The sequence below is a fragment of the Nelumbo lutea genome, chromosome 8 (assembly GCF_056320005.1).
Source record: "Nelumbo lutea isolate HS-2025 chromosome 8, American lotus-T2T, whole genome shotgun sequence".
NCBI classification, from domain to species: Eukaryota; Viridiplantae; Streptophyta; class Magnoliopsida; order Proteales; family Nelumbonaceae; genus Nelumbo; species Nelumbo lutea.
The window spans coordinates 10,011,211-10,153,725 of record NC_142691.1 but is presented as its reverse complement, the minus strand read 5'-3'; the positions used below and the strand labels follow the sequence as shown (position 1 = coordinate 10,153,725).

General features: G+C 38.0%; 11 protein-coding genes across 28 annotated transcripts in view; 4 read left to right on the top strand and 7 right to left on the bottom strand.

The window, feature by feature from the left end:
- Window positions 1-11,213, bottom strand: part of LOC148842639 (uncharacterized) — a 12,893-nt gene extending 1,680 nt beyond the window's left edge. The window contains exons 1-5 of the mRNA XM_088959838.1: window positions 10,441-11,213; window positions 9,415-9,746; window positions 3,222-3,561; window positions 2,102-2,250; window positions 1,911-2,004 (exon numbers count right to left, since the gene is read on the bottom strand). Of these exons, the coding sequence (XP_088815964.1) occupies window positions 1,911-2,004; window positions 2,102-2,250; window positions 3,222-3,561; window positions 9,415-9,746; window positions 10,441-10,986 (1,461 nt within the window). The 5' untranslated portion in view covers window positions 10,987-11,213. The remainder of the gene's footprint in view (window positions 1-1,910; window positions 2,005-2,101; window positions 2,251-3,221; window positions 3,562-9,414; window positions 9,747-10,440) is intronic.
- An 18,326-nt stretch (window positions 11,214-29,539) lies between these two features.
- Window positions 29,540-36,803, bottom strand: GL2 (HD-ZIP IV family of homeobox-leucine zipper protein with lipid-binding START domain-containing protein). The gene is made up of 11 exons (XM_088959825.1): window positions 36,398-36,803; window positions 36,047-36,297; window positions 35,090-35,207; window positions 34,760-34,948; window positions 32,348-32,728; window positions 32,142-32,243; window positions 31,827-32,036; window positions 31,534-31,708; window positions 30,772-31,043; window positions 30,225-30,311; window positions 29,540-29,985 (listed from the first exon to the last, which is right to left on the bottom strand). The coding sequence occupies exons 1-11, from the start codon at window positions 36,470-36,472 to the stop codon at window positions 29,605-29,607; spliced, it is 2,241 nt and encodes a 746-aa protein (XP_088815951.1). The 5' UTR covers window positions 36,473-36,803; the 3' UTR covers window positions 29,540-29,604.
- Window positions 36,804-47,824: 11,021 nt separating this feature from the next.
- LOC148842637 (putative protein ABIL5) lies at window positions 47,825-54,957 on the bottom strand. Of its 3 annotated transcripts, XM_088959273.1 has the most exons (9): window positions 54,185-54,957; window positions 53,983-54,065; window positions 51,570-51,717; window positions 51,304-51,403; window positions 51,118-51,154; window positions 50,015-50,121; window positions 49,793-49,875; window positions 49,631-49,712; window positions 49,196-49,383 (listed from the first exon to the last, which is right to left on the bottom strand). In XM_088959273.1, exons 1-8 carry the CDS (start codon window positions 54,266-54,268, stop codon window positions 49,650-49,652), a joined length of 705 nt encoding a protein of 234 aa, XP_088815399.1. In that variant the 5' UTR covers window positions 54,269-54,957; the 3' UTR covers window positions 49,196-49,383; window positions 49,631-49,649. The 3 variants fall into 3 exon arrangements, with proteins under 3 accessions (XP_088815400.1, XP_088815399.1, XP_088815398.1); XM_088959274.1 differs by lacking the exons at window positions 49,196-49,383; window positions 49,631-49,712 and adding an exon at window positions 47,825-48,349; XM_088959272.1 differs by lacking the exon at window positions 49,631-49,712.
- Window positions 54,958-58,014: 3,057 nt separating this feature from the next.
- On the bottom strand, window positions 58,015-66,167 carry LOC148842636 (uncharacterized). 5 transcript variants are annotated; one of them, XR_016103720.1, is made up of 5 exons: window positions 65,342-66,167; window positions 62,567-62,647; window positions 58,947-59,320; window positions 58,607-58,732; window positions 58,015-58,502 (listed from the first exon to the last, which is right to left on the bottom strand). XR_016103720.1 is itself a non-coding variant. In XM_088959592.1 (4 exons), the coding sequence occupies exons 1-4, from the start codon at window positions 65,712-65,714 to the stop codon at window positions 58,715-58,717; spliced, it is 846 nt and encodes a 281-aa protein (XP_088815718.1). In that variant the 5' UTR covers window positions 65,715-66,167; the 3' UTR covers window positions 58,553-58,714. The 5 variants fall into 5 exon arrangements, 2 of the variants coding, with proteins under 2 accessions (XP_088815718.1, XP_088815717.1); XR_016103721.1 differs by having other exon boundaries at window positions 58,015-58,486; XR_016103722.1 differs by having other exon boundaries at window positions 58,015-58,481.
- A 3,646-nt stretch (window positions 66,168-69,813) lies between these two features.
- Window positions 69,814-75,177, top strand: LOC148842635 (D-amino-acid transaminase, chloroplastic-like). The gene is made up of 5 exons (XM_088958973.1): window positions 69,814-70,169; window positions 70,379-70,422; window positions 72,140-72,318; window positions 73,332-74,005; window positions 74,844-75,177. The coding sequence occupies exons 1-5, from the start codon at window positions 69,971-69,973 to the stop codon at window positions 74,936-74,938; spliced, it is 1,191 nt and encodes a 396-aa protein (XP_088815099.1). The 5' UTR covers window positions 69,814-69,970; the 3' UTR covers window positions 74,939-75,177.
- An 8,449-nt stretch (window positions 75,178-83,626) lies between these two features.
- On the top strand, window positions 83,627-111,455 carry LOC148842634 (TOM1-like protein 9). The gene is made up of 10 exons (XM_088957906.1): window positions 83,627-84,061; window positions 88,686-88,764; window positions 89,000-89,098; window positions 89,186-89,299; window positions 89,572-89,732; window positions 94,899-94,980; window positions 100,846-100,931; window positions 109,588-109,770; window positions 110,111-110,589; window positions 110,681-111,455. The coding sequence occupies exons 1-10, from the start codon at window positions 83,961-83,963 to the stop codon at window positions 111,277-111,279; spliced, it is 1,983 nt and encodes a 660-aa protein (XP_088814032.1). The 5' UTR covers window positions 83,627-83,960; the 3' UTR covers window positions 111,280-111,455.
- Window positions 111,456-115,482: 4,027 nt separating this feature from the next.
- Window positions 115,483-120,833, bottom strand: LOC148842633 (proteinaceous RNase P 1, chloroplastic/mitochondrial-like). 2 transcript variants are annotated; one of them, XR_016103503.1, is made up of 8 exons: window positions 118,971-120,833; window positions 118,737-118,826; window positions 118,479-118,660; window positions 118,196-118,316; window positions 117,752-117,884; window positions 117,531-117,599; window positions 117,161-117,290; window positions 115,483-115,985 (listed from the first exon to the last, which is right to left on the bottom strand). XR_016103503.1 is itself a non-coding variant. In XM_088958836.1 (7 exons), exons 1-7 carry the CDS (start codon window positions 120,783-120,785, stop codon window positions 115,732-115,734), a joined length of 2,661 nt encoding a protein of 886 aa, XP_088814962.1. In that variant the 5' UTR covers window positions 120,786-120,833; the 3' UTR covers window positions 115,483-115,731. The 2 variants fall into 2 exon arrangements, 1 of the variants encoding a protein (XP_088814962.1); XM_088958836.1 differs by lacking the exon at window positions 117,752-117,884.
- A 452-nt stretch (window positions 120,834-121,285) lies between these two features.
- Window positions 121,286-124,483, top strand: LOC148842632 (protein CURVATURE THYLAKOID 1C, chloroplastic-like). 9 transcript variants are annotated; one of them, XM_088958838.1, is made up of 6 exons: window positions 121,286-121,419; window positions 121,538-121,658; window positions 122,307-122,401; window positions 123,737-123,799; window positions 123,917-123,954; window positions 124,138-124,483. In XM_088958838.1, exons 2-6 carry the CDS (start codon window positions 121,559-121,561, stop codon window positions 124,190-124,192), a joined length of 351 nt encoding a protein of 116 aa, XP_088814964.1. In that variant the 5' UTR covers window positions 121,286-121,419; window positions 121,538-121,558; the 3' UTR covers window positions 124,193-124,483. The 9 variants fall into 9 exon arrangements, with proteins under 9 accessions (XP_088814964.1, XP_088814963.1, XP_088814970.1 ...); XM_088958837.1 differs by having other exon boundaries at window positions 121,501-121,658; XM_088958839.1 differs by having other exon boundaries at window positions 121,294-121,419; window positions 121,555-121,658.
- A 703-nt stretch (window positions 124,484-125,186) lies between these two features.
- LOC148842631 (uncharacterized) lies at window positions 125,187-131,135 on the bottom strand. Its single transcript, XM_088958972.1, has 3 exons — window positions 130,768-131,135; window positions 130,559-130,677; window positions 125,187-125,406 (listed from the first exon to the last, which is right to left on the bottom strand). Exons 1-3 carry the CDS (start codon window positions 131,064-131,066, stop codon window positions 125,387-125,389), a joined length of 438 nt encoding a protein of 145 aa, XP_088815098.1. The 5' UTR covers window positions 131,067-131,135; the 3' UTR covers window positions 125,187-125,386.
- Window positions 131,118-139,753, top strand: LOC148842630 (ubiquitin-conjugating enzyme E2 PEX4-like). 2 transcript variants are annotated; one of them, XM_088958970.1, is made up of 7 exons: window positions 131,118-131,256; window positions 131,651-131,703; window positions 131,908-132,027; window positions 132,125-132,253; window positions 132,372-132,501; window positions 138,216-138,300; window positions 138,644-139,753. In XM_088958970.1, exons 2-7 carry the CDS (start codon window positions 131,698-131,700, stop codon window positions 138,663-138,665), a joined length of 492 nt encoding a protein of 163 aa, XP_088815096.1. In that variant the 5' UTR covers window positions 131,118-131,256; window positions 131,651-131,697; the 3' UTR covers window positions 138,666-139,753. The 2 variants fall into 2 exon arrangements, with proteins under 2 accessions (XP_088815096.1, XP_088815097.1); XM_088958971.1 differs by lacking the exons at window positions 138,216-138,300; window positions 138,644-139,753 and adding an exon at window positions 134,191-134,426.
- A 2,519-nt stretch (window positions 139,754-142,272) lies between these two features.
- Window positions 142,273-142,515, bottom strand: part of LOC148842629 (alpha/beta-Hydrolases superfamily protein) — a 6,746-nt gene continuing 6,503 nt past the window's right edge. For both annotated transcript variants that reach the window (XM_088958968.1, XM_088958969.1), the window contains exon 14: window positions 142,273-142,515. This exon is cut by the window's right edge and continues 84 nt beyond it. In XM_088958968.1, coding sequence (XP_088815094.1) covers window positions 142,513-142,515 — 3 coding nt within the window. In that variant the 3' untranslated portion in view covers window positions 142,273-142,512.

Here is a 142,515-nt window from a genome sequence, read left to right as displayed (position 1 = left end):
GGAAGGGAAAGCTTAAGGTAAGTGGTATATAATGTCAAAAGTAAAAGATTTTATTAAAGAGGATGGAAGTTGGAATATGGAAAGTATGGAACTTTTCTTTGAGGGATCTTCAGTGAGGGCCATTGTTAACATTCCTTTGAGTGGGATGGAAAGGGAGGACAGGCTTCTCTGGAAGCATACCTCGAACAGTGAGTTCACTGTTCGATCAGCCTACAGACAGTTAAGCAGCCCAGCTTGTGAATCATCCAATTCACAGGTCATATGGAATAAAATCTGGGAGCTGAAAGTCCCTTACAGATGCCAAATCATAGTTTGGAAATACTATTTACAGGCAGTCAAAACAAAAACAGCTTGTTGGGTCAGAAGGAGAGAGGAGGATACAAAATGTACTTTTTGTAATATAGCTCCTGAATCACAAGAACACCTCTTCTTCAAATGTAGGTTCTCTAAAGCAGTTTGGATTCAAGCCCAGGTGGGCCTAAATCCAGATTTATATCGAGCATCAAATAACCCAGATTTGTTGCACTGGTGGGATACACATAATCCTATATCAGGGCCAATGAGAAAAATTTTTGAAGGAAGACTGGTGGCTATCCTAAGGAGTTTATGGTATGAGAGGAACGAAATGTTGTTTAGAAAGAAAAAGCGAGACCCAATGGATGTTGGTAGAAGAGCAGACAGCTGCTGCCCTCTCAAAACAATGAACATGTTCAATCTGTTCAAATTCAGTCGGAACCACAATTCAGATGGTTTCACAGTGATTAGAAGTCATTTGTGATAGTGGATGGCTCTTGGCACTCAAACACACACAAAGCAGTTACAGGTTCGATAATTGTTTAACCTCTGATGAATAATTTTTTGCAGAAGGACAACCTTGCATGGCAAGCTCCTCAATCGAAGCTTGTGAAAGACAGAGTAGTCCTGGACTGGAAACCTCCTCAATCAAACAGAATAAAGCTTAATTTTGATGGAAGCTCTTTAGGAAATCCTGGGCTGTCAGGAATAGGAGTTTTTAGGAATGAAGCAGGGAAAGTGGTAACATTATTCTCAGAACCGATAGGAGTAGGGGATTCGGCAAGAGCAGAAATATTGGCCTTACTTCAAGGCCTGAAACTAGCAAAGCAGTGGGGTTTTAAGAACATAGAAATAGAAGGTTATTCAAAATTAGTAATTTCCCGGATGGATGACAACAATCTAGGTGTGTGGAAGTTCAGACATCTAATAAGAGAAATAAAGAACTTAGCTAAGGATCTTGAGGCAAGCTTCAAATGGGTAAAGAGAATAGCAAATGGGATGGTCAACACATTCGCGAAGTAAGGTGTACATAGGCATCAACTATTCTGGGCAGGCATTGGATAGCCTTGTAAATTGGAAAAAGGTGTTCCTCAATTTTTAATCTGATCTGAATCTGTAAACTCTTTTCTCATAATGAAGTGAAATACCCTTGAATACTAATAAAAAAAGCACCTCAATCGAAGCTGAATACTGGGCAGTAATCAGAGGATTGAGAGAACCTATTTTGACAGGAAACACAAGTGCTATCTTATTTTCTGATGCTAAAGCAGTGTTGGCCAAGTTGAAAGGAACCCAGGAAACCATTACGTGGAGAGAAAGACCCCTTTTGGATCATATACATTATCTTATCAGTCTTTTTGTGAATATATCTGTAACCTATGTAGATAGAGAAATGTGGTAGTTATTCCCCATAGGCTAACAAAGCAAGCTAGACTGTTAAACTCAGTGGTTACTTATGTATATCACCCCCCCATCTTTTTTGTATCTTCGGCTAACTGTAGGAGAGGTCAGCAGATGTATCCTTGATGTTTTTTAGTGGCTCCTTCCTTTGACTAAAAAAAATAAAAATAAATAAATAAAACAGCAAGGTTGAATGCATAGAAATGAGTGCATACATCGTTAATGTAGAAGTCCACATCGGCATTGGAGAAAATCTTTCCTTCACTGTCTACAGCATGTGTCTTGTGCTTGTAGGTCAGTAAGATTGTCCTGCAAATTTGCAAACCACAATAGTATAGCTTAGAACATCATAAAAATAGTGAAAATAATAGAATAGGTGTAACAGAATTTTTCACCCAATACCAACCTTAAAGTAGGTTCATCTACTTCCATGTAAGTTGCAAGTTTCCCAATTGAGATGGTAGAGTACAACTTCAAGAAGGTCCGAATACCTGACAATAATTGTTGTTGCTTGACTTCATAAAGGAACAGCTTCAACTGTAGTCTATAAGCATCCTGCAAACAAAGAAGAAAACGCCATTTATAACAGATGATTATTTGGATGGAACAAGAAAATGGTACTCCAGTTTTTTTTATCAGCAAAATGGTACTCTAGTTTTTTTATCAGAAAAGCGGTACCCTAGCTATCAACTAAGTCTCAAAAATAAAAATGGTCGGATAGCATGTCAACTATATCAGCCTCTAGTAATCACCCTATCCAAACCCTGGTAACCACAAGGATCTGCCAGTGGTTGGGGTTTAAATAAATTCAAAATCAAATCAAACATCTGCATCAATGTACATGCAGCATACTTTACTAAAAATAAAAAGCAACCTCAACCTCACTAATAAGGGTAATTACCCAATATTGGTAATGGCTATATACCTAGTCTTGGGAGCAATAAGCATAAAATAGTCATTTTCAAAAAGCAGACTCATTATCTAGCTGTTTAATTCAGTGTTGTTGCTAACTTATGTACTACACCAAACCATCCTACACTGCTGACTACAGGGATGTGCCAGTTGTTGAGTCGAGAAAAGATTTCAATCTGAAAAACTTGTGACCAATTGACCATAGTTGGCAAGACAAGTTAAAGAATCAATTTAGAAGTTTGGTAGCTTAGAAGATTAAAAATCAATTTGTCTAGAAATTTAGAGAAAACAGTTGTGTTGGATGCCAAATTGAAGGCAATAAACCCATGATGTTAAGTTTCAATGAGAATAAGCAATAATGTTTATAAGAACTAAAGGCAGAGATGCCAGGGAGCCATGCTAAAAATAATAGGAACTTAATGCAATATACTATAAAATCTGGCTCCAAGGAACTCAACTGAGCAGCTGCATTTGTATGATACAAGCAATTATGTCAAGAACTGTATTATTTATATCACAACAGCAGAACAAAGAAATTGATAGCATAATAATCTGACCAATAAATCAGCAAGTTGAAGGAATCCATGTTGAGAAAAGGTTACATAAGGTAGTACCTGGTTGTAATTTACAAGAGGCTCCTCATAAATAGGAGCTGATGGGGTTATGAATTTCGGACATGCATATGAAAAAAGCTCATCATAGAGAGCAAACGCCTCCTCATCGTATCTCTGCATCCTAAGCATTTTCTCACCATACTTCTCCCTCAATTGATTGTTTACATTTTCCTCAACAAGCTTTACTTGCGGACAGAGAGAAAGACATATTGCCAGCAAGGCATACATCTGCTCATTCTTCTTTAATATCTGCTCATATTGTGGAGATTTCTGATGGTATTGCTTGGTCATATAAATGTACAAGAGAATTTTATTAAATTCACGTATTGCATCCACATACCTGTGAAACACTAATAAATAAGTTAGTGCTAGATCAACCAGAAAAAAGTGTTCATCATCATGATCATAGAGGATGTTGAATTGCTGATGATGATGGTAATGAAACAAACTGATAAAAGTATTCATCACATCGAAAAACATCCATTGGGTAAAAGGAATCTCGAACCTTTTATAGTCTAATTAATGTTTCAAAAGTGGAACCAGGGCTTCCAGAACAAATAGATCATTAAGATGGATTCCAAGGTCAGTCAACCTCACTACTGATAACCATGTTTTAAAATGCATGAGGAGAATACACCGGGAGGCATGCCTGCAGGCAAGTTGTTCAAAAAGCGCCCCGAGGCATGGATAGGGTGCTAACCAGGTTGGCATGAGTTAGCATTTTACACTGCTTCATGCATGGCCCTTTGAGCCAGGCCCATTCAAATTTTGACAAAGCTCAACCCAAGCCTGCCAAAATTGCACCCTTAGGTGTGGATGCCTCAAACACTTGCATGAGACATACCTCTGGCACCTCATCTGCACCTCAAGAAAAAAAGAAAAAAAAAAAAAAGAAGATAACATCTCCTTCCTCTTTTTGAGGAGGCTCGGGCCTCCTTGCGCAGTGGAGGCTCACGGCTCTTGCATTCTGAACCACACACCTGACGCCTTCATGTAGTGGAATACCTTGCATCATGCCTATGCATGGGAATGCAATATTTTTCTCTTGTTGTCATCTACATTTAATCTTCCAGCCAATAAAAGGGGGAGTGAAACGGATGGGTGAACCGATCACACCATGATCAAGTTATCTTTCAGCTTTTTTTTGTTTTTTCTTGAGAAGGCAAGGTAAAAATTTTATTGATAAAATATGAAAAAGTTACAACTACTTCCTGAAGCCCCACACCTTGTAAGAGGGCAAATTACAGACTACGAATAGACTGAGTACAAAGCAGCTGAAATACATTCTGAGATTTAAACTCAGGGGAGGCAGACAACCAGGAAACAAGTTTAAACACGGCAGTCTGAATTAAGTCCTCCAGACTTCTCACTTTGTTGCAGAAAATCCTGTTGTTTCTTTCAGTACATAAGGCCACCAAAACAGCCACAAAGATGGTTCTCCAGATCAGATTACCTTTCCTCTTCAGGCCAGGTAGTTTCCAGCAGCATAAAAGATCCTTGACAGATCCAGGCATGACCCAACAGACCCCAGCCGCCTTGAGAAAGTGCTCCCAAACTCATGCAGAGGTTGAGCAGTGGGTGCCCAGGTGATCAGCTGTCTCTGGCAAGAGCCCACATATGCCACAATTTAGATCTGAAACCTGGACCCCTCTCCTAACCAAATTAGTCCTCAACAAGCACTTATTAAGGGTCATCACCCAAACCAGAAAATTATGTTTAGATGGGCTGACAGTGTTCCACACCTGCTTACTTGGGAAATCAGATGTGTTTGATCTACTCAGTTTTGAAGCCCAAGGATTTAACAGTAAAAACACCATCCACACTCCATCTCCACCTCCATTCATCCTCCAGATTAACTGATATAGCTTGCCTCTGTAACAGTTGCAGAAGATCCAACAGCTGATTGATCTCCCAATCAAAAAGGTTTCGTCTGAAGAGCGGGCACCAAGAGATTGATTCCCCAACCACCTCATAAAAATCAGCAACTGAACTTCAGGGCTTTGGGCACATTGAAAAAGTAGAGGATAAGCTTCAGCAAGGGGAATGTCTAAACACCAGGAGTCCTTCCAAAATTTCAACCTATCTCCCCTACCAATCTTGAGAGGTAGGCCATCAGAGAAAACCAGAAAGTATTTCATGATACTTTCCAAAGAGAGCACCCCCAGCTCTGAAAAGGATCCAAGGATTTCCAATGGCGTCAGTACAACCCATATTTAGATGCAAATTAAGGTCCTCTACCAGGTAGTCCTCCACACTAAACCTCCAAAGCCATTTGCTGAGAAGAGAAGAGTTAAAAGCCTTCAACTTCCTTATTCCCAAGCCTCCATCCTCCATGGGGAGGCAAACCTGATCCCACTTAACAAGATGGATTTTTCTTTCTTCCTCCCAGCCTCTCCACAGAAAATTCCTCTAACGGGACTCCAACTTCCTTGCTATTTTAGAAGGGTCCAAACAGTCAACTTGGCCCACTGGAAATAAAACACTCTTCCCCAAGTTTACTTTGAGTCCAGATGCCACTTGAAACCAGCTTAGGATCACAAGCATACTCTCCAACTGATCCCACGAAGCATCAATAAAACACAAAGTATCATCCGCAAACTGTAACATGTACACCTCCCCCCCCCCCGGTTGATTTCAAAGCCCTCCCACTGACCATCAGAAACAACCTTACTGAACTGAAACAGCACCTCCATAAGACATATAAAGAGCAAGGGAGAACCTCTGAACTATCATATCCTAAAGCTTTGAGCTACCCATTTCAAAATACAGGTTGGCATATATAGTTGAAATTGACCTGTAAACAGGTCATACTTGGTTTGGACTAACCTTTGAACCATCATATCCTAAAGCCACTGAAAAGTCGATACATACAAATTGTAACTGCCAAAAACATAAGAACTGTTCTATAAAGTGTTGCTAATTTGGAAAGGCAACAATCAATCATTTTGGCCTCCTAATGCTATGCATTGACTAGTCAACTCCAACAGATTTTTTTGAGAGCGTCAAGTATAATTGTATTAATTTAAAAGTACAAGTAAAAGATCCCTTGTTCTAAGAGCATCTGTACAAGTATAACCAGGAGAACCTCAAAAAAAAAAAGTTCACTTTCAAAAATGGAGCAGTCAAGAATATCATCTTTGAAAGCATGATGTACAGACAACCAGCTCCTAATGGCATCTAAAGCATGATTAATGACTTTAACTGGAGAAGAAACTGTGTTCTTGAATATTTTGTTGTGCCTCTCACTCCATAAGGCCCAAAAAACTGCCTAAGAAATAGATGACCAACAAGCTTTCACCTTCTTGGATATGCCAGAAATGTACCATTCTTCCAGAAGACCTTTCACTGAAGCAGGCATTCACAAACTCGGGTTTAGGGCCTTTAAAAAGTGATTCTGCACTTCTGTGCTAAAATTGCAATATATAAAACAGGTGGTTAGAAGACTCAACTTCCACATTGCAGAAACAGAAACTCAAATCATTGCAGATAAAACTCTTAGCAATTCTTTGGATAGACATCTGTCCCAGGCTGCTACCGAAACAAAAAACTTGTTTTTTGGAGGAGCCACTGTCCCCCAAATGGCCTTGCTAGGAAAAGAGAGCATTTGATCTCCCACAAGATTATTATAAAGAGACTTAACAGAAAAGTTGCCCAACTTGTTCCATTTCCAAAATCTAGCATCTTGAGCTCACAAGTCTAAATGCAGGTTTTGTAGCAAGTTAAGAAAGCCTGCTACCAATTGAAGCTCCAAATGGTTAAAACTTCTGAAGGAAGGAATCCAGCAGGTGCTGTTACCATCTTGTGTGAAAGAATCTGCTACCAGGACTTCCTTGTCAACTGCTAGACTGAACAAAGCTGGAAAAAAATCTTTTAAGGTTCTCTCTCCTGTCCAGGGATCGAAACAGAATGTTAGTCTTCTCCCATTTCCAGGCTTGTAACAAATTCCCCTGCAAAGAGTGAGAAAGCTGTGCAAATTCCTGTCCAAACACCACATCCATAAGAGGCTTGGGGAAAACCTGCATCCCATCCATTGCTCCTTAGACCATATTTCTCTGCTGTTGTTTCCCTCCACACTCTACAGATTATCTGGTTCAGAAGAGAACCTCCAGAACCAACTACACAATAAAGCAAGATTGGAGCCAACAGATTTTGACTAGTCCACCAAAAAAATATGTGCAAAAGTCAAGACAATGAAGTAATCTCATATTAAGATGCCAGTTAACCCTCTGACCCTCATATCACAGGCAAACACATCATAGGTTTTAACCAGTCAGTGGATGATACAATTGGTATGGTCCTCAACTACTAGTCAGTTGGCTGGTCATTAATTAGTCATTGCTTTGATAGTGTAGGTTTAACAGTTTAAAGAATTTATCTTTCTAATACCCATATCTCTTTTTTTCTTTTAATTGTACAGTAAGGAGAAAAAATAAGAGATTGCTCAAGAAAGATTGGAAATAAGAGGAAGGTGAGGGACAGAAGAGAAGGGTGAGAAAGAGAAGGAATGACAAATGGAGGGGAAGCCTTTCCATTAGACAAGCTTTGATTTGATGGTGAGCTCTATAGTAAAGAAATAGATTAATCAATCTACCTCCTCCGAACTCCTTTCATCAGTCCTTGGTTCACCCAAGCCATTTCCTATAGTTTTTAAGTTCCTAAGCAGCTACATTGTTGAAGAGGAAGAAATGGTCGGAAAAGAAATGGGTTGAAAACCCAAAAAATTCCTAAACTTGAGCAGAGATATTTACTCTCTATTTACAGGTACAAAAAAGGAATAAAACAAAGAGACAAAATATATGTAGATTAGAATATTCTGGTTTAACCCTGTTAGTTTTTGAGAGAAGTATAATAACATTAATGAGAAAAAACATGAACAACAAGCTGTTGTACACAGAATTTTACAATCACTGCCCATGCAGTCCTACACCCTCCAACCCTGCTAAACAAAACGATTATCATATAAATCAATCCTTAACACTTTGCTCACAGAAATCCAAGAAAACATTTTTCTCAAAATTTTCTGAAACACCAAGTCAGTAGAGCTACTTTTGTGCTTGAATATCCCTGCATTTCCCTCCTGCCAAATGCACCCAAAAAAATGCTGTATGCCAACTTTCCCTCTTGGATAATACTCCAACTCTCCAGACTTTTAGAAAATTCATCACCAATACTACCAACAACTCTTCACCAAAAACAAACTCCAGATTTTTTATCATATCTCGGCAGAAAACCTACAATGCAGCAGCAGATGATTTATTGATTCAGCTTGTTCCTCACAGAGGACACAATTTGTGGAAGAAAATTGTATACCCTTCCTTAACAAATTACCACTAGTTACAATTCAGTTCAAGTAGGGATTCCAAACAAAAAAGGCTACCTTTGTAGGTACGCTCTTGCACCAAACAATCTTAACCAGGATTGGTTGTTCCTCCAACCTAGAAATAAAGTTGACCTGGTTTAACCCTGTTATATGTTTCCTTATTTTTCCTATTTCCCATTAATTGTTGGCTGACTCTTAATTAGGTTTAGAAAAAAGCCCAAGTAGGTTCAGAAAAATCCCATCCTTCTAGGAAACTATGATACCAGGGTAGCTGTTCAAGCCTACAAGGATGTTGAATTGTATAGGATACCTGGAATATTTGTCAAATTTCATTTCCTACACCATATCCAACCAGCGCCCTTGCCATATCTGGGTAACATAGCTAGGAATTAAATTTTTTCCCCCAAAATAATTGGAAAATAGTATGTGAGTTCACAACCACAAGGAATGTTCCATGGAAGATGAATTCTAGATGGGGTTCTCATTGTAAATTTGTAAATTGAATCAAGAAGGATGGTTTACACAGTGTCCTATGAAAAGTTTATATGGAGAAGACATATAATCACTTGCATTGAGGTTTTCTTCAGTATGCATCAACAATCAGTTTTGGAAGCAAATGGAGGAACTAAATTCAAGTAAGCACCCAGACAAAGAAGTTATCAATTCTAATAAATAGTGCAGCCTATTAATATTTCAAAAGCTTGAAAGGACTTTGACAAGGAAACCTATATCTCCCTGCTATTTATGTATGTAACAGTACCACTGTAACTAGCTCTTGCGAGATTAACCAATAAACATAAAGAACATGTCAAAATTCAATCAACCTGAGGTCCTGAAAAATGACACAAATAAAGTAAGTCAGATGCAACTCACCTTCGCAACATGAGGTTGGCAAATCCATAATGATATATGGTAGTAATATGGCTTCCAATAACAATGGTGTAAACACCTGATTGACTGATGTCAATGGGAAGTAAACACTTCAAACCAGTGTGATAATCACCCAGAAGACAATGAACTCGCAGCAATCCGATCATGCTAAAATAACCCAGCACCTTCAAAACATTACTCCCACCACTGTAGTCATACCCATCAGTAGCAGTGAATTGTTCCAAACCCTCTTTCTCCTGCTCCAAGATCTGGATGATCATGGACTTCTCCACAAGTGCTTGCAAGTAATTGAGCACACCATAAACATTCCATGCCTGTTAAAAACCACTAATTAGTACGGTCAATCGTCAATGAATAGTTGGTATTCTCACAACTTGGACTTCGTCTATTTACTTAACTGGTAGAGTAAAGCAATAAGCATATCACATGCATTTTCAAGCATTCACTCATGCACATTGGCAAAAACTGAATTACCCAAACCAGCACTAACGTGCCACTTAGATGAGACAGAAAGAAGAAAGACAAGAAATTGATCTCGTAATAATCAATCAGAAACAGGTGGAGAAAGTATATATTCTCCTAATGACCAAAAAAATCACATAAAAATGCTTAGAAACGCAAACTAAAATTCATCTACAAGCGAGGGAGTGTTCGCCAACGTGAATGTTTTTTTCTAAAACAAGAACAACTGCTATGTCAGCAAAAAGAATACATTTTTGCTAATGTGGTAATTGTTTTTGTTTTAGAAAGCAAACTCGTTCACATTGGCGAACACCCCCTGAACCACTAAATTAAATGTATTTTCGTTAAAAAAAGTCCTCGTAATAATTAAATATACTCCAACTCACTAAACAAATAAGAAATGCGAAAATAGAACTGTATACAAAAAATTATCAACAATTCAGTGCCACTTCAACCAAAAAACATCAAAATATAGAACAAAGAAAAAAAGAAAAAAAATGACTAATTTTAATTTTCTATTCTAAGTCAGTCCAAGTGAACTAGCACCTGATCGTACTGTCTGAGAAGAGCAATCTCCTGCTCAGTCTTGTTCTTCATCTTTGCTCTGTACTGGCAATATGACTGGAACTGATAAACAAACTCATCCACCATATCCCACAGCCACTGATTCGGCAACTGCATATTCACCACCCCATGTAACACCACCTGAAATAGACTGCAGTAGTTGTCCCACGAATCGATCCTCTGCTTAGGCGTTGGTGCCAACCTCGCGTAAAGATGCCGAAACCACATCTCCTGATACAATAAGCAGAAGACGTGATCATTATCGACGTACGGGGCCACCGCATCGACCGACGGCCATGGACTCTCCTTGAACATTCGATCGCTTAACTTCTGAAACGAACCTTCGTACATCTGATGAATCTCGTACACATTCTTTTCTCTAATGTGCCTGTACAGGTGAACGACGAAGGTCTTCACTGCGTCCGGAACAAAGTTCGGGTCGTAACCCAGGTCCTGCGGCTGCTGCCTGTAACCTCCGCTCATGTCCTCATACCCAACCCCGTCATCGAAATCGTACGAGGTCGCCATGACTGCTCCTGTAACAGAAAAATTAGGGTTTTAACTCCTGTAGCAGTTGAAGCAGTCTCACAGTCACCGAATCGAAGAAGAAGATAGGGCTTTCGTTTCTTGAAGAAACTAAAACCCCTAGGCCCGAGGGAAGGGAGAAAGAGAGTCAGAACTTTTGTCTTGCCCTAAAAGTAATGTCTTGCAGATCAAACAGGTAATGGGCCTAGGTCTGATCATTGGACTGGGCCGGGCTGGGTTTGTAAGTGCAACAACTAATAAGAGTGTTTGGAGGTGCCCGTGACTGGCCCAGGCCCGAAAATTTATGTCTGGGCCGGGCCAAGCAGAACATTTCGGTTGCCTACACAAAGGAGTGGTTGTTTATTTAAAATGTGGTCATATAAAAATTAATCAAATTATGAAATATTTGGGGTTCAAAAAACTGTTTATTTTAAATCCTTTAATTTTATTGTAAAACAATATACCGAACTAAAATTTCAATTAAAAACCCTGTGTCATCTCATTAATATTCTTTGGGATAAATAACTCAATTTATTCATACTTGTTAAAGAAAGGATACAAGAGAGAGCTCTTTAAAATTCTAAGTTGGAGATGAACATGTCAAATGTACAAACATTTTTTTACAATTTTAAAACAAAAATAATAACTAAAAAACCTACAAGTATCGGCCAAATCGCCAATACAAGGTTGAGTAAATAGGCATGGGGATAGACTAAAATGTTGTAGATGTGAAATTCAACACATAACCAAGTTGTTGCTTCCCCGTTTGTATCCGATCACCGGTCTACAATAGTTAAAAAACTAATGAACTCGCTTTAAGTATATGGTTGTAGATCTCTTTTAACACCTACAATACAAGACCGAGCACATATTTAAGCCTAACGCCCCTAACTAATCGCCAAATCACAAGTCTAAGCCTAGGATATATACCCATCATAGATCTATATATATATATATATATAGAATGATTAATGAAACTTAAAAAAAAAAAAAAGGTTTCATATCTTTGTCTGTCATTCGGTCATCAATCAAAAATCCATAAACCATGGTGTATTCATTCTATATCTCTCTTTCCTTCCATCCATTCTTTCCCATCACAAAATATATAGATTACAAAATCATATTTTTTTTGTTTGTCATCTCCATATACCCCTCCCTAGACCTGTTCATAGGGCCGGGCTGGCCCCCGGACGGGCTTGAACAGGTATATGGGCCCGCAATAAATTCGAGTTGGACTCGGGATTTGCCAAAATAGCCCAGCCCGGCCCGACCTATAATTAAACTTAAAAATCCTAGTCGAATACCTCTCTTTTTTCACCTCTTTCCCTTATTTTTTCAGCCGAACCCTTCTTCTCCACATCCTTTTTCCCTTCTTTATATTCTTTTTTTAATGTAAATGAATTTTGAATTTATATTCTTTTTTTAATGTAAATAAATTCTAATTTATATTGATTATTGAATAGGGAAAAATTCTAATTTTTTTTATTTGGTCAAGCTTCAGACTTTTTATCAGGGCCCAAGTTGTAAGCCCGTTGGTCGGGCCAAGCTCGGGCTCGGGTTTGAGCTCGGGCCTAACATACTTCCATTAATGAAGATAAAAACCCAGCCCGGCCCATGAACAGGTCTACCCTTCCCCACCTCTCCCTCCCTCCATCCATCCCTTCCTCAGTCCCCCTCTGTTCTCATCCATCTCTTCTTGCTCATCCCCCTTATAAATTGCATTACAAAACCATCTCCCAATCCAACATTTTTTTTTCAAGCACAAAGAAAAACTCCCCTTCCTCGTCCCTCTTGCCATTAATTGTGAAAATTTTAGAAAAAGTATAATAAATCCCTTATATTCAAATAAAATAAGGGAAATGTAAGAAATTAAAATAAAATAACCAACAATTGAACTTTTTTGGTAAGATACTTGAACTATTGAAGTATAGGTAATTAATTTAATGTATTGTAGCTAAAATACAGCTGTGTTGGTTTGGTTTAGCACAACCCTTCAAGTGAACTGTTGTAAAAATAATAGTATAAGAAGGTAAAATGGAACTATATTGAAAGTAGATTTGGCTTCACAAAACATGGTTTATAGATATCTATATGGGACCACCAGGCACTACCAGTTTGGTGGGACTGTTGAAAGTCATAGACTTGTAGAATGTAATGGGTAGTCCATGACAATTCATGATTGGTGTTGGTCTTTAATTAGAAAGCAAGGAAATAAGAACAAAGGCTGAAATCATTCACCTTGAATAAGGATACTATACCTAATGTGCAGAAACCCTTGTACAATAAAAGAGAGAGTTGCAGAACAAAGAGCTAGCAAATTGTAGGCTAACCAACAGGCAAAAACAAATAAGTTCTGTATTAATATCTTGATTAGAGAAACTATTATAGGTTAAATAATAGCAAGAAGTAGATAAGTTATTCCTTAATACCTTGAATAGGGAAACTATCCAGAGGTGTAGAAAAAATATATATACTTGCAATCCTTCACCCAAATGATGGACTTCAGATAAATTACAAGTAAGAGACAACTGCAAATTCTACCAGATTTAAAATCAGCAAGAAACCATCAAGGCTCCCTGCAATTTCAAATATAAAAGAGTAAATAAAGTAAAATTCCAAATAAAATGATACCCTGCAAATCTGGTAAGAAAATGCTTTCTTTGTTAGCTAGACATAAAATGAGCGTTAAGCCATAAACATTCTGATGAAGGAAGATTTGGCCCGACCTCTCTATTATGAGACACGTGGCAGAAACGACAGCTCGGCAAAAGGGGCCCAGCCTAGGCGGGAACAAGGGGACACACTTCGCCAAGCTGACCCACCTTGTAATAGCTCGGGATAGACTTCACCGGCGCCTTCCACCTTGTAACAGCTCGGGATAGACTTCGCCTAACTACCACCTTGTAACAGCTCGGGATACACTTCGCCGAACTGACCCACCTTGTAACAGCTCGGGATAGACTTCGCTGAACTGACCCTTGTAACAGCTCGGGATAGACTTCGCCAAACTGACCCTTGTAACAGCTCGAGATAGACTTCGCCGAACTGCCACCTTGTAACAGCTCGGGATACACTTCGCCGAACTACCACCTTGTAACAGCTCGGGATACACTTCGCCGAACTGACCCACCTTGTAATAGCTCGGGATACACTTCGCCAAACTGACCCACCTTGTAACAATTCGGGATACCTCCGAGCTCAAGACTGCCTCGCTCAGCACTTTGCATCATCTTCTGGGCACCAAAGCCAAACAAGTCGTACCATGCCTGACACCAGGGAAGTCCGTGCCCGAGGGCGCCACGCCTGACTAACTTGGGATCTGACGTTTGGCAGCAGCACTCTAAACGGCCACCTGCCACCGCCACTGACGCCGCCATCTCCAGTTAGACGGTTAGGCAGTGACGGTTCTGTCTCAGCAGAAAGGGCGACGGCCGAGTTGACAAGCGCAAGGGTAATCATACCCGATCTGACAAGGGCCTCGGGACGAGTACACAAAGTGACTATAAGAGCCCCCTGCCCCCCGACAACAGAGGTATGCAAACTTTGCGCTATCTGGTATTACCTTGCTTTTGAAGGATTCTAACTTGAGCTTCAGAGCCTCTATACCGGGTTCCCCTCAGGAGCTTTCCCATCTCCTCCTTTTCAGGTTCCCTGCTACCCCGTTCGGAAGCAAGGCAGCGGACAGCTAAGACCAGCCGGATCGCGCTCCATCACATTCCATGTGTTCACCTCTAACTACATCCGTACAGAACCCAATGCTATAAGTATATAGTTAAAGATAAGATTATTATTATCTTGTTAAATAAAATAACTATAGCTATATTATTTAAGAATAAGAAGTATCTATAGTGGGGAAGCCATAGTCTGGTTACAGTTGTCAATGGGTTGGGTCTGGGTAGGATTAATCTTAAACCGTTTATTTAATCAGGACAAAATTATAGACCTGATTATACTGAAAATAATAGTTGTTTGTTCAAATAATAACTTAAAATTTAAATATTGATAATATAATCTTAATAAAATTAATAGAAAATATTAAACTATTTATATGTTAATAAGTCAATAATTTTTAATTAATATTATCTTATTTATTATCTATCAAATTTACTATTTTAAACATAAAGATAGATAAATTGAGGTGGACACGTTCTAGTTACCACCTCAATTTACTCCAGTTGTGGTTGTATCCCTTTCATTAATGGAATCTTAAGAACTGTTATTGATAAAAAAAATTAGAAACAAATGCAGTAGACAAAGTCACAAAACATAGATAAAACAAATGAAGTAAACAAAACAAATGCAGACTTAAGAACTATTAAGTCTGAAATATTTCAGTAATATTTTTCTTTTTAAAAACAAATGCAGTAGACAAAAGGATGGATTTATCTAGCCGGCGGCCTGTTGCTGGAAGAAGAGAAAGGCAAATAAGATAAGATTGAAGAGGAATAACGGGATGCAAGGAAAAGGAGAAGAAGAGATGCTTACCGTCAGTTAAGTATACGCCATCGGAGCTTGATGAAACAGTGAAGAACGCCGCTGGTAGTCTGTAGAAAGGAATAAGATAAGCTTGCAGAGGAATAGCGGGGTTGAAAGGAAAAGGAGGAGAATGGATGCTATCGCCGGTTGAATTTTGTGCTTTTTCCATCCGGTTGAACCGGGCTGACAAGTTGAATGGAAGTCGAAGAGGGTGACGTACACACCTCCTAGTGTCCTACTCAAGGGTTTCACGTACCCCATAAACCGAAGGGTCCACTGAATCGGGACTCCCTGTTACGCTTAAATTCAATCCGACCCGAATCACTAACATGTAGTTTTAAACCCGCCTAACCATATAGAGTTCATTAACCTAACCCATATCATATGCAAACATGATACTCTGGTATCCTAGATTTTACCCTCTTATTTTCTCCTTCTGTAAGTCAAATACAGATGGCATCTGTGTAAACGTGGCAGTTTCTTTCAAACAGTAAGACACGTGGCAAACCATGGATGCAGTTGAATTCTTACTTGGTATCGGTATCCTTTTATTCAGCGGTGGATTAGTTTCTAATTAACTCCCCTTTGTCACCTTTCTCAATGATGAATGTCCACAATTGCAGTAACAAAGAAGAAGGGCTTGTTTAAGACATTATAATATATTGCAGAGCCAGAACATAGGAGGAAGCAGAAACAGCAAAACAGATAGGTAGTTACAATTAATTCAATCGAGTTCTTAATAGTTTATTTACTCCTATACTCTTCTGTCTATTATTATATGGTCCAAAAGTTTAAATAAACTATTTATACATAATTAACTAGCAAGCAAATCCATGCAAATGCATGGGTTTGAAGAGAAATATGGTTAATTAGGTTTGGGTTGGCAAATTTGGGTTTTTGACACCAGTTTCATTTCAGACCAAGGTCCATGATTAGGGTTTGTCTTAGGTTGGCACTGAATTCCATTTAATTCATCTAATTTATATTCATGTTTTATTAAAAAGGATGGAAGGAGGTTCAAAGAAGAGAAAATGAAGAATTTAATGTGGAAGGGAAGATATTACAAACATTAACTATTGAAGAGAGAGAGAGAGATTTAAGAATGATTTTATTAAAGAAGAAAAATGATTGATTTTAATATAAAAAATTAAGACAAAAGGGTTTTCATAAAGAGCCATATAATAGTAATTTTATATTTTTTATTTTTCATATGTATGAAGAAGGAAAGACTTTATGTGAGACTTGTGGTGGGAAGTCTTTGGCCTTTGCACATGCGCACACACACATTGGGTGGGCTTTCTTCCTAATTATATTGTGATTTGTGAACTTATTGTTGCTTGAGTCTTCTTCTTGATATACCTTGTTTACTAGTTGAATGGAACGGGCCTGAGGGCTATTTTCAAAAGAAAATTAGAGAAAGAAATAAAACCAAAATAAACTTGAATAAACCAGACCCTTATCGACCCAATAGGCTCAGGTCAAACCAGATTTATTGCTTATCCCAACCCATTGGCATGGCTAGCTTGAAAACCCCTTTGACCAAGCCAAACAATGTGGGCCTGGTCAGAAATGATCAACCCTAAATGGGCCCCACTTTATTATTGTAGGACGGTATGATAAATGACTTTGTAATTATAAGATGATAAATCATATTTGATGGAGGACGACTTGCTCATGACCTGGATTGGTGAACAGTCCAGCCTAGTAGCACGATCCCGATTCGGTGCGAAGGAAACGTCAAGTCAAAGACAGTCAACTTGCCGAGGGCTAATACCTCGGTGAGTCAGTCTTCTGCTTAGCTCGGAGAGCCTAGGCTCTCCCCTAAGGGACGCCAAGCTTTTACCCACCTGGGAGGGAGCACCTCGGTGCTTCGAGGCAGGGACCCATCTGCCCTGAAGCACCCCAATTTGTGGCAGCTCGGCGAGCCGCATGAGGGAAGGCAAGAAGATCTCTTGCCCGACCGCCGTACCAGACAAATCTGGTGACAGCAGTTGTGTCCCTCGTCAAGCAGTGTCGCGCCTGCCACCTTTAGAAGGTGTCCTACACCTGACAGACACGTACCCAGTAGTGATGGCCCCGCGCGTGCCACCTCAGCCTTGCCAATAATGGTTGCGGCAGGTTGGCAGTGATGGTTATACCCGCCCTATCAGAGGCCGATGGGGAGAGGTAACAGATTTATGCTATAAGGAGTTTATCATCAAGGGGAGAGAGAGATTCATCTACGGTACACGCGCTATCTCCACTCTTAGCTTTCATCTTCCTCCTTGCTTCTCCTACCAAGTACTAACTTAATCATCAGAGTGTTCCCGCTGGGTAACTCCCTCCGGGAATTTTCTTCTTCTTAGGTGTCTTCCAGGAGCCACGTGAGCGCCAACTAGGAGTGACTGGATCGCGCTACATCATTTGGCGCCGTCTGTGGGAAACGCTTCGAATAGCCTTTCTCTAAACTTTCACATCTTTTTACTCTCCAAAAACTCAACGCTCATGGCGTCCTCAAGCAATATCAAACGAAACACAGAGATGAATAACTCCAGGGAACAACCCCAGCTTCCTACTGTCTGCATCAGACAGTTCACCGTCCCCCTCTCAGCGGATGGGATCCCTAGTTTGAACGTGCCCCTTACAGGGGCACCCGTCGTTGCTCCACTCCCTACCACAGTCGGAACAACCTTCACTAAACCCTCGGTTGTGCCCCCAGCAGGCAACCCGAACCAGTTGGAAGATTTGGTGCAGTGCATGCGGACCATGCAAGCTCAAATGCAGCAGTTTCAACAATTTCAGATCTATCAACAGCACGTGCTACACCAGGTCTCCCAATACCAGTATCAGCAGCAATTCCCTTAGTTGCCCCAACCTCAACATCAACATCCGCAGCTCCCTCCTCATCACCCGACCTCACAACAAGCCAGGTCTCGCTGCCAGGAGGAGCACCTTTCTCGCCAAGGAGAGGCCCCCCAGAACCCTCCTAGGAGCCAGGCCTCCTCCTGCACCGAACGCGAAAGAACAGCCACTCCGGCCTCACCGCGGGTAGTTAGGTCGGGAGGACCCCAGCTCGCCAAGTCCACGTCTCCTCAGCCCTCGAAGCCTGATACCCCATTCCTAGAGAACCGGTTCGAGATCCTAGCCGCAGGCTCCAAGCGGGATCCCTCTGTCCGCAGCCAGCACCAGTGGCCTGAGCTACTTCCTACACACACCATTCCTGATAGCACGGAGGTGAGCAGCACCAACGCCGAGCCCGCCAAGAAGCAGAGACGCCGCCGCCGAGCTCGCCGATCTGCCACCCACGACCTGCCCGAGCTCGGGGGCAAAGAAGAGGTAAGCTCGGGCGAAGCCAAGGCTCCTTTCAATCCAGTCTCCCCTATCTCCCGAGCTTCTGGTAGTCCCAATGCCTAAAGACTTCAAGCTCCCCTCTCTTGACAAGTATGATGGGTCGTTCGACCCAAACGATCACGATAGACGCTTTTCAGTCATAGATGCACCTGGTGAGAGCTAGTGAGTCGTGCATGTGCGTGGCCTTCTCCACCACTTTTAGAGGAGCAGCTCGTACATGGTACCATAACTTGGCACCTAGATCGATAAGAAGTTGGGCGCAGTTCACGCAAGCCTTCGCGTCCCACTTCGTTACTAGCAAGCGGTGTCCGCGAACTGAAGAAAGTCTCCTCATCATAGTGCAAAGAGAGGGAGAATCCATCCGAAGTTACATCAAGCGGTTCATCGATGCCTGTATACAGATACCACGACTAGACCCTGTCGTACGCCTTGCAGCAACTAAGAATGGCGTGACACACAAAGAGTTTAAATGGCACATGGTCGTCAACCAACCAGCGACCATAACCGAGTTCCTGAAACTTGCAGACAGGTTCATAGCCACCGAAGAGGAGATCAACCAAAAGGTCGAGGGCGCGCCCAAAAAAAGGAAGAGGGAATGAGAGCTTTCCAGCCAAGGGGACAGTCAAAAGAAAAAGGACACAGCTTGGGGGGCAAAGCCAGGTCAGTTTTTCCGACCTCTTGTAGCGGACCGAGCTGATTACACCCCACTGAACGCAAAGCGGGCTAAAATCCTGATGGCGATCAAGGATGCCCCGTACGTGAAGTGGCCGCCCCGTTTGAGGGGGAATCCCAATGAAAGAAATAAGAATCTATATTATAGTTTTCACAAAGATCACGGTCATAGTACCGAGAGTTGTAAAAACCTCCGCGACGAGATAGAGGAGCTCATCCGTCACGGATATCTAAGAAACTTTGTACAGAATAATAATAATAATAATAGTAATAAAACAAGTCGGCAAGGGGAGCACGGTAAGGATGCCCCCGAGTCCAGCAACAGGCCGACCGAGCAACCGTAGAGGCAGCCTCTAGAGGAGAGGCCAGTTCGGGGGACCATCCACATGATAGTGGGAGGTTCGATCATTGCGGGTTGCACTTCAGCGGCAGCTCGACGTCGGTTCGTGAGGCCACCCGGGAGGAGCAGAACCCCCCAAAGCGGCCGAGAACAAAAGAGCCAATTTTCTTCATAGAAGATTATGCGCAAGGAGTCCACTACCCCCATGATGACGCACTCGTAATAAAGCTAAGAATCAATGACTTCGAGGTCAGGCGCGTACTCGTTGACTCAGGTAGCTCAGCCGACATCCTCTTCAAAGCTGCGTTTGACCAGCTCCAGTTGTAGAGAGGCGACCTGAAGCCCGCAAACACTCCTTTGGTAGGCTTCAGCGGAGAAGAAGTCCAGCCCCTTGGAAAAATGACAGTACCTATGGAACTTGGCACGTGGCCTTATGTGGTCAGATTCATGCACGACTTCCTGGTGGTCGCAACCCCCTCCCCCTACAATGCCATAATAGGTCAACCAATCACACATGTCCTACGGGCGGTGGTCTCCACTTACCATTTGGCTACGAAGATTCCAACAGACTTTGGTGTGGGGGTAGCGCGGGGCGACCGACTCGAATCCCGTAAGTGCTACGCCGCCGCCCTAAAGGGAAAAATCAAGGTAGTCGATGACCTCGAGTTGGAGCGGCCTATGGAGCAAGGCGAAGAATGAACTGCACCCACAAAAGAAACAATCGCAATTCCGACCTAAGCAGTGGACCCAGCTCAGACACTTCAGATCAGCACTTCCGTCCAGGAACCTCTACGATCCGAACTAGTAAGTTTCTTACTTCAAAATTTAGATATTTTTGCATGGTCCGTGGAAGAGATGCCCGGTATAGACCCCGAACTCATAACTCACAAGCTAGACACCGATCCTATAGTTAGGCCCGTTAGACAGAGGAAACGCAACCTAGCCCCAGAGTGGTGGAAAGCGGTCGACGAGGAGGTCGAAAAGCTCCTCGCAGCTGACTTCATAAGAGAAATCCACTACCCGAGCTAGGTAACCAACCCCATCCTGGTAAAGAAGGCCAACGACAAGTGGCGCATGTTCGTCAACTACACCGACCTGAACCAGGCTTGCCCAAAAGACTACATCCCGCTCCCCAAAATCGACCGCTTGGTGGACGCGACCTCAAGGCATGAGTTGCTAAGTTTCTTGGACGCCTATTCGGGCTATAACCAAATCAAGATGGACCCGACGGACGAAGAAAAGACAGCCTTCATCATGGAATTCAGCCTATATTGTTACAAGGTTATGCCCTTCGGGTTAAAAAACGCAGGGGAAACCTTTCAAAGGCTTGTAAATAAGTTGTTTGCGCCATTAATCTGTAGAAAATTAGAATGCTATGTATACGACATGATCGTCAAAATTCAATTCTCACATGAATTAATACAAGATTTGCATTCTGTTTTTGAAATTATGTGTAAATTTAATATGAGATTGAACACAAACAAGTGTGTGTTTGGTGTGACCTCGGGCAAGTTCCTAGGATACATCGTTAACCGGTGTGGCATCGAAGCCAACCCGGATAAGATTAAGGCCATTTTAGATATGAGACCACCACGGAAGTTGAAGGAGGTTCAGAGGTTGAATGGCCGCATTGCCGCCCTGAGTCGTTTCATGTCTAAACCGGCGGACTGCTGTCTGCCGTTCTTTAAGGAAATTAAGAGCAAAGGGTTCGAATGGACCCAAGACTGCCAGCTCGCGTTTGACGAGCTCAAGAAATACCTCGCTAGTGTGCCGACCTTAACCCGGCCCGAGGAGAGATGTTTTAGAACTGTACCTCTCGGCGAGCGACGAAGTGGTTAGTTTGGTACTAATAAAAGAAGTAGATCGGGTCCAACGACCCATCTATTATGTTAGTAAAGTATTGCAGGGAGCAGAAACGAGATACCCGGAGATGGAAAAGTACTTCACCTCAAGCTTTAGGGCTTCTTGACCAACTCAGAGCCCGTTCACCTCGGCCTTCAGTATGTCTCATTCCCGGGCCAGCTCCTCCATCTCTAGTGCCAAGGTGTCGTTCAGACCTTTCTGGGCGGCGGCAACACTCTCCAATTGATGGACCTTATCCTATGTTGCCTTCAGCTCGGCATGGACCACACGGGATGGCTCCTCAGTAGCCAAAGCGCACCTCAGGTGTTTATCGGATTGGAAAGTTAAGGCGTGCACGACAGTGTTCGCCTAAAAGAAGGAAACTAGTCAGTCAAAAAAAAAGGGGAGAGAGAAGAAGGAGAAAGCAAAGAGGTGAGATAAAGTGTTTGCTCACAAAAAACGAACTTACCACCATGATGTGGGTTGCCGTGCGACCCCCGAGCTGACCTGGGGAGAGTTTGGCCCAACTCATGACTTATGCATTGATGACGCCCCTCTTGCTTCGGTCGAGGCTGACTTCGGGATCCAAGATGGACTCCTCCTCTTCGGTCCCCAAGCTGGATGTCGCCGCGTCTGCAGTATGCTGAGCCGACCCCTCCGTAGCCTCAGCGGCCACCCCAGTTGAGCTCGGAGCCTCAACAGTAACCCTAGTTGGCTCGTTCTCCAACACCCTCGTAGCCTTAGGTCTTTGGGTTGGAAAGTCACCCTCCAGATCTATCACTGGAGGGGCACTGTTGAGCCCGGTCTAAGGGGCAGGATCCCGGGAATGATCGGGTTCGGGGGAGGGAGCCCTCGGTGACTCCACACGAGCCCTTTTGGCGGCCTTCTTGGCAGTCCGCTTCTTCCTCCTCTTCATTTGGTTAAGGAGCCGGGTAGCCGTGATTCTCTCTTCTTCGTCCATGGGGCCTACAACAAAGTTGGCGTCAGTATATCCAAAAACGACAAGCAAATAAAAACAAAGCACCAAAAGACATAAATAAACCTACCCAAGCTCAAACCGGCCTAAGCGAGCTTCTCTTCGGTGATGTATTCCCGATGATCGAGCTCAGCCTGAGCCCACGAGTGGAAGTCCTCCCATGTCTGCTGGTTGAGGGCGATGTTGGTCGCCTGGGTAGCCACCCTCCAGCTGGTAAGGAAGGGCCATCTTGTTCTGGTCCGAACCACAAAGTAGTCTCGCTTCCAAGCTGGGACATTGCTCAAGAACTTATGCAGTAGCTTAAAGCCTGGGCGAGGAGATAAGTAGTAGACCTGCCCGTGCTCAGGGGGAGCGCTAGAGGCGCTCTTTTTTATCAGCAGTATGGAGCAAAGTATGTCCGTGTCCAAAGAGAACCACTTTTCATGGCAGAGGGAAATGGCCCCCACTAAATTCTGAATGGAGTTGGGGTGGAGTTGATCCAGCGTGATATTGAAATGCCCTAACACCTCGGGGATAACGGGGTGAAGAGGGAGACGAAGCCCGCCGACGAGCTGTTCCCTAAAAATCATGACCTCATCCGAACCGTGCTCCCAGGGGAAATTACCGGTGGGAAGGCTGTAGTTGTACTCAGAAGGAAGGTTGAACTGCTGGATGAGGTCTTGAAGCCTCTCCGGTGTCAGGGTAGAGGGACCGAACTGATCCGGCACCCGACCTCGATGGGAGGTGGACGCCAACTTACCCGAAGCTGCTCGTGCTTCGCGGGCAGGTCGAGCCGGGGAAGGGTCACCATGACCCGAAGTGCCCACCCCGGGCTCATCCAAAAAGCTACTCTCGCTAAACATAAGGAGGACGGGCTAAGAAAAGAAGAAAGAAAAGGAAAGGAAAAACTTAGAGACTCCCTTGAAACAGGCGAAAACGAGCTGAAAAGACCCAAGCTGGAGACCTTAGACATGAGCTCAAGGCGAAAGATGCTTAGCAGCGAAGAGAATGCCAGAACCCCGCTATTTATAGACGCGGGGCCTGGTGACCAACGGTCAGGATTGGATCAATCCAACGGACCTCAAAGAAACCGGCTACAGGGCTCCCAACGCGAATTTAATTTAGCGCGTTTTTTGGCATCCGCACAGCATAAAGTGTCTGGCGTCCGCGCGTGAGTTGCACGAGACGTGGGTTTTTTCCTGTAAAGAACCAAATGCCCAACCAGTCTAGCCATTGTACCGCCTAGCACGGCAGTGTGAGTAACCGAGCCAAATCCGCCCGGTGAACCATGAACTCCTCGCACTGGGCCCCCCGTCCCCAGCACGGGGAGTGGGGGGCAATTTATGGAGGACGATTTGGCTCAACCCCATGAACCCAGAACACGTGCGCATGACCTGGCTTGGTGAACAGTCCAACCTAGCAGCACGATCCCGACTCGACATGAAGGAAACGCCAAGTCAAAGACAATCAACTCACCGAGGGCTAATACCTCGATGAGTCAGTCCCCCGCCTAGCTCGGAGAGTCCGGGCTCTCCCCTAAGGGACGCCAAGCTTTTACCCACCTGGGAGGGAGCACCTCAGTGCTTCAAGGAAGGGACCCATCTGCCCTGAAGCACCCTGGTTTGTGGTAGCTCGGCGAGCCGCATGAGGGAAGGCAGAAAGATCTCCTGCCCGACCTCCGTACCAGACAAATCTAGTGACATCAGTCGTGTTCCTCGTTAGGCAGCGTCGCGCCTGCCACCTTTAGAATGTGTCCTACACCTGACAGACACGTACCCAGTAGTGACGGCCCCGCGCGTGCCACCTCAGCCCTGCCAATAACGGCTGCAGTAGGTTGGCAGTGACGGTTATACCCGCCCTGTCAGAGGCCGACGGGGAGAGGTAATAGATTTCTGCTATAAGGAGTTTAGCATCAAGGGGGGAGAGAGATTCATCTATGGTACGTGCGCTATCTCCACTCTTAGCCTTCATCTTCCTCCTTGCTTCTCCTACCAAGTACTAACTTAATCATCAGAATGTTCCCGCCAGGTAACTCCCTCCGGGAATTTTCTTCTTCTCATGTGTCTTCCAGGAGCCACGTGAGAGCCAGTTAGGAGTGACCGGATCGCGCTACATCAATGTTGTTATAATCATCTAACAAAATCATAGATATGGACCATGGACCCTACTTTCCATTTTCGTGATTAAAGAAGCTTTCAGATATTTTATGGGACCCTGAACATAATACTTTTCTTGACAAGGCTGTCTTTCAGTTAAGGCAATTATTATACATTTGAAAGCCCCGTCTATTAATTTTGTTCAAATTTTTTAGGGGGCGTTCTATCATCTGAATGTTTTTGTGTTTTCATTTGTTTTTGGAATTGTCACAATCAGCAAAATATCAAAAACATGTTATTGTACTATGTTTTTGTTTTTAAATAGAAAAATAAATTGATTTTGTTTCAAAAAAATAATTCATGTTTTTAGAACCAACAAAATATTGGTTTTTAAAACAAAAACAAAATTTTAGTGTAAAAATTATATGATTTATGGAACACAATGTTGAATAATCAGATGAAAACATGTTTTTGAAATCAGATTCAAGAACATGTTTTTGGTTTCAGTTTTGAAAACAGAAAACACACACAAAACTGCGAACATGTTTTTTGTGTTTTTGTTTTAAGAAACAATCAGTTTTCAAATAAGATGATTTTGATTTATTTTTGGAATTGGCAACAAGAAAAACAATTCATGTTGTAGAACGCCTCCTTAAGGATGGTCCATAAGGGCGGGCACTAACCAAGGCTTAATGCAGTTCGGTCTAAACCGAGCTTCAATCAAAGCTTGAGCCCAATATATAAGTTCCTTCGTTAATTGAGTCAATCTCAAGCCCATTTAAACTCAACTTGTAAAGCTTTTTAAGTCTAATCAAACTTATATATAATATTTTGAATTTTGTATATGTATAATAATAAATGGTTTTAATATGTATAAAAAGAAAGAATTTTTGTTGTATATTTTTATATATAATATGTTATATGTATATTTTTTAATTTTTTATTTTTTATATGAATCTTGGCTCACGTTGAGTTTGAGCCAAGCCAAATTCAAATAAATCAAGTCTCATATTTTTCTATTGAATCAAGCTTAAATAACCAAATATTCAACTTAGCTCAGCCCAAATCCACCCTTCATGGCCAAGCACAAAAGATAAACTTCTTTTCTACAATATACATGTGAAACTTGGCTGTATAACATGTGGTGTTATTGCTGAAAAATATTGGAAATTATTTATTTGTTGTCCTTTTTTATGCACCACATGACAAGGTTCATTTCGTGCATGTCTATACTTGGAATAGGCATACGTTGGTTCAGCGTTTTGAAGCTCCAGTTAGCCTAGTCTAAATAGGAATGGTCATTATCCCTAGGGATGGATTCAAGCCGAGTCGAACTGAATACTATCAGGCTCGAGCTCGGTTCGAGCCAGAACCTTGAGTTCAAACTCGGTTTGAGTAAAAAATTCATAAGCTCGAGCTTGATTTTGAAAAAAAAAATATTTTATAAGAATAAAAAATTATATATAAAATATTTTCATTTGATATTTAAAAAATTAAGAATTATAATAGTTAAGAATTATAATATTTTTATTATATATATTACTTTCTATAATTTCATTATATATATATATATATATATATTCGAGCCGGATCACGAGCCTCATGAGCTGATCTCTAGTAGGCTCGAGCTTGGCTCGTTTAATAATCGAGCCAATGAATTGGGCTTGAGCTCGAGCAGCTCGTGAAAAGCTCGGCTCGTTGCCACCCCTAATTATCCCATGTTGGATACAGATACCTAACGTTTGGTCTAACATAGTCAAAATATGGTCCCCTAATTTATAGAAATTTCTAGTCTTTAGGCTCAGTTTGGGAGTACAAATACAAATATGTAGAGTGCAAATCTTATATTTTGTATACATTTGTATTTGTATTCTTTCCAAACTGAGCCTTATGCTTTGTTTGGTTGCTGTGCAATTTTATTCGCACTAGTACATAGGTATAAGTGAAGAAAATGCAAATTTTAGTTTAATTTTGTTTTGGATTTTACTTTATTCTGCTTCATGTCTCAGCTTACATCATTTGTACTGCAATCACACAAAATAAGCTAAAATTTGAAACAGAGATACCAGAAATTACACACAAATCATTTGCACTGCTATAATTTTACATTAATACAAATTTATTTACATTGCAACCAAACACAGCTTTCAGAACAATGTTATATAATGCATGCAAGACTATAGATGTTTGAAACTACAATATTGTGTTTCTGATTTGTCGCCACATAAGTGTCATATAGGCATTCTGACTTTATCTAATAATAATTATGTTTGGTTGGGCAAAGTAAACACCTTTTTGATCTTTCTGGTTCCAAGAATGTTTCCATTGCGGATGTTGATGTTTCTACTTCCAAGGTTATTCTCACTTCGAATGTCTTATATGACGCCTAGTGGTGTTTTTACGTTATAAATGACAATAAAAAATGCGCTTTGTATGTGTCAAAACATCTCATTTTCTAAACTGGGAATTGGTCATTTGATTGGTTTGTTTTATTTTAAAATTATTTTTGGTAAAAAACTGTTGATTTGGTTAGTGAATCGTTGATCTGGGCATTCAAATCGTCGATCTGAATAATGGTTTTTGGTGTTTTTTGTTTTGTTTTTTTTAATTTATAATTTTTTTTTTGTCAAAACAGGCATGCATCTGTTCGGACTGGATGGTCGGACCATTTGACCCAAGAACTGGTCCTCATAACGGTTCCCTCTCTGGTTCGGTTTTAAAAACCTTGAGTGCAAGCGAGTAAGACTGAACTCAACATGGTGCCAAACACCGTTGTAATGATCTTTTGCTCAAAAAATTAAAAAAAAAATAGAAAACATTAATTAAGAAAAGAAATAGGATGTAAGATGTTTCCGAGCAAGATTTTATATGCAACCAATTGCCAAAACAAATGCCCGCTTCTAAGCTATACCATCAAGTGATATTGGTTGTGTTTGATTGCAGTGCAATAAAACTGCAGTAGTACAAAAGTATAAGAGTGCAAATAAAAAAAAATACAAATTCTAATTTTATTTTATTTTTGGTTTTACTTTATTGTGATTCATGTCTTTATTTATTTTATTTTTACTGCAACCAAACAAAATAAGTTAAAATTTAAAACAAAAATAGGTCAAAATTTACATTCAAATCATTTGTGCTGGTATAGTTTTGCAGCTATGCAAATTTATTTGCATTGCAACCAAGCACAGCCTATAGATTTATCGATCATCACTTTAGATTAAGTCTCGAGTGAGATTGATTTCTGGTAGCTTTCAAGAGCTACCATCAAATATCAACACTGGGGCAAGACAAGAAACCAAAGAGAAAAAGGTTTAATTCATACTTATGGAGCTTTATTAACAGATGTTTGTATTTCTTGTTTCTAAGGCTCAAGTTGAGTAGAGTACAAATACAAATATGATTAGTGCAAATTTTGTATACAGTATTTAGCAGTACATATTTATATCTATGCTCTTCCCAAACAGAACCTAAAACACACATCAGCCAAAAACAAAATACATCATTGAACATTTGTTTTTATAAAACAAGGTGAAAACATTTTCAATTACCTCTACTTCTAAAACCAACAAAAGGATGCTTTTATGGCAAACCTATGCTTTTATTTCCAAATTTTTACTTTGTTTTTTTTTTTATTTTTGATAAATTACTTGGGCTATTATTTGGTATTTTACATATTGAATTTTCCTTTAAACCTTTTTACAAGTGTTGCTTTAAATCTCTATAGATTACATTTCCCCACATTTAAACAAACTTGGATCAAAGGTATGAATAAAAAATGAATAAAAAACAAGATAAGAAATGCGAACTACTAACCCTTCAATTGGAATCTCTATCCAATTATCAAATGCTTTTTGAAATTATATTTTATAAACAAACTATGGGCCCTAATTTTCTTGAAATCACAAAAAAAAAAAATCATAGCCCTCAATCACTAATAGTGAACCTAGGGTTAACATTGAAATATTAATTTGTTTGAAGGTTAACATCAATATACCATTTTGTGAAAAAATAAAAATAAAAATAAATATTAGCTCTATATCCAGCCCACTCCTCCTGATATCCCAAACATCTGACAACTAACAATATTGGGTAATGACCTTTTTTAAGATTAGGGGTGTTATCAAGCTGAGTCGAGTTGATAAATTGCACTACTCGAACTCGTTTTATTTTTTATTTTTTAATTTATTTAAAAACTTGCTACCCAAAACTCAGCTTGAATTCAATCGGATTTAGATTTTCCTAGTTGATGAAATCAACTCAATGAGATACTCGACATACTTGAGTATCAACTCGGCTAGACTCATAAGGTAACCCTAGGTAAAAAGAATCATAAAATACTAAATATATTGAGAGTATTATAAATAAAATATATTAAAAATATATATTTTATTAAATACTCGATTAGGCTCGCAAGTTGCTCGAACCAAATATTATAAAATCCAAATATATCTTTATTCAATTAACTATTCAGCTACTCGAACTTGATTCAAACTCGATTATTTGCAAGTCAAATTCGTATATTTAGCGAGTTGAGCTCAAGTATCTCACAAGTAACTTGATTTGCTTAAACCCCTATAAGATCATATATGTCAATTAAGGCTCGATTTGAAAGAAGTATAGATACAAATATGTACAATATGAATACATATAAAATAATACAATATACAATAGTTTGCACTCGACATATTTGCATTTGTACTCCTTCCAAACTGAGCCTAAGCAAATAGCACATGTAGAGAAGGACTAAGATCTTGTTAAATTGACCCAGATGAATATCTTGCAAATACACCAAGGGTTTCTGATCCATGAAGCAAAATCGGCTCACATTTTAAATGGTCAATCATGTGTGGAAATACTATAGCCGTTTTACAATTAACTTGGTATATAAGTATTTTACAAAGCTAAATCAATCAAGCATCCTCACATTGCAAGCTTGTCTTAATGTTCTGCAATGTACATGAAATGAAGTTGTTAACAGTTTCTACAGACTCCATGGTTAGTTTGGCTGTGGGAGAGGTATTGGCCAGAATTTGAAAAGCTATGGTAAGCAAGGAACCCCCTTCTGTGGTCTTCTCCTCCGGCCTTGAAGTGAGAACAAGAGGTCTTGTCTCAAGCCCATCTGGAAGAATTGAGAAACCTGAAGGCAAAATGGCGACATTGCTTGAATCACATCCTGTTATAACTGATTGCGTTCCAGTGATGTCCACAGGTGCATATACAACCATGGATTCATAAGCATTTGTACAACTATCTTGGAGTATCCATACACTACTCTCTTTTGATTTCATTGCCTGAAAAAAAATTGCAAAATAAGGTTAAGTTTCTTCTTCAAACCAAATACAGCCTGAGGCTCAGTTTGGAAAGAGCATAAATGCAAATATGTACAGCATAAATACATACAAAATAATACAAAATATAAGATTTTGCACTCTTCATATTTGCATTTGTACTCCTTCCAAACTCAGCGTTAAGGATGCCAGTAATCACTCTAATTTAAGTTAGATTGAAGAAGATAACAAAGCAAACTCACCTGAATTGTTACTGCATTGCCGCGATCTTGTCCCTTAGCCAAATTTGCAATGGATTGTACTGGGCCTCCAGTTAACATGATATCCCACTAAAATTTATCAAACAGAAATTACTAATTGATCATGGACATATTATAATTTTCATAAAGAGAACACATGAATGTTTTTGTTTTCATTTGTTGCATCACCAAAAAAGAATGAAACACAATTTTGATTCTTGAACTAAGTTTCTGTTTTCAAAAGCAAAAAACAACCCAAGTTTTTGAAATCACAAAATACAATTTTGGAATAAGAAAACATGTTCTTTAATTAAACCAGAAATTTAAGAACACATTTTTTGCTTTAGTTTTGGAAACAAAATCCACATACACAACCAGCATATTTTCTGTAATTTTGTTCTAGGAAGCAATTTTCAAATCAGATGTAATTGGAAAAGTCACAACAAGAAAAATAATTCACATTGGAGAACACCCCTAAAGTCTATCAAGAATTAAAATACAATAATTACAGTTTAAGAGGGGATTAGGGAAAAGGAGACAGTGGCTTCACCTCATGCCGTCGAGAATCGTCTCTTAAGAAATCAAAGAGAATATGGGGTGAGACAGGCAAGCATACAGAAGAAACTGCACACAAGATCACCCCAAGAGGTTCTGCTGGGTCGTTCAAATTCTTCCTAGAGGCCACCCTTATGTCTTCTCCTCCCTTGGTTGAGATCTTGGTCCATGTGTGAAAGCTAGATGCACCCACCGCACGGCAAAAGCTCCATGTCATTCGTTGTGCCAGCTTCAAAATGCTTTTCCTTCCGGCCAAAGTGGCCACCCCTGAAGTTAATTTCATGCATGTGAAACTGTATGATTATTTCTACCGAGTTTTTGGCATCGGAGTGTTTTACAAGCATTTTATTTTATTTTTTTAATGTATTATTAATAATTAATATCACATCAACAGTTAAGAAAATTGCATTTGACAAATCTGTTTTTCAAAAAAACATGTTTTTGCAATAATTAGCTCCCGGATTTGTGAAAGGAGGGGTTTCTTAATCGTGATGTTCTTCGTGGTCTTGAATCACTAACACATTGAAATTTAAAAAAGCTGATTTATTTTCTAAGATGTCGTATGATTGTCACTATAATAAATCATTTTAAACGCCCAATCAGTCAATATCTCAATTTTTTTTTTTTGTATTTTTAAAAAAGAAACAGGTGAAATGGAATGCTTGTAAAACGCTCGGGTGCCAAACACCCACCTAAAGAACTGATCATTCACAAAGATGCATGAGAGAACAATAAGTTGAATGCATGCAGAGCTCACCAGTTGAATCCTTGGTGGGTACATTGGTTGCCATGAAGAAAACAATCCTCTCACATTGGAGCTGGAGTGTTGCCATCCAGTGCCTGGCGCCAAACGCAGTGCCACTGTTAACAATTGAGCGAAACATGGTGTGAACTGTGCTTTTCTGGCACTCCAAGTGCTCGACCCAAGTCACCTGAAAACAATTGAAGATCATCAACACTGAAATTTGACTAGTACTACATATTAATCATCCAAGGAATTCAGCTCAATCATCGTTCTGTGAAGTTCACTGGGTGGAGTGAGAACAATACCTTGCAGTGACCATTAGATTTGTCCTCGACGATGCAGCCAGATGGCCTTTTCCTGCATTTGACAAGGGATGCATCAATATTGTCTTCAACTTTGTCGATCGACACATCAACGAGAGCCCACCGCTCGGGGCTTAGTTGCTTGCAGTATCTGATGAAATACACCTCTCTTGTGGGCACCATGGGTGTGAGCATTTGCAGTTCTGCAAACATCTGAGATAGATAGATTGATGCATTTGTTGTTGGAACAACTTCATCACAACTAAACTTAAAATGCATTACATAACTAAGACACATAAAAAATGCTTAATTACTTACTAGCTGCACAGCACCATTTCTATTGACGCCTTCTCCATCGCAGATTACATCTACGGTGGCTGCCTTAGAGATCATGCAAGGAAACATCTCCTTCCATTGATTCTGCAACACAAGAACATACAATGAAATGGAGATTAATCAAAAGATGCTTGCCTCAGAGTCGAATTGATCATAAGGAAAATTAAGGTGGCGAAAATCTTAATTACCACGTCCATGAAAGCTTGAACTAGCCTTGGGAGGTCTACGAAGACTACACCAGACTCTCTTGAGGCTTCAATGGATCTTTTGATCCGTCCATTGCTTGAATTCTCAACCGAGAACTGGCGAACATATTCGTCGTAATTGAGTATTTCGCGGCCAGTCTCAACACTTCGAACCCACAGAGGTTCACCTGCAGTTGCCATCTTGTTGACCTCTTCCAGAGCTTGGTAGACGATCTCCAATATTCTGGACTTCTCAAGCCCAAATATCCCAGTGTAGTAATCTAAGGAGCTTCTGTTCTCTTGGTCGTTTCCGGCCGAGCAGGAGGAGCTGGGTGATGCCGTCCCCGGAGGGTATTTCGCGATGGTTGCCCGCAACTTTTCTAGCTGCAAGCAAGAGAAGAATCAACAGCCAAATTAAAACCCTTTAACTCTCACTCTCAGTCAAATATCCAAATGTTAAAAGAAAGGTTGCTCTTGCTATCGTGGTGTTGCATTTCTGTTTTGTTTAAGGTGTAATCAGTAACAACACATCAACATCGCTTCACATTTTGCAAGCAGTGATTCCACTTGGGCTAACTGGGCATTTCTGAAACGGGAGGAACTGATGAAAAGTGAATCCCATTTGGTTACCCAACCTTCAACTTTCAAGCATGATTTGGTTACCCAAACCAAATAAACACTTTCAAACATGATTTTGATCTTATACGGCCTAATGGTTTCTGGTTTAAAGACACAATGTAGATTGGAGAATTGTCACTTTAATGCTTCCCCGATTGTCCCCTTATTCCAATTTATAAAATTTTTATAGATTTATACAGTTGGGAACGGTGACAGGTGACAGGTGGGGGACTATCACAATATAAGCGAAGATTGAAGAATAAGTGTGGGTTTAGGACAATGCATATAGAAACACCAATAAAAATTTGTAAAAATAAACAAATAATAATTAAATTTCCCAAAATTGAATATGGGTGTTGTGTTTCTGTTTCAACCTAAAGCACCTCTATCAAAAAGGATTATTTTGCTGTTAGGAGGGAATCATTAAGGTGGTCCTAAAACAAGACACCCCCCCCCCCCCAAAAAAAAGGCAAACGTCTAGACTTTTTAGCTCATTTTATTCTTCTTTATTTAAATATCACCTTCCAGCTATAAATACCTAGAGTGCAAATATTTATTCTAAGTTACACCTCTATAATACCTCATTAGACTTTTAATCAAATATTTATTCCATCCCTAGGGTTTTGCCTAATAACTTATGCCTCCTTTAATCATCAAAATGCCCTTAACAAAAAAAAAAAAAAAGAAGAATCCGACAATTTCTATGATGCTGGAAGAGTGGGGAAATAACTTTGACCAATCAGAACCCCCTAAATTTTGATGAATAACACAGTTGATTGGTTACCACTTCTATGATACCAGTTGATTGATGATTTCTTTGATTTCTTTTTAAGTATCATAAAATAGGATTTGACCATGATACTGAAAAAACTTATAACCAATCAATTGGTGGGTGGTTTTCACCAAAAGTCACGGGTTTTGATTGGTCAATTCTCTTCCGGTATCATACACATAATAGATTTTCTACATAAAATAATATATATAAATATGTATAAATTACGTATAAAAATGTGTGGATTAAGCCTAAAATATTTGGGCCCAGACCCATCCCTGAAATTTATGGGCCTGATGCAGGCCCAGCTTGTATTGAACTATATGTAAATTCCTTTTGTTAGATTATATTTTATAGTTTAGTTTACTTATCAAAAAAAAAACTCAGAATTTTAGGACCGATTTAGGCTGAAAAATGATCACACTTAATTTAAAGTTTTAAATTAGTATTTACACATATTTTGGCATTTAAAGCTCCATATAAAAGTATTTAAAAACCTATATACACATAGAATGCATCAATGCAACTCTTACACCTTTCGGGCATAACCCTATCTACCCATGAGGCCCAAACACGTAATTAATGGCCCTTGTAGTGACCCAAATGGGGCCCACAGAATATTCTTTAACTTCCTTATATTGGTATATGTTTTAGATGCTACCCGCCTTTGGCAGTCAGCCAGTCACCTACTCCTTCCGTGTAATTGGGGTGAAGCCGCTTTCAAACCCAATGGCCCAATACGACATCAGGGAACAAACGGTTCGTGCCGGTCAACCCAGTTTGACTGGCGGATCGACCTGTCCCAAGTCCCAACTCAATGACAAAATTCATAAATATAACACATCCATGTACCAAAGCACCCTCTGTCCTCTGTCCATTGTGTCCGGGTCAAATGGGTTAACTCCCCCTCCCCTAAAATCATCCAAAGTTCCAAACCAAGGCAGCAGCTCTGCCGGTTCAATTTGGGTTTATCATGAAAATAAAGAAGCAAAAAATCAAAAATACAAAGAACAAATTACACTAACCTCGGCTTTTAGCTTTGCATTTTCAATCCTTAACTGCTGCTCCTCAGTCGTTACATCTTTGCTAGAGGTAGCAAAGCCACAATTTGGGCAACAAGCCTTCTTAATGGTCTCCCTCATGGTTCGGTTTTCTTCTCTGAGCTTCTCTATCTCAGACTTCAACAGAGCATTTTCATGGCGCTCCTGTATTGCCTGCAACACCCCCCCCCCCCAAAAAAAAAGAAAAAAAAAAAGAAAAGAAAGGAAAATATCACCCATTTATTATTGGTAAATTAGAAAAAATTTCAGCCCATCTTCTACAATTGGGCTGAATTAAGATCTTAATTAATGTACCTTGATTTGGGTTCTGCGATTTTGAAACCAGAACTTGACTTGCCTAGGGGCAAGGCCCAATTGCTTACTAAGTTGTTGCCTTTGCTTCTCATCTGGGTGAGGCGATTCTTTAAACAATCTGCATGCAAATATCCATGTCAATGTGGACAATACCTTAAGATAATGTTGCAAAAAAATTTAAATTTTTAATTAAATTTCAGTGAATTCAAATATTTAATAAATTTATGTATTTTTTTTTCATCTGATTTATTGTAGTGTCATTGTTTAAATAACTGATTTTCCTCTAATTTCCACAGCAGATAATTCTCAATGCAGAAGAAAACAATCAAAAAACCAATGTTGTTAAATACTAAAATTAAGCAAAGTTGAACTATTATTGCTGAAATTTCTAATTTTGAGCATTGAAGGAATCTAACAATTCCCAGACAAATGTACAAATAGGTAGGACAAAAAGAGAAGAGGGGAAAAGAGACTAAAATCACAAGATATATACTAGTCATACACATATATGTAGAAAAGTTACAATTGAAAAAGATATTTTTATCAGTCACGAGCTTTCAAATATGTAATTAATGTACATTATTCATATATTTTTCAAATTGAAGCAAAAGCTGGCTGAGTAAACTCGGTGCTTCTGAGTCATGTAGGCCCCTGAGTCAATTTGTATTGTGAGAAAAAGGAAGCGCAAAGTTGTCGGAAACGCACGCCCTTGACCCGTTTTGTTTGTTTGTTTTGAAAACAATCAAGGCGCAAAAATGCATCGAAAACTCTGTTTCAGTAAAACATCGGATGGTTCGTGGTGGGTATTGGGTGCAAACTATTGAATTGAATCGAAACGAGGCAATTCCCGAGTCAACCCAGCAGTCTGTCAAATGGAAAAGTGAAGGAAAAGCTAAGAGTGAGTGAGAGAGAGAGAGAGAGAGAGAGAGAGAGAGAGAGGGAGTGAGAAGAACGCACGCTTCCATTTCTCGAATTTGCTCGGCTGTGTGCCTGTGATATTTCTTTCTCTTCTTCTTCTTGTTCTTTCCCTCCTCACCGTCGTCCTCTTCATCTCCCTCGGCGTATCCATCTTCGTCGGATCTTCCGGGGCCAGTATTCTCGCTGCTAATCTCAACTGCGTCTTCTCGGCCTCCGCCTCCGCTCTCTTCGTCACCTTGTTCCACCTCCACGCTTGCCGCCGGTGTAGCAGCACCCCGAAAAACACCGGCCTTCACCCAGAAAAAAGAAAAGAAAATAAATTAAAAAGAAGAGAGTGGAAACCGACCAAAGCTTATCGAATTATTGAACCGAAGAGAGCAGAAAGTATACAAGAGTGAGAGAGAGAGCTGGAGAAGCAAAGAAATCTTTGGTGCGAGAGGAGGGATTCGACATGTCCACGCCCATGGCAATTACAATCTTGAATGACGAAAGGGGTAGCTGTTTTAAGGGGGCATCAATGGTGATGAGAGAGAGAGAGAGAGAGGAATGTGGGGTCTGAAGGATTTAAGGATATAAAACAAAGAAATTCAGGTTTCTTCTTTTGTGAGGAGTTGGGAGAGAGAAGAGGAGGGAAACATAAGTGCATGGGCTGGTAGGTGTTGAACGTTAGATCTTTGGGTGGAGCTGCGCATAACTAACTTGTAGCAGTTGAATGCCCAACTGTTATTTTTGAGTTGTATATCAGCTTGGTTTGAGCCGGCTACTACTTTACTAATGGCTTCAAGCTTAGTGACACTCTCTCTCACACTCTCAGACTCAGTTTTGTATCCTTCAATGAATTAATGCTTCCTTACGTGGACCACACAAATATAGATCAGTCATCAGAACTGTTCATTAATTTGGTCAAGGAGTCAAGAACCCAATGAATGAAAAATCACACAAGCTATGGTGATTAATCAGTGATAATCCATGCATCTTGACCCTATGAAACAAGAAATTGGAAGAAGTCAGCTTTTTGGAAACCAGTCTTGGCTTGGGCCCACAACAGGATTTGATCACAAGTGACCAAAATTGGTCCCTTCATGGACATCAGAAGCCAAAACTCAGCTTAATTTCTATTAATTTCTCAGAATCGGACCAAAAGCAGAACTAGAACCATTTTGGCCATCGGGTCACACTCAGTCACTCACTCAAACAAAGATGCAAAAAAATAAAATAAAATAAATGGGTAGACATAAAATGGTTCCAATTTATCTTTTCAAACTAATAATTTTTCATCAAAACAAGTTTATAACAATAAATATTAGATGTTATAATACCTAATAATATAGATATAAATTTGGGGTATGATTGACCAAGTCAACATTTCCAAGAATTGGGCAATCAATAAACCTTTTTGTTAATTTGAGCTGCCCAACCGTCTGGTCTCTGAGTCTGAAAACACTGGCTAGGCGTCTGCAGTAGTTTAATAACTGTTAATAAGTTTAAGGTAATAATATTTAAGTTAAATCAGATGGCAGAAAAATTATCCTAGATCAGTTCTGAACCCATTAGATGATGGGTCCTGTGAGCCGCTAATATATCTTATATTTCCTTAGCAAATAGAATCCATTTTTGGGGGCGGTCTAATTACATTTGTGCACAAGATTTAAAATTTCGTAACGTATCAGTCTGTGCTAAATGTGGGTTTTTTGGGGTTGTAATCCATCAATGAAATCCCCCAATCAATTGTTCTACCTATTCCAACTCCAGATTGACAATGTATCAGAGATTATTTCTTTCAGCAACCATGAATATCTTGCAAAGCTCCAATAACGAGACATGGGTGGTTGAGGCACCTTCTCACTCCCATTGGAGCAGGTCTCAAGTTCAACTCAAAAACAAAAGTATGATTCCAAAATGACTGGTTTGAGATATATGGCATCTGGCTCTTTCGGGTCAGACTTAATTTGGTGTTCATCCATCAAAAAATGAGTACATGGCAAGCAGGCTATTCATCTTGTTGGTCAGATATAAAGCCAGTGTACAGCACTGTGTACATGGTGTGTGAAGGATAATTGATCTGTCTCTTTTCCTCTTTTTTCTGATAAAGAGTGATCTTGCTTGCAATAACTATTCTGAGCTTTCTAGTGATTGTACTCACTTCCTTTTCCTTTTCTGTTTCTGTTTCTGGAATATATGATATAATATTGGCTTATATTTTAAATTTAACCTTTTACCCCCCCAAAAAAAAACTTATATCAACACAAGCAGTTAGTTGAGCTTGTGTCCAATCTTGGGGGTTGAATCAATGGTAATACAATTCAATAGAAAACCAGAGGGATCCCTCTGTGTTTGCCTAGCAATCTATCCAATATAGACTATGATCAGTAGTATGACTCAATAGCTAGTTCGCTGAAAACTCCATTTCTGCAACTTTCCACTTGATCCGATTTTTGTTTCTCCTTCTTTTGTTTCTTCTCCCTTTTTCCACTATTTTTCTTTTCCCATAACTAACCGTCTCCTGGGAAGTGAATTCCAAACTGATTTTGACCCAGTATTCTACTCTTTGGCTGTTTCTCATCACATAAAATATGTCGTTTCAATAATTTGCTGGAGCCGTTACGCCATTGGCAACCACAGCAAGCTCATGTATACGTACATTAATAATAATCTAGAAAAATGCAACCTTTCAGATGTATTTAACTAATGGTGAGAAGTGAGAACACCAGCATCTAGCTACCGGTCTCTAGCAAATAAATGTTATCAGAGCTCTAATTTTATAGACATAACTCTCAGCATTAATTCAAGTATACAACCTTTTTCTGCTTATTTTATTAATATTATTGTCCTTGCTCAGTGGGTTTTCCTCATTTCTTTTATTTTTTTAATGAATCTGTATCACTGTCTTTGTCTATTCTCAAGTGTTATGAGTTATGACCTTGTGGGGGGTGACCGGGTGAAGATAAGTGAAATATATAAATATTATCAGCTTACCCAGAAACCCTAGCCGAGCCAGGATCAGAGAAAGGTCGCCTGTGTCTCAGGTCAAACCTTACAGAAATAGAGGGGCACCATAATACAGCGAATCAGCGAGGCATGTTGTATTTCTTCTCAAAGGAAAAAAATTGGGTGAAGGTCTGTGTCCTTATAACATTTAAAATGTTGAAAGTAGTGAATGCAATTAACGAGTTTGCCTCCAAGTTCTCCATTTTTTTCTCCAAAGAAGTGAAGCATCTTTCAGGCTTGTTTAATTACTGAGAAATTTTAGTGAACTTTGGGGGAACCACAAACGCAGCACTCGCTGATATAAAACAAATCTGCAACCTGATCGATCATGAAGGATAATCAAGGAAAGATACACATATATATATATAAACATCCAATCCATCCCAACCTTACAGTTTGGGATGTTGGTAAGACGTATCAGCCAGTATCGGTATTTTTTTTTTAAATCAGTTCAGAATTATTGATTTAAAGCTAATCATGATCTGACCTGATACACCCTCAAGAAGCCATCGGCACAATACATATCAACCAATACAATACCCTACCAATCAACTACGGGACTCTCTTTTATTACAGCTGATGTGATCGTTTTGAAGGAAGCAGGAAGTTAATGCAGTCTTAGCTCTGCAATGGTACCCGGTTAGCAGGGGCCCACAAACTATGGAGCCAATCATAATCTGGTCCAACTCCAGGTCCAGTTATCAAGTACCCAATAAATATTTAAATCTTGGAATGTATAGGAAGGAAGAAAGTAAAATCGTTTTTTTTTTTTTGTCCATTCTATCTCTCACTGTGCAATGTGATAGATTTTAGTGTTTATTCACTAGGGCTTTGCCAGATTTTTACAGACCCAATTAGTTGAAATCATTTGTCAGTTTTTGTCTATTTTATCTCTCCAGATCTGCTTTCTTTAAGAGGTAGGGTAAAGAATGTACTAAATAAATAAAAGAACAAGAATATACAATAGAAATAGCTCCCAAAAGCAGATGGGAGCCAACAGAGAGATGCCACTTGGGCCAAGGTTCAAAATTTTGATATGTATCAGGTCATATCAGCTGATATATATTATATCGTATCATGGGCTTTTGGATACATACTTGAGGGTGTTTCGGGGTTTAACCTGGTTCAGGGGATAGACAAACCTTAAACTAATCTCTGTAAACCAGATTGGAAAGAAACTAAAAAAAACAAAGAATACAAGCCTCGATACAGTCCGATATGCCCCTATTAGCTACCGACATATCAGACTATCAATATTTTAAACCTTGACCTGGACCAAAACCAAACCTGGCTAAAAGAAGCATTAGGCTAAATAACGCCCAAAACATAACCCAGTATATGATAGAAACCAAACAAAAGCCTAAAAAAATAAAAATCAATAAAACCCCCCCAAAAAATACAGGTTTACTGAGCTGAACCCTAACTGTTGATAGCCCTAACTAGGGTGGTGATTACTACAACATTATTTGCCACAAAGAGCCTAAGATAGATTCTTGACACTACAGTTGACTTGGTAGAATTACAATAGATGATAAATGACGGCATTTATTTCTTTATTAAAAATTTCAGAGGTAAGGTAAAAAGAGTGTAGTTAGAGTAAACAGTACCTATATTTGCAAATGTTGTCATAAATTACCAATTAATATTAGGCCATTTTACCTCTCTCTCTCTCTCCACATTAACTCAGATGGACAAAAATGTATTATAATTTGGAAAGGACACAAGAATGGAAATTTTTCATGAATACATTCAGCACAATATTCTGATACATTTCTTGAGGGAGATTGAATATCCAATATGAATTTCTCCCTTTCATAATAACATTGACATAGAGTAGCATTACTGCAGACATGAACAAACTAATCTTTTTCTTCCTTTTCACATTCATGTTTAATTTCAATAATCCATTGGTATTGTTATAATAAAATGTAGATACTGTTGTGCTTACGGTGTTCTCTTCTTTCAGCTTCGGTTAGTGCAAGTCCATAGAACAGTCTCTTACAACCTTGCATTGAGAATATCTCCCCATGAAATAAAACACTTAAGTACAGAGATATTCCCAATGAAACGCTGTAAAGACTGTTCAAACAGACCTCGCACTGACCGAAACTGAACTCCTGTTCTCTTCTATGCCCTTTCTGTTTATCAAATGGCCATTTCATTTGTATTAATCATAACATGTCACTGAGATTATTGGTCGAAGCACATCTTGGTAATTAAACAATTGAAATTCAATTTGGGCTTTCTTTCCTTGTGTATTGGTAGTTGTTGAATGGCAGATATGATGTAATAATCATATGAATTGCAGAGAACTTACTAGTTTAAAATTTCTTACCATTAATTGTTTTGTAGTTACCTTTGGATCTCTCTTTTCCTACTTTAGCCTTCTTTCTTTTGCCTCTCTTAAACTCTTTTTGCATCAAAAAAAGGAAAGCACTAAACCGAAAATAAGGAATCCAGACAAAAGAGTATTGTGCTTTTCTCCATTTTTCAAGTGTCTCTCTATCTTTTTGGTTTCTTGGGTCATAAGCTTTTGGTCTCAAAGCATACAAGATAGGATAAATATGGGACAAACTTCTAAGGAAGCATGGAAATTTGCAATAATTTAGGGAGACCCATAACGTGTTAAAATGGAGTCAATAAGAAAAAAAAAAGGAAATGTGGAAATGGAAATGCTAAGTTTGTTAAAGAAAATGCTAGCATTACTTTGCTTTGAATGGTGTTCACAAAAAGAAAAACAAAGTGAAGAGATATAATTCTATATCGTTATCAAAAATTGACCATAGACCACATTAGGAGAAAAGGTGGGTCAGAATATTAAAACAATATATAAAATTTGTTTTGTATTAACTTGTAGAGTGTGGATAATCAAAATATATATTTAATTAAAAATATCATTGATTTAAATCAAGCTGAGTTTCATTATACAGCAATTAGTGTATATAACATTACCATGATATTTATATGAAGTATCTCCTATATTATCAAATTAATATAAGATTAAGATATTAGACAGTGTATGCCCTTAGCTCCAACCAGCATGATGCACATTATGACATTTATTGTAAATGAATAAAGTACATATTTGATTCATGTTATTATGGTGTGTTTCTGTGTAATACCCTTAAATTAGACACATATGAGACTCATGTTAGTTTAGAATCTTCACAGTTGTTTGATAGATCTGGGGGGATTTATATTGCCAAGATTGACACTGACCGCCAAGTTGGTTAGAGTGAGATCTGAAGTACATGCAGTGTGGGTTTTTTTGAAACCCTGAATCGGACCAAAATTCCAGTATTTCCCTGGACCTTGGAGATAGATGGGCAAAACCGAAATGTTACACCTGACCCCTAGACTCGATTATGATATTGCACTAGGTGTCGAATTGGGATGTCTTTGATATACCAATCAGTGATATCCTTAGAGGGGGTCAAAACCCGAGTATGTTGGGACAGTCCAAGAATTCATCTGAATGGGTGATCATAGTGACATGATCAATCCCTTTGTCGGGAAAAGTGAATGATCGGGGATGCACTCCCTCTGATGGAAACCTAAACTGCCAACAGTTCATTTCAATCGTTGAAAAAATTTATTTTGCAAAATATGTTTATATTATGGTTTCAAAATGTTTGCAAAATATTTTAATTCCCGAGATCCATGTGAGTAGAGAGTGCAGCACTGTACCTTGCAGCCGAGGGAGAGGTCATCTCTTGTCGGGTAGTGTTTGATCATTATGGGCTGAGGGGTTAAGTGTAAGATCATTGAGGATTATATCTAATGGGTTGATCTAGCATCTACCCACAGTCCTTGGGCCATCATAAAATGGTTGGACCCAATGACCGTTTAGTGTAAATGTTGGGCCCATTAAGAGCCCATAGTGATAGACTCAAGGGTTCACTGCATTCAACAGTGAATTTGGCCAGGCCTTGTAACTGAGGGTAAGTTGAACTCATGTGGCTGATGTATAGATCAATGATAGGGTCCCACGCCATACGAAGAGAGCCAAGCTAACCAGCATTAAAGTGGAAGTGAGCCTAAAAGCTTAATAGGCCTAAAAACCCATTTCGAACTGGGTTAATTAGATTAATTAAATAGGGGTGGATCTGGATTTGGATCGGCATATAAGATAAGGGATTATCCTTATCCACTTAAAGAGTACAGTTCCAAATAAAGATTTGGATCAAAGGAACTCCTAATTTGATTAGGAAGTTGATCTTTATCTACAGATAAGATAAGGGATTATTCTTATCACTTAAAGAATCTAAATCCAAATAAAATATTTGGATTAAAAAACTCCTAATGAGATTAGAAAATTTTCTCTTTAAAACTATAAATAAGAGAGCAGGGCAAACCTCCAAAGACACATTCGCTGAATACAGAGAGAAGACAACATAGTTAAACTGTTCTTGCCTTCTGCTCTTTTTCTTCCTGCTCTTGCCGCCCCACCCTATTCGATCCCCAGTTCTTGGATTGGATCAAGATTTGGACTTGATATTATTTTTGCCAGAAGAAACAATTTAGAAACTGTGCTTACTGTCCCACTCGATTCTTGTTGAAGAATCATTAGTTCTTGGTGAAGAACTATCTACTGATCCTGCCTCACCCTAAGCTGTGTCATCTTCAGTGGAGGGAGGATTTGGTACTCTCTTTGGGCGTGAACACCTACATTGGGAGAAGAATTCTTGTGTGGATTCCGTATCAGGTATATCTCTTCATTGATTTGGTTTCAGATTTGGTCTACTTTCATTATAAGAACAAACCTTGAAAATACAGTTTTCTAAATTGGGAATAGGATTCCCATATGAGAGTAAAGAAATTTTTAAAATTCCGTCCAACTATTAAACATAGAAATAGGATCTAAATGCAAATAGATGAAGAGACTCCTCGTTGTTTTTTTTTTAATTTAGAATAATAATATTAGGCCTGGGGAATGAGACATATCTCAATTATATTGATTGAAACATACAAGAGGTGGCATCTTGAGATCCCTTACAAGAAAGGAATATTGATTAAAACATTACAAATAATACTATTGAAAAATACAAATAGGCATATTATAACATAAAAACAAAAAGCAGGTGTGCACATTTTATCTAGCTACCAGTCTTTCTCTTTATATATATACACTCTCCATAAGAACTTTTCCTTGGTCCAAGTCCAATTCATTGCAAAAGAATATAATTGCCAAGCAAAATATACGTGGAGAACATTATAGCTATATCTAGGCTGGATAAGATAAACAAATATAGTATTTAATTAGAAATCTCAATCATACAACATACAAGAAAAAACATGTCTTTGTCCTAGAATGCAATCTGCATGGAAATGTCATACCATGCAACACCAATGGGTGCATGACATGTGGAAAGTTCACAAAAGATGCAGAAACATCGCAGTCCGGATTTCTCGCCCACAACACTCTACCCATGCAATACGTTATAGCTTATGTGTTTTCAACTTTTCATTGATGTTGTCATAGGTGAGATGTGTGCACCTACAGTGTATTGTGGGTAGAGAGTTGTGGACAGGAATTCCGAACCCGAGATATCGGGTTTCGGAATGTATCACACGCCATCTCCTCTGATGCAGTATCAAGCATGGGTGTGATGAGTATTTCTTTTAACTTGATCAAAGTTGAAGCTTCTAGGGTTTATTTTGTAAGTGGCCTTTCTGTCCAAACCTTGGGGAGATAGGTAGATGTTGAAGAGTAGATGAATGATGGCTCTGAAAGGTATGGTGTATGGTGTATGGCTACCACCCAAAAATATGCCACCGGATATTAAATTGGATAAGATGTACGGAGTAAATGCCGATCAAATATTACAGCCAGGATTTTAAAGAGCCATGGTTTGTGTCTGTACACTTTTATGGCACTCATTCATGAATGCCCCATTGTTGTTTGTCGAGGTCATGATTTTTGTAAAAAGAATAAAAAAGATCACCCACTTTCCTTTGTCCCTTCTTAGTTGTTGAAATATTTAAGACTTAAATCTCCTATAATCACTTCGGAAGCTGATGCATGATGAGAGTACATGGATTCGCATATATATACAAAAGGATCTAAAATGTTGCCTCTATATTAACAAGTTGACATAAAAAATGCATTCATCTTGTATATCAGTTTGTTCATTTCTGTTAAAAAGGATAACAGATAAAAAGGAAATGTCACGTAGAATTGTCCTCAAGAATCCGTAGAGCGCCAGACTTCAACATATATTCATAGACTTAAGCAATACTTTCTATACTTGAAAGCACAATCTTAAGGGCTCCTTGACCACATTTTTTCATAAATACTGAGTCTCTATATTATCAATTAGGGGTTCCTCCTGTAAAACAAGTTAGTACTTCCTGTTTGAACATGAAAATCTTTGGAATGTTATAAGGTGCCTTCGTTGTTAATTTAATTTGATAAAGCTCGTAGGTCCTAGCTAATATATATATATATATATATATACACATGGATACACATAGAAAGACAGATAGAGAGAGGGGTAAACTCCTCTTATTTACAATGCCTCCTCCCTTAGAGAAGGGTTTACAGATTTAGAAGGAATTAAGTCTATAAAAAAACGTGCAAATAAATAGAATACAACAATTATACAAGTATGATTTATTATCTCTCGTCACTCCCTCTCAAACTAAAGCTATGAATACAGCAGTTTGTCAACAAAATACTCGTGCCTAACATGGGTCATAATCCTGGTAAAGATATATACATATCAACAGCTCAAAAAGCCAAATCCACTTGAACTTGTCACACATAGTTGGTCCCAAGCCCAAATAAAGGACAGAGATCTTGTCAGGTTGGATTCTGGCATTAAAACTTTTGCCAAACTCATACTTGAATAAGGTAAATTTCAACTACGTTGGGCTTAGGTCTAGGCGTGGGTCAATCCAAAATTTTAAAATTTGAAGAAATATAATTGTTATTGGTTGCAACTTGCAAGTTCGATTGCTCAATTTGAAGAATTTCAACTACATCAGGCTTAGGTTTAGGCTCAGGTCCATATTCAAAATTTAATAATGGATATAGCACTACACAGAGTGTGATGGTAGAGTAGGATTTATGTAACTGATACCATATAATTGGGATAAGGATTAGTTGAGTTGAATTGCAGGTCACAAGCTATGTATGGAAATAAAATATGCTTAATCCACTTGTAAAAAAAAGGATCACGTGCGATACCATGCTTGTATTGCCAGAATAAAATGGAGTGGCAAAGATAATTCAATATAGAGATCATTGAACTACTTGGTCTTGACAGTTGAGTTAGAGTTGTGCTTCCAAGAGATGAGAGAATCACTATGCACATCAACCCATAGTTTAGCAACTAGGTGTCTACACAACTTGTCCAATTTTCATCAGTAGAGGCTCAGAACTGGATCAGTGAACTTTTCCCATTTACAAGCAGCCTCTTTGGAAGAGGGCAAAATGATCTTATAAAAATGTGAAAGAGACAAATATGTATAACTGCAAAAAATACAACTACAAGGACAAGGACTGTACATGTAAATACACAGGATATAAGAATTATGATTTTTATCTCTCATCAGAAATAAGATCAGAGTTTTGGTCAAAGATTCAATAAGAACCTCCCATTGAAAAACTTTGTAATGGTTCAAAATTGGTACAGAATAGCATTCATGCCTACATTCTTGATCAAACTGGCAAACCAGAATGCTATTCAGAAATTCCTAGTAGTCAAGTCAGTAAACTTAATATGGATTCAACCCTGAGTTTGTAAACATAGACATTAATAGACAAACAGATTATTAGTGTTGTTGAAACTGTGGGGACAACTCTGTTGCAAATGCAACCAGCCGTCTTTAGATCGGTGGCTATATACCACACGTAAGAAAGTCTCATAGTAGCATAGGAAAATGACAAGAACTTCACACTTTCCCCCATCTACCATTCCACATCTAATTCTTATCACCTTGCTTTATCATTTGATTCAGACCTTTCCATTCCTGAAGTAGCTTCTCTTGATTTTCTTTTCTTTTTTGTCTTTTTATTTTTTATTTTTTATTTTTTGGGAAAGCCACTTAATTTTTAATGTTAAGTTATATTTCTGAACTGCTTGGTACAGAAAAATTCGTCCATTTTCTAAAATTAAGGACAAGAAACTCCCATGATTTATGATCCACACAAACATCTTTTCCATTGGATAATTTTCAAAAGTAATGGTCCTCAGAGATAACACAGTTCAATGCTTAGACTGTTGATGTTTGTTGAGCAGGAAACAAAACATCTAATATTTTGGCTTTTGTAGTGGCTAGAAGTTCGGTTTGCAGTGTTTGGGTCCATTGATCCCCCAGATTGTTTGGCCTGTATTGTGCTAGAGGTCATTTCTGATGCTTAGATATGGACTACAGAAAGCATTCCTTTTGCCTCTTATATCTTGAATGAATGAATTCCACTTTACCAAGGCCACAAAAATTGAAAATAACTATTGACTATATCACCCTTTGGATTGACTAAATCATCACACATGTTGATGTTGACTCTATAACTATCAATATTAGCGTGCCGTGAAGAAGGTGCTTCAGATTTTTGCATCTGTAGTGGCTAAATTTCCATGCCTAGGATCTCTCTGATTGTAAGCATCCTTATAAGCATTCTTTTTGCCTCTTATATTTATGAAATGGAATGCAAGAAAAAGAAGACTAATGTGATATCAAGCCTGTACCTCCATTTGAATCCAAACTCATCCTATGTGACAATATAGATTTTATAATGTGAAACTGAGATGGTGTTCATATCATAGATCTAAATAAAGTTGGTATGCTTCAGAAAATGTACAAACCTTTTCAAAGAGGATATACTTTTTTGAACCATGCAATTCTTAATACTGTAGTTTGGTTACTAGTTCTTGGTTCTGTTTTGAACCAGACAAAAACAAGAGATATATGGTCTATTTTTTGAACCAAACACACAAATATTGATTTTGTCCCACATGTACATGTAAATTTCATCTCCTACCACTGAGTTTTGATTGTATGGTCATTATTGAGCAATAGTCTATGGACTCAAATGCACACTATTGTGGCCATGTCATGCTTACATTTTATTTTGGGGGTATTACATATTACATAATACAGAGGAATTAACGGGTGGGGGCAGATCAGAATGCATGTGAGGTCCACACACCTTACCACAAAGAGCCTGCAGTTATGTGGGTTTGATCCTGCACCTCCATATTCGGAGGGACACTGAGTGACCATCTCAGCTACTGGGTCATCGGCAATCAGTGAACTGTGTTGTCTAGGTGAGGACATAGTAAACTTAAGTGTTCAAAAAAGGATGTATTTCTCGTCATGGAACCATGGAATTTTTTGTTTCAGAACCACCTATAATATGGTCAAACAAACCAAACGTGATTTCACATTACAGTACCAAAAGGAAAGCAAATGAAACCATGAACTACAAACACATTAAAATATTTATGATAGGGAAAAAAGCTTGTACATATTCCTTCTACTAGTGTGGTTACTTTACCATTCTATTCATTAAACTGATTCATTGAGACTAGTTGTGTGTTTGTATTTGTTTTACACGAGTATGTGAGAGAGGGAGAGAGAGAAAGTGCACATTCACATGTCACTGTGTCCTTTTGACAGTGTGTACTTTTGTATAATGGGCATACTCTGCTACTTTTATTTTTTCCACAATTTGGGATGTGCAAGTCACCCAAAATCCAACTTGTAGTTTGTCAAGGATTTCAACACAACACATTATGCATATGTTCAATCGCAGACTTGCTTGAATACAAAGAACCCAAGTTAAGAAAACTTTATCTTATCTGCTCCTGAAATTCTATACACTTGACCTCAAACACCATTAGTTCTTCTAATTTGTTTTTCTATCTCCCAAAGAACCCAAGTTAAGAAAACTTTATCTTATCTTCACTAATCCTAGCATCTTTAACTCAAGGTGACAACATGCTTGTCTGAAGCTCAGTAAATTTGTTTTTCTATCTAAGAGATATCTTTTGTCAGAAATTTGTTAATTTCTCTGAGATGAAAAATGCTGGACTACTTAAAACTCAAGGAATGTACCAGATATTGGTATAACTTCTATAATTACATGCTAACAACAAGAATAAAAACAAGCCTTCTGCTTGCCTATTGCACTAATAATTTACCTAAAGATGTTTAAATGAATATTTAGCTCAATCAATTTAAGAATTGCGCATGTAGAAAAAAGAAAATGTGAATTATCATTTTGAGAGAGAATTTCTTGAAACACAACCAAAATAAATAAATAATACAACATATAATCATTGTACTTTATACAGTATTTTACTCCGCCTAATAAGTGACTTGATGTCATTACTTTGCACTAGTTTCCTGGTTTTCTCATTGCGTCCAATCTTATGGTCATCCTGCAACAAATGAAACCAATCTCTACGGTTATATTTTCCTTTCAAGTCTTTATAAATAAAAGGTAGAAAGTGAACTGGGATATTTATGTCCAAAAGATTTTCTGGTTCTGATGAATCAGGTCTATTCCACAACTTGTTGGATCAGGCCCAACTTATGCTTTTGAGGGTTTTTCTTTTTTGGCTCAAAATTGCCTGATTTCAGTCAACTGTTAGGGCTAATAATGCACTGCCCTAACCTATATCTGACCTGTTTATTCCTCTGGATTTCAGAAGAGCCTACATCCAAGGTAAACTGTCCATGTCACTACAACAATCTTCATTCTACATTCCTGAGATAATAGGCATAAACACATAATGCCTTACTGAGCTACTTGACAAGCAACAGGACTTCAGGAGGACATCAAATCACCTGGAAATGAAAAGAGAGATTTCGAATTTTAACTGGCATGGATGAGCCATCACGAACAGGCAATAATTTGGAGAATTTATATCCTGAAATAAAGTCAGACGAAGATTGGATTTTGAATTCAATGCTGGTCAGATGGAAATGGAAACTTAAAGTTCTGCAAATGAGCAAGAATTTGTACTCTTAATAAAAATGAAAATATCCAACCTGAAGCCTGATACATACCATGCTTCTTATCATCATTACTAGATGTAAAATCCTTATCTACTGGCAGCTTATGTGCATATGTGTATAAGAAAAGTGGCACTTCTTCCACTGTGCCACGCTTGTACCTAAACAAGGTTTAAGAAGCTTTGGTTTGGTAAACATAAACATAGAATTACTTAAAAAGAAGGAAGAATAAATTGGAAGCATAGGAAATGAAACAAAATTATCACCTACAATATAGGTAAGTTTGATCATAACACAGTAGGCAGCTGTGTTGCATGGACTCTCTTAAATGAATGACATGTCTAAGTCAGACATGTATCGGATTATGACACTATAGATTCTTGAGGACACTTCTCTGTAGCATTTTCTCTCTCTTAAATTATTTGACATAAATAAGCAATTAATGTACAAGATGAATGTTGGCTTCATATCAGACATTACTAAGTAAGAAAGGCAACATTATATGCAGGAATATAGTGTCAGAATTCAAAAAATATGAATGATATATGCTTTTCCATAAACGTATCTGCATTCTGCAAGTCCGTGTTCTCTCTTTTTGTTGAGTCAGACTCATAGGCACACATTATATGTAGGAATATAGTGTCATAGACACACATTATATGTAGGAATATAGTGTCATAGACACACATTATATGCAGGAATATAGTGTCAGAATTTAAAAAATATGAATGATATATACTTTTCAATAAATGTATCTGCATTCTGCAAGTCCATGATCTCTCTCTTTGTTGAGTCAGACTCATAGACACACATTGGATTCTGACTCCTGTGTCTGTGTCCATGCAACACTGACAGTAGAGTGTTTGTTTGCAGTATTGCGGACATGTCATAGAACCACTCAGATTAAGCATATCAAAAATCTGTTTTTTGTGACACGTATTGCCAAAGCATTGCCTCTGAAATCCATGCTTCTTATTGTTTTTCAGCCTTATTATTACCAAAGTATTAGCCACCACACAGAAAAGTTGCAACTAAACAACACCTTGATAGAATATTCACAACAATTTGCTTGGTTTATGTCATAAATGTCCATCTGATATGCCAAGCTTGATAAAAAGGGAGAATGTGTAGAAATAGTGGGAAAGGGGGAAAGGTACCTGAGCTCACTGTTTGTTTTATCAAGAGTTGGAGTTGCTGAGTAACAAGCCAAATGTAATACAAGGAGAGAACACATGCAACACACCCCCAAAAAAGAAAAAATAAGAGTGAGACTGGGTTACTACAATTCCTTCACTTTGACAAGAAGAGAATATCAGAAGTTGCAGTGAAGAAGAAATAGTTACGTGGTGCAATGTAACGCGGGTGATGCACTGGGAGATTTTCACTCCAGCGTACTTCAGTAAGAGCCAGCTTGTGAGTGTATTGATCGCAAACTAAAAGCCTCTGACAAACATCAATTCACATCATCTAAGTTCAACGTTAGATTTAAATAGGAAAAGAACAGAAAAGTAAACGAGCAGTACAACCTTAACATATGTGGGCTTTCACTTTTGTAAGCTACTGTATTATGATTAATAGTTAGCAATATCATCTCATTCAAAATACTGACCTGTTTCAAACAGTCAATCCGAAGCTCTGATTCTGGAACCTCGTTGTTCTTAGAAATCTGACATTCAAGATTTGTGGAGATACTTCCAAGATGATCAACAACAGTAACCACGGCCTTGCATATGTACTCCTTTGTGTTCTCAATCACCCTACATAATGAATAAACACAATATTGAACTTTTGCTCAACAAACGGAAAATACACAATAGAGAACTAATGGCATCTCTTTTTTATCAGTAACAAGATCAAAGTATTTCATTATTTTTAGCATTAAAAAAGAGTGAAAGAATCTATCCCAATGAGATATTGGTGGAAGAACCAGCAGCATTTTGCTTGCTATCACATAAAACAAGGTAAATAAAGTCAATTTTATCCCAGCAGAGCTGTAACCCAATAGAAAGATTACCTTCCTACACCACCTCTTGCTAGAGTTTCTGTTATTTCGGCTTTACATTTAAAGTAAAGTGTACTCCAAATACCAACTATTATATGTATTGTAATTAAAATGTTTTCTTAGGCTATGTTTGATTTGATAGAAAAAAATAATAATAAAGAAACAAAAGTTGAAGGAAAGTTCTTAAGGGGCCGTTGCTTAGTTCGATGCTAAAATCTCAGGTTAACAAGCATGAGAAAACAATTAGTTCAAGCCTTGAGAACAGGTTTTCCCTTTTTATTACAGAACAAAATATACAGAAGAAAAAAAAAAAAAAGGAGAGCTCAACAAAGATAAAAACAGGTTATGAGATCCTCAGCATGCCTTATTTTAGCTTATTTTTTGTTTTTCTTCTTATAACAATAAATAAAAGCTGGTGTGAACTAAATAGAAATTAGAAAACCTAGCCTGGCCCAACATACAGTACTTTCATGTGTATTTGAGAGGAATTCTAGTGCCGAAAGCTATGGCAGCCATCGCACTTCAAAGCAGAAAAAACAAAGTATTAACAGAGTCTTCGCCATGCTCATCTGTCTGCTCTATGATTGCCTCTTTTACTATTTCCATTCTAATTTCTAAGCAAGACCCACTTGAATGAAATAGATGCCATCAAACACTTACTGAGATTTCCAGCGAATATATAAAACTTAGACGGGAATTTATCATTTAACAAACATTATCTTAGAATTCTAATTTTTTACAGGAAAATATAAAATTGTGATCAAGACATAAGAAAATGGTTGTGAAACCATAATCAACCACATGCCCACACGGAACCTAGTTGACTAATGATTTCAGATGCATAACAGCCAAGTTTCGTGTGGAACAGAGAACGAATATGAAGGCAACCGACGAAACCGTCAGTGATTAAAGGCCCCAAATACATAGGTTCTGTTTGGCATCCATGCGTTTTATAAGCATTGCCGTGTCATTAATTTCTTACATCAGGGGAAAAAAATGAAAACGCCATTCAATTTGTATTTGAGAGATCGTTTTCTAAAAAAGGTTGTTATGATGTTTATCAGTTAATGTATATGACTTGGGTTTCGTAGAGAGAGGGTGATTTCGAATCATCAAAGTTGAAATTTGGAAAAAGTCAAATGCACTTTTAAGTCTTAAACGAATACGATACATTCCGGCCCGGTAAAACATCTTGGGCCTTGGCCAGCCCAGCCTTGTAAACATGAAATAATACTTTAATAGAGATTGTCAACTGACTGGAGTCTGGACGTGAAGCCAAGGAAAGAATAGTAAAAGCTGAACTGTTTTAAGGGTCCTTTTGGTTTGTAATGTGAACTGGAATCAAAATCCCTCCAAATCAGAATGGGAATGATCTATTTGGTTCCCCTTGTCTGTTTGGTTCGTAGTGGAATCAGAATCCGCTGGAACGGGATTTTCATTCCCAAAGGAGGGAGAGGAAATGAGCCGAATGACCATTCCCACAAATGGGAAAATGTAGTTCCAGCAGGAATGCGAATCATCCCACCAATCGGTTGGAAACTGAATGGGCCAATTTCGATTCGAATTTTCCAGATCCTATTCCTATGAGACAAACAGACCCTAAAGTTGTGTTTTGTTTGACCTACCATTTTCTTTCGAACAAAACACAGCTTAAGTTCTAACGTGCGCCTTACTGCTTGGGTGAACCGTGCACGTGGAGACGTTTTCTCAAAGTTCACTCAGAGACTGCACCAAGGAAGGCGCAGTCCACTGAATTCCCTGCGCAGAAGCATCTCAGAAGGAAGCCATGGATTTGATGTCGTCTAGTGAAAAAGCAAAATGCACCTCATACCACAGTGGCGCACACGGCTCATTTTAGACAAGCCACAGCCTGGCCTGATTTTCAGTCGAGCTGGAGCCAATAAGATTATTCTCGTCGGCCGTAGCTCGGACCGAAGCGGGTGGCGTTGGGCCTCCCGACGTAATGCAGATACAATGCCACACCCCCTAAATCCTAACAATGGTGGAAAAGAGGACTTACTTTTTCCTCTGTTTCGCATTCAGGAACGCCTTTTCGCAGTAATCGGCAGCGTAGTGAAGCTGAGAGCGCAAATCCCTCAGTTCCTGCAACCACAAAAGATCGAAACGAGCTACAAAAACAGTACAAAAGAGAACAGAAGAAAAAGACTTCTGAGAGAAATTGTAAATGGAGAAGGTACGAGAGATTAGCATGCACGATGCACCTGCATAGATTTTTCAAAGCGAGCGTCGTCATCGGAGTCGGAATCCATTTTTCCAGCAAGACGCGATTCTTCGGAGTTTTGCATTTTCTATTTTTTCTACTTCTACGGTGAAAGATAAGATGAGGCCGTACCGACTACCGAGATGAAGAAAGAAAAGACAATAAAAGAACGTCTCTCTCTCTCTCTCTCTCTCTCTCTCTCTCTCTCTCTCTCTCTCTCTCTCTCTCTTATTAGTGTCTCTGATGCAGATAGTCTCGCGTTTATCTATCTTTAGCGTTTATGGGTGGTCGCTAAACCCAATTTCTGGCTCGTACAGATGAACCAGAGGCAGAGAAGAAGAAGACAAATATATGTTATCGATCTCGTGATCTCATGTCTCTTTTGAATCTTTTTAACATTCTCTCCAGTTTAAGGTTCGTTGAATATGAAAAGGTCTTTCAGAAATCAGAAACACTTTTCTCACTGTATTTTTTTTTTTTTTTCACTGATCTAACTTTTCGATTAAGTAAAGCCAGAAATTGAAATTCTTCTCTGCAAACGAGAGCCCACCCCGGCTTGTTTCCTTTGTTGGTCAAGCATTTTTCATCAAAATTTAAAAAAAAATAAAATTAAAAAGAACCTCACCTGGTTAATTACCATTGGATCCTGAATTCGAAATGGCGGGACGCTCGAGAGTCTTTCTGAAATTTCTTGTCTTTCATTATTGACAGTTTGACACTGCCTCCTGCGTTAAGATCTACTTTTCACCATCTGGCATACTTCTACATTCTGGGGTGTCGTGCTTGAAGCCTTGAACAAAGCTTTATGTATCCATCAAAGACAGCCCACGTGTTAATGCTCTGTCTATACAAAAATTGATTTATTACAACAAAACTATGAATTAATTAATTATGATTCCTTTATAAAAACGATTTCTCTTTCTCTCTCTAATCACTATGAGTTGCATCCAACCCATTATCAGTGCAGTTCGATTAAATGAGAATTTCCACCATACATGCTCACAGGTCACAGCGGCCCCTGCCCAAAGTTTCAGGCTTTCAGCCCTCAAAGCATTCAGACGATTTATCGTGGATTTCTGATTATTCTATTTATCCGGCCCGGTCCTGCTGGGGCTGTAATCGGATTGAATCCAGTTACGTTAGATCCAAAATCCTATATGTGAGATTCAGATTGAATTCGGATATAATCTGCATTTAATTTAATTAATAATTTATCATGCTTAAAACGACAATAAAATAGAAAATAATATAATTATATATACATATAAATGAATGTATATAAATATAAAATATTAAATGTATCAATTATAAATTTTATATACGAGTCCTGATCTTCTCTTCACACAACGCTCCTAACACTGACCTCACAGGCACACCCCACCATGTATCGGGAACATCTCTCATACTCCTGTGTTATTATTCAGGGGATATTCCCAATGCACGATGGGATGTATTTATAAGGTTGGTGTGAGGTGTGTTCTATAAGAAGTAAATACCAATTCATAAGAATAGTTGCATACATATCTAATTTTATATACATAAAATATTAATTTTTTAATCTAATTGAATTTGATGTCAAATCAAGGTTTTAAAAACTAACTCGGAGGCAGAACCGTTTTTGCCTCTAAGTCATAGGTCACCAGTTCAACTGGGCGGGTCGAATGGTTTAGACCGTGTCACATCATTGCATGTGTGTAAATATATATTTTAGCAATAAATAATGTATAAATATGTTTTAGATATGCTATATGTATTATTTTATATTTAATTTATGTTTGTTAATTCAATTTTTAATTTTTTATTTATAAAAAATATTAAAATTTACAATTTGAGGCCTAAAAAGGGTTTTTTTATAAAAATAGTGGGGCAAGGCACCTATGTCACATTGGGACGCATAGATCTCAAAAAGTTACCCAAAAAATCATCCCAATTAGACATTGAAATGCAAAGTTATGGCCTCTAAAAGTTTGTATACATTGAGTGTGCATCCCATGACCCAACTAGTTTGAACAGTTCTTGACCAAGTCAATAGTTTTTGACCATTTGATGGGTCTTGATTGAACCAGACCTGAAACCTTAGCTGACTGACGATTAAAACGATTCGACTGGTTGGGTCAACGATGGGTTGAAAACAATGTGTCAAATAGGATATTGAATTTAATTTATTGACAGTTCTAGCCACCGTAAAAGAGATCCTACACTAATAATCCAAGCAATTGGTTCAACAAGTTCTTTATACAAAAAAGGACTTCTTTTTAATCGGGATTTGCTCTTTACAAAACGCACCTCACACCCACTTTTGTGATGTTTGGCATCGATGTTGTTTCCTGAGAAAACGATGCCACATAAGCACCACATCAGAGAAAGCGGTGCTTCAAACAATGCCCTCTTATTTGGTACCACTTTTCTAGAAAAAAATGTTGCTCCAGACCATGCCTTGGAAATCGGAAAAGTGTGGTCTAAATTAATACCAAATTCAGTTTTCTGAGAAAACGGCGTATTGTTGCCAATAGTGCAATGATGTAGCATCATCCTGGACGTTGGATAATAAAGATTGCTCCCAACACTGGTACCAAATAAAACCAGTGTTGTTTTCTAGAAAACGCCTATGTGATAGCATCAGTTCCAAACAAAAAAAATAGTGCTTACAACTCCACATGCCCAGCACTATTTTTATGAGAAAACGGTGCAATGTTCCCAGCACAAATGCCAAACACCAACTTCATGGCCCCATCCCACCACGTACTGGGAATATCTCCCCATGAATAATAACACAAAGTACAGGAGATGTTCCCAATGAGCGGCTGAGATGCATTGTGAGGTTAGAGGATGGTGCGAGGAGAGTTCTGAGAAGCAGATCCGGACTCTTATTTTTTAAGCTCAACACATGGAGGAGAACCAAGTGACTATACCTGTTCTGTTGTCATCTATGGTGGAACTGCCAATGGAGGCGATGCGAGGCCTGGGAAATGAGAGGAGCAAAGAGATCCAAACGAGTTTCAGAAACTCTACAAGAACGTATAACATTCTATAATTTTTGTTTTTTTGGCTAGATATATAGAATTCTAGAATTCAGGCACACTCAAAGCCCAAGTCTCCAATAATCAGAGAAATGATTTAGCTCGTGGTTATGCATGGTTTTCAAAATCGGACCGCATTGGACACTTGGACCAGACAACCCGGGAATTGGTTAGGTAATCTGTTCCATTTTACTATAAAACCACCAAAACCCTTTGATTTAATTGACAACCCACTGACCCAAACAATCGAACCATCAACCCAGACAACAGTTTTTGATCATTTTTTTTATTTTTTTAAGTGGAGTTGCATTGAAGAAAATAAGGAAGAAGACTATGAAAAGGAATTTAACAAAAAGGGGGAAAGGAAAGCCAAGAGAAAAGAAGCACTTCTCTTACCCAATGACAGCCCACCACTATAGGTCCACAAAGATTTATCTTAATCCCAGAGGCCAGCCAGCTTTGTCTGCCATGTTGATTACCAAAAGAAATAGATTCTTGTCTGCCAAGTTCCTGCCTATGTACTGAGTTGGGTATAGTATATCCAATCGTCCATCACCTCTTTCATAAAGTGACATAACCCTACTCTGATTATTTTTATTACTAGTAGGGTTTTGTCCCCACTAACATATAAATTACTTAAACCCTACAAAATTCCTTGAGACCTTACTCTCAACTTCCTGCTTATCTCTTATTTTCTATCAAACCAAATAAAGCCTTCATGTACAAGGCACGTGGGTGCATTATAATCCTTTCTTTTCTTATTTTTGAAAATTTATACACTAAATTATAGTAATCTACTAAGAAAAGCTTAGCAAACGGGTGGATTTAAATTAAATAAAAAAGGGATGAAAACATAATAAATAATAACATTAAACGAAACATGGTAATTATCTTGAGGACATGTGCTCAATAGTCAATACCAACTAATAAATTTGGCTGTGCGTGTAGAACTAAATTGGATGGACAAAACTTTTTTCAGAAATCAGGGCGTAAATAATTGTCTCTTGCTGCCTTTTTGGTACAGGTAATTAGATATACCAAGCAGGGAGATGTATTAGGACCATCCATCAAAGAGGGAAAAAAACCTTCAACACCATGAGACCTTCAGTGGGATAAACATAAAAGAGTGCAGAAGCAGCTACAGATACAGAGAAGGAAATGTGGCACAAAGAGTAGAACACTCCATTAGTCCATTATTAGTTTGTTGCGCCAAAAGAACACCCATAGAGAACTTTTCTGGAATTCTAGATGACCGACTGGAACAAGATCGAACGCATCCTATCCTGGGCCGATCTTGCACTGTTTAATTTTTAGAGCTCAAAATAAAGGTTTAAAAGAGGGCAGCAAACTAGAACAAGATAAATTATTGAGAGTATGATTTATAATTAAAACAATTAGCTTACCTGTTTGGTACAGAAGCTTAGTAAGAGAAGGGTACAGTTAGTTGGCTTTATCACCAACCAAGTATTTTACACCCACAATTCTGATCTTCACTGGTATACTCCAACTAATCAAGAGATGAAGGTTTCCTGGAAGAGTAGATGCAAGAATGTGTTCACTCAGGAGGTGCCAATTCATGTCCTAGTTGTAATATCTAGTTGTTTATATGATACTCCCTGATTGTGTCTTTTTTTCAATGAGAATCACTTTGCTTGAAAGTTGAAACAAATTAAGTTTGAAAAACCAACATGAGAACCATCACACACTTTGCTGGTTAGAGTTGCTTTGGGTTTGATAGTGCACCTTTTCCTTATTCTCAGGCTCATCTTGTTCATCAGATGATAACAGGGATGAGCCCATCCATGCCATAAAGCCTACATTCACTTGCCTCTCCACCTCTGGTGTCACCTCTAAGGGAATTGCCTCCAACATCTCCAGCCCATGATTTTGACCAGCAAAATCCCCTTCATCAAGAATTACAGATGCCTTCCTTCGGAGGAAGAAGGCAGTACCACCATATAGAGTAACCAGCCCCCATGATGCAATCTCATAGCACCAAAACAAGGGCAAGGAACAGCTACTCCCCAACGTAAGAAGGGTTGAACCAAGAAACAATGCAAGAAGACAAAAAATAATTGCAAATACAATGTTGAGAATGGATAGACAACGAACACCACCTACAAAAATGTATGAAGGTTAATAGTACCACCATGAAACATGAATATATGAAGGGACTGCTTTCGAATATGTAAGAGCAGAAGCATTGCTCAAACTTCCCAATAAAAGCTCATGTCAGTTGATCGATGCCATACATGGGATTCAAGGGATGGGAGTGCATAAATCAAATCAACCATTATTCTATTTGGTCACAATTGAAATATTCTGTGTTTTGGCTTCTCAAAATAATAATTCAGTGTTGGCAGAAGTAGCAATTTCCACATGAAATGGTCTTTTTTAAGTCCAGAGACAAGCTCTGGTTCCTGGAGTTAATTTCAGTAGAAGCTGTTATTGGGGGAGTGTACTGGATCCATACCCATCTCTGGCCCAGCTTAGTGGAACAAAACCAACTAGTCTATATTTATTACTTAAATTTTAATAAATCTGCAATTACAAAATGAATTTTGTCTTTGAAAATCTAGAATCAAATATTGGAAAAGAATTAGAATGTGCTTTTTCAAGAAAATAAAAGGAATAAAATTGTTTTTTAAAAGACAAGATTTTTCAGGTCCTGTATCATTATAACAATCCTGAGCACTAAAAACAACAAAGCATTATAACAACAGAAGCAGAAAGCAATATTAGAAACAATCCACAAAGTATTAAAGAGGCACGAAAAGATGTCACTTTTTCTTTTTTTTTTGGAAGGATGTAATGTATGCTTTCATTAGGTAAAGAGGAAAAATCCCCAACATCAGTGACTATACAGTGAAGAACCGTACATCAATAACAAAATCAGGGTTAAAACAGAACCAAAAATGTCCCTATACCAAGCTCACAAAGAATGGACAGACTAAATGTTCACCCAAGGACCTTTCTCCACACTTAAAGAGCTTGGGAATGCTTGAGGTTGAAGACTCCTTGATTTCTCTCAATCTATATGTTCCAACTTACTTCTGCCAGTATAGGATACCACACTTTTAGATGCTCTGTCCAGACCAACAGCTAAGAGCTTCCTTAACTATTTTAGGGAAACACCAATAGCAGTGGCCCTCCAAAAAATCCGACACCATATTTCTCTTGTAAAAGAGCAATGGAGAAAAATATGATCATTTGTCTCCATATTTCATTTACGGAACATGCATCTGATCTCCCCAACTGGCATCACTCCCTTAATTAGGTTGCTTCAAGTGAGACATCTATCCCACATAACCGTCCATAGTAAGAAAGAGACTTCGAATGGAATCAGAGGGTTCCATGTCACTTCAGCTGGGAATGAACTGTTGGTCCTATTGTGTAATCTCCTCCCCAGCAACCTCACGGAGAAGGAACCCATAGAGTCCGAAAGACAAACTCTTCTATTCTGAACACCTGCATGTGGTTTTTGGCTTTGCGTAGTTTGAAGTAATGAGGAGACTTCCTCAACCTCCCAATCCTGCAGATTTCTGCCAAAGCCTTGAAACCAAATGGCCTGATCCCCCTTAGTTTCATAGCAATCAGCAACTGTGGTTTCCTTGTTAGATGGAACGGGGAACAGGTTTGGGAAGGATTGACAAGGCTGGGTGTTGTTGCACTAGTTGTCCAACCGAAACCAAACATGCAATCCATCACCCATCTTCATACAGGATCACAGCCATACAAAATTTGGACAGGTCTAGGCATCCACCCATTTGAATCAGTACCAATGTATTGATCTTTATTGCCAAATAGAGAAGATAGTGTTAAAGTGAATGTGCCCGATCAAATAAGAAATTTGTTCGTTCAATTACTTGATGAATTGATTATTTCTGTTCACAATTTTGTATGGATGCATAAATGGAATAGTATATCATGAGTTGAATTGTAATGTCCTTGGGTAACAGAGTATGAATTCTGTTATGTGTTTGAGATGCACACAAGGGAGATCTAAATATCTAATATCCAAATACTGTAAGCCCATAGTATTTCAGAATCTCAATAATCAAAAAAAAAAGTGTGATGTTAAACCCAAGTTCTCAAACCTTCCATCCAAAGTTTTTTTTTCCATGATAACAAGTAATAGTTGATCATATAATACCTACAAATATATAATTTCTCAACAAAGAATTTACTACTTGAATAGAGAGACCATCCAGATGAGATTTCAATTATGTTTGGACACAAAATTCCCTATCCGACATATTAAATATTTTTAAAAAATGATTTTATCAATGTATTATTGTGTTATATATTATATTTTGAAAAAATAGATTTATAAATAATTATATTCTTTGTGTCCAAATATAATACCAGGAACTGATTTATAAATAGTTAGGGATTGGATAGTAATTTATTCTTGTAGCCTAGTGGCTATTTTAGATATCGCGCAATGAAGGGATATCACTGCTAAAGAACAAAGTAGGGTAAAACCTCTTTGTACATCCTTCCCTTGTTTAATGAAACCAATTATCTTTTCTCAAAAAAAAAAAAATCCGGTTTTCTCTAAGAGCTCAAATGCAATTCTTATAATGACACCAACTGCAATTCTGGATAGCATGGTTTCCTCATTGGAGTTCTCTTCTAATTAATGCATGCAAGAAAAAACACACAAAGTGTAAAAATAAATTTTAACAAGGTGTAAAATTGCAAATTGGATACTTAAACTTGAAAACTGGAATCTTAGAAGGGTTTCACTTCTCTAGATGCATGTGATGCCTAGAGCACTTTATATTAGAGGCCTACTACTTCTATCTCTCACATACACACTTTTATCAGGGATATATAGGGTTAATCTTGGTGAAAATTATATGGCATTTAAGTTGATTTTCTTATAGAAAATAAAAATGCAAAAAATGTTTTCCACTTATGAACTTTATCAGATTGAACTTTCTTTTATTAATAATTGCATCCTAGTGTTACATAACAGCAGAACAGAAAGAAAGGTGAAATCACCTGGATACATTTCCACGCATTTCCATAACAAGATTTTAAATGACAACAAAATAGGGTACCAGAACAGGGAAAGGCAGAAGAGACTTAGGGTACTAGTAATTAGATGCTTATTGAATAGCTTCACAGATAAGATTTATTTGAAATAGCAAAACTTTAGATGTTAAATGAGAATGGACTTGGTTACTGATGAAAGAAAGTTTAAATCATTTTCTTTAAGGCTTGTAAATTACCTAAGCAATTTTTAGTATGTGTTTCCGATTAAATTAATAATACATATAATTTTTATTTTATTTTCAAAGAAAAAAAGAATGGATAAACATAAAGCATTTAGTGAAACATCAATGAAGGCAAAATACCCCTTTTTGAAGCACAGTAGTTATTCTCCACTACTCTTAAGCATCCATGTCGTGTTGGAACAGAATAAGCAACAACAATTCCTGAGACCAACAAAAGAATATGGAGCTTATATGACATAGATAAATGAAAGAAAAAAGGTATTGCACTTTAATATCAAAAGCAAAGAACTTTGTTAATTATGAAAAAGTAGAGAGAGAAAAAAGTAATGAACATTTAAGACCATCAGAACAAGATGATCAAGCACTAAGGCTGAATACCTCTGGCCAACAAATGCAGTTTAATATACTAGGACAACACACCACAAACAATCTACCCTGGGAGGCCTCTTGGCAAAGCAACCAGATTGGCAATTTCAATACGTCCACTCCATCCCTATCCAGATTCTCTGTGAAAGAATTGATAGATCTCTAGATCAAGCAGAACTAGATGTTCATTCTGAGAGACAAGAATCTAGCCTCCCTGATATGATGACAGAGCAGCCAAGCAACCTCCTCACTATCCCCCATTCATCCCATAGTGAATTTCCATCCACCTCCACCAGGGTATATTCATAAAGCATAGTCAAACTAAGCCCCTAAAGTAGTGATAACAGGTCAGCCCTGATGGAGATACCATGGCAAATAAGACCTCAAAATTCTATCAAATCCCCCCCCCCCAATCCCAACTTCCGAATGGTCCAGATTCCCTAAAGAGCAACCATGAAAAGAATTATATCCACACAATAACAGTGACACATGGGACCCATCCACTAACTACATCAGCAACAGAGAAATCTCCAAATTCCTCTCTTTTATAAATCTCTGTCAGAAGCCAAAAAGTATGCCAGCATTTCTTAAAAACAACCTCAACAATTAAACAGCTTAGACTACCAAGAACATAACTGTCAAAATTTAACTTAGTAGCTCTGCATTTTCTACCATTAGTATACAAACAACAAACATTTTAAATTCAACAGAAGTTTCAAATTTTCAGGAACTTGAGGTAGTCTCAAATATCTCCAGAACCATATCCATGAAGGGCATAACACCAAGAATTTCAGTCTGAAAAATATAATAGTAAAAAAAAAAGACAAATGTGGCATAGAGATAGTAGGAAAAGTTAATCACATAATAATGAAAATATGAAAGAGAAAAAAAGGATTTTTTTTAAATTTGACCTTCCCCTTAAATTTTGCATTTACCTATTCTTTAGTTTAAACCAAAATATCCAAAAATCTATCAAAAAATCAAATATCCAAATTATGAAAACTTTTTTGTCAACGTTTCAGTTTCAAACTAGGGGAAAACCCAGTTCAGAACCAGAAGTTAAAATCGAATATTACGAGCTACAAGGTCTTAGACTTTTAGTACATGCAACTACCTTTTGTCTAAGCGTATCCCTAGGAGAGGGGATATTGTTCTAGCAGAAAGTGGAAAGTTTTGGTACTCATCCCAATATTTCATGAATATTGTAAAAAGTAGGCATATTCATTTTTCCATGTACTAAATGGTCACAATGCACTTCTAAAACTAGGCAACTTGTTCTGTCAATTTAGTTAAGATGGGGCTTGAAAAGGAGAATGAAACATTTAGTAATAGAGAGGTTGCATGTATCTTCTCTAACCCTTTTTGTTTATAAGCCCCAAAAGGATGAAAATTCCGTCATCCTTTGGTTCTCCTAAAGTTCATTCAAATGTTGCATACTTCTTCCTTTTAAATCTTTACCCTTTGTCTTCTGTTTTGGTAACTAATTTATATTGTAATGCAAAAGAAAAGAGGGTGTGAAACATGAACAAAGATGGTCCGTTTCCAAGCCAAAAACTATTAAGGCATGGAAAAACTCTATATTCCTGATATAGCAAGCATATCAGCTATGACATACAAATTCCTAGAGTTGGACATCAAGCCAATATTTCTCTTATTTCATTGCAGAAGAATCCCCAAGACCCACTTCCCCCTCTTTGGCACCACCTGGTTATGTTCCTAGAATCACCACCAATTACTTATTCAATATGTCTCTAACATTTCCCCAAAACAACAACATAATTTATTATTTCAATACTTTACAATGATGAATGTTTAGTACGTCCCTTCTCACCAATCAATAAATCCATCACTATCTAAATTATGATCCTCAAGCTGGATGTGAGATAACGAGTGTAATTTGATATGTTATACCTCAGAACATCAGTATTTATTTCTTGTAGTTTTGGGAATCATTTGTTCATTTTGACTAGAGGGCACTTTTTCCTTGCAATAAGTTATTATGTGTTATTTTAATAAAAAAAGAAGTATTTCTAGTTTTCTGATCAGTCTTGAATAATTGTCGACGGTGTATAAATTTTTCTTCTTTTGTCAAACAACAACAACAACGACAATAATAATTACTAGTAGTGTTCATCACAGATTCACACATCCCAATTCTCAGCATATCAACCAAACTTACAAAGTCAATAATATGGTACAAATGGTTAAGTACAACAGTTTGAATAAAGCCACTTATCAATTATATATCAAATGAGTAAGAAAAAAAGAATTGCTTCAGCCAGAGGTTTGCTGTGCATCCTGTAGCCTAAAAATATGTATACAAAATCCTAGGGGATAATTTAAGCTCTATAACAAGAAATAATCCGTACAATAACCTAACATTGCTCGATTAAATTTTGCTTCACATATAGGTTTCATGTCTAACAAGTAACAAGTAAGAAAAGGCTTTTACTGAATTAAAAAGCGAAAAAATCAAAAAAAAAAAATCACAATGGAACAGAACAACAATGACCTTGTAGTTCCACTTACCTGCCAATAGGTAAACAATGGAAGCGAAGAAAATAATTGCTGACGGCATGAATACAACCATCCAGTAGTAGTCGGCGACTTCCTGCTCTGTGAGATAAAATGCTCCAGGAAAGGTATCAAAATCTGCACCGACATTAATCGAAAGAGGTTGATGCCGTTGATCGCCGCAAAACGGTCTTTTGCCCTCGTCGAGCGGGAAAACGATATTCAAGCTGATGAAGACGGAAATGAGGACTATCAGGCACAGAACCGTCAGGGAAACCATGATTAGGGGCCTCTGGAGGCGGACCCAAGCCTTCACTTCCTCGCGGAGGCCACCATATTCATGTTTCGGCATGAAGGCCTGGCGAAGAGCATCACCAATGATGGCCATTGAGATTATCTAGTGATACCTCTTAGGTGTTTGGATCTAATCTCCTGTATCCTGTATCCTGAATCCTACCTTCAGAAATCCAAGCCATGAGTCGAAGAAATAATTTAGGGCTTCACAAATTAACTTCAAGGAGGTTTCTCTTGTAACAAATCAACGACGAATGTAGACTTCCTTAACCAGATCGTTCCCTAATCCAGCCCTAGTTCCTGGTTTCATGAGCTGTTGAGGGATCAAAAACAGGATGTTATTCAATATAGGTTTCTGACTTCTAAGCATCTAAACCCCTAAGAATCGTTGTTTCATTTTCATCCACGCGAAAGCACCTCGTTGAAGTTCTGAATCGGTTTCAAATTTCAAGCTGCACTTTCGAGCACTTTTATTAATGACTTTTTTTCCGGGAAAATCTATGATACCGGACATACTACGTACTTTTAGTATTTTGGCGGGGTATTCCACCCTTTGCGATACTGCGGAACTGCATGTAACGGACGCACTTCTTGCGAACGGATCGATCGAATCGGATGGTAAATCCACATTAGATTCGTTTGCATTGGATCGACGTCGAATCGGATTCGGATCATCCATTTTATCGAATTCAAGCCGAGTTCGGGTTGTAATATGATATTGAATGAATGTTTTCGCTTTTGGCCACCAGTTACCGGGTCATAAGCTCGACAATATGGTCTTAACTGATCAGCCCGTGATTTTTGCCGTTGTTCAGGTCAAATGGATCGACAGTTTGACCACCTGGATCAGTGGATCGCTAAGCAATCCAACGGTTGTGGGAAAAATAGTTGTCTGACAATGAGACTAAATTGATACTCTGGCCGATTTTTAGGTTGAACGGTCCAATCGTCCGAATCAATTTTGAAAACCTTGTATTGAATAGTGTTAATAAATTAAGATAAAAGTGATTAAAAATATCATATATAAACAATCAAATGAACTAAATACGACTACAAAAGCAATTGATAAAATTTAATCAAATGAACTATAAATATTTATGATCCCTGTTAGGCCAGAGAGGATATTACCCAGAGATGTATGGATACAACGATACAATAATCAATTGATAAAATTTAAACTTTACATACGTGGGACCCAGCTCTTTAATAATTATGACAGAAAAAAAAAGTAAAAAAAAAATTATACACCCAATACCCAATTTATGGAGTATATCAATATTTTGATCCTCAAAGCACTAGTAAACAAAAGCATAACATCCGGCTACACAAAACATTTCTCCATTCTCAATGAGTAACTGGATGTTATGATGTTAATGTGTTTGTATACTTTGTAGTTTTAGCATATATATGCTCTTAATAAATGTGCTACATAATGGGGGTAGAAGGTAGAAACCATTCATAGTCAAGGTGAGCATCAATTCTTGGCTTCCTATTTACAACCAGTAGCAGGTTTTATATTAGGCTAAATTAGGGGTGAGCATGGATTGGTTTGGTTCAATTCAGTTCCTAGGCAAAACCTAAAACTAATTTATATCAGGTTTTTAAAATTGGAACCTATCCTATGAAGATCAATTCAAGAGTCAATTCTAGGGTCTACCCATAAAACCTTTATCTCCCACCTCAAAAAAAAATTGAGCATTTTATTTAAAAACTTGAATTTCAATAATACCAACAACAACAATCACTTACAAAACAATAATAATAATAATAATAATAATAATAATAATAATAATAATAATAATAATAATAGTTCAAAGCTTATCATTATACTTTATATTTTGTAAAAAAATTACCTTTTACATTATTTGTTATACACATTCAAATGTTAAATTGAAAAAAAAATCAAATCACTTACATAACAAAATGGTCAAGCTAGATGTGAGACCATGACCTTTGTAACAATGAGTGATTGGATTCATATCTTCACAACATCAAAGTATTTTGGTATTTATTTCAAGACAAATTTGGTTCCAAAGGCCATGTCCACCAAGGCCAATTCTACAAGTCATCAATTCATATAGGTAAACTGTAAACCCCTAGATAATGGAATTGGTTTAGGTAGGAATTAGTTCCAACAATTTGGAACTAGACCTACTGGTAATTGATTGGGTAAGGGCAGTTCAAGATCAATTAAAGGTCAGTTCCGAGTATAACCTATTTCATTTCCTCACCTCTATACCCAACATTATTTATTGCATGTTAAAAACATAATAAATGGCTATACAAATCAATGGAGATAGCATCAGATACTATGGTTGCAATGGATCAGATTGAACCAGAATTATCTAAATTTAAATGTGATTTATTTATATTCGGGTTTTAATTAAATGGTATCTACCAAATTTATTTCAATTTTGGATTCTAGTTATAAAAATATTATATTATTAACAAAATGGACTATCAAATAAAATGACTTTGATCATGGTCTTCAAAACTAGACCCGATCGAACGGCCGGACAAAAAAAACCGGGAATCAGTCACTTGGTCTGTTCAGTTTTACCCCATAACCGTCATTTTGGCCAAAAACCATTGATTGGTTGGCAAACCACTGACCCGGACATTCAAACCATTCCGACCATCCAACGGTTTTGGCCTTTTTTTTTTGTTATAATGGGCCGTCCATTCAGTTTGAATGTATAGGCCGTTCGACTTGGGAACTAGACCCTGAACGGTTTATTGTCCGATTCGATTTTAAAAAACCTGATTTTGATATTGCATGTTACTAATAAAATAAATTAGAAAAAACAAATACTTGTATGGAACTTGAATTTACGAGTCTTTAGTAAAAACTAAAAATACAACATCCATGTCAATTTTATTAGTAAATTCAGTATAATTTTTAAATACATATGAGCATATATTTGTTTACAAAAAAAGCATATATATTTGGATTAATTTGTAGCACAAAGAAAAGTGCATGTATTTGATATATACCCAAAGTTAGGCAACTTGTATCATATGGAAGTGCATGTGAATCAATGTGGCAATGGGACAAGATTCGAGGAGAGGTTTGTAAGTTCCATACCCTCCTTGTCTCCCTAAACCTCCTAACTCACGAGTTCACATCTCTGCTCCACAAAGAATTGCCTCACAACGCCCCACAGCACATCCCTGCCATATATTGAGAACATCTCCCGATGATGACATCATTGAAACTGGTACTATCATCAGGAGATGTTCCCAATACATGGCGGGGATGTGCTGTGGGGCATTGTGGGGCGGAGATGTGATCTCCTAACTCACAACATTTTCACACATGTAGATGCAAAACCTACCTGGTTCTATATCCTCTCTACATTTGAGGACAAGGCAAATCGAGTTGGCACATTGGGTCTAAAATTTGCATCTCATATTATTTCATGTTATGTATAAACAAAATAACATGAACAAACATAAAAAATTTATAATCATTTGATTGAAACATGTAGAAAATACATAAACTATCAATTATTTTCCACACAAGATTCAAAACATAATGCATGATATTCCAAGATGTGTATTATTGCTTGGATTTAGCCTAATACCATAACTATATGGATTGTAAAACCCCAAATCCGTCCCCACCCCAAAATCTGTTTTTTTTTTTTTCAAAATTCTCATATATACTTAAAATTCATATTATATTATTTTGAGAGAAAAAAATCATATTATAATCATTATTAAATTTGGCTTGAATGTTGTATTTTAATAAATTGTCATAGGTTAAAATTTCATACTAATAATTTTCAATTAATTTTTCATAAAAGTATAATATTAAAGTCATTTTAGTTAATTTTATTAACACACAATATTCTGGTCATTTTAGTGTAATTTAGTTCTACTATTTAATATCCGATCATAATCGGAATTCCATCGGAATCCGATAGATATTGGATGGATTGACCTATTTGAATCCGAATATAAATGAGTGAATTGAATTATAGCAATGAATTGGAATCTGCTCCTCACAATTTTAGAGCGACATCCCACCGTATATTAGGAACATCTCCCAGGAATAACATACAAGATGTTTACGATGTGCGGCAGATATCTGATGTGAGATCGGTGTGAGGAGCGGAGCAGATCCGGACTCGGCTGATACATGTTCAAACATACGTTCCCTATAAAGGCAAAACTACCCCATCCTTCGATTTATTGGCACGTATCAGCCTTAGAAGAAGACAATAACATTGCACCGGTATTCATTGACCAAAATCTTACTGGCTATGCAAAATCGAAGCAGTATGTTTTCGGAAAACAAAATCCTCGAAGTTGACTGATGCATGTTGAAAGAGATTTGAGATTTCGATCATGGCTCTTCTGTCATCTGTCCACAAATCCATCTTGGAGGGCTCTTATCCGGCAAATATTTTTGATTCTTCGCCTGTTTCCTCTGTTGCTGCTCGATATCTTTCGTCCACGGGAGTCAGTTTTCGATCGAGGATTGATGGAAGCTCGTCGAAAGAAACAAAATTTGGTCGGAATTCTGTTAAAATAAAAGCTCTTGCTGGTGGGCTTTTCTTTTCTTTTATAATTATTTATAATTTGCTCCTTTTTATTGATGGACTGTTTGGTTTGAAGACTGAGAAAATAGGTTCAGAAGTGTAACGTTTTGTTAACAATCAGCAGATTAGTTATTTCATTAAGGACCCGTGAAAACAAAGAAATCTTGAGTATGCTTCCAGAAATAGAAGACTAATTCAATCCTCTATGTGACAGATCATACAAACACATCTGAGGTTCCTCTACTGTCGCGCTCAGAGGTTCATTTTCTTCATCTTTATACTCCTTAAAAATTTAAACATTTAACGATGCCTTTTATTCTGAAATTTCTATTTACGATTTTTAGGTTGCATTTCTATAAGTGATATGAAACAAATTTGTCTGTTAAATAAAGTTGAAATTGCAGTTATTGGCTCTTGTGGGTTTTCTAAGAGTTATGTAAAAACTAGTTCCACTGTTCATTCATTACAATACCCCCTCCCCCAACACACACAAACCAAAAAAAAAAAAGGAAGGAGAAACATAGGAATAGAAGAAAACGTTTATGGTATGAAACACTAGCTCCTTTATATGCCCGTGGACCAAGAACTCCCTATTCTAATGGTCCTCTTGACACCTTCCCTTTTAAGAAAATCAGCACTGCCATTGGTTGATCTTGGAAAACCTGAACGAGATGTTCAACCTGTTTGCCAATGAATACTCTAGATTTTTGGGAAGACCTGAATGAGATGTTCAACCTCCGGAAACAAAGTGTTGCTTTGGGAAGGTGTTTGGGTTGGAGAGGTTCCCCTTAGTGAAAGGTTACAATTTATTCACTTTCAGAAAATAAAAGAAGAGTGATTTCTTCAGGTTTTATTGATAATTCTTGTGACCTGGGTCTGAGGAGATGTAAAGGCGCTCACTTCACCTTGCGCCTTGCGCCTCAGGCGCAAATTGACCCCTGCGCCTTTTTTGCGCCTTGTGCTTTTAAAACACTGGTTGCACCAAATTGAGATAGTGGGAGACTCTAAATTGTTGGTTGATATGCTGCAATCAGGTAAGTTGGGAACCTGGATCTATAGACTGCCTATAAGGGAAATCCTCAATACAACAAGGGAGATTGGTGCTTGCTTCAAATGACAAGGAGATCGGCTAATGGTTTAGCTGATACGTTGGCTAAACAAGGGACTGTGAGGGAGAGAATGTTTTGTGCAGTTTTGTAAGAAAGATTACTGGGGACTCAACACCTGTTTAGGGGTTGACAGTTGTACTTAATTCTGGAAAGTTGTACTTAATTTTGTATTAATGAAGTTACCATTTCCAATAAAAAAATATGTGATGAAGCAGTGACCAAGGAAGTTCGGTTAGGGAGCTTTCAATCAATTACCACCCAACAATCACCTTCCATCTCTATGCCTTCTCACTTGATGAGAAAACCAGCCTGATCCTTGCAACATAGATAAAAATTCCGTCTAAAAAGAATTTCCTTATCCTACAGGCCCTGAATAGCTTATAAGTTATACCACATGTCCCATATCTTGCCACTTAAAAGATGAACCCAGATTTCCCAATGAACATCCATCATAGACTCTCTTGATCCTCTATATTTGGACATATGGCAACACAGGAGATCCTGTAAGTTTTGTCTGTTATGCAGCTACAGGACCAGCTTTTGCTTCCTTATCTTAATGTTCATTTGTTCTGTTTAAGCTACAATCTTTCCAGGTATCTGTTTTACCTTTTGAAAACTGCTAAGCATATTACCTTTTGGATCAATTCCTTGCACTAAAAGAATTTCACTTTGTTGATTGAGAAACTGAGGTTTCAGTTTCTTGATCAAGTCCGGTAATGTAGATTGAAAAAGATTGCTTCAGTTAGGTTGGATTTTCTTTATATATACTGATTTATCACATTTCTTTAATTAGATAACTAATCATATTCAATCTCCAAGTTTTATCAATAATTTTCTTAAATAATAATTAATTGATGGCTGCCCAGGTTTTTGAAAGGTTAACCGCAAATCAAGAGAATAGAAAGAGCAAGCAGCATTACCTGGCAATGTACTCTAGCATCTTTGGTGGAATCACAACGGAACCTTCATTAATGGTGATCCCCATGGATGATCATATGGTCCACAGAGGGCATGGTGTTTTTGATACTGCAGCTATAATGGACGGGTAAAAGATTAAGGCTTCCAAAATGCATATGTATCTGCATGCTAGGGGATCTCCATTTGAAACAAAATAATGTAATAAATCAAGACAGCCACCCAACTTACCATAAACATGATATCATCCAATTTTATGTTTTATCACCTCACAGGTTGCATGTCAAGTTCCCTCAGCTTTACTCGTAGTTGCAGACAACACCAGTATTTTTTTTTACATGATATTAAGGTACACGTTAGGTGTCCATTCTTAATGTTACCATACCATTAATAATGCTGACAAGGCCTAAGGATCTTAGCAAGATCCATATGCATATTAACCATGGTCCATAAGATTAAGAAACCATTTGATAACAGCTTAAGTGGCTGAACTGAATGACTTATTTCTTGTCTTTTATTGGATAAAAATAATTAAATAGTTTCTTTTTTTTGTAATGAAACACTAATATATTTGTGGGTATAGAAATCAACCCAATTTCAGCTTCAGTCGTTAAGGTGTGTTTAGTTTGATAGAAAATAAGAGAGGAAAATAAAGCTAAGGGAGAATTCTCTTTTCCTCAGCTTTCTGTTCCTTTCTTGTTTTCTGTCAAACCAAACGCAGCCTAAGGAGTTGACAATCTCCCTAGTAACTTTTTCACTAAAACACAAACAATAAATCATTCAGTTTAGAGATTTCAACTGCTAATTAATGCAGTTACATAACATGGATAGGAATCAAAATGTTCGATTAACCTTGAGTTCTGGGGCATTTTTGTTTCTGCACATGCCATGGCTGATACAGTTATAACCTTTACTATGTTTTTGTTCCTATTTTGTCGTGCTGGTTTCTTATATTGTAATGGAGTTTATTTTCTCAATGTTTTTATGGTCAAGTTCTTCTGAGAATCAACTCATCTGGATGACTTCCAAGCTATTTCTTTTAAGCATGTTCTTGAACAATGGAATAATATTTGTTTCTTCTTGACTTTCTTATTCTATGTTCTGCCAGTAATTGAGTTTCCCTTTATCTTTGCCACATCCCAGATATGTTTATGAACTGGATCAGCACATTGACCGCTTCCTAAGGTCGGCATCCATGGCCAAAATCAGCCTCCCCTTTGATAAGAAAGGCATAAGAAATATTCTCATACAAACTGTAGTTGCATCCAAATGTAAGCAAGGATCACTTCGATACTGGGTTTCTGCAGGACCTGGTGATTTCCAACTGTCTCCATATGGTTGCCACCAACCTGCTCTTTATGCCATTGTGATTAAAGATCAGTCCCCTCCAGATTGGAGTGGTGTTAAAGTAATAACTTCATCTATCCCAATAAAACACCCACAATTTGCTACCATGAAGAGTGTAAACTATCTACCAAATGTGTTGTCCAAGATGGAGGCCCAGGAAAATGGTGGTTTTGCAGCAATTTGGTTAGATGATGAAGGGTATATTGCTGAGGGGCCCAACATGAATGTGGCATTCGTGACAAAGGAAAAGGAGCTAGTGATGCCTTGTTTTGACAAAATTCTCAGTGGATGCACTGCAAGAAGAGTGCTATCTCTTGCAGAGGGACTGGTAAGAGAAGGAAAGCTAAGCGAAATTTCAGTAAGGAATCTGACAGTAGAAGAAGGAAAGATGGCTGATGAGATGATGCTGATAGGAAGTGGAGTTCTTGTTCGTCCTGTGTTGCAATGGGATGATCAAGTAATTGGAAATGGTAAGAGCTTCGTGCAAACTGTTACCTAAGAAACATAACATGCTTTGTACCCAAGAAAGAAAAGCTTGTTATATGATAATATCCTCCTATACATAGAGATAATGCATAGATAGATATAGATACAGATACAAAATGGGGTATGAAAATCAATGAAGCAATTCAATACGGTATTAAGGCCATGTTTGGGAGTGCTTGAAAATAAGTGCTTATTTGGGCCATTAAGCACTTAATTGGTATTTGGGAAATAAGCCCGAAGTAAGTGCTTATTTTAAAAATAAGGGCTTATTTTTTAAGCCCAAATTTCCAGCTTTTTTAGTGCCTATACAATAAGCACTAATTCAATTTTTTTCTTCCAAAATTATCTCTAGTTGAATTTTAAAATACCACTTATAAAATTATCCCTAATTGAATTATATATATTATTTATTTATTTATATATAAAAGTACACTTATGAATGCACTTTTACGAAAGTGCTTTCAATGGGTATATTTTGAAAATTTGAAAGAAAATGAAGGACAAAATGGTTACAAATGCTTATTTAAGTGCTAATTAGAGAAAAAGACTATCAAACTCCCAATATAAAATAAGTGCTTATTTTTTAAAATAAGCATTTGAAAAGATTGGGTGTCAAATGCAAATTAGTGCTTATTCAAATAAGTATTTAATTTTAACTTAAACACTCCCAAACATGGCCTAAATGAAATTGGGTTGATCTTGCATGGTATTCTAGAAGGCTTTGTAGGATAATAGAATATACTGATTATCTAATATTCTAAGTACATTTTTTGAGTATTTGATATTCTAACTACTTATACTTGCATATTTGCTTCTTTGCAGGCAAAGAAGGCCATGTGGCTCGGACTCTTCTAAATCTCATTTTGGAGGACATGAAATCCGGACCCAGTACAGTCCGGGTGCCTATTCCTTATTGAACTTGTTGATTTCCCTTTCTCATTGTGGTATGACCGCAGCCCGAAACCCTAAGGCTCAGTTTGGTTGTAGTGCAAATTTCATTTCGAATAGCATAATGCATGGGAGTGCAAATAGGCTGAGTTGTACATTCTGATTTTTTTTTTATTTGCATCAGATTTGACTTTGTTTTATTTGTTTGTGAAAGTAAAATGATGTTCCAGAGTATAAATCATATTTAAAATAAAGGGAAAATTCTCAATAGGTACCTTGTACTTCAGGTCGAGTACCAATTTAGTACCCAAACTTTAAAATACAACAATCTAGTACCCAAACTTCTAAAATGGATGCAAAGCTCAATAGGTGCAAAATTTCTATCCAGTTCAGATTTGCACTACAAGCAAACAGAGAATAAAGCTGTGTTTGGAAACAATGCAAATAAGTGTGTAAGCAAATATGTAGTGTAAAACGATCGTATAAATTGCAAAGCTGGGTTAGCTTTGCATTAACAAATATACCTTACCAAAATGACTTTTAGCTATAATGGATGCAAACACGAATTCCAATAAAGCATATGCCTTTTTTTACCAAAAGCCCACTTGAATGCAAATTTGCTTCTTTTTTATTGATGTACTTTTACATCTTATTGTCAATATACATATGCATTGGAAAATGTGTTTTCTGCCATTTGTCAATGCATAAATTAATATTGCCAAACATAGGAAAAAGTGAACCGGAGTGCAAACCCTGAACGGGATTTACACTCCATTTGCATCATTTCCAAACACAACCTAAGTTGTAAACCTAAGCTATAAAGTTTACAGCATTTTATGAAACTTCCTTATTTGGAATAAGTGGAATTCAAAAAAAAAAAACAAATAGAAAACTAATTTCTACTATCAATGTTTTCAACTTGTTGTTGACCTAAACAATCGAATCATTCGAACAATCACTTGATCATAATTTTGGGTTCAATCATAAAACCAATTTTTTTTTCAAAAACTGTTAACCCATTCAATTCGGCCATTGGATCATGGGTTAATTTCCAAAAGCCATAACTTTGTGCTTCATTATTTGATTGGGGTGGTCTATCAATTTTTGGTAGTTTTTCCAGATGTACACGTTCTAAGGCTCAATGCCTTGATATTTTTGCCTTTTTTTACCTCAAAACCCAATTCTTAGCATTCTTTTTATAAAAAAATAATAAAAAATGGAAACAAACATATAAAATAATAAATATTACATGTAAAATATGTTTATACATTATTTTATTCATACAATATATCTTTATATGTTTTATATACAATATGATGGTATGTCATAGTTTGATTCATTCTACTTGAATAGTCAAACCGGTGACTTGCAACCTTGAGGCAAAAACAGTTCAACCTCTAAGTTAGTTTTTAAAACAATGTTTACTAAATGTTTTTTTAAATAAATGGTTCCCTAAACCACATTTGGAACTCCTACCTGTGCGGCCATGCCTACCCACCGGAAACTATAGTCATACATTAGGAACATCTTCCATACTTCTATGTTGTCATCATGGAGAGATGTTCCAATGTGTGGTTGTAGTGTCCTATGGGTAGGGTAGGGCTGTAAACATATTGGATTCAGATTGGATTAGCAAAATCCAAGTTGATCCAATTATTGAAAACTTGCATCTGAATTAGATCCAAAATCTAATTAGATTCGGATTTTAATCTTTAGGGTGCATTTGGAATCAGTGTAAAAGTATATCGATGAAGTTTTACATTGAATTGTAAAAGTGACCGTTACTTTTTGAAAAACGTGATGGGCGAAGAGTGTAAAGTTTTACATAAATAAAATTGATGTAGTGTTTACATCAATAATCGATGTAAAACTTTACATTTGATAGGTTTTACATCGATTATCGACGTAAAACTCCACTCCATCCAAATCTATGCAAAACTGAACCGGAGTGGAGTTTTATGCCCATCATGATTACTCTCATTCCAAATGCGGACAAAGTCAAACCGGTGTAATCTTTTACACCGTTCTTGATTTATACCGATTCTAGACGTAGCTTATGGATTTAGATTTAATTCAACACTGCTTTAATTTTTTTAAATACAAAAAACTAAAAAGCTAATTACTTTTCAATTTTTATATATAATAAATTAATATAAAAATATAACATGTTGAATTTATCATATATATAATATAGTATATAAAATATATTTTTATAATTTTAAATATAATTATATATTAAAATCAATAAATATTGTAATATAATTGGATTTAGATTTTAGTTAGAGAGAATGAAATCAAATCCACATCCAATCCGATTATTAATTAGATATATATTTTATCTAGCATTTGACCCTGTTACGGGTCAGTCACATGTATGTATCATTTTGGTTTTTACACATTTTTTTTGTTTACTACAGTAATATTATTTTGTTTGAGTTTCACTATTTATTTAATAATTATATTTATATTTGAATTAAGAAATTGAATTACAAAGATTTAGCTAGTGAATGGCCCCACACTGAGTATGGGAAAATTCCCTCAAGTTTGATTTCCAACATTTGTATTAATTATTTATTCATTTTATTAAATTTTATTAAAATTTTTATTATTTTCATTCATAATTCATTTTTTTAATTTTTAACCATTCTAAGCTAATTCATTATTTAATAATTTTTTAATAGTTTAAGCACATTTACGAATTTTTAATCTATTTTACCAATTAATTAATCTTTTTTGTTATTTAATAATATTATTAACTATTTTAGTAATAAATGAAATATTTATTTAAGATAATTTCTTTTTAAAATATTGAGTTAATTAATTATTTAAAGAATACTATTATTTTTAATTAGTGATTTTTATTATTGTTATTATAGTTCTTATTATTGAAAAGAAAACTGATTTCCAACCAAGTATAATTATTATTTCTTCTATTTGTTAATTAATATTTTGCATTTACGAATAATCATTAATGATTATTATTAATATTATTAATTACTATTTATAAATATTGAATATTAATTAATGTGTACAAAAGAAGTAGTAGGACCTAGTATTCTTAGTCGAACCATTGTCTTCTCAGGCAATGGTTCATGCCAAACTCAACCACAGGTGGCGTCATCAATAGTGATGGTATGACCTTTCTGGCCACCGGAGGCCAACCATAAATGATCGTCAGTGGTTGGCAATCTCATCTAACCTTAAAGAAGAGATAATGCTTGCTTGTATTTAAAAAAAGACACCCGTATCTGGCTTCCTATACACTGGTCGTATGAAATTCCCGACCACCGACGATCACCCATAAGTGATTGCCCGTGGTCGACAATCTCATTTAACATTAAAGAACAACCGGTATTCATCTATATTAAAAAATGACTCAGATTCTACATTCTTCTCAGGCATGGATTTGCAATAACAGTAAACAGAGCTGCCGTATTCTACCTTCATATGACCCTCCCGGCCATCGACGACAACCCATAACTAATCACCGGTGGTCAGCGATCTCATGTACATTATAATAGCAGTCGTTGGTCACCGGTAGTAAAAACAAAAACGTCCGGTTTTCTTCTCAGAGGGCCCTGTCTTCTCAGGTAACGATTTGGGCTAAATTTTAACAGGGCCGACTATTGCTACTTGCTATGCCACTAGCGGTCACACAGAAGTTGGGGGTGATGATGAATTCGTTGGAACAAATGTTTTGACATATATTTTTTCATGAGACAAAGATTTCTTTTAACGCCTAACGCCTAAAGGCAAGTCATTTATAAATGCTGAAGTTACAAAATAGAAAAATTAACAAAAAATACAACAAAAAAAGCATGTTAAGCATATTCAGAAAAAACAGAAAAAACAGGTAACCACAAGCACTGAGAGAGAACGAATCGAGAAATACACAAAACCCTTAAGTATAGAGAAAACAGGTACATGGCACCCAATCCATAGTAATATTGAAAACGTGAAAGTGGGAGAGGTAAGATCGCATCTTGTTACAAAACTCTCCCTAAAGTTCCACCCTCCAAACATTTAAGGAATGGGCCCCATAGAAAGCCAAAAATGCACAAAAGAAATTGTGACTTATAATTGTAGGGACGTAAAAGTGTGCAAAAAAAAAACACCCATTCAAGTCATTATAAAAACTAAAAACTGAAACAGTTGGAGTATGAACTCGCCCGAAAAATGCTTGCTAGGAATGATAGCATTATTACAAAACAAATGGATACCCAAAATAAATGAAAATAGAGTTCAACGTGATAAAATAAATGAAACACAAAATTGAAACATGTTTGCCAAGACTGAAACTCAAAACTTTATAGGTATAAGGTAAAGTGAGATGAAATGTAAAACTAACCTAGGTAGTTGAAGTTGCAAACATCCAAGTAAAAATTCCAATGAAGTGAACTTGTTGTAAGCTTTGAGAAATTACAAATTTGGAGAAGATCGTATGGAAAGACTGGTGATTAGAGTCGAATTTAGAGTTTGAAACTGATAGATTGTGATAGATTGAATGAGAATGTAGATTTCTAGACATGACTTAGAGTCTAACATGAACGTGGGGGTGAGTTGATTGCAACAGAATTTTTGAATTTGTCTCCTAAAATTAAGTTCTCTTTGAAAATTTGAACAAGCCATTTGATTGAATAAGAATGTAGACTTTTGGACGTGATGTAGAGTCTGACGTGAAGGTGGGGGTGAATTGGTTGTAAGAGAATTTTTGAATTTATATTCAGTTCTCTTTGAAAATTTGAACAGTCCTAGAAAATTTAGGTTTCCACATGTTTGAATGATGGTAGTGGGTTGTGGGCTTTAGCAATAATTTATCAGAAAATGTCATATGTCTAATTTTTCAGAAAAATGAGAAGGCCACGTGTTTAAATGATGGGGAGTTATAGCCTCATAGTGGGCTGTGTGTTTTAATAGGAAATTTTCAGAAATTGCCATGTGTCTAGTTTTCCATAAAATGAGAAAGTCACTTGATTGTAAGTTTTAACAACTTCTTAAAAAACACCATATGTCTAAATTTTCAAAAAAATGAAAACCCCATTGAATGGTGAAAACTGTAATTTCAAGACATTCTCTCTCTCTCTCTATATATTAGATTTGTCATATGTGCCTTATCACATTATCACAGTTAGATAAACCAATTGATCTACTGCGGTAGGTGGTTATTCTTAGACACATTTCGCGCATTTCCTATTTAATAACAAATGCTCGTTCATTGAACCAAAGAGTAGCCTCTTTTGTTTCTTTCTCTGCTCCTTCCTTGCAAGAAAATATATTCTAAGCGATTTAATAACGCTGTCGATGGCTGAGGCAGGCATACTTTATTGGTATAGATGATGTTAACAGAGTATTGACTTAAGAGGACACGTAAGACAGAGACTTTGTACCTCCCCCAGTTGTTCAGCAATTTGCACAACTATTCCACATGAGATTTCCCCAGGCCATATGCATACAAAGGATGGTTAGGAATTGGAAAATCCTTATGTATCATGTAAATAGGTTAGCCACATGTACATGTAGAGTCATATTTTCCTCTTTTGTTCTTTCATTTTAGGTTTTTTTTTTGGGGTTTGATTTAAAAGGGAAGTTGATCAATGGGATTTTGGCTCATATTAATCAGCAAATATGGAATTGTGGTTTCCATATTTGTTTTTCATATTCTCAAAGGAGAGGGGAGTTGGTCAATGGGATTGTGGGTAAAGATTGTTTCAGTGGAAGTAATTAATACCCTTTTTGGACTTGGGAAAGATGAGTTTCCCAAATGAATAATAAATACCAAAAATCCAAAAAATCAAAAGTACCCATGGTTAAGACTTGAGAGTTTCTCCTATGATGGCAACCACATTGGGCCGAAGGGGTAAAAATGGCAAAAGGTTAAAAAATAACAATTTACATGAAAAATTGGGTGAGACAAAAGAACATGGGAAAGTTAAAAAGCCTCATCTTTACTTGAATATAAATTTTAATAAAAAAAAACATGGATAAATACACTTATCCGATAAATATTTAATTTCATAATGAAAAACGAATGGAGCTTTAATATCAACAAGTATTGAAAGAAGGGCGAGCATGGATTACCTTGTTGGAGTGTTATATGACCATCACTTTGTAGATGGAATATTTTAAAATATATACATTTTTTATTGGCTAACTAGCCTAGTTAAGCTATCAAAGGTTGCTTAAAAAATATAAAAAAGAGGCTGTCAAAGGGCGCCAAATGTTGGATTTTCTTTTGTTTATAATCTATAGGGTGTTTGGCATCTAGGACTACTCGAATGGGGGAAGATCATTGAATAGAAAACAAATCCATGTAATAGGACATTTAAGATTCTTTCAAAGATGAAATACATGGCTTAGAAGAGCCGGGATCACCTGTCAATAAAATATGTTCGAATACCTTACCAACATCATCTCACACCGTACATCTTTTGCATGACGGGTCTCACTTTTATGATAGGCCCTAATTTTATAGTCAAAGGGCCCAGATTGATGGTTGATGGTTGAGTTGCTTTTATCGAATTGATTTGGAGAAACCATCTATAAAGAAAGAAGCTTCAGCGAAAAACTATATTTTTGACTTTCAGGCAGTTATGTTGGGATTTTCGGGGTTTTCACTAAGCATGGCTTAAAGATTATCCAGATAGGCCCCACCTTGCAAGGCTAGAGGTGCTGCATGAAAGCCCTCCAAATGGTCATATAATAGCCAAAGTAGAACTGGATGAATTGTTGATTTGTTTTTTAGTGTGAGTCATTAGGTGGTTGTGAGCTCTTGCTGGTTGGCTGAAGTTGAATTAATTACCATATACATAAAAATTTCATTATTTAATTGTTTTATCCATTAAAAACAAACCAAAACAATAAGTCATTCAGAGGAACCATTTCAGTTTATTATCAAACAATTTCTTAGTCATACAGGAAGGAGCGTTTCTCTTGTAGGAAGGGGAGAGATGTTTTCACCCTTTCTCAATCTTTTGCATAAAAAAATCAAAATAACTTGCTACATCGGCATTTTAGCATAAAGAACCAAGTATCATGTTTCTTAACTAAATCTTTCAATTGAAAAAGTATAATATTTTAAACACCTGACCGGCTGACCCACCATCGACATGGTAAATTTAAATCGAGTTTTTCATTTGAGACCCTTTTTACTATGTTTTTATTTGAGACCCTTTCCTTGGCCAAACCAGTGGATCTCTTCAGAATTTTGAGATTTGCCACAAGGCCCCCCCTCCCCATGGAAGAAATGGGTGGACTAGTAGTGCAAAGAATTTCAACACCATTCTTTTCAGTCTTCTTGTCAAAGGTGAATTTCTAATTAATAAATACCCATTTCATGTTTCTGAATTTCTAATTCCCTTTATGGTCAAAAGTCCAAATGATGGCTCAGTTGGTAAGTTCTATGGCTAATTTTGGTACAGACTTGACCCACTTGGCATCAAATCTTGGAAGGAGAATGCAAATAAGGGAACAGGAGTAATAAGAAAATGGGTAACGTAGACAACGTTATTTTATATAAATATAAATTATATAAAATAATAACAATAATCATCATCATCCAGACCTTATCTCAACTATATGAGGTCGGTTACATCAATCCTATTTCGCTGGTCTATTCTGCTTAATGTCAAGATGAATTGGGGAGGCTTCACTGTAATACATAATCAGATCAAATATATTGTGTTTTTTAAAGTTAATATTCAAAGTAAGAGCAGGCTTTTAAATATTATACTAACATTAAGGCTTCAAATGTCAAAAAGCATAAACATTGTTTAAAGCTTCACCATGGGCACAGTTGGCGTAATCGCTTGCATGTTTGTTTGTTGCAGGTGAGAAACTGAGAGAACAAACAAGTAGCTTCCTTGTGCATTCCAAGAAGGCAGAGAAGCCCTTTACACAAATATTCAAACATAACCAAACAAGGTACATCACGCAGAAGAAGACAAACCGAATGCGGAAATGTGGAATCCGTTGAACATTGACAATAGATAGAAGATGCGAATCGATTGATTTTACTCTTATAAATCACAGATAAACTTGCCACGTGTTTACATTCCTACAGATATTTTATGCCAGCTGTCTAAAACTGGATTTTACCTTAAAATATGGAGTTGACATTCGGGATTTCGGATACTTCAGCAGCAGACGTCTCGAGATCATATTCAAACCATTTATGATTTACCGTAGACATTGGCTTTTATTTTCCGGGATGCTATCCAGAGTGGGACCCAATGAATGGACTTAACACGCGTCACGATCCTTTTAAAAGAAAGCAAAGGAATAAAAGCAAATAATAATAAGGGGGAATCGTATTCGTATACCATCCCTCAACGTAAACTTTCCACCTCAGTCAATCAGTTGGAGTGGGACCACACAAACAGATTGTGATCGGGCAATCTGAACCATTCGATCGATCTACTTTTCGGAAGTAGGTCTTATATATCACCCAATGTCCTTTGCATCTCCATACCAACCGGGGCCCACTCATCGTCTTTTGACTTTTCAGTCTTGATGGATCGATTTAACATGCTTATCGAATCTAGGACCGTGATCCATTAACGATCTGAATCGTTGATGGCGTGAATTTTGTTCCGTTTGATGCGCAGTTACGGCGGGCCCACAGATAGTGAAGTACACGTCAGATTGAACGTGTGATACTTTCGTGGGACACGTGTCAATGTGGTGTTGTTCCACATCTAGCCTTTTTGTTAACACTTAACACGACTCTAAAGTCTAAACGAGAAGAGAGAAGGGATGAGCCGACGAGCGACCAAAAGCGAAAAAATTCGGTTGGAGCAGAGAGTAAAAAACTGCGGTTCTGAAAAAGGGAGGGAGCGCGAGCGAGCTTCTGAAACTCTTTCTTTGTTAGGGGCTTAGGGCTTTTGACCTGCTTTGCTTCTAGGGTTTCTATCTCCTTCTGATCTTCGACGGTTGGGAATTTGAAGCATTAGCTGGGATTTGCTCGAATTCTTTGCGATCTAGCCGGAATATTTCTGCCGTTCACTGGTTTCCGATTTCTTGACGGCGTTTTCAGGATAGTTTTCGTTTGCAAATATGGTGAATTCCTTGGTCGAACGGGCTACAAGTGATATGCTGATCGGTCCCGATTGGGCGATGAACATTGAGATCTGTGATATTCTAAATCACGATCCTGGGTATGCGATTTGTTCTTCACCTGTTTTGTTTATTTTGTTGGTTGGTGTTTCTCAAATTGTTATTCTGTATGGATTCGAGGTTCATTTCTCTAGTTGCTTGTGTTCCTTGCGAGAAAAAGTCGCTTGTATTAAGTTCAATTCATGGTTGGTGATTCCTGTGCGATTGCTTTGGGGTTGGTGTCTTGGGATGGGGATCAATATTATCGATTAAGGGAAATGGCGGTTTCATGCTTTTGCGTCATTTTATTGTTTTCGAGATTTCTTGAGGGCAGTCAGCAGATTTGGTTAAAAAGTTTGCGATTCTGTTTCAGAAAGTTGACACCCTTGGTTAACAAAACTGTCCTCTGTTCATATTTTAGGAGATTTACAATTACGTTTTGACTCATTTGCATCGCTTTATACTGGGTAATTTTATATTTTTGACCTGTAAAAGTTTGTGGATTCACTTCAGACAAGATAGGAAAATCTGGAATGAGGATAAACAGAAAACTGAATTGCGTGAAATTTGTAAGATTTGGTAGAATTCAAAATTTCAGCGGTTGTAACTTCAGTGGAATTTGCATTTTGATCAGATGTCTCCTTCTTACTGAAATTCTGGTGGAGTTTAGTGATTACCGAGTTAGGGGCACTTCCTTAAAAAGGTTCCCCTCAGTAAACAGGGGCTGCTTTCTTTCTATTTTCTTCCTTTCTTTTTTGCCCCCCCATTTTTGTTTCTATCTTTTACCATCAATGATGCAAATCTTAGTAAAGTCTTTAGTATGTGAGTTTTAAAGTCGTTCAATAAATTATTTCAGAAAATTGGTTCTTTCCTATCTTTGCTTTCCTAGGAGCTCTTTTTCTTCATTGTAGTTATTGTAAGTTGTAACTTTTAAGGAGATGGCCTCTTTCAAGTTCACTATTCTAACTTGTAAAAAGATTTTGCACTTTGGTCTCCATTATTTTCTTATGTGATCTAGGAGTTTACCACAAAATAGCAGTTAATTTGGTTCTTGAAATGGGTCTAAGCAAGCTGGAAAGTGGGATCAAGTCACAAAGCCATCAGCTTGCTAGCTTGATAATTGAGAACAAATTTGGTTTGCCCCACAAAATTCTGGAAAAAAATCTTGAGGCTAACTAATCAATTAAACTAGTGAAAACAGAACTGATAAAGTGGGTGAAGATGAGCTGAAGTAGAGTTAACAGATTTGTTGAGTAAGTAGGCAAGGCTGGTGAGGATGGCTGTTCTACTATTAAGAGAGAACTACAAAAAATTAGTAACAAAAAGATAGAAAAAGAAAAGGGGGGGGGGGAACAATGGGATAATAGGAAGTGAAGGAGATAATTCAACAATGCAGAAGTAGAAGAAAATTAGAATGAAAGAGCTGACCTGACTCCTGAGATAATAATGCAAAGATCATTAAGCTACCATCCAATAAAAACAGAAATACCTGTAGTAGACCAAAGATAAGTCCTAATGGAGTCAACATCATTAACTTTTCATAGGAGTATGGACCTACAAATGGAGCCAGCACCTTAGTTGATTGAATCTCCTATAGAGCCCATGGCCTTTAGGACTAGGCCTTCTCTTTAGCCCATTTTTCCTCTTTATCATTATGATTTATGACATGTAGAGTATCTGTTGATATCCGTTTACTTACCATCTTTAATGCCAAACCTGCCTCCTTTCTAGGAATGGCAATGGGGTGGGGCACCTCCTCCCTGTCCCTGCCCTGAAGTCACGATACCTTGCCCCGTACCTGCCCCATCCTCGGTGGTGGGGCAGGTTCGGGGCGGGGCATCCATTCCCCATCGGGGTCGGGGAATCCTCGAATTTTCCCAGCTCCAAGGCAATTACTTAAAAAATATCTATTTTATGGACAATTTATACATAGGGTATGGGAATTTGGGGGTATTTTAGAATTGAATTATAATACTTTAGGGATAATTCAAAAATAAAATTATGGGATCCTAGGATTTTAAAAAATTTAGGGAAAACTTAGAGATATTTTAAATATCAATCTTAAACCTAGATATATTTTACTAATTTACCTTCGGGTTTGGGGCGGGTTCGGGGAATTAAATACAAAACCCGCCCCGCCCCATACCCGGTTCGGGGAAAAATTATTTTCCCCGTCCCCACCCCGTCCTTGTTTAGGGTCGGGGAAAACCTGCCCCTTCGGGGCAGGGCCTTGGTTTTACGGGGGAAATTGCCATCCCTACTCCTTTCTTTTTTAGGTTGTTTTATTACCTGAAGTTTTTCCTCACATGGTTACACATCTCATTTTTGTTCTTCATCAATTTAACATTACATTATCAGCCCACAAATGGGGGAATGCAATGGTAAGAGGAGTGTCCCCTGACCATAAGTTGGATGATGGAATTTTATATGATTACCATTTCCTAGATTTATGATCAATGACATGTCACATAGATATATTGAAATGAGATAATAAGACAGATGTACAACCCTTAACTGAATGGTCAGAAGACTCAGAACAACAAGGCGTTTTACAATATTACAAGCTAGCCCAGGTTTGGTTATACATTCCTAGAAGCTTGCAAACTGGAATTGACATATGCAAATGCTTCTGCCCCATCTGTTGGAGATCATCCCATGTTTGCTACGAATAACAATGTTCCGTCACTTAGATAGTTCCAAAGGGATTTTCAGAGCTATTTTTCCAATGAGAACCAGTTTTTCCAAGAAATGCATCTCCTATCATTGAGTAGCAATTTAGACAAACTTTAAGGTTGAAAGGACAAGACCCTTCTAAAGATGGAAAAGTAACCGTGATCAAGGCAGTCATGAGTTCAGTGTCCAATATCTAGGAAGCTGCTTATTGTTTTCAAAAGGTAATTTGGATGAAATTGATAAAATCCAAGGAAACTTCCTATGATTTTGGAAGGCAAAAAGAAGAAAATAGCTTGGATAAACTAGAGGAAATTATGCAAGCCAAAGAAAAAAGGGGGCTATTGGTGTCAAGAAAGCAGAGGACATTGACATGGTAGCTTAGCAAAGTTTGGATGGAGAATCCTTCACAAATCGTAATTGTATCCCAAGCAATGGGATCTTTTGGAAATGGAGAGGTATCCCAAGCATTGTTCTGAAAATCGGAATTGTATCATAAATCGTAGAGAAAGTTTAATCAAATTGAATCATGAATCATATTCTAAATTGAGATTATTTCTATTTTTTTAAACTTGTCAATATATATATATATATATATATATATATATATATATATATATATATATGTATGTATATGCATATAGGAAAGTGATTTTACCCTATTTTTAATCCGTATCTACCATATATGTACATAAAACAATAGAGTTTAGCACTTGAACGATAGAAGCCTAAGATGATATTAATCAAGTTTGAAAAGTCAAATAATTCATGTATAGTAGCTCTTTAACCTACATATGATGGATCTCCCTTGACAAAACTAAATATAAACAAAACAAAAATGACAAAGCAGAGAACTAATTCTTAATTTAATTTATTTGAGTCATATTTAATTGTATAAATCACAAGATTTATGAATCAAATCATGGATTTATGGTTTTTGGTTGAAAAGGATTCAGACATAAGATTTAAATTGAAGCCCTTGGTGTTCATGATTGAAATCGTGAATCGTATTGTAAATCATAAGACTTTGACAACATTGATCTCAAACTCTAAAGAGCTTATTGCAAAACAAACAAATCAGATGGACAGCTGGAAATAGGAGCAGGATATACTTCTCCATAGATAACTGAACTCTGAATTGCCTTCTGCTATTGCTTATTCCCCCAAACCAAGTCAATCTAGTGAACTTGAATTAAGGTGGAAAATTCATTGGTCGTGATACAAATGAATGGGGTCGACAAAAACTGAAATCTGTACTCCTGGTAAGCAAAACCAGAGTGGCTGGCTGGCTGCCGAGATTGGATTCAGTCCTCACAAAATGGTGCTCGCACCGTAATCACAGCCACTTGCAGCTGTGCATTGGGAATATCTCCCCGTGAATAAAAACATACAAGTACGGAGATATTCCCAATACACTGTTGCAAGTGGCTGTGAGAACCGTTTTGTGAGGACTGAATCTGACTTCCTGGCTGCCCCTTACTATCCCAACCCCACCTCTTGAAGATGGGATGTGGTGGGAACATCAGAAAATGGCCAATTCACCATAGTGTTCAATCTAAAAGTCTTGTTTTTATGGCTCCTCCTTAAAGGCAGACTTCCCAAAAGTAGAAAACTACATGAAAGAGTACAAATCAGAATAAGCATGCTGCAGATGGATGGTTCCTTTGCAGTCTCTTGAGATAAACTTAGTATCCAAGAGACTGCAAAGGTCATGCAGTCTCTTGAGATACTAGGTTTATCTCTTGATAAGTATGCTGCCAAGCTTAATGGCAAATTCTTTAGGAAATTGCTATTTTCATTACTTCCAAGAGTCCAACTGAGGCCACTTACAGTTACAGGTCATGTGCTCTGCATCCTCTTTTGCTTGATTTATATTCTGGAACTGTGTGCTACTCCATTGCTAACACATCCTTTTTTCCCTGTTTTTTTTTTATAATTATTTTTTCTCTGTTTATGGTAGCATCTGAATTATTCTGTATTTGACTTGTAACATTGATAATTGTTTTGGTTCATCAGGCAAGCAAAGGATGTTGTTAAAGGCTTAAAAAAGCGTCTTGGAAGCAAGAATCCAAAGGTCCAACTTCTTGCCCTCACAGTAAGCACCATAAATGCTGAAATCTCTGTTTTTTTTGATAATTAACTGAAATCTCTGTTTTGAATTTATTAATCTTATTTTTTGTGAATTTGGATGGCAAATATTTCATACTTTTTTTTTTGGGTTCCCAAAGCTATTGTATTTTGGGGCATATATTTCTTTCATGTTCTCAAGCTATTTTCAGAAGGCCTAACCTTCAGTTGGCTAATTTAAATTTACTTGCTTGACATGCTAGCTACTGGAGACATTGATAAAAAACTGTGGGGACATTGTCCATATGCATGTTGCAGAAAAAGATATTCTTCATGAAATGGTGAAGATAGTAAAAAAGAAGGTTGGATTATTTTATACATTTTCACTTATGTTCTGTTTCTCTCATTCCTGAGCAGGGCATATAATGTTTTCCATTTGTTTGCTGCAGCCTGACTTTCATGTCAAGGAGAAAATACTGACTCTAATAGATACTTGGCAAGAAGCTTTTGGAGGACCAAGGGCAAGATATCCACAATATTATGCTGCATACCAGGAGTTGTTGGTAAGCTTTGAGATTTGGTACTCGGAATAGTTCTCTTTTATTCTCCTTTGATAGATGCCACTCTATTGGTATCTTTCTATGGCATTATACGTATGAATTTACATGTGAAATACAGAATAAATTTCAATTTGATTAGATGCCAATCAGGTAGTGAACATCTTGGTGCATAATAACAACATTGAGAAGTACTGACATACTGGGATTGCTAAAAGGGAAGTCGTTTAGTATTGTTTGTCTTACATTGTCTAACATAACGTGACTTTACATCTCAGCGTGCTGGAGCAGTATTTCCTCGGAGATCTGAGAGGTCTGCACCCATATTCACACCTCCACAAACACAGCCATTATCATCCTATCCTCAAAATCTGCGTAATTCTGATTATCAGCAAGAGGTAGCTGAGTCTTCTGCAAATTCTGAATTTCCAACCCTGAGGTACACCTTTTTTGGTCATCCATCTTTTTAAAGCAAGCAACTTATAACTAGAAAGTCAAGTATACCCCTCACCTCCATAAATATGTCTTGGCTTAAGCTTGTATTAAACTCTGCCAGTTTCTTTCTTATCCATTTATATTTGATTGATTTGGAAGATTTTACCAGTTTTTCTGATCCACAAATTGATTACCAGATTGCTTAAAGCATCTGATGATGTATAAAAACCTTGTGCAGTGGTGTCTTAGTAGGTCGAGCATTCCATACCAAGAAATTCTCTAAGGAATTGATTCCCTGATTATATTTTTGGATAATTGTTAGTGTTTTAAATTGTAACCCTTCTCTTGTTCTTATCTTTTTGCATTAGTTATTGGATGAACTAAATAGACATTTATAGAGGTTGCATTGTGCATGTTGTTTGCTGATGATATAATATCATTTTCATTCAACAAGGAAATCAGTGCCTAATGCACACCCAAGAAAAGGAGCAGCCTTGGTTTGGCATTATGGGAAGAAAGGAATGCTAGAGTATTTCAAGAGAAGGAAGGAGCAGCCAGGAACTGAAGGACTGTGTGTTGAATAGGGCAATACTTTGGTTTGGAAAATTTTCACCAATTCTCATATAATAACTTTTGGAGAAACTGGTCAGCAGTAGTGAGGTGTTCTTCCATTAAGAATAACATAGTTTCAAGGTGGTCTCCTCTGTCTGAAGGCTCATTGAAGCTGAACTTTGATGGAAGAAGCTTGGGCAACCCTGGGTTATCTGGAATGGGGGATATTCTGAGGGATGGGATTGGAGAGGTTGCTCTTTTCTACTTGGGTCCTTTAGGATTTGGAGATTCTATTAGGGCAGAGCTATTGGCTCCTGTACAAGGTTTGCCATTTGCAAACCAATTGGGGGTAGAACATTTAACCATTGAAGGGGATTTCAAGGTGGTAGTGGGCTGGTTGAAAAATCCCGAGGATATTATATGGTGCTACAAGAATGAAATTAAGAAATTTAATTGGTTGACAAGGAATATGTTGGTTTCTATACAGTGAGTGGGGAGATCAGTAAATGCTTTGGGTGATGTGTTAGCCAAGCAAGGGGTAAAAAATAGGGAAGAACAGTTTTGGGCTCAGATGTGATTTCTGTAATTTATTCCTAGTTTACTTGTAAGCTATTGTGATAGGCTGCAGCTCATGCCTCTTCATGGGATGCTGTATGAAATTACAATTCTAAATCAGGTTTCTGAATTAATAAAATTACACTATTACTCGTAAGAAAATGCACACCCAAGAAAAGGTGATACTAAAGTACAAGCAAAGCTGGTCCTCTGGCTCCTCCCCATCCCCCATCTAACTCCCAAACACTACTTGGATGCTTCTCACCATTTGAAGGCATTGGAGCTCACAACAACTTGAATGTTGATGCCTTGCCAATATAAGTATATAACCAGTGTTGAATTTGCTGATCATGGGTTGGTAAGGTCTCCTGCTGGTGGTAGCGGAGACTTGGGAGCGAATCCCGCCTGCACCTGGGTTGGGGGATGGGCTACCCCCTGTTGTGTAGTCCCTTGAAAAAAAAAAAACCAGTGTTGAATTTGATGATCATTGTATCCAAGTGAACAAAACATTCACTCTACTGGCCAAATGCTTGCCACCCTTATGTTGTGTCTGTGCTGCTATGGTTTATGTGCATTTCCTTCCATCCAATTTATGATTGTCTGAGAATATCCCACCATCATAACATTCTTGTATCCCTTCTGCCATTCCTATCATTACTTATTAGGCCTTGGATTAGTAACAACAGCCCTTATGGAACCTCAAGTTGAATTCATCCTGAATAGGATGTTGGGATTTGGCCATTAAATAGCACTTGTGAATACCTAGAATTCTTGGATTTCCTAAACTGAACCTATCAGTTTTTTATTTATTAATTGATAACTGTTCAATTAGTGAGAAATAATACAGATGTACGATCATGTGAAAACATACCCATACAGTTTGGGCTGGCTGAGGCTTCCTACTCTTCGTTTATTATTTACATTCTATTTACATGCATGAACCCCAAAACATTTATTTCCCATTCATGCTTTGATTGTCTAGTGCAGTGCATCAGCCAAGCCATTTGCTGATATTTGATTGTCTACGTTGCTAATATTCTTGTCCCTATTTCAAATCCCATTTCACCTGCACATTCTTGTATTTTATGCCCTGCCCATTCTTAAATCCTGTAGTAATGCCAACAGCTTAGCTCTTCTGGAATTTCCATTACCTACCAGTCCAATGGCTAGTATGGCTCCATGATCATCCCTAAAAACTCTTCCTTTACCCAGAGGCCTTGGATTGCCCAAGCTCTACCTGTCAAAATAATATAATAACATGAACTTTCCCTTGAATTGGGCCACCAACTGGTACCCACCCTTACATTACCGTTTAAATTACAATTTCCCCATTGGGGAATCGTCTCCCAGTACATTTGCATTTTTGCACCCATGAAAGTATGATTTGGCTTGGTTAGGCAATGGTGACATCCAAACTAGTGAAGCTCTACTTCTGGTTGTAGAAGAAGATGCTACCATTTGCCAGCTATTAAGGATGTTGTTGCTGGAGAAAGGGTAAAAGATACCCAAAGTTGCCACCCACCGGGTCACTCTCACAAAAATTGATTCCATTAAGGCTTCTTTCAATCTCTCCTTTTCATTGAATATTCTTTTATTCCTTTCTCCCAGATAGTGTATATGACTTTATTTCTTATGATTACTCATAAAAAGTCCAAAGGACCGCTGCCCCAGTTCAACCCATAACATTTTCTCTCTTTCTTGGTGATGTAAAAAAAGATTCTATAAACAGACTATGAATATCTCATGGAGGATTCCACCTGCAACCAATAGAGAGAAGAAGCACACTCAAATAAAGGAAACAATAGGTTGATCATAGAAGGGGATTCAAAGCTGGTAATTAGCTGGCGGCAAAAAGATGAGATTGGCTGGTGGAAAATTGTCAATGAAAGGAGGAAATTTAAGTTTTTAGCACAAGATATAGAGATCAAGTTGCAGTGGGTTAAAAGGAGTGCAGATGCCTTTGCCAATGTTTTGGCAAAGCAAAGGGTGGGAAGGGCTCAACTCTTTTGGGCTGTTCTGTAATTGCTTTATGTATTTTGTCATCTTAGAGAGAGTTAAGAGAGTTTATCTCTCTCCGGGATGTTCACTTGTATCTTCATTATTAATGAAATTTTCTGGTTATTGATAAAAAAAGAGCATAACAAATGGTAGGTAGTTTCTCCACTTTCAACTACTTTACCTTTCAAAAAAAAACTCATGGTGGTTTTGGAGGGTTCCAATCAAGATGTCTAGGATTGAAGATTGTGGAAGAAGAGGTTAGTGTTGGCCAGGCTCTAATGATGTCATCAACAGAGAAACATGCAAAATATCCTCACTTGTTTTAACCCAATGTGTCACTTTAACTGAAATCAATTCAATCAACACTTTTATGATCAGTTTTTTCCTTCCCATGCAGACCACAATATTTGCCACCCTTGTGCATCTCCAAAGAATCTTTCCTCCCTTTTTAGGAGGGGAGATTTAAAAGGCTGAAGTAAGCTTTCCTCTTGCAGTCAAGCTACATGAAGATGGGGTTCAGTTTGTAAGAAATAACCTTTCCATCGTGGTTCAATAAGAAATATCCATGATTGAGAAGAAAAGGGCTGAAATAAGCTTTCAACCTTTAGCGAATTTGTTTTAGTTGGGGACTGGGAGGGTTATTTTTTGGTAATGGGGTTCTGTTTGTCAGATGTTTCTTTTTAGGGAAGGACAGGGGTGTTTGAAGGTTCAGTGTCATCTCTTGGTAGTTTCTTATTATCAGCTCTTGTATTTTCTTTTTTATTTATAGATTTATTTACTATGAAAAAACATTAGCATTATCTAGTTGGTTGAAAAAAAATAATCCATCAGTCCATTAGTTAGCTGTTTCTAGGATAAGGATAGGGAATGATCATTAGGAAAAAGAAGGGTTTCTCTAAGAATGGACCAAGAGATTGTGTGGAAAGAAAATGCTAGGCAAGAAATCTGACCTATAGTGCAATGTTTATATCCATTCAAGAAAATTTCTCCAAATGAAGAAATCAGAGTAATGTCCTGGGTATTGCAATCTTTTTCACATTATCATACATGCTAAAAGTACTATTTGCCTATCTAATATGAGCAACAGAGCAGTTGATAAATGTTGAATGGGCCCATTGTTCCACTGGAACATAGGAACAATTATGGGATCCTTGCAAGGCAACAGAATTGATGAACATATTACTAACTTATTTTCCTACATCTAAGGGGGTCTCTTTTCATGGTTGTGTTTGTGTTTCATCTAGTTCACAAACACAATCAGCATTCTGAAGGATATTTCTATTTTGTTGCTGGTTCTAGAACCAGCAAATCATGGTTTCACAACCAGCAATGTCCCCATTTTTTGAACACTATGGAAGAAAACTTTTTGAACATAACCACATGGTTCAAAAAGAAGGCTGATGTGGCCAAGTGATTGTGTATCTTGGGCCATATTCCTATATTGTATAAAATTCAATATGTATATGTAATTGTATGTACTTTTAACATATTATATGTGTTCACATATTATATATTATTTCTAATATTATATATATGTATATCTATCTTTTTACATACCATATTATATTTTTAACATATTATGTATTATTGTTAACACATGATAAATAAATAGCTGTATGACTGAAGGTGCATGGTGGGTAGATGAATTGCTTCAATATGTGTAGCCACACAGAAGCTGACAATGTTTTGAATCTCCAAAAAATAAACCATGAACAGAATGGTGGTTATGGTTCCATGTGATTCAGAACACAACTACAACCCGCTATGGCAGAATGCCTAAGATGGTTCAAAACCAATGTTTTCATTTTCAAAAAGAGGTGGTATGGTTCTAAAACACAACTGCCCTTTTTTGGACCACGAACCGAAGACCACCTAAGTTGTAAAGTAAAAAAAATACAATGATACAAATTGCAAGTCCATGCCTTTGATGGTCTTCTTAGCAGTTTATGATCATCAAATTGGATAGTATCATTGATGATATTTTGGTAAATATCGGTAATGCTCACTCTTTTTTTTGGGTTCATAAATCCTTGTGTTGTGGATTAACTTATGTTGTCTTTCTCAGCCTGACCGAAATTCAAAATGCACGGGGTATCATGGATGTCCTTGCAGAAATGCTAAATGCTTTAGATCCAGGGAACAAAGAGGTATATTTCCTGATACCATCTAGATTGACATCTTTAACTCAGTGCAATTTTTCATATATAAATCTAATAAATATCATCATTTTTGTCTGTAGTTGTCAAGGTGCCAAGGCAAAGCTAGATGAACAGAGTGCCCAGATGCCCATATATAAAATCAATATTCAGTAACAGTGAAGAAAATTTTATTAATACTTGTGAGCAAACAAAATTTAAGGTTTGCATGAAGATTAGAAATCCCAGAATGGGTGACAGTTTACCCCACCCTTAATTGATCTGTTACAATTGAGCCCAATAAAGTCTTTCCTTACTTCACTTGTTTTGCCAAAGCATCAGTCAACCCATTGGCAGATCTATGAACCCAAGAAAAATTAGAATTTAAGCCCATTGCCTTTTGTCTGATTTCCCTCATGTGTTTCCTTGTATTGCCAAAGGAAAGAAAGGTGGGTGTTAAAAAGGGAATTGGAAGATCTCTTGAGGAAAGAGAAAATTTATTGGAGACAAAAATCGTGGTGTAGATGGGTTTTAGAGGGAGATGGGAACACTAGATTCTTTCACTCTAGCAAACGGAAGAAGAAAGAAAGACTTCATCCAATAGTGTGGAGTTTGAAGGAGAAATGTTGTCAAGGAAGGAGGAAATTGTGAGAGATTTTGTGAATCACTTTAAAGAGACTTATGGAAGAAATGAGGAGGAAAGATCCTTTGCTTGAGTTGGATTGGGCCAGATTGCTTCTGTCCCAAAAGGATCCTATGGAAGATAGGTTCACATTGGAGGAGATAAAAAGAAGTAATTTTCTTAATGGACAATTCAAAAGCTCCAGGACTAGACGGTTTCACCGTGGCTTTCTACCAAACTTAGTTGGTTACAGCTGGGTATTCCCGGAGAAGGTGGTGGACATCTTGTGGCAATGGCATGGCAGAGGTCTAGGAATTATACTGGAATATGGTGGCCCATGCAGTCTTGTGGGGCATTTGGGAATTTTGTAAAATAAAGCTAGAAATGCTGAAGATCTAACTTCCTACATCACTTTTCTCTGCAACATTGGGTGATTAATTCTGAAGTTTTCAATGGTCTCTCTTTAAATGATCTCCAGAGCAACCTTCCATAAATCCTGCACTCCTCTCCAAGATCTGAGTGGACTATGAGGCATTTTCTTAGAGAAGAAGGAGAAATGACTCTAAACTTTGATGGTAATGCCCAAGGCTCCACAGCTCAAGCAGGAATTGGAGGTGTAATCCGAGGGAAAAGGGGGAATGTTTGCTTGGCTTATAGTGGTCTGATTTGGAGGGCAGATGCTACAAAGGCAGAGGTCTTGGCTGCACTCACAGGAATTCGCCTCGCCAAACGGCTAGGTTTATCCTCTTTAACCATTAAAGAGGATTAACTATAGCATGGTTACGGGAGCAGGTAGGAGGGCCCTGGAAACTAGCCCACTTGATAGCTGAAGCTAGGGATATCTTAGTCTCTATGAATGTGAAGCTGGTCTGGATTCCTAGGGAGCAAAACACTGTTGCCGATAGCCTAGCAAAATCAGGGGTCTTTAGAGATTTCTTGTTTAGTGACAGTTGTTTGCCTTTGTAGTTCTGCCAAGCCGCTCTAGGCTTCATTACATCCTCCCATGTACTTTTTCTGATGAGATTGTGCAGTGTGCAGTCAGCAAGGTGGTGTCTTGGGTTGCTGTTAATCCAGCATTCAATCATGTAAATGTAGCCAGGAACTCAGGACTTAGTCCCTTTGGCAGCTGTAACTTTTTGTTATTTCTAGCCATTCCCATAGTGGACTGACTTCTTCTGTAATCTTTCTTCAATTTTCAACAAAATTACCTTACCTTTTCAAAAAAAAAAAAAAGATGAATTGTTGGAAGTCTTCAATGAATTTTGGTTTAAATGAGAGGTAAATCCGGGCACAAATGCCACTTTTATTGCAGTAATTCCTAAGAAGAAAGAAGCTTACACCCAAAGGTCCTGTCAGGGAGATTTAGCAAGGTATTGCTGTTTGTGAATTCACAAAATCAAGGAGCTTTTGTTCAGGGGAGACAAATAGTAGACCAAATTCTGATTGCAAATGAATATGTAGAGGAAAAGAGGAAAAAAGGGATGAAAGTTTAATTTGCAAATCAGATATGGAAAAGGCTTATGATTTCCTGGATCGATGACAACAGTCCAGGTGTGTGGAAGTTCAGACATCTAAACAGAGAAATAAAGAGCTTAGCAAAGGGTCTTGAGACAAGTTTCAAGTGGGTTAAGAGAACTTCAAATGGGATATCTGGTATTTTGGCAAAACAGGGGGTGTATAGGGATCAATATTTTTGGGCAGATTTGGGTTACATTTGTAACTTCTGACAAGCTTTGTCTCTCATGTCTTTAAAAGTTGATCTTAAATCTGTACTGTAAATTCCCCACTTATAATGAAATGAAAATGCTATTGATTACTGATCCAAAAAACAGTTCATTAGATTTAGCTGCTTACATATTCTTGATCCCTCTAGTGCAGCCAACATTTCTGCTTTGATAGGGTTACCTTGACCTTTGGGCCTGAGTAGAATGCCATGGTAGACCCATAATGGACTTCTAAAACCCCTCCAGAGCCCGTCAACCCCATATTTCCTAAACATCAGCCATCAAAGTTTAATTTTGTGTAATTAGGTCTAGAAAGGGGCCTGCAATTTTGGGAAGGATCTTGAAATTGATGAGGAGGCTGTTCAATGCTACCCTCTACATATTTCATCCATGGGAAATGGAGAGAACAATGCCAAAATCTTTGCCCTATGCACTATATTAATTGTTATACTTCCACTAACTTCTTCCACCTCCTGTGCATTCTCCTCAAAGATCCTTGCATTATGTCCCTCTGAAATTGCCCATATTAAAGCTGCCCTTGTACATTTCCATAGACCTCTTCCCCTTATGCCCAAAAAAAGGCCAAGCAAAATGAGCTTTTCACATCTGTTGGGGCTGTCCACCTACAACCAAAGAAAAAACCTTCTCTATATACTAGAAGCAAAGGAGCAGGGGATTAGTGAATGGTATAAAGACTCCCCACTTGAATTATAAAAGCACCATTTAGGTGTTCTTTTTTGTAATACATCACAAGTATTCATTTTCTTGTGCAACACCTCTCAACACAAAGCCCTTTTCTTGGATGGAACCGTTCTACTCCATATTTCTTTAGCTGGAAAAGGTTGAGGGATGGGGGAGGAAAGAGTTAAGACTTAAGACCTTGAAGAAAGAAGCACATGAAAAGACACCTGAAGGAACTGCTTTCCAAATTCTGCCATCCAGTAGTGACACATCCAAGAAAACATGTTCTAGGGGCCCCAAGCTATCAATAACGTTGGATAGTTAAGAGTCGCAAGTGCCTCTAAATAAACCAAAGTTCCAGCTTAGTTCTGGGTTTCCACAAAAGAAAAAATAGGTTTTGTTTTGAGGGAAGATAAATAATAGAGATTAGAAAGACAATCTTTCGAAGGACAATCACCCAACTGAACATCCTCCCAGAGTTTGATCTTACTACCCAAACAAGCATCATAGTGAGTGCGAGAAGGGAAAAAATAATTAGCAATAACATTCATCAAAGTAACTTTAAATTTTATATCAGTACATGAAAAATCATCATGTTCATAAATATGAATATTTGAAGTTATTTTACTGCTCGAAAACAAACTAAAAAGAAAGGCAGAACCCTTGTTTTACAAGAAAGTGACGAGAAATTAAAGCAACAGAGCCCCTGTTATATTGCAAAAAAAATTGATCAGAAACTTTACTGCAATAATCAAACAGAAAATAAAGGGGGTGGAGCCCCAGATTTACTTACAAAATTGAAAAGAAGTAGAGGGGGTGGAGTCCTTGTTTCACTACTAAAATTGAACACAAATTAATGAAATGGAACCACTTTTTAGTGGTTACAATCGTTTTAGAGGGTGGTTTTCCGTGTCAAGTGTTTCTCCTTGGAAGAGTTAAAAGGGAGGGTTGTTTTCCGTGTCAACTCTTGGATGAAGATTGCAGATCTATTTAGAAGCATTCTCCAGTTCTTTGTGGGAGATTTAGAAAGAAGCCTGGGGAAGGTTCTAAGTTTTTCGTGCCTGGAAGCTGCTCACACTGCTCCTTTGGCTCCAAGACCCTTTTCTGAGTATATTCTCCAGTTTGATGCGATATTCAGAGAACCGGACTGGGCATAGAACCGGAGAAGGGATAGGTTCATGGGTCAGAGGTTCAACTGGGGTTGAACCAGAGGTCAAACCGTGATGATGTGGCATACACATAAATATACTATGAGTCATATAAATACTATATATAATATATTTTACAACTTTTAGTATTCTTAAAATATGGTGGATGGATGGCAAGTTTCTTAATTTTTAAAGCAAATGACTAGGGTTCAAATCTCTTAATTTACATTTTCTTCAAAATACGTGCATAATAAAGTAATATGTACAATAAAAAGTCATTAATTAACACAAGTAAAAAGACAGACTAGTGGTAATTAAGCAGTATATAAAAATAAGAGGTCATGGGCTTAAGACTTGTTAAACATGTTTTAAAATTTCAATTATTTAAGGACCTGGGCGGTTTCATGAAACTGGGACTGGTTCACCGGGTTTTTAACAAATACGGTTATTGGGGTGTGGCCAAACCGGCCAGGGTCTTGGGTCATGGTTCAAATGGTTTGATTGGCCGGTCTGGTCCGGTTATTAACACTGGTTGGATGGCAGATGCTTGAGCAGGCTAAGTCACAGGGGTCAGGCAGGGATAGGAGGCATACTTCTAACCTCCTCTGGAAATCTAGTTTGGGCCTTCAGTGGGCCCATTGGGGAGGCTGAAGCAATTGAAGCCAAGGTGCAGGCTTTGTTGGTGGGTCTGAGGGTTGTGATGTCCCTGAATGTCTCTTCTTTGGTGCTAGGAGACAAAGGTATCAGTTGTATGCTAGAACAGCAGGAGGGGCCCTGGAGACTCTCCCATCAGTTCAATGAAATTAGGGAAATTCTGTCTTGGATGCTCTGTACCTTCAGGTGGATCCCTAGAGAGCTGAATACTGTGGCAGATGCTCTAGCTAAATATGGGGTGTACATGGGAGGATGTACAATAAAAACCAGTTAAGCCCAAGAAGACAGCTATAAGCCTACTACAAAGGCATAGCATTAGCACTTTACAAGACACCCCTGTTCAGCCCTGTTTTAGCTAAGGAATCAGCTGATACACTCTTACTCCTAAGCGCCAGGGCAACAGCTATGATATTGTCAGACTCAGACTGGATCTGATGGTTAGACTGCCTGAACCAGGAAAATGGTATTTTGGTTGCCTGGTTCTTAGAAATGTTGACTTGGTCAAACTTATCTCATTTAAATGTGCTAATATATGTTGTAGTCTCTAACATTTATTGTTTCAAGCATATTTTGATGTAAAATAGCTTTAAAAGATAATCTAGAATCATTTCCAGTACTTTTCAATATTTAAAAAATTTTCACATTTTTATTTGAACTAGTTGAATGGTCGAACTGCTCAACCTTGATTCAGTCACCAAAGTGGTTCTCTGTTGAGGCTGATTCTGACAACATTGAGTAACATTTTGATCAAAGAAGTGATGGCTTTCTTGAAAAATATGACAAGATTTTTAGTTTGTCACTTTGTTGTGGCTCTGAGTGACATGTTAATCTGGAATTGGAAGAATTCTAATTCAGCACATTCACATTGATGTCATGGTTATTTTCACACAGTTGAGTTGATGTTGCTCTAGCCTACCATTTCTTATTGCCATCTGAGTTGATTACAGACCTTTAAATTTCTTTTTTACATTTGTGCCTGCACTATGAACTGCAGCTTCCATTTTATATATTGCATTTTTTTCTCAGTCAATGTAGTGCCAATTTACAGGGGCTCAGGCAGGAGGTAATTGTGGACCTGGTCGACCAGTGCCGCACATACAAGCAGAGAGTAGTTCACCTTGTTAACACAACATCGTAAGCCCGTTTTTTTTTTTTTGATCAATAACACTTTCATTAATTCATCAGTAGAAAATTTACAAGTGGAAGACAAACACACGTATCTTCCAAGAGTCACAAAGAACTTCAAGAAAGGAAAGAGGAAAATACAAAGATACAAGGACACTAACATTACAACTTAGCCCAAAACAAGGAATCCCTTTCTGCCCCTTGTTTTGCTAAACCGTCAGCTAGGGAATTAGCTGATCTCTTAATCCAACATGTCTTAACTTCCATCTCCCGCACCAGCCATTTGAATTTCCTCTTCTCATTGTTATACTTCCAAAGATCATTTTGTTCTTTGGTCAGCCACCCTATCACCACCTCTGAATCCCCTTCAATTATAGGTTTCTTGATGTTCAATTCCTTAGCTTTCCGGGCTCCTTTCATAACTGCACATATCTCAGGTCTAAGGGAGTCACCCACTCCAATTGGGCCTGAGAACATAACAGAGATGACTCCATTTTCATCTCTAAAAACACCCCCGATCCCTGATTGTCCCGGGTTTCCCCTACTGCATCCATCAAAGTTTAATTTCAAGAATCCACTAGGTGGGGGGGTCCAAGCCACACTCATTACTGACTTGGTCTGCGTGCAACTTGCAATTTCACCCCACTTCCTCAACATGTCATCCACAGTGTAATCTGTGAATATTTCCAGAGATTTCAGCCACTATACCGCCCTAAACTATATGATAGCCCTCAAATCTACTGTCCCTCTCTGAGTTTCTGAGAATATCTTGGAGTTCCTTTCTTCCCACAGTGTCCAACATACTGCAGCCCTTAGTCCTCTCCACATTGTCCTTCCCCTTTTTAATCGCCACCTGAAGAAGGAGGGGGCGAAAAGGCCCTGCATGACCTCGCGAAGTGACACAACACCATTAGGTGAAAACCAGTCTCCCCATCTGCTTTACATAGAACACACCACTGAGGTGACAAGCAAGTATTGGGTCTCTTCTTTTGGAGTAGATCACCAGTGTTGATTCTTTCCAGATAGGCTTCCCAACAAAAACTACCAACCCTAGGAGGTATAGCTCTGCACCAAACCTCATCAACAGGAAAAGGGGACATGGTAGGACTGGTGGACTGGTGGACTGACTTAAGACTTTGAAGAACGAAGCACAAGAGAAAATGCCATTGGGGTTAGGTGTCCAAATTCTAGAATCCACCCTAGTGGGTTCTAAGACAACGTTATCAAGAAGTGCAAGAAGGCTCGAAATATAGTCGAAGTCTGAATCCCTCAAATCCCTTCTTAGATCCAAATTCCATCCAATCCCAGAAGTGGAAGAGGACGGGGTGGTGAAAGACGAGATCGGCTCATTTTTCAAATCAGAAAGAGCGTACAAAGACGGAAACTAATCCTTTAGAGGGGCGCTCCCCACCCAGGTTTGTTCCCAAAATTTTATGGAGTTACCGGAATTCAAGTCATACCTGATATTAGGAATGAAAACTAGTAGCATGTCATGAATGGCTTTCCAAGGAGAATTGCTTGTGATCCTAGCTCTGATTCCAACGTCCCATCCGTTGTGCTCCAGCCCATGAATACTTGCCACTATTCTAGTCCATAGCTTCTTCTTCTCCATAGGAAACCTCCACAACCACTTCCCCAGCAGAGTCATATTCCTTCTCCTAATACTCCCAAGCCCCAAACCACCACACGACTTACTCCTGCACGCTATTTCCCAGCTAACTCTATGATCCCTCTTCTCTTCTCTCGGCTCCCACAGGAAATCTCTCATTAACTTCTCTAATCTGTTAGCAATCTTCACTGGGATTTTAAACACCGACATGAAGAAGATGGGTAAGTTAGCAAGCGTGGCCTTAATTAATGTAATTCTCCCGCCAAGAGAGAGGTAATTCTTTTTCCAGGATACCAATCTTTTTTCAAACCTTTCCATCATCGGGTTCCAGAAGCTCTCTCTCTTGGGATTATCACCTAATGGTAATCCTAAATAGTTCAGAGGCCACCCCGTGAGTTCACACCCTAGCACTTCAGCACTCTCCTTGATCTCTCCCTCCTCCAAATTCAACCCCCACTACACAGCTTTTCCCAAGGTTAACCTTCAAATTGGATAGTTGCTCAAACAGTTGTATCACCGACTTTAAATTCCTGATAAACCTCACATTACCACCTTCACAAACAGAATCGTGTCATCAACAAACTGTAAATGTGTGAGGGGGGTTTCCATCCTCCCAACCCTCCAGCCTCTAATGAGCCCCCTAGAATTTGCTCTATGAATCAATTTCCTCAAAACCTCCGCAATTAAAATGAACAAGAAAGGAGAAAGGGGGTCTCCTTGTCTTATACCCCTACTGGCTGGAAAGAAATCTACCACTGTCCCATTCACTAGCACTGAATAATGACAATTCCAGACACAACTCATGATCCACTTACACCATCTAGCCCTAAACCCGAATTTGGTTAAAACTTTCCTCAAGAACTCCCAGTTCACCAAGTCATAAGCCTTTTCCAAGTCCAGCTTACAGACCACTCCCTTCTTCTTATCCCTCTTAAAGTTCTCCACACTCTCATTAGCAGTTAAAATCTGGTCTGTAATTTGTCTTCCACTCACAAAAGCTCCTTGATAGTGTTCAACGATATCCAGAATTACCTTCTTCAGCCTCAAAGGCAACACTTTTGCAATGATCTTGTACAAGCTATTCACCAAGCTTATTGGCCTAAAATCCTTCGGGTGGGATGTATATTTCTTTTTGGGAATTAAGGCTATAAATGTAGAGTTCACACCCGGATTGACAATTCCTCTCTTGAAAAACTCCTCAAACACCCGCAAGAGATCATCTTTCAAAATATGCCAACAATCCTGATAAAAAGCCATTGTAAACCCATCCGGCCCTGGGGCTTTTGTTCTATCCATAGAAAACACAGCTTCCTTGATCTCTTCTATATTAAAGCTTCTTTCCATCATTCTCCTGTTCTCCACCCCTACATCTGGCCAATCCAAACCTTCTACCCACACCCTTCTACTCACAGGCCTTCTTAGAATAGATTTGAAATGCTCCACACAGGCCCTGGCAATCTCCTATTGCTGTACTAACTCAACTCCATCTACCACCAATTTGGAGATAAAGTTATTCCTTTTCCCGCCATCTGCTTGAGAGTGGAAATACCTAGTGTTTCTATCTCCCTCTTGCATCCATTTACACCGAGATTTTTGCCTCCAGCTAATTTCCTCCTTGTGCAGGCAATCCTCTAATTGTCTTCTCAATTCTCTCCTGAGGTCATTGTCTTCCTCTCCATATTCTCCCCTTTCCTTTTTAAAGTCAAGGCTTTCAATCTTCTTCATCAAGTCTTCCTTTCTTTCTTCTGTCCTCCCGAACTCAATCAAGTTCCACTCCTTAATTCTTGCTTTCAAGAATTGTAGTTTCTTATGGAATTTTATCCCCTCCCACTACACCGACGGGTTACACTCATGCCACCACACCCTCACTTTGTTAGTAAACCCTGGATGCAGTAACCACATATTTTCAAATCTAAAGGGGGTAGGACCTCCACACCTTCTTTCCTCCTTGCATAACACTATGGGCCAGTGATCCGAGGTCACCCTTGGGAGAGCTCTAGCATCCAAGGTTCTCCAATGTTCTTCCCAATCCAAAGAGAACAGGAATCTATCCAGTTTAAAGCAAATGGATCGAGATTGGAGATTTGACCATGTAAATGCCTTATGCGCTAAACTTTCTCATGCTTTTTGTCACCCTCTGGTTAATCTTATTGGACTCTTCTGAGAACCTTATCACATTGAAGTCCCCACCCATGCACCAAGGCCCATCCCACAACCCTCTAACATCATCCAGTTCCTCCCATAACCCTTTTCTCTCTCTGTAATCATTCGGTCCGTAAACATTTGTGAGCACCCACATATAATCATCCTCTTGCTGCTTAAACTTCATGGAAACCGAGTACTTTCCAATCAACTCCATCCTTTCAACCACATCCCTCTTCTACATTGTTACAATCCCCCCGGAAGCACCCCACGATGGAGCCGCCACCCAGCTAATCCCCCTGGCTTTCCATACACTCCTTGCCCATTTGTCACTAAACTCCATTCTCTTAGACTCTTGCAACAAAACAATGTCTGGGTCATATCGTCTTATTACCTCTTTTATTGTTGCTCTCTTCTTTGCACTCCCAATTCCTCTCACATTCCAATTAAGAATCTTCATTCCGCTTCTTTTTACAAACCCCTTGCCACCTACCCGCTACTTTCCCCCTTTCCTTCTATCTCCTTTTACCTCGAGCTTCTTGTCTCCTTCTACATCTCTCTTTAGTCTCTCTACTTCACTCAACCTCCTCTTCTTTGTTATGATCTGCATCTTCCTCTTCTGTAAACTTTCTTTCAACTCGTTCAAATCCTCCAGCCTACAGCCCAACTTCCCTACAAATTCTGCTATCTTGTCTTCTCTCACCGATTCCACCACCCCTACCCTTCCTCCAATCCCCTTCATCTTTGTCCACTTGCCTTTCCTTTCTCTCCTCTATTCCCACCTCAGTTCTTTCCTCTCCAACCTTCCTCCCCTTACTGTTACCTCCCTCCTTCCTTGCTTTCTCCCCGTAAACCTCTCCATCTCTACCCTCATTCATGTCCCTCCTCTCTTCCTTCCTCCCCTTCCTTCGTCCATATCAGCTGCCCTTCCACATCCTTAAACACTCTTTCAATGATTTCCCACACTTGTCCACTTCTATACCTTTCTTCCCGCACCTTCCCACAATCCTTCCTTCCCCTCTCCCCCTCCTCAGAGAGCCCGCCTACTAGCTCGGCTGCATATTCATAGGCTACAGGACATGGTACAGGAACGAAATCTGGAACCAAAGATATAGGAGACACATTAGTAGCATAAACCGAAATCACATGGTTACCTGGGACTAAAGGACAAGCTAGAATAGGACTGCTCCTGGCCTCCTTCTCTTGTTCCGAAGGCTGGTAAACAATTATCTTCTTGAGTTGGTTGGGAAGTACTTTTGTCTTTTGGTCAACCTGGTGATCTTTCCACTCTACCCCTGGGTCACCCCTAAATAGCATATTCCTGCTCTGCTTCCGGTTCTCCCGGTTTTCCCCTTTTGATAAACCTTGCGCACTCTGTGGTCTTGGGAATGAGATAATCCGATTGCAGTCTTCGCTCTGGAATAATATTGCAATATTCCACCCTTCCATATCACTTCCAGCACAGCTGCCTTCATCGTTTACATTGCCCACACTAGAGCCATCGATAGAAAGGTCCTCCGGTTCACCATCGTCTTCACCGCATTGCACCCGCCCTTCAAACTTCTCTTTCTTCTCTTCAGTTCTTCCCCTAGTGAAACTTAGCTCCGGCCTCTCTATGAAGCCTCACACGAGGCTAAGCTCCTTCAAGCTGCGTCGGGAGACCCACTGTAACGCCCTCTTCTTTCCTGGTTTCCGACGCTGCGCGCATTCCCCCTTTTGGCTCGCGGCTGGGGACGATGATAGATCGAAACCGATGTCTATCATAGTCGAAACCCTAGTCACATGTTTCTTTAGTGGCTCACGTGCCTTATAAACAAACTGGGTCGGGCCCGCTGGCCTGTTTGGGCCTTTAAGAATACTATTAGCAGCCCACATGGGCTTTTGCTTTGGCCCATTTGTAAGCACCCGCGAGCTCACGTGACTTTTAAGAAGTTCACGCGCGTCCAGCCCCGACCCCGGTTTGGTTCTAACAGGTTTAAGTTCAAATCTTCCTTGGCCCAACCCCTTTTCCCTATTCAGAACAGTCTTGGCGCCAGTTACAACCTGTGCAAAGGACCTGCCACCCTCCAGACTGCTCACTTCTTCCACACGCGAAAATCCCACCCCCTGCCTACTACCCTTTTGTTTCTCCAGCAAATGTTTTTCCATTTTAGTGAAAGTGCTTTTCTTGTTTGAATCCTCCAACCTTTTCTTGCCACGCAGCTCTTCTTCTTCAACCTTCTCATCTCCCTCCATACGAGCCTCTTTCCAGAGCATCGATTCAGTGGATGAATCCAGCCACACTGAGTAACACGGCCTTTCGACTAGCACCTCTATCTTCCGAGGCCCCTCCTAGTGATCCTCCACACATCAAAGCAATGGCTTCAGCAGTTTCTTGCTTCCACAAATGAAAGGGAAGACCTAACAGACGCACCACCACTCCATCTTCAACAAAGAAATCTTTGGAGTTTGATCCCGGACACCATCTTGATACTGTGAAATTTCCAAGCTTAGCTTGGATGTTTAAAGCCTCAACTTCTACTCTGTTCTCAAGCAAATCCAGCAAAGCCTTGTTCTTCTCAAAGGATGTTAAAATAAATGTGCTCTTCAACTTTAACCTTGCTGTTAACAGATCTGCAACTTTCCTCCAGTCAAGAATGGGAGCTGAAGCTTCAACTATCAATTTACTTTCCCAATCCCCTCTCTGTATGTTTACTCCCATTCTGTAATTACCTACCCCAGCTAACACCTTGCTTAGTCTTGTTCACCATACTACTAGACCTGCTTATCTTCCTTTTTACTAATGCTTCTTTTTTTACACTCATGCGTTTCAGCAGTTCACATAAGGCGTCAAGAACTGCCTTCCAGGCCTGACTCTTCCTTCCTTCTTGAAAGCAGATCATCTACTTTCTACCCTTGCCAAAAAATTCTGTCAAGGAGATAAAATAACCTTTAAGGTTTCTCTTACACTCTACAACAACTCTTCTTCCAGATTCTGAGAAAAGCTCTTTCCAACCATTTTGCTTGCCTTTGTTACTTGCACCTTCCACAAACTCCTTGAGCCCTTCAATTACCCCCAGTCCTTCTAACAGCACCATCCCTCTCTTTGCTTCCCTGATCTTCAAGCTCAGCTGACCATTTAATCTCTGTTCCTCAAATAGGAGTTCCTTAGATTCAATCTTCAAAACTTTTTTCCAACGGCCTACCTCCACAAATTCTCCCATCTCAGCTCCTCCCCTCTTCCCTTCTCATCCTCTCAGCAACCTTCTCTTTGCTTCACCCTCTCACCCTCTCACCATCTCAGACAATGGCACCAGATGAAAACACAGTTCCTCTCCCTCTCACCCTCTCACCCTTTCACCCAGATGAAAACATCGTAAGCCCTTTTATTAGTGAATTTATGCAAATGATAATACCTGGAACTCTTTTAACATGATAAATACCAATGCAATTATGGAAATTGACATGAATGATAAAATCAAATTTCCTGCTATGATAAGGCCTTTTATTATCTCATTCAAACAAAAGTTTTATAGTTTTATTACTGCAGGAGTCTTGCAAGCTGCAAATATTGGGAATGAGTTGTCGGCCTTTAACATGTGTATTAGCAGATTATAATATGCATATCCTTATAAATGACTTGTTTATATGTTGGTATTTTTTGGTTATATATCTGCCTATGTTTATTACTGAGCTGATTGCCAATATAAGCAGTGAGCATACATAAAGTTGTCGTTATTCATCATCTATAGTAAATTTTGTTTTATCAACCACTAATTAAGAACCCCATGGTAGGGGGCAACCATACAAGTATTTGTTTAATATCCCATTATCCTGGTGACAAAGTCTTGAAGCATTTAAGCTAGGTGAGTTATTTGATTTAGGGGACTAAGGGGGTTCTTGGGACTGGTGTTGCATTCCTGTTTAGAGTCCATGTAAGCACCATGCAGGCATTTTGACTTCACAGTACCAGAATCACATTTGGTTGGGTAGAGTTGCGTTCAAACATTTGTATCACCTTTTACGTTGAATTATGTGCATGGGGGTGTTGGGGAAATGTCTTTTTAGCCTTCCCCCCAAAGGGGGGGGGGTGTTTCCACTTTGGTTGCCTTATGTGGCACCTAATGGTGCTTATGTGTATTAAACTATGCAGTGTGTTATGTTCCAAAACATCTTGCTTTCCTGATTTCCAATGCTATAATTCAGGTTCAAATATTGGGACTTAAAACTCCATGGTTCCAAACACCCACTAAATGAGGTTTAATTTGTAAATTAAACAACATACTTTATCTAGAGAATGTGAACCCCACCAGCATAACATTGTAAAAGCCTTTGTACTGGGTTTTTTATTTGAATTTGGAGATTAAATTTGATTTGATTTGTGACTAAAATTAACTAGATCGTTAGATTTAATTTGTGATTTAAGGATATGAAATGACCCTCTATGTGAATTAAAAAACAAAACAATTTCGGAGTTAGAGTGGGATCCAATCCACTCTAGATTTTGTTTTTTATTTTTTAATTTTGAATTAGAAATTGTTTTTTAGCCCAGTTGGTGCTATGTTAAAACCTCAAGCAGCCAGGCATGAGAGCAGGGTTCAGGGCTGAGAGTGGTCACTCCTCCCATTCAAAAAGAAGGGCTGCATAAATTTTCATTAGAAGGGTCATTACCTAATGCTTACATATTAACCAACCAGTGAAATCCATAGCTGTCAAACATCAATGCATGCCCTTGTGTATATATTCATTGTGAACTTGTTAAAAATACCATTAGTAAAATTACCTAACAACCTAAAGATGTATTATACTTGCAAAATTCCTTGACATTAAAACATATAATGTTAAACTTGCATCTTAAATGAATTGAATGACTTTTTTGATTCGGTTGACTTGCTCAATATTTATCTTATTCTATTTTACTTTCATCTATTTCAGGGATGAATCTTTGCTTTGTCAAGGACTAGCATTGAATGATGACTTGCAGCGTTTACTGGCAAAACATGAAGCAATTGCTTCAGGAACTTCTGTTCAAGTGGAGAAACCTAAACCTCTTCAGGCTCTTGTAGATGTTGGCGGAGCTGCGGTAACTTCCCGAGAGAATACACAGCCTGATGGGAGGTACTAATACATTAATACACTTCTCGTGGGTATTTCTTGGTTATCAATTATTCATCATTCTCGTGGGAGGTACTAATACATCAGTGCTCTGAGAAGGGAGTAATTTAGTCATAGTTTAGCATCCTTCTATGGATGTAGTTGGTCATACTAAAAAAATTATAACCTTGATAAATTTAGTCAATATCTGAACTGGAGGTATACATACTTGATCTACACTTTCTGGTTTTTGGGACGCCATCTTGTTCTCTTCAACCATGACTTTCTTCCCCATTATGATTTCCCTCTCTGCTGTAGTTAAAAGCAATGAGTTTTTTCGTTTCTGTTTTCTTTTGCTACACAGGTCTACTTCAAGTTCTAATCCAGGGAGTCAACCTTCTCTTCAGTTGGTCCCAGTAACTCCTTCAGCAACGGCTGATCCAAAAATGGATCTTCTCAGTGGGGATATTTACAATTCACCAACTCAGGGGAATTCACTAGCTCTTGTCCCCGTTGGAGAGCCCCAGCCAGCCGGTCCTGCTGCATCACAGCAGACAGTTGATCCTTTAGCTCAGCAGAACCTTCTTGCTCTTTCTGACATGTTTCCCCAAAGCAGTAATACCACGGATTCTATGAATTCCAACTCAACATATCCAGCTGCACAAACATACCCTTCAGCAGCACAGTTTCCTCAGCAGCAGCAATTGCAGCCACCACAACCCACATTTTATTCGAACGGAAGTACCCCTAACATGGGTTTACCTCAATCACCAAATGCCAATCCTCCATGGAACAACCAGGTTGCTCAAGGCTTTAACCACCAGCTAGAACAGCCTGTATATGGTACCTCTATACCTCCCTAATTGTTTCCTTGAAACTATAGTTGTATGAACTTTCTACTTAACCTACATCTACATTCTGGGATATTCAACAGGTGCAAGTTCTCAAAGCAGTGGTACACTGCCACCACCACCATGGGATAGTCAACCAATGGAAGCAAGCCAACAGTCAGGCACTTATTACCCCCAACCAATGCAAGTTACCCATGTGGTGGTCACACACTCCCAACCGGTACAGAGTGACTTAAATTCTCAGCCTATGGGGAATAACCAGGGGATTGGTATGTATGTTCAGTCCGTTCCAAGCACCCAACTAGCAGCCATTAATCATCAGTCGATTCAGAACAATCAAATGTTGGGCATGCTTCCTCAGCCAATCCAGGCAGGGCAGATGATGGGCATGCTTCCTCCACCAATTCTAGCCAGCCAGATGGCACATATGAATCTTCAGCCAATGCAAAACGTTGGGTACGGGTATGGTGCACAGGCTCAGTTCCTTGAACAGAGGATGTATGGGCTCTCAGTACAAGACGACAATGCTTTGAGGAACTCTTATTCCTTGGGATCGACGACATCATCATACCTGCCACCTATGAAACCATCCAAGCCAGAGGATAAGTTGTTTGGCGACCTTGTGGACATGGCCAAGTCAAAGACGAAGAAAATCACTCCTGGGCTGTCAGGAAGTATGTAAAATGATTGATGTGATGTTTTTTGTTCTTATTTTTTCCCCTAAAATTTTCAAAATCTTACTTATTTTTCTATATATTTTCCTTCACTTTGATCTGCTATTGTATTGCTTGTCTGGCGATTGAAATCATGTACATTCCCTGTAGAGAGAAATTGAAAATCAGACATTTCCTTTGTTTAGGATGGGTCACCCCTTCTTTTTCTCCTACCTAGCCAGTCGGAGGAAGATGGTTCTAGTTTCTTCACCTTGGAGGCTTATTTCTTGTTGATATGTTGGTAGCTAATGGGCTTTTTACATGTTCTAGGCTTCTAGCTGAAAAATCAGTTTGAAAATATTCACAAGTCTGTGAAGGCTTATGGATTTCCATTTATCGATGTACCAGAGAAAACCACAATTCGATGAAGATTAAAGGTGTTTTAAGTTAATCCGAGTCGGCTCAAACCCTAGGATCACAGATTTCCCTGAAAAAGCGATGGTTTATATTTTTTTTTTTATTAACGCATGGGGAATAGTCGGAATTCATTTTTATAATAAAAAGATTTATGGCGCAAAATTTTGAAATTTTAAGTGGGGACTAGGGTATCAAATATGTATCGGTGTATATCATACGTACCGATGCGATCAGTATAGGCCGATAGTCCGATACATATTGGCACACAATGAATAATCGAAAATGCAACACCCTTTTGGCCCGTATTGCAGTATAATATGAATATGTTGATCGAAGGTGTGGTAATCAGTGTTGCAATAGTGATGCATCACTATTTTAACATTCTTTTAACAATCACATCACTATTGCAATATCAGTGTTGCAATAGTGATGCCATTGTTCAAAGCATTTCTAGGTACTGGGTTAATGCAACTTTTAACACTTTTCTGGTCACGAGGATTATATTTATGTCAGTTTTTAGCAACTATCGAATCAATATGATCATGATAGCAATTCTTTCAACCCAGGTTTAAATGGCTGGTTAGATTGGTCAATTCTTTCAACTCAGTTAACAACCTGGTGACCCGGTCAAATGAACTATAGAACATCTGACCCAGCCAGCAGGTCATAGATCAGACATTGGTTTTCTTTTCTATTTTTTACAGTGTTTAGATGACTGATTGACCTGAAAACTGAATCTGGGTCCTGGGTAATAGTCATAAAAGTTAAGTTTGATTATATAACGTTAATTTATATATTTTTTCTTTACTTACATTAATATATATATAATTATATAATTTATTACTAATAATTAAAAAATAATTATTCATATCACATGACCTTTTTTTTTTCAAAATGATTATTCTATTTTTTCATTTTTATTTTTTAATTCTCTTATTAATGATGTCATGCATCTTATTGAATCACTTTTAAAACATCTCCGTTCCCTAAAATTTCTTCTAGATTATCTCCTTCACCTAAAACTTTTTACTAAAGCATCTCTCAAATGCTATCTCACATCCCCAATATACTATTAGGGGTGTGAATCGAGCGGGTTGGGCTGGGTTTAAGGTCAACCTAGGCCTAACCCTAAGATTATGGCCGAAAGCCTGAGGTCAAACCAGATCTTCCCGACCCGAGTCCAGCTGACAATGCAATTTGATGCACTTGAGTTGGGCTCAGGCCCACGCCAGGCTTGGGTTGGTCAATGAACCCATATGTATGCAAATATGTATGCATATATGTAGATACATATCTATGTATGTACGCATGAATGTGTAAAGTGGGATCAGGCTTAGATTGGGATATGCTCAGGCTGGGTTAAGGTTACTTGAAAGGCTAGGCCCAGGCACAACAATCCCGAAGTCTCAGGCCCGAGCTCAGACTGAAGACTGAAAATCCAAGCCCAATTGGTGTAAAATTTTGGGCTGGGCCAGTTTGGACTCGGGTTGGCTATAGTGCTATACAAAATTATAAACAAACAACAAAGCAAATCTCAGTCGTCCTCTTTATCGAGATGAAAAAGAGTGGGATAAGACAGATGGACTATTAGACTGAAGACACTGAACACAAAATCTGCGGAAGTTAATGCACTTGTTAGCTTTAAGAAATAAGGATAAAAACGAGATCTGATTATTTGAAATTTTGGAAATTTGCATATAAGGCGTTGATCTTGTGTAAGAATGCAAATTCTCATAATTTATTCTAGCAAAAAACTTTGGAAATTGAACTTGTATCCTATGATTCAGCAATTTTAATGGAAGATAGTTTTCAAGAGAATTAGGACTAAAAAACAAGATGCCCACATGGGTGTGACGCTGAGGAGATTGTAAAATACCTATTCCATATATGTAACTCGGCGAGAGCAATCTGGTTCAGCATTCGTCTTCGTTGGAGATCTGATAATTCAAATTATTGCTCCGTTGAGGATTGGCTGCAATATCTAATATCCGAACTGGATCTTGCAAACGAGGAGAGTTAGAGACAAGAAGGTTTTCAGTAACTTAAAGCCATGTCCGATGGACTGGTTTGTTACCGTTTGCATAATTCTAGGTCATTTGTAATGTAACTGTTGCAGATGGAAGAGCTCCATTGGCTTGGTTATTGGTGGATGAAATAAAGTTTGTTAGAGGGGGACTGAGACGAAGATGGCTGCTGATGAAGCGGAGGTAACGAATTTTGTCAATTTTGTGTGTGTTTTCTTTCTTGTTTTTTTTTTTTTTTTTGTAAAAAGCGCTCAATTGTATAAATTATATTCAAAGCCTCAAGGGTTATACTAAAATGTGAGAATCATAAGCTATAGAAAAACTTTGACCGCTTATATATATATATAATAAAAATTAAGATTTGAGGCAAAAAAAAAGGACTTTTATTTGACAAAAAAGTGGGGTAATGGGCCTAAGGACCCTTGAAACACATTGATCTTAAAAAGTTATCTAAAAAAAAATCACCTAAGACCATCACGGGTGCAAAGTTATAACCTCTGAAAGTTTTAACTTACATTTTACATTGAAGTTTCTACGAATGAAATAAAGCCTAACCAACTCCCCGGTTTTTAGAGCTTAACCAAATCAATTGATAAACTGGTTCACAGTTTTCTAATCGGACCGTCCAGTCCAATCTGATTTTCTGAACACTGTTTCTTTTTTTTTTTTGTAGTTTTATGAATTTTCAATTGTCTATTTATTACACTTAATTAATATGATGAATATATAATGTTAAAATTTTCAATTTTGATAAAAAAGTTCAATTTTTATACACTTTTTTTTTTTCTGAAAAATTCTATATATTTTCAATATTTAATTTTTGGCAACGGGAGTTAAACTGTTTGATATGCCTCTCCCACCTGTTTGATAAAAGGGATATTGTGCAAAAACAGGGGATTAATGTGTTTTACTTTTGAGTTCAGATCTGCGCCCCACAATGCCCCACAGCACATCCCCACCTTGTATTGGGAACATCTCCCAGTGATCTCTCATCATCTCCCATACTTGTTATCTCTCAGTGATGTCTCATCATCTCCCATACTTGTTATTGGGAGATGTTCCCAATACAAGGTGGGGATGTGCTATGGGGCATTGTGGGGCGCAGATGTGAGCTCTTTATTTTTACATGCCCCTTTGTGATTTAAGAGGACTATGATAAACATAGCAATGTTGGTGTCTATTTAGTGTCTGTTTGGCATCGATACCGTTTGCTCCAGAAAACGATGACACATCAGCACCACGTTAAAAAAATCGATGCTCCAGGAAACGTCAATATGTTTGGAATCATTTTTTCATAAAAAACAGTGCATCAAACCATGCCTTGGAAATTGAAAAGGCGTGGTTTAGTGCAATGCGAAATTCGACGTTTTCTCATATTGGAGCTTGTTGCTGCCAACAAGAACATGATGTGGCAGTACATGAACTTTCTAAAGTGGGTATTAGTGCTGAAAACAGATATGGAGCACCGGTACCAAATAGAAGGTGTTGCTGTTGCTCCAAGAAACATCCTACCTGGCAACAACATTTCCAAATAAAAAAAAAACACCATTTTCTCAAAAAATGGTGCTTCCAACCCACACATATACAACACCGTTTTCAGCATTGATGCCAAACAAATACTTAACCAATTGGTTAAAGATTGAAAAGGGTCATCAACATTGTAAAAACAATTGTTGTCATTTGTTCAGGCCCACTCTACCACTCTTGTTTTCTTTTTAAAATATTTTCAGACATTGCTTTATGAATTATGAAACATAACAAAGTAAAGACTAAAGACTTCACTCTATAAAATACTAGCAAAAGAATGATATATACATCACCTTAAACTTACAAAATACATCAAGATATACATGAATTGATTATATACTTCTCTCGTGTCACCTCAATAAGGAATGGACGATTACCAGAATTTGGCCGTTGCATTTTAAAACGAATGGGAAGGAAGGAAAAGTGATGGCAGAGAGATATTTCTACCTTGGGGTTTTTTTTGCAAAATTTTTACTGGTTAGCATATTGATCTACATGGCATTGGGTTTTCCATCAAATTTGAAAATCGATACTGCACCCACCAAGCTTCTCAGCAGCCTCAATTTGGGATAGTATTGTATTGTCATTTGGAGATAATGATGTTGCTAAAATGTTTCTTAGGTTCCTGTAGATCTCCTCAGGTGGGAGCTTGCTATTTCCATGAAATGTTTCATCACTGCAATGATCCAACGTTGGAAGCTTCACAGGGCTCTTGGTTCTAACATCCACCTTTGCACCTCCCTTGGAAAGCCGAGGAGTATTTGCTTCTGTTTTGAAACAAGTGGGTTAGCGACTAATTAGTTTAAAAAGGTTTCACTCTAAGAAAATACAACAAACTAATAGAGCAGCAAGCAATGCTAGTAGACAATGAATTTATGAAATTCCTACATTCTGTCAACAAGGTTTGACACATAAAACAATACCATCAAATTTGTGTGTAATGTGTATTTTCATAGGTCTCATTGTGTCTGCGGGGCAAAGTTTCCAAGATTGCATAAACTCATTGTTTACAGGAATTGCTGCCCATGAGGACTGGTGTGTGTATCCAGAGATTCGCATAAAAGCACAGGAAGAATTGTTTTGGTGTATGTATGCATGGGCTGCTACGTCGGTTGCTGGCCAATTTATAATTAAGAAAATTACATACAGAATATACATGGGAAGACAGCAACTATGTGCCTTAAAACTTGCATATTCATAGGAAGGCTTGGAATGAACATAGCTGGTAGCTCTGTGCCTTTTCCAGTTTCTGCAACCAGGTTGCACAAAAGATTTATTTTTACAGATAACATGATGTTTTTTCCCTTTTGGGTAGAAAGATAACATGATGTTTCAGTTAATCAAAACAAGTTTTCTGTATTGTATTCTTTATTAGACACCTTCACCATGTAGAACATCTTTATCAAAATAAATAACAAACAATGCCAATTTAAATATGTGCTTCTGAATCTGATGAAGAGGGCATCACGTGTGAGGGATGTAGCTGGTGTTTCTTACCAGTTACTGCCAAGGGATGTCCTCATTTTCTAATCCAATTATTAACTTAATTTGTAAAAAGATAAAAAGTATTATTTCTAAATATTATAACATATTACTTTAAGAATATTCTTAGGTCTAAGATCTACGTCAATAATTTACAAGCACCTCAGGCCTACACCTAAGTGCCTGTTTTGGGAGGGTTTTCACAAAGTGGCTTCTTGCAAGGTGGGCCCCACATGGAAACTATAGAAGCTATGTTTGGTGAAAAACCCAGAAAGCCCAAATACACTTTCATTCAGCCAAGAAATTGACTTTCTGGTGAAGCTAGTTTTAGTAGATTCTTCAAAGTAGCTCAGTCAACCCAAAGCCCTCCCAAATGGGCCCTAAGTAGCTCAGCTATCAAGCTGTATTTACTTCCTTATATTACATGAAAAACAAGAGTGCAAGTAGCTTGGTAGATTACCTTTAGGTCTTGTGGAAGAACCCTGCTTCCTCATATGCATGCCCGCACGTTTTATGCATAACCAGGTTCTTTCTCCTGTTGAATCATGTTCTGATGCTATGGGAATATGCCAGTGGCCTTTCTCTGATTCCTGTATTCCAAGGAAAAGACAGATAAGTATCAATGAAGCAAAAGAAATCTGTATGTCTATAAAGGAGGCAATAAAGTATCCAGAGTTTGCTTCTTTTCTCCATCTACAATCCTTTTAGTTGAAACAAGTTAACTAACTCCATTTTTTATCTCATACATTTAGTGTTGCTGCAAATCAGCATGAAATTCTTCCCCATGTTAACAAATACAGCAAAGGAAAGCCTCATTAAGTTATTCTGACCTGAATAACAACAGAACAAGGAGGTGGCATGTGAAACTCTGGCCCACCATCCTGAAAACTGAAATGGACCTACCACAGATAAAAAGGATTCCTATTCAAGAGATGAATGTTAAAATCTCAACAGGACTAGGAAGGTATACAAATAAAATCTATACCAACAATAAGTTAAAAAAGAATTATACAAAAGAAACATCAGTTAGAAAAGAATTCTAGAGATTCACTTTATGAGTTTCTGTTCCCAGATGCTCCTTGCAGTTCAATGTTATTGATGGGACCCACTGAAATGATTCTTGATGATCGATAAACTTCCACTTATGATAGAAGGAAGATCTCATACCGCTGGTTCTAGTATATCTACGAAAATTAAATATTTTCTTGAAAAGAAAGCACAGAAACATACAAAAGGATAAATAATACAGGAAATGCCAAATCAAGTAAAAAAGACACATGGGATAATTAGCGTTAATGAAAACAAGATAAGAGAGAAACAGAGTGAAAACATCCCTCATTTGTTCTTCATACTCGGTGAAAAAAATCATTCTTCAGATCCATCTCAATGATATTGCCAGAAAATTAGTAAGCACAACTTTATGTATTCAGTTAGCATAAAATTCTAAGTACCGAAGTGTAGTTAAAAGCTTCAACCAACAAAAACGTTTACCCACATGATGCCTTTCTTTCCATTTGGGGAAGAAATCATTTCCTAAAAGCTGAAATATATGATCCCTCATCTCATCATTGGTCACGATTAAACATTTGAACTTTATAGCTGCATATAACCAGTACCTGAAGAACACGTTATTAACATGACCACTTAATGTTGGGAAATATAACTAAAAATATGTGAGCATTCAATTATTCATATACAAATTTCTAAATGAGTTCTTGTTTATACGATTTTCTCCTATTTAGCCACAGTAATTAGATGTGAGAGAGCATTTTACTTACCAATCATCATTTGATCCTGTAGGTGTTGCATAGAGTGCATCAGCATTTTTCCATTTCTCTATTAAGGTTCTGTTTGTTGGCTGATCCATTCTGTCTCCAGTGATACGCTTATTATGAACAACTATTAGTGGCCATTTTTTTGAGGGAAGAATCTGGCGTATTCCATTCACAACAGCATTGACCTAAACATTCCACCAATAATGGAAAACAAGTAAGACTTACTAGAATAAAAGAAAATTCAAACATTAAATAACTTGCCTTGGATAGTGAAAATTTTCTTTGGCTGAAAAGGCCCACATTAGCTGCATCAACCACTGCTTCAAAAGGTCCATAATAGTCCAGCCATTTCTGTAGAGGGTCAGTTTTTCTTTCACATGTTTAGACCACAGATCAAATTTACAAAACAGAAACTATAGAGGGACATTCTGTGCATGTGCTTGTGTGTGTATATATGCTATGAAAAAGATCTTCCTAAGGAAGACTATTTCATACTTGGAATTTTTGGAAGCTTGAATTCCGCTCTCTCTTTGCAGCTATAGATGCTACTGATTTGGCAAAGTTTTCGGTCTCTATTGGATCGAGGTCTATTGTGGTCAATTTCTCCTCACAACCTTTACAGACTCCATCATCTCTGACGAATGTTCTATTGACAGTCCACTTTCCCTTACCTAACCAGCCCTGGCCATGCCAACCCCCACCTCCATTTTCTATTGCATCAATTATTGATTTTTTATCCCATTTTCTTCTCCCTATTCTTGATGCTTCCTTGCTTTTAAACCATCGCTCGATCAAATCTGCTGTAGGAGGTGAGACCTGCCTGACAGATGTCCTAAACTTATGCAACAAGTAGTAAACCTTATCACTTCTACCAGCATTTACACTTAGCCTAAAAAGTGCCTCCAATTCAGGCTCTTCTGGGTAGACCCCATGCTTCAACATGTGTTCTTCAACGGTGAATGCTTTCTCAATGTCTCCACTACTGCAGAAGGAAAACAATGCTGGGCCATAAGACCGCAGTCTGGGGTTTATACCTAGTGGCTTCATCTGCTTTACCATTTCAAGTGCCAAGTCTCCATTACCCATTGACATAGCCATTCGAGCAACAGCTGTCAAGGCTGCTTCATTTAAAGGGACATTTTCCAAACGCATCTTCTCATAAATTTCAAATCCTCTCCTAAGAGCGTACTTTTTGACATTTCCGCTGACTCGGATTTCACAATCTTGTTGATTATCTCTTGCTCTTACAGAGTCATTTTCACTCTCGTTTGACATGGTGAACCCATCTGAAAACAGAGAATTTGGTTCCGTAGCCTTTCCTCCGACTAATCCAACCAGAAACTCGCTAGAACTGGAGGCCAATTTATCAGAACTTGCACCAGAACTATTACCAGATTGATCAAAGCTCAACTTTGTACTGTCGAAACTCCCATTACCCTTCTCCCCAATTTCATTCAGAACTACAGAGTTTGCGCTTGATAACTCACTAATCAAGTTTAATTTCTTGAAACTACGATTACCACTCCCACTTTTAGCTGGGCGGATAACACCCACAGCTGCGGAAGAACAAAGATAAAGAAGCACAGTATAATGGTACAAACCCAGCTTGATGCCATCTTTCTGAGCCGAGTCGTAAAGAGAAATTGCACCCAAGACATCCCCTCTCTTCGAGCACATATCCAACTCAACTCTCAGTGGAATTTGTGATGAATCATCCTCACTTTTATTAGACTTCCCGGCCGTCTTCTCCTCTCCTACCTGACTAGTACCCTTACTCTGTTTGGAGTTTTCTGCCTCTTTTTTATCAACCAAAACATTGCTCTTATTTTCCTTAGATCTTTCACCTCTCCTTTCATCTTTACGCTTGAAAGAAGAAAACTGGGAACACACTTCTTGCTTTGTTCTAGAAACTCTGTCTTTTCTGTTATAGTTACTTTTACCAAACCTCCTTTCCGTTTTTTCCTCCATCACTGAACTAACAGTAGCTTTCATTGATTTTCTTTCTACCCTTTTGTCACTGGACTTCAAAGTCTTAAACCCATAACCCATTTGTCTCTGTGCTATAGAACTTATGGTTTTTGATGAATGACTATGTCCTCTACCAGACAGTTTCGCATCCATGTTGCTAACACTTGCTCTTACTACAAATACTGAAGAAAAGTCTTCATGAAACGTCTGTTTTCGAGTTGACACAGAGAAAAAATTAGAGCAAAAGTGAGATTTAAAGCTAATTAGTGTTGATGGGTACTTACAGAGAGCCATAGAGTGGAGCTCTTTTGGTTGAAGAGACTCGAAGGGAAAGGAGGCCATTTTGGCCGTTGGAAAGGCCTCCCTCCGATATTGTAAAGGGTTATTTTATGTCTAGAATTTGGATTAGATTGCAGTGGATGGATAAGGACTGATTACATAAATACCCTTGTTTAGGCGTTGAAATGACCTATTGTGTCCTTACATTTCGCGGTTCTTCGCCTTCTGCCTGGATCTCTCATTTCCTAATTTCTTAGTTCTTATTAGTTCTTACAAGGTTTTACAGGTGTCGAGGATGCATTTCTATTTAACGACATGACAGTTATTTCAAATTACATTAATACCCTTATTTCGATGTGAATTGCGTAGCCGTTTGATTGGAATAAATTGTGTCCAATGAATATACTACTTGTTGCGATTCCACAGTTACCAGTGGCCTTCCCACACGATTCTGGTACCATGGTCTGGCTGTCATGGATCATTTGATCAGACGGCTGATATCATCCTTGGCTATTCTTACCACTTTGGGTAATCTTGTTATTTTCCGACGAACATATGGTCATATTAGTCTCGACGTTTGAAAAAAATGAAGCCCCCATTTTGCTCTAGAGTCTAGACTGAAGAAGCTGTCTCTTCGTGCCCTTTCTCTCTGGTTTCTCACTTTCTCTTCTCCCTTTCACAAACCAGAAACCAAGAGGTAAACCCTAAACTATGCAAGCATTTCGAATTCGAATCCAAGTTTTTCTTCCCTTCATAAATTTGTATATGTACGTTTCAGGTGAAAGAATTGTATTTTCTTGTAATTTATTCCACAGCTTCCATTGTTTGCTAGGAGTATGGCTTCAGCCATTGCAAACCTACCTCCCTCATTTCTCTTCCATGGAAGAAAAACCCTGTTCAGAAATGTTAGGAACCTTCCAGCTTCTGCCGTCAGAGGTGAGCTTGATCTTCCTTTATCGATGCAGTTCAACTGGTCTTTGGTTCGATCACATTGTTGTACGCACATTCTTCTGTAGATAATTCGTATGATCATGGAAATAGTTGTAAAATGGTGCTTATTGTGCGGCAATTTCTGATAGATAACAAAATCAACCTCGATATAGCTGTCCATGGTGTACTGTTCATAATGTTCTTACTTTAAAGCACTCCTGATGGCTACGAATGGCTCCTAACCAGTGTAGGCGCATTCTTTCATGAAAGTAGGATCACGAGTCCACTATTATTCGGACTTTGGGGTGCTTCTGCTATCCTGCCCCCTGGACTTTTGAGCCTCATAAGCTCAATTGTTCATCACAACTTTGTTCTTTGACTTACGTATCACATTATATAAATGAAAAATGTTTAGGCCTTATTTATAATTTCCATTAGGTCAAGTATGGTGTAGCATTGGCAAGAGGGTTTCAATTGCATTTGCATCTAGTTTCAGCTGTGGTTGAAAGTTCTTAGGTTGAGGAACTTATATCATGGCCATATAATTGAATAAATATCTACCATAAAGTATGTTGTATTATTGAAGCCAGTAATTTGTTTCACGATTTATTTGGGTAGCTCTGGTCACTATTAGTTCTCTTTCTCGTGTTGCAGAGCAAAAGAGACACTTGAAGGTTGTTGTGAAGGCTACTGGGGAAACCCCTGAAACTTCATCCTCCCTGAGTATTGTGGAATCTGTTCAAAATTTCGTAAGCCCACTAAGACATCTGATTTTCTTTCTGAAAGGCATAAATAAAAGACATTTTAGTTCCCCTACTTTAGGGTCTTGAGCATTTCCTTTGTAACATACAAACATTTTGAGAAAGAGAAACATCCACGTGCCTGGGTTTATTAGTGACTGTCCACCTTAGCTTATCTCTTACCCTTTTGGCTGCTTCGGTATTTCTTTGTGATAAACTGGAAAAACATACTTGGTGAGTTTCTTGCTTTTCATAGCATGTGATTGATAGGGAAGTTGCCTGTATCTTGTAATTCCTTTTTGTAACAGTTTCAGTCATATCTGGGATTCTGGCTATCATAGTTCATGGCCAACAGACTATAACATTTACTCAGTTAATTCTGCAATTTTTCTGTTTCTTAGGAGAAAATATGCTTCTAAATAATAACAGTCATATTAAAAGCATGGATTATTTTTTCTTGTTATGTATACCATGAAACAGTGAGATAAGTCTGAAGATCGAGTTGCACTTGTTGGGTTAGGATTTGCGGGTGCAGTAGTTCTGTGGGCAATTGCCAATCTTGTCATGGTATTTACTTTTACTTTTCTTCTTTTCAAAGAATTAATTTAAGCATGAGCACAAGCAACAAAATGAAGTATTGCATGGTTGTACAAGGTGTAGTTGTCCAAGGGCTAAGATAAGGCCAGATGATAGGGGCGCTCATAGGTGACTAGAAGCCAACTTAGGAGGTGCTTAGGTGGTCATGTTTTATAAAAAGAACTGGTTAAGTTTAGCATATTTCCTGACTTCTTTTCATGCAATGTAACATGAAACAATTAAACATTAAATGTAGAATGGAATCATATAGCTTGCGTAAAAAGGGGTGGAGCTCTTTTTCTATTAATGTGAGAGGGAGTTGCAGAGAGAATGTAAATGGGTGTGGGTGAATCAGATGATGGAAAGAACAAAAACGACAGAAGTAGCCCCTGTTATGTTGAATGTGAAGGAGATATAAAGGAATGTGTGTATGTGTGTGTGTCTGTGTGAAGAAAAAGTACACTAGCGGCTAGTGAACATATTACATAATTACTGTCCATTCGCTATCTAGGTATCGCATCTGGTGTACCTTTGCGCTAGTGGAAATAGTAATGTCACCTCAATACCCCATGTATCACCTCAGGCTCAATGAAATAGTAATGTCACAAACAATTCAGTAACTTTATATTAGTCTCCCTGCCCCCTCCAAAATAAATGGAACAATAAATAAAGATATCCCTTCTGTCAAATTCTAACTTTCACCTTATTATATTGGCACTTCAATGATTATCAACTTAATTTTGATTTTCTTTTCCCTATTTCCCATAGGCCATCGACAAACTTCCTCTAATCCCAAATGCACTAGAATTCATTGGCATATGGTTTTCTTGGGTAAGTATCGTGGCAAATATATATTGATTAAAAGTTTTTTTTCCAGTATCATAGTCGAACCCTATCTATAATCTTAATTGTTTGCACTCTAAACTGTTTTCTTTTAAATTGTTCCAGTGGTTCATGTATCGTTATCTCTTATTCAAACCAGATCGGTAAGAAGATTTTTAACTTCACGTTTCTTTGCTTAATCCTGATTCTTGTTTAGATGCGGCCAGTACTAGGAGAACATAAACCATTGGTTATTACTGTACAGCCAAGCTTTCAATGAACTTTTTTGGAATTTTAACTTACATATTTGTGAAGAACCTTATATAGGATTTCGTCTTTGTTTACAGGGAAGAGTTATTCCGAGTTGTCAACAAGTCACTATCAGATATTTTGGGCCTGTAATACGTTCACTGCATGGAACAGTTGGGAAACAATCAGAAGGGTTTTGGGGGCCTAATGTAACTGAGGGTGTGTGTGTTTTCTGTACAGGTTAATAAATAGGCATCTAAAATGTGTATCAGCAGCAGGTACCCACTGACTGGTTGTAGGATGTTCCCCCCCAGGTTTTTCTCGACCTGGGGTGAGGATAGGGAAAATACTTTGGTTTGGAACTGGGATGGGGTAGGCATGGATTTTGCAGTCTGGATCTGATGGTAAATTAGTAAAATGTTTTTGGGGTTTTTACTGTTCAAACCATTCTTAGAATTTTAGGCCAATTTACGGGCAGGTATGGAGCACAGTTTATTTATTCTAATATTTTTATATTTAATATTAATTTTTAAAATATTTTTAAATTCCAAATCCTATAATTTTATTTCTAAAATATCCCCAAAGTATATTAATTCAATTCTTAAAATATCCTCAAATTCTTAAAATTCTATTTATAAACTATCCAAATAATTTTTAGGTGGCTGCTGGGGAAAATTCGGGGATTCCCCCGTCCCCAATGGGGAGTGGGTGCCCCGCCACGTTTAGGGCTCCATAACTACTACTGCTTCTTGCCTTGGAGATTCCACTAATACTGGTAATGCATGCCCACATGACCGACTGGCTCGTTTCCCTCATCAGTTGCTGAATATGGTTTTGGATATAGGAGGGTGATCTATGTAACTCACTTTCTGCAACCTTTCATGATCGGACATCTCTAGTGCGGAATGTTCATAACACAGGACAGGTGCAAAACCAATAAACATACGAAAAAAAAAAATTCTACGATCTAGAAATTCATTTCGATCGAGTGTGCGAAGATTCGTTCTCCCAATTGCCGAACTTCATCCACCTGATTTCTTGAATAGCGAATTTCTTCTGTTTTTTTTTTTTTTTGTTTTTAGAGCATTTGAGTGGGACGAGCAGGATTAACTAAAAATGAAGGAAATTTGAGTAGGGTGTAGTGGGATGGATGCATTAGGGAGCCGAAGCCCTAAATAACATTTATGAAAGCCAAATGTTCATGTAAAATACCAAAGAACATCCTCTTCGCCAGTTTAGTTCTTACAATTCGAAGTAAAAAAAAGGTGAAGTCGTCAACATGGATCTTACATTCCCGCCTAACATAAAATCTGCCAGGTGAAACAGCCACCACCAAAAGACATGCTATCATAAAGGCATTGAGATGCCTGCAACATGCATAAAAGCAAAGATTAAAATAGATGAAAATAGCCAACATTTACAATCCCCACATTGTTTTGTACACAGATAAACTGATAAAATATTCCCTCCCCATTTTAACGCACTTCTAACCATTATAACCATATAAAAACCCAAAGAAAAGTGATTCTTTAACTTTTTTGAGCTACCGTACTCATCCACCTTTAGTTTATTATGCGCACATACTACAATACTACATCAATTAGGATCCTCCCCTTTTTTTTTTTTTATTATCACAAAACTTGTATCACATTTTCAATTGACAACACTCGGACCAGGCTTACCGTCTTATCTATAAATCTATGATATGTCATCACCAAATCAGAGACAAAACACCGGTCCAAACACATTCAGCTTTTTATTCCAACATACCAGGTTTGCATTCATAACTAAAGCATATAAAGAGTCAACCTCCTATAGACATTCTTTCTCCTACAGCTGACTATTTTCTGTAACAAATTTCAATTTCCTCGTTGCATAGAAACCAAAGAATATCAGTTTCTAAAATTAAGGGGCTTCCCAGAAGCTAAAGTGGGGAACACTGCAATCCCTCCAAAATCTGCTTTTTTTGTTATGGGTGGCAGAGTTGGGTAGATGTTTAACAGAGGATGCCTTGGCAAGGAGAGGTCTGAGACTGTTGCCCAGAAGGTGTATAAAGTGTGGAGAAGCTTCAAAAGATTCAGACCATTTGTTGACTCACTGTAGAGTTGCAAGAAGCCTAAGGGAATATTTTTGGGGCTGTTTGAAGTTCAGTTTTACTTCCTAGAAAATTTATTGGCTGTGTTATGGGGTTGGCAGCTGAAAGGTTTATCAAAAGATGGCAAGGTTATTTGGGGTGTAGGACCTGCTATAGTTCCATAGTGGTTTGGACAATCTGAACAGAGAAACAAAAGACTGTTCGTAAATAAATTTACCATGGAAGAAAACTTGCTGAAAGGTTTTTGGGGTAGGTAGTAGGAACACAGATTTTTCAGGAATTGTCCATTTAGTTATTTTTTTGAATTTGACTCTCTTTTTGTATCTATGCACACAGGATACACATAATAGGTTTATCAAAAGATGGCAAGGTTATTTGGGGTGTAGGACCTGCTATAGTTCCATAGTGGTTTGGACAATCTGAACAGAGAAACAAAAGACTGTTCGTAAATAAATTTACCATGGAAGAAAACTTGCTGAAAGGTTTTTGGGGTAGGTAGTAGGAACACAGATTTTTCAGGAATTGTCCATTTAGTTATTTTTTTGAATTTGACTCTCTTTTTGTATCTATGCACACAGGATACACATAATATAAGATGTACAGGTTTGGCTTGGACACTGCATAGGTCTTTGTTGTGCAGACTTTGGTTGCTTTTTGAGCAATACAATAGTTTACCTTCATTCTCAAAGAAGAAGAAGAAGAAGAAGAAGAATAGATATTCTCATTACAGACCTTCATACTTTCCATATGTTGGTCACAACTCTCTTAAATCATGCCTAAATCATGTGATCTTTGCTTGTAAAAGTTTTTTTTTTTTTTTGATGGATTTGCTTGCAAAAGTTTTCTAACCGTACAAAAAATTTTGGTGCTTGGTCTCTTTCTAAGAAGATAAGTAAGGAACATGAGGCTATACTTATTTTCAGGTCAAGTTCGGGGTCCAGTTAATTGGACAATGCACTCACATATGGATATGCTCTGCATCCATCATAAATATTATTGATTTCAATATCCATACAATTTGCTACTTTTCTTACTAAAGGCACAATAACAACCTAGATGTCTAATCCCCAAAACAAGAGGTGCATTAACTTGCATCCAAGGTTCAAAGTATCAATACGATACACCCTGTATCAGGTGTATCGTACCGTATCTTTTGGTCCTCAATGGGACAAAGAAGGGGGTGAGGTGGTGGTGCTGGGTGAGGACTTCTGAGGGGTTGAAGCCCAAATTTGTAAGGTAACTAGGAACTTAGGAAGAGGGGGTAAGGATGAGGTGAGGATGGATCAAAGGTAGTAGGAAAGGAAGGCCAGTTTGGAGCAGCTTGTCTTTTTTCTATGCCGCGTCCTTTGGATAGAAAGAAATAGAAGATGTTTCGAAGATAAGTCAAAAGCTTTGAGGTACTTGCGGCCCTGGTTGGAATATGGTGGCGGACTGAGTATCAGTGCTTCTAGAATTGGATCGAAATAGTTGATCAGATATGGGGGAAAATTTTTAGAATGTCCTCGAAATTCAAGTTTGTCATACTGAACAATTCTCTGTTCTTTAGTATGCTGTTGTTTTGTATTGGTGAGCTGTCATCTTGACACCTCTCGGATTGTATTTTCCTTTTTGATAATGAAAATTTTCCTTTTACTCTTTAAAAAAACAGACACCATCTATGGCTGCAACTTTTTGAGAAACTTGTTGCATACCAAATTGAGTAAAGCTGCCATTCTATCATAGTCCTCTCTTTCATTATCTAGGAGTCTCAAGAGTCAAGATCAACAAAAGCTTTATGGCTTATTATCTATTTACATTCCAGGCCCTATTTGATGCAACCCATTAAAAGAAATGAAAATTGTTTAATATGAAGCAAAATTGACCAGAAAAGAAAAGGGATTTTTATAGTTCAGTCCACCTCAGAAATCTGATCCCCACAGTACAGGTCAGATGAATTCTGCCTGTGGATTGATTCCAAATTCACGGGCAGGATGCAGTTTATGGGGGGGGCTACTAGTAGACTAGGAGGGGGCTGCAATTTCAGATTTCTGAGGTGGATTGCAGTCCACTTATCCCAAAAGAAAAACCAAACGAGACTAGTGTGCAAGTATATTAAACTTAGGAACTTAGTGCCTCTACTTCATTAAGTGTCCCAGTAACATGGGCCAGGCCAGTACTTCACTGGTATCTTTTATCGCTATAAGGTCCACTACAAAGACAAAAAGTGACAATAAATCTTTTCACTGCCCCAGCATTACATACCCCAAGGTGTTTACAAAACAGCCATTGGAAGGAACAATTTATACCTTCATGCAAATTAAAATAGGACAACCAAGAATGATGCTGCTGCTATAAACTATAAGAAAGGCTGTTACCTAATACTGGTCCTGACCATCCAGGGTGTTCGGAGAGGCAGACTGGATACGGACCTAGCCTCTGACAATTTTAGCATAAATAAAGCTCTCAGTGCTTCAGTGCTGCTAATATCTTATCACACACTAAGAGTGTGTTCACCAATATGCATGGTCTTGTTTTTTTAATAAGTGCATGATTTTGTTTTAAAAATATCATATTATTTTTTTATGTGGCAGTTATTTTTGTTTTGAAAGACAAAACCATGTATGACCTTTATGCAATTTGGAGAAGTCAGATGAACTCTCTAAAACCTAATGTTCAATGGTGTGGAGCAAACAAGTAACATAATTATAGAATTGTTCCAAAAAAATGTTTTGACATCTTATAATACTTCACCTGGTATATCAGTAAGAAGGGATGATCAGGAAAAAAAAATCAGCACTCTAAGAAGAGCTAGGGAAAGTGGAATAAAATAAAGAGAGAAATCTAACAACTTCTATGTCATATGAACTTTGGTGCAGGTAAGATTCAAAGTATCAATACACCTGATCCGCACATATCGGGTGTTTTGACTTACCATAATTTTGTTTTAGTTTTTTTTCTCTGTTTTTCCAAAATTGGTCAAGGGTCAGTCTTAGGCCTGCCTACCCCCTGAAACTAATCAAAACCCCAAAAGACCCTTATTAGAGTATCAATGACTTGTTGGGTGTGGGTATGTATTTAGGCCCTGTTTGCTTTTCGGTATGTTACTTACCCGGGTAAATGCACTTACCCGGGTAAGTGTTTCTCAGGAAAGACTTACCCAGGTAAGTCCATTTACCCATGTTCTTTTATTTCCAATGTAAATAAGGCAATGGCCATTTTAGCCATAAAAATCCATTATTAAAAGGGGCATTTTTGTCCCATTCAAGTGTTAGCAACTTTCCCTTTAGGTGGGAAAGTTATTTACTCACCTAGGAGATGGGTATCACTTACCCAGGTAAGTTATTTTCCAAGTAAGTGATACCAAGAAAATAAACTTTCCCTGCTCCCCACATAAATCTGAAAAATTTACATGGGATTCTTGGTCAATGGGAATCAAAACCCCATTGACCAACTTTCCCCCTCTCAAAATCCAGAAAAAGAACGCCCCCTTAGGAGTCAGATTCAACTGGTCTCAAAATCTTGAGATATGGGGACTCCGGCTAACCACTACTAACATACGGCCACATTATACATTGATGATTGGACAATAAATATTAATTTCCAATCATGCAATAGCATGTGTTTATTTAGATGCATTCCATCATAAATATCCAAAGTAGAAAAGCATCAATAACAAAGGAAGGAAGAGATATGTCAGATTCAAGCATGATAGTTAAAAATCCAATAACATAATCGAGTTTAGGAAATTATTTATCAAAAAAAATGGAGTTTAGGAAATTCATATTTTATGGGCACTCATGATAGAGCATTGTATATATTCAAGCTTCAATTTCTAATTGATTTGGTGGCATGATTTTACAATATTCTGAATATTTTTAAATACCCATTGTGAAAGCAATAAATCAACTTATTCTCTCAAAAACTTTTCTCGAGGATAATGCTCTTCATGTTTCTTCATTAAGAATTATCACTAAAATTATACACTTTCGATTTGGAGCATAGACTTCTCCATGGGACTTGGGCTGATTTTCATTATCTTATCTGCGGTTAATTTTGAGGATTGTATCGGATAACTGAATCATATTTAAGCAGCTCTTGACATTCCAATACAAACAAACAAACAATTTATCTGATTTTCTTTATAATGTTCCAATGTAAGTAGAGACTATGGTACTATAATAAGTTATCTGTTCCATGAGAAGAACTGGCTATAAGAATGCAAGACTTGATTGCAACTGAAACAGTTACTATCACGGAATAAGGATTACACGAGAAAATTCTTGAATTGCGATATAATTTTACTTTGAGTGAAAAACTTACATCGTAAGAAACCAAGAAACTAGAAATGCCGGTCAATAAAGTTGAGCATGAAAGGTAAACGGAAAAATGAAGCAGTATACGCATGAAGAAAAACGAAAAATGACATAAATAGTAACTAAGCACACCTTGAGGAATCAATCCCCAGCTCTGTGATTCTATCGACAGGCTCGATCTCAGACGAGCTGAAGCGATTGCGCTATGCAAAGGCATCATTGATACCAAGCTGCTCAACTCCAACGGTAATCTACCAGACCAAACATGGAATCAAAGTCAACGAAGAAATAGAAATTGAAGTCTTGGACAAAGCATCAGGACTGCTGTTAAAAAATCCTACCTTGAAGTCCCATAAATGCGCTTTGCAGAGGCAGAAACCTGAGACTGAGAGCTCGACTTGAATGAAGAAATTGCAGGTGAGATCTCATTCTTATAGAGTTTGCGAACCAGAGATGGAGAACGAGTAGATAACCTCGCGAGAATGGTTGGAGCAGACATCTTAGACACAGCCTTCCAAGGGTTTAAGCACCTTTTGTTAATTTCAAGCGAATGGTTCCAGTGTTCTACTATGAAAGCTGTGAAAGTCACGAATGTGCGCTTGATGCACATGTGCACGTCGACCTCTATAAAGTGGGGCATTTCAGTAATAACGCACTTCCAACCTGTGACGAGTTATAAAGACTGAAAACCGCGAATCTTCAGACCCGACAATCATCGTCATAACACATTAACCCCTGTTCTCTTCTCGAATCACGTCTTGGTACTCTGAAGCCTTGGAGTTGACGGGTTTCTCTTTCCCTTAGTGTGGCTCGTTTGCAAGGGTTTTCAGGTCAGGTTTCAACTTTTGCAGATTTTCTTTCTTTTTTATTCGCTCAGAACTGTCCTTTGTTCATCGAATTGCACGACTCGTCGACTGGACGCAACGTTGTTCTTTTTTTTTTTGTGTGTGTGTGTTTGTGTGTGTGTCTGGAGATCTAAACTTTCACGTCACTTTCTTGTAGCAATTTTAGTTCCATTGTTTTTTTTATTCAAGTAATTATGCAATTAAAATCACTTTCTTGCAAAGCTGAGTCGATCTTCTTCTGCAATTTTGTGTTTGTTGTGACGAATTGATTAATCGTTAATAGAATCCTTTTTCTGGTATCTGTTTCAAGAATACAAGGCATTATTTTGTTCATATAATTCATCATTTAATACTCCGCGAACATTTTCTCCTTATGCAGCTCTAAGATCAAATTCTGAATTTTGGACACGTATGTAATTCGTCAGAATGCAGGTCAGTAACTATATCAATCAGAATTAGAATTTTTTTTTCTTTGTATTTCCCTGTGTATTTTCAGCTATATGATGTAAAGGTCTTAAACTTGTGGTAATAGTTATTAGCTTTATACTAAGGTAAGAAGATGTCTTATCACATGAGCAAGTTTCCCCTGTTCATAAATTTTTATATTTTAGTTGTTTAATTCCGTTTCTTATATAGGCATCAAGAACAAGGCTATTTAAGGAATACAAAGAGGTGCAACGAGAGAAAGCAATTGATTCAGACATTCAATTAGTCTGCGATGATACAAACATATTTAAATGGACTGCTCTTATTAAAGTAAGACCTGTGATGATGGATGAATGTGTTATATCAATATCATACTGTTGCCATTGTTCTTTTTTTGCCTTTAACTATGGCTTTGTTTTGGATGTAGGGACCATCAGAAACCCCTCATGAAGGTGGTGTATTTCAACTTGCATTTGCCATTCCTGATCACTATCCCTTGCAACCTCCTCAAGTGCTATTCCTGACAAAAATATTCCATCCGAATGTGTGTTTTAAGGTATGGATATTTTTCTTTTTGGCAATACATTTCTGTTGAACTAAACAAAACTTAGAAGCAAGATTTTGAATATATGTTATTAATTTGGTTGAACCATATTTCTTCTCCTTTGTTGCAGACAGGAGAGATTTGCTTGGATATCTTGAAGAATGCATGGAGCCCGGCATGGACGCTCCAGTCTGTTTGCAGGGCTATAATTGCTTTGATGGCCCATCCTGAGCCTGACAGTCCACTCAATTGTGATTCAGGTAGATTAGTGAATATTTATAATATATATATATATATATATATATATATATACATTGTCGGTAAATTAGGAAAGTTAGGATTTGATTGAATAAATTTAGGAAAGTCATATCATGGGATTAAGGGAAAGAATTGGTCAATCCCTGATTGTGAGAGATTCTAGGGTTAGCCTTTCCTATCTTTTCTTATTTAAGTTGTATGCTCAATGTGTTTTAAAATGGAACAAAGAAAATATTTTCTTCTTTCTCTCCCTCTTTATTTCGCTACATGGTATCAGAGCCTTAGGGTTCGATCATGAATTTTAAGGCCGCCATGGTTGGCTCCGTTTCACCCTCTTTGGATGCTACCAGCGGTGTGACGTCTTCGGAGGGAGTGTTCAGCCAGTGGTTGCTTCTCTTTCTGAGAATTCTCTTCAAATTACCATTCACAAATTGAATGGCAAAAATTATCTTGAGTGGTCTCAGTTCGTGCGGTTGGTGATCGACGGCAAAGGGAAACTCGGCTATTTGAACAACGAAGTAAAACCGCCAGCCACTGATGATCCAAAGTACAGGCAGTGGCGTTCTGAAAATTCGATGGTTACCGCCCGGTTGATCAACTCTATGGATCCGGTGGTTGGAAAACCATTCATGTTCCTATCGACGGTTCGCGATGTGTGGGAAGCAGTTAGGGAAACCTATTCGGATTTGGACAATCATTCACAATTGTTCGAATTGAATACCCGAATGTGGAAGATGCAGCAAGGTGGATGTGAAGTAACAACTTATTATAATGAGATGATGGTTGTTTGGCAGGAGTTGGATTTATTTGAAGAAGAAGAATGGGAAAGTCCGAGTGATAGTTCTCGGTACAAAAAGAAGATAGAAAGAGGTCGGGTATTTGTTTTCTTGGTTGGTTTGAATAAAGAACTCGATGAGGTTCGGGGACGTATCTTAGGGCGAAAGCCCTTGCCGACTATGAGAGAAGTTTTTCCGGAAGTGCGTAGAGAAGAAGCACGGCGGCAAGTGATGTTGAAGAATGTTAGTAAAACAAAAAAAGAGAATGAGGGGTCTTCTCTTGTGACCCGAGGTGCAAACTTAGAAGGAGATAGACGAGGAGGAAAGCAGAGGCCTTGGTGTGACCACTGTAGAAAGTCGTGGCATACTCGGGAAACCTGCTGGAAACTGCACGGGAAACTGGCGGGTTGGAAGAAAAAACCAGGCAGTGACAACAAGTCAGGGGGAGATGTCCGTGCGTTTCAAGTGAGCAATTCGGATCCAGGGCAGCAATCATCCTCAGAGTCTCTTCCTTTCACGAAGGAACAAATAGAGCACTTATATAAAATCTTTCAATCTCAATCTTTAGGAAATTCTAATCCATCCTGTTCTCTAGCTCAGTTAGGTAATTTTTTCACTGCAACCATTGCTTGTACCAAGTCTAATGGCTCCTGGATATTAGATTCAGGTGCCACTGATCATATGACCGACACTTCACAATTCTTTTCTTCATATACACCTTGTGCAGGGAATCAAAAGGTTAAAATTGCAGATGGTTCCTTTGCTACTATTGCTGGGAAATGAACGGTGTCTATTTCTCTTTCTAAACCTTAAAGATGTTCTGCGTGTTCCTAACCTATCATGCAATCTCTTGTCTGTCTAACCCTTGATCATAATTGTCGAGTTAATTTTTGGTCTTTTCATTGTGAATTTCAGGATTTAACCTCGGGGGAGATGATTGGGGGTGCTAAACAAGATGGTGGCCTCTACCTCTTTAATAAAGGATCAACCTTTGGAAGGAAAGACCGACAGACTTGTTTCAATTCTATTTCTGTTTCTAGTGACAATGAAATTTTGTTATGGCATTATCGATTAGGACATCATAGCTTTCAATATTTAAAGCATTTATTTCCCAAGTTATTCATGAATAAAAATCATTCAGTTTTCCAGTGTGAATCTTGTGAATTAGCAAAACATCATCGTGCTGCTTTTTCGTCTCAACCATATAAAAAATCAAAACCATTTACCATGATTCACAGTGATGTTCGGGGTCCTTCTAGAGTGACAACTCTTTTTGGAAAACGTTGGTTCATTACTTTTATTGATGATCATACTAGGGTCACTTGGGTTTTCCTTTTGAAAGAGAAATCTGATGCTGAAACTGTGTTCAAAAATTTCTACAACATGGTTCAAACACAATTTCAGACTCAGATTAAAATTTTTCGAAGTGATAACGGAAATGAATTTTTTTAACAATGTGTTAGGGAATTTTTTGCTGAGAAAGGAATTGTACACCAAAGTTTGTGTAATAATACACCTCAACAAAATGGGGTGGCTGAAAGGAAAAATAAACATCTCCTTGAAGTTGTTAGAGCTCTAAGTTTTAAAACTAAGGTTCCTAAGTATCTTTGGGGGGAAGCAGTTTTAACAACCACTTATTTGATTAACAGACTGCCTACACGAATTTTGAATTTTAAAACACCCATACAAGTTTTCACTGACTGTTTTCCAAACTCTCGGCTAGTGACAAACATTCCCTTAAAAATTTTTGGAAGTGTGGCATTTGTTCATAACCATGATCTTGAATGTTCAAAACTTGATCCAAAAGCACATAAATGTATTTTTGTAGGCTATCCCACTAATCAGAGATGTTACAAATGCTTTGATCCAGTTTTGAAAAAGATGCTTGTGTCTATGGATGTCACATTCTTTGAAGGAACCTCATACTATAGCAACTCCCATCTTCAGGGGGAGAGCAACACTAGTGAAAATGGTTTTTTAGATGGTTTTGATTTAATGTTTGAATTTGTCCATAATGATGTTCCTCACAACCGGTCACCGAAAGAGAGGCAGAAAATACAAAATTAGTGGAAACAAATGAATTAAATATTGAAAATGTTTGAGTCTACCAATGAACAACCTTTGGTAATGCCATCTCAAAATGAAAAAGCTGAAACAACAAAGATGTGTGTGAAATGGTATAAAGGTCTTGTATATTCGAAGGAATATCTAGCATAGAAAAGGAGAGGCACTATTCCGCAGCATCAACAAGAATCTGATCAGAGGTTGGATCATGAAATTCATGATAATTCTTCAAAAGTTCCTGAAAATATTCCTCTAGGTAATTAATTCTGAGTCAAATTCTTCTAGTCAGCTTGATCTCCCCATTGCTCTTAGGAAAGGTGTTAGGCCTTGTACAAAACATCCTCTGTCAAATTTTGTATCTTACAAAAATATTTCACCTTCATATTGTGCCTTTATTTCACAAGTGTCTAGTGTATCCATTCCTAACAGTATCCAGGAGGCTCTAAATGTTCCTGAGTGGAAATAAACTATTTTTGAGGAGATGAGAGCTTTGGAAAAGAATGCTACTTGGGAGAAAGTGGATTTGCCGGATGGGAAGACAGTTGCTGGTTGTAAATGGGTGTTTACTCTGAAGTACAACTCAGGTGGATCCTTGGAGACATACAAGGCTCGCCTAGTAGCTAAAGGCTTTACTCAGACATATGGAGTGGACTACTCTGAGACCTTTTCTCCAGTGGCGAAGCTAAATACAGTTCGAGTACTCTTATCTGTTGCAGCTAATCTTGATTGGCCACTGAATCAGCTGGATGTGAAGAATGCCTTTTTGAATGGAGACTTGGAGGAAGAAGTATATATGGAGCCTCCACCTGGTTTCACTGAGAAGTTTGGAACTAAGGTATGCAAGCTAAAAAAGTCTCTATATGGACTTAAACAGTCTCCTAGAGCATGGTTTGAAAGATTCACAAGGTTTGTTAAAAGTCAAGGATATAGTCAAGGATAATCTGATCATACTTTTTTCACAAAGAGATCCACCAAAGACAAGGTCTCTGTTTTGATTGTCTACGTGGATGACATAATCTTGACTGGAGATGATATAGAAGAGATGAGCAGACTGAAGCAGAGCTTAGCCAAGGAATTCGAGATTAAAGACTTGGGCCAGCTAAGGTACTTTCTTGGAATGGAAGTGGCAAGATCAAAGAAGGGCATTGTCGTTTCGCAACGAAAGTATATTCTAGATCTCTTGAAAGAAACTGGAATGAGTGGTTGCAAACCTTCAGACACTCCGATAGAAGTTAATGCTAAGCTTGGAGAAGTTAAAGATGGGGTTCCAGTAGATACGGGTAGGTACCAAAGACTGGTTGGAAGATTGATTTACTTGTCACATACACGTCTTGATATTGCCTTCGCTATGAGCATGGTGAGTCAATTTATGCACTCCCCGTACGAAGAACATCTTGAAGCTGTGTATCAAATTCTTAGGTATCTAAAAGGCATACCAGGAAAATGACTCTTCTTCAAGAGAAATGAGAAGAGAGGGGTTGAGGTGTATATGGATGTGGATTGGGCAGGTTCGATTATTGATAGAAGGTCAACTTCGGGGTACTGCACGTTTCTTTGGGGCAACTTAGTTACTTGGAGGAGTAAGAAGCAAAGTGTAGTTGCTAGAAGTAGTGCTGAGGCTCAAATCAATGGCTCAAGGAGTGTGTGAGGTTCTTTGGCTAAAGAGGGCTCTAGTAGATCTTAAGAGACCAGTGAGTTTTCCTATGAAATTGTGTTGTGATAACAAGGCAGTTATCAGCATCGCTCATAATTCGGTTCTGCATGACAGAACGAAACATGTTGAGATTGACAGACACTTTATAAAGGAGAAGCTTGAAGAGGGAATAATTTGCACTCCGTTTGTACCAACCACACAGCAAGTTGCAGATGTTTTGACTAAGGGCTTTTTGAGACAGCCATTTGAGCTTCAAGTTAGCAAGTTGGGCATGATAGATATCTTTGCACCAACTTGAGGGGGAGTGTCGGTAAATTAGGAAAGTTAGGATTTGATTGAATAAATTTAGGAAAGTCATATCCTAGGATTAAGGGAAAGAATTAGTCAATCCCTGATTGTGAGAGATTCTAGGGTTAGCCTTTCCTATCTTTTCTTATTTAAGTTGTATGCTCAATGTGTTTTAAAATGGAACAAAGAAAATATTTTCTTCTCTCACCCTCTATATTTCGCTACATATATATAACTTTCTGATGTTTTTTAATTAATATTGAAAATCCATGGCATCATCATATAATGGAGCTTTATCTTCTCTAAGCTATGGTGTTGATCTGACCAACTGGATTTGTCAGTTGTTGCAACATCATTTATATTCATTTAATAGCATGTTCTTGGAAGGCTATTGTACCACATTCTTGCAACTTGAAATATGATCTAGTTCTTTTTAATAATTTACAGTGATGACACAATCTCTCCCCCAGCATGCCCCAAACTGAAAATAAATAATCCTTTCAAGACAGAAGACTATTATACTAGAGCTGTTAGAGCTTTTTTGCATTAGTTTTGTAATTGGTTTTTTGCCAATCAAATGTATAATATAGCCATTTAATTGTAATATTAAGAATAGAAAGTGAAAAGATTAGAAGACAATAATCTATCTACAGTTCAGTAGACTTATTGTTTGTTTTATTCTAACTGGTTTATCTCACTGGAAAATGGATAAAATCAAAAGCAATATTAACCTCGGATTGAGGGAAATGCAGTTTCTTTTATTTGATTTGCAAGATTTCAAATTGGAAAAATCTGATTATTATTTTTTTGGGCGGGGGGTAGATAATTGCCAAATGATTAGTGTAACCTCTTAGGACTTAAGGGACCAACAAAAGAAAAAGTCGGTTCTATCCTAATGCTCTGTAATTCATTAATCTGCTTCACTTATTTGCAGGCAATCTTCTGCGTTCTGGTGATGTTAGGGGATATCAGTCCATGGCAAGGATGTATACTAGGCTTGCAGCCATGCCAAAGAAAAGGTAAATTGATGAAAGGAAATGTCTGTTGTCATGGCTTATTATCACTTCAAGTTCACCTGGATGTCTTGTGACTTATTTGATGAACTCTAACGTTGTTTGTTTAAATTCTCAAATCAAAAACTGCACTTGGTTGTTTCATTTCTATAATAACTCTGTGCTTAAAGAATGGAACTCAAGTATAATCTGAATTTTAAGAGAGGCAGTGTTTGAAATTGGACTCTCTAGCAGTTTCTTCCAGAATCATCACCTTTTCCAATTCTGTGATGGCAAATATGAACATTTTAATCCATTTTATCGTTGCCATGACATTCTGATACAATATAATATTGAGTTCTTGTTGCAGATTTCTTTTCGTGGGGGACTAGGTCCAAGCCTGTAGCCCACCACAAATCACCATTTGGGGTGCCGGGGGGGTATGGACCCGATCCATATTCAGCTTATAGGTCCGAACCGAATGCAAAGAGTAAGAGTTACGTATTTTTGGGGGTTTTCTCTCTTGTATACTTAGTCTTTGTCTTGTGAGAGAAGAGATAGACATTGGGTGTATTTTGGGGTTTAGGGTTTTCTGGGAGTGAGGTTGTGAGTGCACAACTCTGTTTCTTCTCCATTGCTGATTGCATAGTGGATTTCTACTACTCCTTCACCCGTGCGCTATAAGCTGAGCCACATTAATTTATCTGTGTGTTCTCTGTGCTTGCTTCTCTTTACCTCTGTTCTACTTGTATTTGGGTTTCCATTCAAATATGTTTTCTTGGGTTTTTCCATAACAGAAATATTCATAATTAGGTATAAAAAAAGGATTGAGGGGAGTGGGGGTGTGTTGGGGAGAGAAAAAGCAGAAGGAACTCTTGGTGTAAAGAGGGTGGCATTCAAACACATGGAAAATCCAAAATGCAGTTTACTACATTGGACAACATCAGAACTCTTCTAAATTACGAGCATTGCTAGCAGTGTGATGCAGGTATACAATCATGAATCATTTGCAGCTGGTTCTTTTTGCTTCAACTTTCATTGCAAAGGGGGTGGGAGAATTTCAACTCTAAATCCTACAATACTTTGGCCGAATATTTGCCTCTCATGCTTGGGAACAACTGCAAGTTTGCAATCTGGGCAACATGCCGTGCATGCCATCAGGAGAAGAAAAGCAGGTCATTTCTTTATGCCATGGGGGCATGAGATATGCATGAACAGGAGACTTTGATGGTTTGGGAGTCCAAATCTGCTAGTAACAGAATAATACTAGGCACATCCATTTTTGTTCACTGTATTACACTTTACACATATTTGCACTTATGCACATTGTTTTCTGTATTCTTTGAAATTTCAAAATTCTCATATGTTGAGGATAGTTGGTGCAAAACTGTAATGTGCCTAGCGTTTTTTTCATCGGACTGGTGTGCAACGGTTAGATGAACTGGATCTAGAGGAATGAATGAACAACAGTTGGAGTCTATCATTTTTGTGGTTCCGTTTTTGTACAAGTTCAGTAGCATGCTCGAGCTCGACTAGGCGACTATATCTTAGAACTAGAATATGCATTTAAGGGGTATTCCTGGCATTCTCCAACAAGAGTTTGATAATTGATTCATTATCACCTTCAAAGATGGTATGAGAGAGACCCATGAAAATGGCGAACTTTATACTTTCCAAAACAGCAATAATGGCTTCAGATACAACTGGAGGAGATAGATTGATCGGAATGGCTCGCACAAAAATGGTATGAGAGAAACCCATGCATGTGTGATGCATGTGAACAAACGGGAAGAGGCGGCTTCAATGCATCATAAGCCATGGGCGATATAAAAGAATAAAGGGGGATAAGATAGCTAGAGGTGATATTAAGTTGCAGCTTAAACAAGTAAAGGGTAATCTTGATATTCATATTTTGGGCCAAGGCTCCCCACATTAAATGCGTAAAACCATATCATATACATAAAATTAATAATAGTAAGTGGGGGTGTCTTCCACATGGAAAAGTGGTTTGAAGCCCATATATACAGTGCAAATACATATAAAATAACATTGAATTTACACTTCTGTTTACTTTTAGCAAGAAATTAACAAGTTCCTTAACAGGGAAATATGGAGGTCAGAGTAGGCTTCAGGAAGATTGGCCCCTGTCCTATTTTAGCAATGATTATCTGGACTCTGATGATGCCATGTATGTTCAGAATCCTTCAACAGTTCATACTACTAAAGAACCACTGGAAAATGGATTTAATTCAGCCCAAATGGACATGAAATCACAATTAGTGAATGGGCAAGGTGATGGTATGATTTCACAATTATTGAATGTACAAGATGATGGCATGAATTCACAATTATTGAATGACCCACCAATTGATCAAGAACCATGTGTTTTGGAACTACTGTTTCTGAACTTCCACAGCCCTAGATTTTTATTTCTAAACTGCCCAAAACATGCTCAGCCCAGAAACTGTCTAACAGCCAAAGTTAACCCTGCTACCATTACCAACGTGATTGCCGATATATTCTCTTAGGTTTTTGCCGTTTTTGCCATTTTTATGGTTCCGGTTTTTGAAAAGATTCGATTTTAACAAGCATTTTTTTGGTACACATTAGAAAGTGATTGAAGTAGAGTAGTTAATTCCTCAATTTCCCTTCCTTGAGAGAGGCAGCGAATATAACGCTCCAACTTCCAAGAGAGGCCATGGTCTGTGGTAGGGGTGCAAATGGATATATGATCCGATTCAATTTAAATCCAATCCTATTTCGTCGGATTTGGAAATCCCGATTTTGGATTTCCATATTGGATTGGATTGAATTCAGATCACCCCTATCCCGTCTGATGTATATTAGTTATATTTATATTTTTTCTAATATTTTATATTATTTATTTTTATAAAAAACATGTATGTATATATGATGAAAATAATTGAGAAAAATACTTACACTTCCTTCTCTTTTTAATAATTTATTATTATTTTTAAATTAAATTAGATTGGATCATATTCCAATATTCAAAATCCTTATCAGTTTCAGATTCGGATCGATGCTTGTGGGATCCAATCAAGTTTATGGTATCCGATCAGATTTGGATGTCTTGATTCAAATCCCGAATCCGACCTGATCCGCTCTGATTGTCTTGGTTGTAGTCGCTGGGTAGACTTTTCTCAGCACTGGGTCCTGATCTTCTGAATATATGATTCACGGCAACACGGGGTACAGATTCCTGGAGACAAAACGGACAAAGTAGCATTCTTCTGGTATGAAGGGGTGGCTTGCTTGGAGATGCACCAACAACATCATTTTGAGACATTTGCTTTGTTCTTCGACTGAAAAAAGGCATTTACGTGGTGATTATCTGGCTATGGAAAAAGAAAGGAAGTCGTTACAAACGAGTTCAGAATTCAGATCTTCTGCAAAAGAAGATTCACTCTCATTATCTGTCTTTAGCCTTAACTGTTTAACATATCGCTTGGATAAGTTTTTGGTGCCACCATTTATTATGGAAAAAGGAAGAGTAATAACCTGTAGTGCATATTGGAGACTATGATTGACATTTCCTGAAAGGGAGAATGCCATTCCACCGGAAATGGAAATAAGATTCCAATTCTGTTCAACGAAATGGTTGGATTCCAGACCTTATTCCCGCAAACCAAACAGACCTTAAATTTTTAATCCATATTGATTGACATCTGAGGGAGTAGCCAGATTTGGCAACTACCAGTCTAGCACCATTGAGCTGCTAGCCTTCCATAACAAAATATGAAAAAATTTTGAATCTGGAAGGTATCATTTGTGTGTCATATGTAAACTACGGTTTGTGCCCCAACAAGAATACAAAAATAGGGCAAATTTTCTAATAGAAGAAATCATTTCCGAATTCAGCAGTTGATGACCTGTTTCTAACTTTGTATGGCAGCGTATCAGATCTATGCATAGAAAATATTAAAAAAATAATATAGCAAAGCACCAATATAGATGATCACCAATTGGTACTCTTGCTGATGAAAAGGAAACATAGATCTCATTGTAGCATTCTTTATTTATTAATGCATGTTAGTTGCAAATAAGTTTTCTAAATACAACAGCAGATGCACCAATTTGCATTTCCACACGAAAAAGAAACCTACAGAAGTGATGGTGGAAAATAGGTGGCATAACAGAAAACTGAAATGCAAATCTTTATAAATCTGCAGGATATGCTAAATAACTTGATCCCGTAGAAGGATGGTAACCAATAAATTCTCA

Excerpts from the sequence above, each read along its gene's own strand:
- GL2 (XM_088959825.1), bottom strand. The coding sequence starts at position 36,472 with ATGGGCGTGGACATGTCGAATCCCTCCTCTCGCACCAAAGATTTCTTT. Across the intron at positions 30,312-30,771 it reads ACGATTCTCGACGGCATGAG|TGGGATATCATGTTAACTGG; the intron begins GTGAAGCCACTG and ends GATAAATTTTAG. Across the intron at positions 29,986-30,224 it reads GCAATGCAGTAACAATTCAG|GCAATGAAATCAAAAGAGAG; the intron begins GTGAGTTTGCTT and ends ATTTTTTTTCAG.
- LOC148842637 (XM_088959272.1), bottom strand. The coding sequence starts at position 54,268 with ATGCAAAACTCCGAAGAATCGCGTCTTGCTGGAAAAATGGATTCCGAC. Across the intron at positions 51,404-51,569 it reads GGATTGACTGTTTGAAACAG|AGGCTTTTAGTTTGCGATCA; the intron begins GTCAGTATTTTG and ends GATGTTTGTCAG. Across the intron at positions 49,876-50,014 it reads TAATGATGATAAGAAGCATG|GATATAAATTCTCCAAATTA; the intron begins GTATGTATCAGG and ends ACTTTATTTCAG.
- LOC148842636 (XM_088959591.1), bottom strand. The coding sequence starts at position 65,714 with ATGGCCATCATTGGTGATGCTCTTCGCCAGGCCTTCATGCCGAAACAT. Across the intron at positions 62,648-65,341 it reads CATTGTTTACCTATTGGCAG|GAATTGTTGTTGCTTATTCT; the intron begins GTAAGTGGAACT and ends TGTTGGTCTCAG. Across the intron at positions 59,321-62,566 it reads CTACTGTGCTTCAAAAAGGG|GTGGTGTTCGTTGTCTATCC; the intron begins GTATTTTGCCTT and ends ACATTTTTGTAG.
- LOC148842635 (XM_088958973.1), top strand. The coding sequence starts at position 69,971 with ATGGCTCTTCTGTCATCTGTCCACAAATCCATCTTGGAGGGCTCTTAT. Across the intron at positions 70,423-72,139 it reads CTCTACTGTCGCGCTCAGAG|GTTTTTGAAAGGTTAACCGC; the intron begins GTTCATTTTCTT and ends ATGGCTGCCCAG. Across the intron at positions 72,319-73,331 it reads ACTGCAGCTATAATGGACGG|ATATGTTTATGAACTGGATC; the intron begins GTAAAAGATTAA and ends GCCACATCCCAG.
- LOC148842634 (XM_088957906.1), top strand. The coding sequence starts at position 83,961 with ATGGTGAATTCCTTGGTCGAACGGGCTACAAGTGATATGCTGATCGGT. Across the intron at positions 88,765-88,999 it reads TCCAACTTCTTGCCCTCACA|CTACTGGAGACATTGATAAA; the intron begins GTAAGCACCATA and ends TTGACATGCTAG. Across the intron at positions 94,981-100,845 it reads TAGATCCAGGGAACAAAGAG|GGGCTCAGGCAGGAGGTAAT; the intron begins GTATATTTCCTG and ends GCCAATTTACAG.
- LOC148842633 (XM_088958836.1), bottom strand. The coding sequence starts at position 120,785 with ATGGCCTCCTTTCCCTTCGAGTCTCTTCAACCAAAAGAGCTCCACTCT. Across the intron at positions 118,827-118,970 it reads CAAGCTTCCAAAAATTCCAA|AAATGGCTGGACTATTATGG; the intron begins GTATGAAATAGT and ends GACCCTCTACAG. Across the intron at positions 117,600-118,195 it reads AATGGAAAGAAAGGCATCAT|GTCCATTTCAGTTTTCAGGA; the intron begins GTGGGTAAACGT and ends TATCTGTGGTAG.
- LOC148842632 (XM_088958838.1), top strand. The coding sequence starts at position 121,559 with ATGGCTTCAGCCATTGCAAACCTACCTCCCTCATTTCTCTTCCATGGA. Across the intron at positions 121,659-122,306 it reads TCCAGCTTCTGCCGTCAGAG|AGCAAAAGAGACACTTGAAG; the intron begins GTGAGCTTGATC and ends CTCGTGTTGCAG. Across the intron at positions 122,402-123,736 it reads TGGAATCTGTTCAAAATTTC|GCCATCGACAAACTTCCTCT; the intron begins GTAAGCCCACTA and ends TATTTCCCATAG.
- LOC148842631 (XM_088958972.1), bottom strand. The coding sequence starts at position 131,066 with ATGCCCCACTTTATAGAGGTCGACGTGCACATGTGCATCAAGCGCACA. Across the intron at positions 130,678-130,767 it reads CGCATTTATGGGACTTCAAG|ATTACCGTTGGAGTTGAGCA; the intron begins GTAGGATTTTTT and ends TTGGTCTGGTAG. Across the intron at positions 125,407-130,558 it reads CTGGGGATTGATTCCTCAAG|GCATCTCAATGCCTTTATGA; the intron begins GTGTGCTTAGTT and ends TGCATGTTGCAG.
- LOC148842630 (XM_088958970.1), top strand. Across the intron at positions 132,028-132,124 it reads AATGGACTGCTCTTATTAAA|GGACCATCAGAAACCCCTCA; the intron begins GTAAGACCTGTG and ends TTTTGGATGTAG. Across the intron at positions 138,301-138,643 it reads GCAGCCATGCCAAAGAAAAG|ATTTCTTTTCGTGGGGGACT; the intron begins GTAAATTGATGA and ends TTCTTGTTGCAG.